Source organism: Falco peregrinus, chromosome 18 (assembly GCF_023634155.1).
Source record: "Falco peregrinus isolate bFalPer1 chromosome 18, bFalPer1.pri, whole genome shotgun sequence".
Classification (NCBI taxonomy): domain Eukaryota; kingdom Metazoa; phylum Chordata; class Aves; order Falconiformes; family Falconidae; genus Falco; species Falco peregrinus.
Genome location: NC_073738.1, coordinates 641,637 through 761,784, shown reverse-complemented (window position 1 = coordinate 761,784; position 120,148 = coordinate 641,637). Strand labels below are relative to the sequence as shown.

At 44.0% G+C, this 120,148-nt stretch overlaps 4 protein-coding genes across 17 annotated transcripts; 2 read left to right on the top strand and 2 right to left on the bottom strand.

The window, feature by feature from the left end:
• Positions 1-1,666: 1,666 nt before the first annotated feature.
• NSF (N-ethylmaleimide sensitive factor, vesicle fusing ATPase) lies at positions 1,667-76,842 on the bottom strand. 6 transcript variants are annotated; one of them, XM_055789889.1, is made up of 21 exons: positions 76,720-76,842; positions 63,562-63,647; positions 58,203-58,302; positions 56,844-56,883; positions 53,196-53,362; positions 52,364-52,471; positions 51,657-51,732; positions 46,535-46,690; positions 32,899-33,098; positions 30,783-30,948; positions 30,148-30,222; positions 26,900-27,087; positions 23,434-23,529; positions 22,652-22,808; positions 21,374-21,507; positions 20,122-20,188; positions 19,851-19,930; positions 11,145-11,279; positions 10,232-10,345; positions 3,791-3,846; positions 1,667-3,372 (listed from the first exon to the last, which is right to left on the bottom strand). In XM_055789889.1, exons 1-21 carry the CDS (start codon positions 76,729-76,731, stop codon positions 3,357-3,359), a joined length of 2,229 nt encoding a protein of 742 aa, XP_055645864.1. In that variant the 5' UTR covers positions 76,732-76,842; the 3' UTR covers positions 1,667-3,356. The 6 variants fall into 6 exon arrangements, with proteins under 6 accessions (XP_055645864.1, XP_005234963.2, XP_027638871.1 ...); XM_005234906.4 differs by having other exon boundaries at positions 1,667-3,173; XM_027783070.2 differs by lacking the exon at positions 76,720-76,842 and adding an exon at positions 75,528-75,623 and having other exon boundaries at positions 1,667-3,173.
• A 4,998-nt stretch (positions 76,843-81,840) lies between these two features.
• On the top strand, positions 81,841-97,094 carry MEIOC (meiosis specific with coiled-coil domain). Its single transcript, XM_013297179.3, has 7 exons — positions 81,841-81,897; positions 83,174-83,331; positions 83,449-83,553; positions 85,076-86,918; positions 88,574-88,708; positions 92,708-92,888; positions 94,151-97,094. The coding sequence occupies exons 1-7, from the start codon at positions 81,856-81,858 to the stop codon at positions 94,372-94,374; spliced, it is 2,688 nt and encodes an 895-aa protein (XP_013152633.2). The 5' UTR covers positions 81,841-81,855; the 3' UTR covers positions 94,375-97,094.
• Positions 97,095-97,201: 107 nt separating this feature from the next.
• CCDC43 (coiled-coil domain containing 43) lies at positions 97,202-107,531 on the bottom strand. Of its 2 annotated transcripts, XR_008744667.1 has the most exons (6): positions 107,148-107,531; positions 102,703-102,790; positions 100,552-100,687; positions 99,823-99,881; positions 98,421-98,701; positions 97,202-97,978 (listed from the first exon to the last, which is right to left on the bottom strand). XR_008744667.1 is itself a non-coding variant. In XM_055789869.1 (5 exons), exons 1-5 carry the CDS (start codon positions 107,319-107,321, stop codon positions 98,514-98,516), a joined length of 645 nt encoding a protein of 214 aa, XP_055645844.1. In that variant the 5' UTR covers positions 107,322-107,530; the 3' UTR covers positions 97,202-98,513. The 2 variants fall into 2 exon arrangements, 1 of the variants encoding a protein (XP_055645844.1); XM_055789869.1 differs by having other exon boundaries at positions 97,202-98,701; positions 107,148-107,530.
• An 81-nt stretch (positions 107,532-107,612) lies between these two features.
• DBF4B (DBF4 zinc finger B) lies at positions 107,613-118,679 on the top strand. Of its 8 annotated transcripts, none has more exons than XM_055789868.1 (11): positions 107,613-107,769; positions 108,310-108,501; positions 109,625-109,675; positions 110,299-110,368; positions 111,315-111,385; positions 111,965-112,001; positions 113,971-114,016; positions 114,864-114,980; positions 115,222-115,348; positions 115,968-116,158; positions 116,747-118,679. In XM_055789868.1, exons 1-11 carry the CDS (start codon positions 107,659-107,661, stop codon positions 117,723-117,725), a joined length of 1,992 nt encoding a protein of 663 aa, XP_055645843.1. In that variant the 5' UTR covers positions 107,613-107,658; the 3' UTR covers positions 117,726-118,679. The 8 variants fall into 8 exon arrangements, with proteins under 8 accessions (XP_055645843.1, XP_055645837.1, XP_027638896.1 ...); XM_055789862.1 differs by having other exon boundaries at positions 107,625-107,769; positions 113,974-114,016; XM_027783095.2 differs by having other exon boundaries at positions 107,625-107,769; positions 116,049-116,158.
• Positions 118,680-120,148: the final 1,469 nt, after the last annotated feature.

Below are 120,148 nucleotides of genomic sequence, written 5' to 3'. Positions count from 1 at the left end.
AGAGGACGGATGGTAAATGTAGCAAAGAGAGGAGATTTTACAGCCAAATACTAAGATTGTTATTTATAGAGCGCCAACGCACAGTGCGCATACACCACAGATTACTGAACCGAACAGGCTGTAGCCTTCACATCTGCCCCCACCAATGCACTCGCTGTCACTGAACCACCTTCCAATGCTTTGGACAGACCCAGATGTAAATTTTCGCATATAAAAAAACATCTCCCGTCCACAAATAATTTCATGGGCATTTCTGCAACATCTTCCATATGTTAACAATGCTTTGAAGCGCACAGTTTTTCACGGTACTGGCCTCAAATATAGCTATCTGAAGGGTAAAAAAACCCCAACAAGTCTCACAAAGGAGCAGCTGGGGGTGTTCAGCCCGGAGAGGAGGGGGCTCAGGGGGGACCTGATCGCTCCCTACAGCTGCCTGGCAGGGGGCTGCAGGCAGGGGGGCGGTCTCTGCTCCCAGGTAACAAGGGACAGGACAAGAGGGAGCAGCCTCAGGTTGTGCCAGGGGAGGTTTAGATTGGGTGTCGGGAAAAATTTCTTCACCAAAAGGGTGGCCAAGCACCGGAACCGGCTGCCCAGGGAGGTGGTGGGGACACCATCCCTGCGGGTCTTTAAAAACCACATAGACGTGGTGCTTGGGGACACGGTTTAGTGATGGACTTGGCTGTGCTGGGTTAACGGTCAGACCTGGTGATCTCACAGGTCTTTTCCAACCTAAATGACACTCTATTTCTCCACTGATCCCCAACGTGCACACAAAGCAATTACATCGGCCTTCTTGCCGAGTGCTGCCTGAAACGTCGCGCTGCTTGTGCCACCTTCTACCAGAGGGCAGCAGCGACACCTCCGAAGTTACACAAGCACCCACCATCATCGCTAACAAACCGGACGACCAAACAGTCCAGGCTCACACGGTGTTTTGAGCTGAACAGCTTCATGAGTGGAAGCTATCTCTGGCTGGCCGTCAGCCCAAGCCTCTCCCCACCGCCCTGCCCTCCATCCCCGCCAAACCCATCCCAACACTTTGAAACACGCTTTTTGGTTACTGACTCCATTTTAGACACAGTTGCATTTCTGGAAGGTTCAGAAAAAAGCTGCAGCAGGGTAAGGAAGGGGATGAAGGATTCGGCCCTTACCGTTTAAAGTAATAGCGTTCTCATTATGAAGATGCTCTTGCCCAGACAGCGCGTCGTAGAGATGTGGTGGGAAGGTGCTACCAGGAGTCATTCTCATCTGTCACCTGCAGGAAACATCTTGGATGGAGAGCTCAGAATAGGCTGGAACAAGGTGGGATGTCGCACCCAACAGTCAGCCCTGGTTTTCCAACACAGTCTCCTTCAAGTGTGACAAACCTAAACTCACACGCACGCACACACACACGTACATCTCTGGGGCTTCCTCAGCACTGCAAGGTCTAGAGAACTCCAGAAAGGGTGGGACCAGAGGTCTTCTCAGCCAGCTCCTTCAATACTACTGTGGTCAAGCTATTCAGGCTGGGGATATATCCAATTCATCCACGCTTAGGTACAAACTGAGCATCCCTCTGGCCATCAGCAGCCTGCGAACAGCTTTGCTATCTTCATGCCATACATCCTCCCTCCATAGACGCACCTCTGTTCAGCTAGCACCAAAGACACAGATGTCTCCCAGATCATCACAAGTAGTTGTGCTTTTTATTGAATCCATTGAATGTGCAATTAAACCAGATATTTATTCATCAGTATAGTTCTGGACAAAGACACAGTAAAGTTTACATCATTTATTCTGAAATATAAGTTAACGTGTGCTGCTGTCACTAGGACTAGCAGAAGAAAGGAACAAATAAATTCACAAGATCATACACAAAATTAGAGGGAATAATAACCACTGGGACTCGCAATGTCATCACAATGCAACAGCACTGTCAAATGAAAAGAAACCTGAGTGGAGTGACTAAAATACCCCAACTCTGTGAGTACGCACTAAGGACTACAGTACCTTCACCTCTGGGCCTGAAAGAATGTGAAGCACCCTCTTTTCCCTGGGTTGGGTACAAGTTGCTAGCCCTTAGCAGCATGCCTGGTCAGGTTTAGGAAGCTACACTGAACTAAGATCTCATAAATGGCTTTGATTTCATGCCCCACCAAATTGAGGTATGTTCCGTGAACCTTATTAAACGTGTGGAGCCAAAGAACGAGAGGGGAGTAGCCTCATGCAGTCATTGTCGACAGCATCTCAGACACGAGATGACTATTGGGGAAGGACCACATAGCAAAGTTTGGTACATTCCTTTATTTCAGTGCAAAAACATGGCGATACATCTCTCATGCATCTGCAGAGCTTGGCTTCCTCTCCGTTTAAGGAGGAATTTCAACCTTTGGTAACATGGCAGAAAAATGGGATATAATGAGGCTGGCTAATACCAAAGCTGCCATCTACATCACACTCATGAAGAGCTTTCAGGCTGGAATCAGCACCTCTAAAACTTCGTTGAATTAACAGCAAGTTTTAACGTCTTAAATACTGGATTTGGAAGTTCCCTCTACTCTGATCAACATATTTCCCTGCCTTCTTCCAGTCCCTAATGCCATTAGCCAGTCCCTCTTCCTCAGGTGACAAAATACCTGGATGTAAGAGAAAGCAGGTATTAATTAGCATCTAGGCAGTTCTGGAGCTGCATTATTGTGGGCACTGTCTTTAGGCTATCAGCCTGGCTCAATATTCAGTGAGGCATTGGACGGCATAACAAGATACCGTTCATCAGATCAGGGTAAGACCGAGTAGTACTTTAATTTGCCTTCACCACAGACTGTCAGGTTTTACTCCTATCGTAGCAACTGGATGCTGGACACAAGTGAGCGTTAGCTTCAAGACTTACAGGACATTTCCCCCATGCTAAAATCAAATGAGAACGCAGCCTCGCCTGCACAGAGACAGAAGCACAGTGTTCTAGAAGACACTTCCACATGACATCAGTATATTAAAGACAAAGAATAAAGATACTGTATTGCACTAAACATGCAGATTTCACATTGGGTTCTTGGAAACAGGGGAGCATTTCACTTTGTCCAGTGTGTTGAACACAGAAGAGTAAAGATCCCAGTTTATATTCTCCAGGTTGGTCACTTTTCCAGCTGTTGATCTTGCACTTGGTCCACCTTCAGTCTAGGGAAGGAACTCTTGCAAAAGAAGCCAAATTCATCAAGAAAGCATGCACATGTATAAAAGCATCAAGCACACACTGGAACCCACTCACATGTAGCCAGGATAGATACTGTTGTGAGTTTCCCCAGCACAGGTACTGCCCTACATGTATTAGAAAGTCATTTTCTAGGAGATGCCACTGTCAAGACTGGGCTCAACTATTCCCTGTGACACCTACAGGGGAAAGAGTAGGACATCCTTCTCTCAGACAGGAGAAATACAAGAAACCAAAGTTCCAGATTTTAGATAAACAGCTGGATTTTAACTCTAGCAGAATCTCTTCTGATTTACTTCAGTTAAAGAAAGCTAAATTGCAGTACAATATCTCATAAAATTTTAAAGAGTCACAGGTAAATTAAGAAAAGCAGAGAGTCCAGGCATGCAGGTTCTCAAAGTCTTCAGGACCTCCCCCCTTCCCAAAACAACCAGCATATAGCTGTAAGGAGAACTGATCTGATAATACAGTCCTGTAAATACAGGAGGGGCCAACAATGAGATCAGATACACTACACTGCAGCTTCCCCTCAAAGAAATGCTTGCTCCTGAGCAGACAGGAGAGTTTTAAACAATCCTTTAAAATGAAACTACTTACGTTCCTTCTTCTTTCAGAAGAGCCAAGAATTTTTTCACCCGATACTCAGGATCCATCTAAACACGAAAAAAAACAGATCTCCATCAGCATGATGCAGTCTTCCAAGGAGCCCAAGAAGAAAATGAGGCCAAAGACAGCTGGAGGTACGTGTGTGTGTTTGCTCTGCCTGTGCCTTGGCCAGGCCAGAGATCAGCCTGCTCATCCAGAAGTCCTGCAAGCCAAGCAGTGCAGATACAGCACAGCACCAAGAGAAAAAAACGATTAGCACAGGCTTAGCGTGCTCCCATAGCGGGGAGATGAGCCAGACTGGAAACGTACAGAAGGATTTCTATCAGGGACTTCTGTTTTCATGGCAATATGCACGCTAGCTTCACCCCACACTGCCAATTCTAGTCTGGCTCTGGACAAGCCAGGTCCAGTTTGTGTCTGCTTCTATCTGCCCCTTTCCAGAGCTGCGGCAGCAGATTACAGAGTCAGGAGTAGAAGGGACTGAAGGTGTCCTCAATTTTTCCAAAATCTTCCTTACCCGTTACAGCTCCAGTAGCACAGCACCAGAGGAAAGAAGCTGCGCATGGGGGATCAGCACACAAGGGAAAGCTGAATCGTAGCACAAGGCTTCCAGAACTTGCAGTGCCAACTTCTGCTGCGGCTCCATCAACCAGGAACACCCCCTAAAGATCAGTCCTGCCTCTCCCCCACCACTGAGACAGAGACAACAGAGAAGTGGGGGCTTAGATGCCAGCTGGGGTTAAACCATGACACTGCTGGGCTCAAAAAGTTGTGTTCAGTGGCATGAAGTCCAACTGAGGACCAGTCACTAGCAGTACACCAGGCATCCGTATGGGAGCCAGTACCATTTAACCTCTTTATTAACAATCGGGATTTGGGGACAGAGCGCACCCTCAGCAAGTTTGTAAATGACACAGAATTGGGAGGTATGTTTTATGCACTTGATGCTGCTGCTGTCACTCAGAGACCCAGACCAAAACAAATCTCATGCAGTTCAACAAAGGGAAATGCAAAGTCTTCCACCTAGGCAAGAACAACTCCATGCACCAGTACAGGCTGGGGGACAACTGGCTGGAGAGTGACTTTGCAGAAAAGGACCTGAGGGCCCTGGAGGACAAGCTGAATGTGAACCAGCACTGGGCCCTTGACAACAAAGATGGCCAACAGCATCCTGGGCTTCATCAGGGGGAACGTTGCTACCAGATCAAGGGAGATTATTTTTCCCCTCTTCTCAGCGGCAACACCTGGAAGAAAGTGTCCAGTTTGAGGCTCCCCAGTACAAGAGAGACAGTGACATATCAGAGAGTCCAGCAAAGGGTCACACGGATGATTAAAGGTCTTAAGCATGTGTCATACAAAGAGAGGCTGTGAGAGGTAAGATTGGTTAGTGTGGAGTAGAGAAGACTTGGGACTGAGGAGGGAAGGGTGACTCTTAGCAATGTGTGTAATACCTGACGGGAGGGCAAAGAAGAGAGCCACCCTTCTGAGTGGTGCCCATTGACAGGGCAGGAGGTCACAGGTTCCATTCCATTGCAAGGGTCGTCACACACTGTTAGGGACTGCCCACGGATGTTATGGAATCTCCATCCTTGGAGGTAGTCAAGACCCAACTGGCTGAACAACCTGTTCTAGTTGATCATGCTTGGTCAGAGCAGAGGGTTGGACCAGACAAAGATTAAAAAAAAATGCTATGGGTGTAATTAGCAGAGTGTACCTGTTTAGCACCTTCCTGCTCTCTGTGACATTCATCCAAAGAGAAGGTGGTCATGAACAGTTTACCCTAGAGAACCAGATATCACCTGCAGCTAGACAAAGTGCTCACTGCAAGTCCTGGACAGGAGGCTCAAAAGTGGCTGAAACCTTAAGTTACATGGACAGTCAAAGCAAGCCTGGGAACCAGAGCTGCCAAGGCCAAGCTCAAGCAAAAATAATTGCCAGTGCACTCTCTCAACAACCTGCAGGCAGCCTGTAAAAGAAAGGGATTTGAGGAAAGGGACAAAATACATTTGGTCTTTGACCATGAATAGAAAAGTACATCCGAGAGGGATTCCTGGCCTTCCCAGATAAGACACATGGCATTTTCGTAGATAGCAGCAGTAAAGATGCCTACTTCCGAAAGGACTTCTTCAGAAGAGTTACTCAAGTGTCAGCCCACCAAATTCTGAGATCTGACTTCTCATTTATGGTCCAAACTTACAGACCGATTCTCCATGTGAAAGGTCGAAGAGCTGGGCAAATGAAATGCCAAGAAGTGGACCTTGCTGGCAACAGTCTGAAACGCCAACTTCATCCATTCCTGCTGGAGCTGGAAAGGCCCGAGTCCCATCAAATGCTGTCAAACAGGGTGGTTGAGAAGCCTGTAAACATCTACACATACGCTTTCTAAAAGTCTGAATTGGATTAGATAATGTCCTGAGGTCCTTTCCAACAAGAATGATTCTATGATCTAAGATCTTGAGCAGTCTGCAAATCCAACAAAACAGTGAAAGGCAGCCCGACAGTTGGAGCAACAGCAACTCACTACTTAAAATACTTGCACTCCATACAGAATCACTGCTGCGGGCCAACGGCAAAATCCATACACGCATAGCTGATGTTCATGCTGCCAGGCACGCCAACACCAACAGCCTACGGCATGGAACAGTGGGTGAAGAATCAAGATGCTTTTTGCAGAGTCCACAAAACCAGGCAATTTAGTCAGTAAAGAAAGAATCCTTCACATCTCAGATTGACCCAAGGAACCATGAACACCGAAGTGGAGCAAGACATGACTTCTGGCCATTGGTGGAAAGCCCAAAGCTGCTGGAAAAGAAGGTCACACAGAACAGTCAAAGGGCCTGGCTTATTCTAAGATTACTTCCCTCACTGGCTGACACAGGGAACAAGAATACTATCTACCTGCAAAGGAGATGGTCCTGTTACAAGGGCCTTGGTGAAACCTTAGGGAAGCGTGGAAGAGCATCGCAATCAGGAAATAACACACCAAAGGACCAGTCAGATAGTTCTTTTTAAAAAGCCAACATGATCCGAGATGGATAAATGCAAACAAACGTAGTTTCATTCCTAGAAAACCTGTACTAGTGCCACCAGATGAAATTCAGACTTGCTAATGCCAGGATTCTGCTCCCCAAATCCAAGATGCTGCCTCCCCACCACTTTTCACTCACACATAATAAAGTGGCCATGGTAAGACACTTTGTCCACAATCTGTACTGACAGTTTCTACACTCTTTGGGAGGAACAGCATTTATCTGCAGGTACAATATCTTGCCCAAAAGACTAAAGCAGGAAGCTGAAAGGCAACAAAGAGGCAAATTTGATCAAAAAGCGTATTAAAAAAATGCAGGCACAAAACCAGAAGTCACATCAGCCCTGAAAGGAGAAGTCTGTGTCAATAGAGTGCAAAGAGGAAGCAGGTTCAGGACTCTTGAACCAACCCTCTAGTGCCCTATGAAAGGAGAAATGCTGCTGTCAAACTCAATGACAGAAGTTCTAGAACAGCGTGGAGACTGATGCTATGACACAGCTTAGACAGGTGGCAAGAAAATGATTGTTCCTTTCTAGGTAATGCAGTACCCTCAGGACACGCCTGGGAGCCCTGAGGAAAAAAGGCAGCTGAAAAGACTTCACTAATCTTCAGTTCAGAGAAGAGGAGATACTCTGCCAAGATGTGCACGCCCTTGGATAGTACCGTACTTCTGTAAACCTGTCATAAAATCCAAACTCTTAGTACGTCCAGACACAGCATTTAAAATAATATAGGCAATATTATATGATGACCTTTCAAAATAAGTTCCCATGTAAGTTAAAATACATTACAAACAGCTTAGATTACCTGAAGTTTTATTTATGCTAAGCAGAAGTTACCAAATCAGGAAATCCTGGAGGTGCAAAAAGGGCCTTTCTGGAAAGCTGCCTGGCTCATTCAGGTTCCTGCCCCAAGGAGGAGAGGCCTTGGGTTTTGGAGTGTTGCCAGCAATGTCCAAGAGCAAGACAGGCACACAAAACAAGCAGAAGAAACCAGCCCCTAGCTGTGGAAAAAAGGCAGCTCATGTACCCAGCAGCACCCCAGGGTAGGGTCCCAGCACCAGGGCAGGGTGAAGCTAGCAGGGCACCGGTGGTCCGTGTACTGCAGCCAAGGATAACTAAACTTTTCTGGATTCATGTGGCAAATCGTGAGTGTATCCATTCATCAAAGACTTCTTTTTGAACAAGAAAATAACATCATTCCAGGACACTCAATGTATACAAGACAACCAAAGTATGCGACACTAAATACGAGTTCTCTGACATTAAAGAAGGCCAGAAATAGCAATAAACATAGTTTGAGGAAAATTAAGCTGCCAAAAAGCGTGGGTTTAAAAGGCTCACAAACAAGGTAACAAAGCAACCCAAGATACCAGGGCAATGCAGTGGTTCACGGTAGGCCAAGAACAGATTTTGATAGACTGGTTCAGCCTGAAACAAACTGAAAGTCATTTGAACAGCTTAAAAATACCCACATATAGCATATACTGGGTTTACTAGTGCAATAAAACAAAAAACGCAGATTCAGTAATGGCAGAGAAAGGAACAAGGTCATGTTTTTTGCAAAGAATTCATTCTCTATGGGATCTAATCAGTTGAATTTTGAGAAATTTCATACATCGCTTGGAATTTTTAAGGGATTTTTAGATTCAAACCTCTTTCTAAAAAGCTATGGTCTAGCTCAGAGAAAAAGGGAACTAGCCTTAGACGTCTCATTTGGTGATATTCTGCTTTCCTGTAAAAGCTAGCCAAATCAGATATCACTGTGGTCTTTCAGTGCATTCAGAGATGAGTGTTCTCCTATTCTGTGAGAGCCTGTACTGCAGTTCAGCAGACGGAGTCACGCAAACACCTCTAACCTTTTGGAACAATCTTCATATTTAGCTTCCATACACTATCGCCTATGCTATCGCACAATTACCTGAATTGACCGTAATAACGTAAGTCACCTTGCTACCAACCATCCACGTACAGAAGCAATAGTGGCTTATCAATCACCTATCTCGGCAGTAGCAGCCCTTCATTGCACAGCTGTTCAATTTTTGTCAGAAATGACACAGGGTCGCAGCCCTGCCTGTCTTCTCCCAGCCTGACTGGTCATGGACTCATCTACAAAACGGTGGCCCGGTTTAAATAAATAAATAAATAAAAGGCATAAGACCAGTTTGCCTGTCTGCACAGTCTAGGGCAGCATGAAGACTTCCCACCTACAGCATCGCAGGTGTGCAGCCACAGGCCAATGCTGTGAACAGGGCCAGGGTCAGCATTTCCACCCACGCTCCCCATTCAGAGCTGTCCGTAATTTACATAACCTTCACCCTTCAGGTTAGAAAAGAACACCACAAAGCAGCAAAAGAAAATATCCCGTGCCAGAAGGAGGAATCCATTGTCAAGGCTAAGTGAAATGGACTGCACCAGAGCCAGGCAGTCCCTGGAGGCCTGCACCCCTTGAACACACTTAATACATGTGAGCTATGACTTACTGACTTGCCTGTAGGTATGGAATTAAAAGCCAAGGAAGAAGAGGAAAAAGTAATCTAGATAAATGACTTTATTCCCTGAGGTGACATCCAGTCAGAGCACATCCTTAGTGCTGTGCAAGTTTTAACAGAATTGTGAATAGTGAACAGAGGGATACATGACTTATATGCTGCTAAACTACATGCCTCTTAGCTTATGCTCAGCCTCTCCTAGGAAGATCTAAGGACAGTTCACTCAGCTGCACTAAATCCATTTGATGTGAAAAGAGAGGGTGCGCGAGGGGGGGAAGGACTCAGAAGGGCGCTGAAATGTCAGCCGTGGAGGATTAGGGCTGCATGCTACACCCTCTCATTTTTAGCATGCATATACTGTCGAGCACAAGCTTGATGGCTGGCTTGCAGGCATAGATGATCGGTGCGGGGGAGGGTTAAGAGCTACATATTTCTACCCTCTGCAATTATTTTCTTTAAAGTGCTGAAAGTGGAAAATAAAGAGAAGAGCAGCTGAACAGCCTGACAGATTTATTTTCTTCAGGGAAAGAGCACATACACCTGCACAGGCACCTTCTTCTTTTAAAAAAAATTAAAAAAAATCCTAAGTGATTGCTATCTGCAATCTTAACATGCTGGGTGTAGAGACGAAATTTCATGAAAGGTAAGTTAATCCAATCCCTCCAGTTGCCAGATGCTCGTCTCTGAAGTGCAGCTCTAAACAGCCTGTAGGCACTGTGGCTTTTAAAGATCTCTGTGGACCAAGACCTGGTAACATCTTTGTTCGGAAAATGTCTTCTCACTGTAGCTCTTTTCTCAGTTAAACCGATTCAAAGGCTCCTACCACACAACTAAAGTAGCAGGTTTCAGACAATTAGGAACCTCTAAGACCACTTTATTTACCCCACCCTTCCTGAACCAGAAACATACTCACTTGTAATGACATTTCTATCAGCATCAGCAGCTTCTTGATACCAATCCAGACAGACTTCCCTTTGACATTCTGTGCAATAGTGCTGCGTTCCTTGTCTTTGAAGTTACCCAGGAGCTGGGGGGTGGGGAAATGAAAAAAAAAAAAGCCATAAAAAAATCAACAACAGGACACTGTCAGGAGGAATAATGCTACCTAACTCAGGAAATAAGGAACGAGAAGCTAGGAAGCATCTTCTAACTTAGAAAGAAAATGTGTTGCAATATATCTAGACAAAGCAAAACACTTTGATTCTTCTGTTCCATAATGGTTCTTCTTGCAGTGTCTCTAATCAAATAGTTTGCAATTCTCTTTTATAATGCATTCCAGGTTTCCTCCAGATTAGAGTCTAGAAGGTCCACAGTGGCTCAAGCCACAGAAAGTTTTCAAAACTGCTGCAAGAGTGCCTGTGTCTTTCAGGCTTTAGTGATATTATCATTGTGGCAGCTTTGCAAGTTTGCACAAAAGATTCGCCTGTTAAGTTTATTTTAACAGCCTTCAATACTCACTACAATTTCCACTATGGCATAGAATAAGAAGCCAGTAAGGGCATGAATTCATGAAGAACTTATAATCTCTTCAGCACCAAACACCTTAATTCGCTGTTGTTCCAATTCATGAGAGCTTGGCACCCTCCAGGCACATTCAGTTTAAGTGTGCCAATTATATTCATTACCCACTTCCATGCCCTTGGAATCTTTCCGTCAACGCCACAGACTCTTTCCCCAGACCTAGAGTTCTCTCATTTTGCCTTCATTTACTGTATGAAAAAGTAATTCAGTTAAGTGGGACACTGTTCCCAAATGCAAGGCTACTGCAAAACCCCTCATTTCCAGCAATTTTTGAGCTGGTTTGTCATCCTTGACCTTTTTCTCACCTCCAAAGCCTCCATCAGCTGCTCCCCTGTTGCAATGTTGGGCACATGAATTGTAGTGCTGAAAGCATTCAGCATTTCCATTTCCTGCAGGACATCTTTGCGACTGGTGGTTCCAATAATTAGAAGCTTGCGACCCTGTCCACACAATGGAATAAGTGTCAAGAAAAGCAAGAGAAGAACCAGCCTTGGGAAGTTTCACAAATGAAAAATGGCCATGTAAAAATACCTCTTAAAAAAAATAATATTAAATCTGTCATTAATTGGAGTAGTCAACATCAACCATAGAAGACTAGGATCACATTTCAGAAGTCAGAGTAATGCCACCAAGGGGGTTCAAAAATTACGGTCCACAGAAGACCCACCCACACTCTCCTACCTTCCCTTCCCTTCTAAATTCATCATTATAAATAACTGAATCCTCATTAAATTTAAAAGCATGCACAAACCCCCATTCCCAAAAGCTGAATTACAGATGACTTCGCAGGGGAACAGCCTGTCTTTAGAAATCCTGTGGGTACAGTGAATTCTCTGCCACCGTACAGACAGTTCCAGTGGTTTTACAGCTCACGCTTTAACACTGGAGGTTGCCCTAAGTTCGTAAGACTTCCCACTGCCAGTGTGGTTGTATAAAAGAATAGCACCATGTCTGGCAGCCTCCAAGTTCAAACCGACAGTGCACACACCAATTCCAAGTTGGCCTGAGCAATAACAGGGTTTATAAATAATAGAGAAATGAATGGAAAACACCAGCTGCCAATAAACATAAACTTGTTAGTTCTTCTTGCAAATGCCATTTCAACGCTATTTGCATTTCACTATGCAGTGTTCAGACACTGATAAACGTCGGCTGATGGAAGGAGCTGTTGGGATTATCAGCTGTGATCAGTCCCTTTTCCAACCCAGTACACAAGGAGCCCATGGGCTGAGGAGAGGCCTGGCCGGCCGAGTACTCTCCTCATTCGCTGTTCAGAAGTTTACTCTTTGTCTCTGCGCATCAGCTCAAGTCCTATATTTCAACCTCGTAACAAACACTGTTCATCATCATAAAAAACCCAATCCAAACAAAAAAAACCAACCCTAAAAACTATTCTCACAGAGCAGCCAGAATTAATTTCGTAAGTGTTTTGCATTCCTTTGACAAAGGATGAAAACATAATTAAACTTAATACATCTTTGAGGAAGATGATGCATCTTTGCAGCATTTGTTTGTTTTTCCCTGAGTGCCATTGTATTCACTTGACTTTTTGTGTTTGAACAGATTACACTCCTGCTTTGGGTGACGGACAATAAGAAAGCATCAGAACTGGTAACGAACTCAAGTGCTCACTTCAAGTTTGTTTTTAGCCTAAGACAGCACAAGGAAGTAATGCCTGGCAGGTTGAAACCAGAGCATGCCCCAGGTCACGAGCTTCACACAAAGGCTTTGTCAGGGAAACACTGTGCTAACCCTTCTGTGTATTAATCACTGTCTGCATCTCAGGAGGCACCACACTCACCAGCTCAGTCCCTGCTTTAGAGGGGGAAATCTTCAGAAAACTACTAGGCAATTTAATGGGGAAAAGCAGCCAATTCCTCAACTGACAACAGAAATGCCAGGTTTAAAACTGTGGTGGGAGTAGGGGATGCTTTATTACTAGACAAAACTGACCTGCTGGCAGCACAGAGCAAACAGAAAGAGGTCTGAGTGTCTAAAAATGTCTGTAGGTAGCCTTGAGAAGGGCATACAACATCCACAGTAAGCATAAATACAACTATCCTGTAGGCTGCTGCTTCCACGATGCTCTGCATGCCCACAGCTTTACAATCACACATTTTTTTCCTTTTTGGTGGTCATTGTGTGGGAAGGCCAGGAAAATATTGTATCATTTTAAAACTCTAAGCCAAATCTGAGCAATTCAGTAAGATCTTGCATGCAAAGATGAAAAAAAAGAACGCACTCAGTGGAGAGTAAGTGAATGGCATTTGATCCTCACTCTCACAAGGAAATCAGAAAGCCCCATCAGGTGCTCGTTTTCAGCTAAAGCACTTCATAGACCAAGAAAAATAAATTATGTTTAGCAACAGAAAAGCTTTTTTGCCCACACGAAGACAGAATTTCAGCGGTCTTCATCTTTGGAAAGGGCTAGTAAAACAGACTTTAAACACAGGCTTGGAAGCTGTGTGAAATGAGTCCCCCAAGAACACTTGGACAATTACCTGCTCATGAACCACCCAAGTGTGGTACAAACACCTCTGACATTTGCTCTGAAGTTGCCACCCAAGGACAAGGTTAAAAAGTGCCTTCAACTTGCTAAGATATACTTGGGATAGCAGCAGATGCGATGGCAGAACTGACGCATGCTTAAAATCTTGAGAATGCAAACACAGGGATTATCAGCAGATTTGATTGAGAAAATTTCACCTCTATTCTAATTGACTTTGCTTTTATGGCTGCTCTGTATTTCCTGAACACGCTATCCTCAGTGAGTTTTTCTTCAATTCATTAATAATGCTGATACATCTGATATTATACATAAGTTTTACTGAGTTGCATCATAAGCTCTGTAAGAGAATTTCTGCTACCTTATTCAAAAAATTGTAACAAGTCATATGCATGCTGTTAGGCACCTTCAAACAGTTTTCTCGTTATACAGGTAAGGTACTAGGGTGCAAAGGAAGCCAAAGACAGACTCTTGAATAGAACCAAGACCTCCAAAACATGCACCAGCCCGCTCTTTCAAGCACAAATCCATACAATGATATACCAACAAGACCAATATGCTTTATAAGCAACAGCAATTGTTTATTACTGTATGTAACTCTCAAAATCCGGAACAGCTGAGGTTAAGGGATTGTGTTAATAAGAATTTCCCATGAACTATGAGCATTTTAGGAGGAAAAGAACCACCAAACCTGCTCAACTGCAGCCAGCAAGGCAGTATCTGTTCCCAAAATACAGCTAAAAGCATGTGCACAGTGCCTGGCACAGCAGATAAGACATCAATCAAGGGAATGACAACTTGAAGATTAACTGCTTGAAGGATGCTACCTGAGCAATTCTACAATGATGAAGTCCACACTTGACTATAATAAAAATAAGAGTCTAGTTTGGGGTTTCATCAGAGACTAAAAGGTCTCACCAGGAAAGGATGTAAGCAGCACAGAAATGTAGGTAGTTAGGTGAATTTTATCTCCTGTAACTTCAGGTGTCCACAAATGACCTCACTCTCTGCATTTCCTTCTTCGTTAATGGAGCCCAGATGACATGTACCTCCTCCAAGAAAAGCTGCCTACACTCTGGACTCATACAGCAAACTATTTCCTAAACAACTGCTTCGGTCATAGAAAACCAAACCACTGACAGCCACATTTAGTCAGATGAATCCCAAACTTGCTGTAAATCAGGCCAGCGGACAATTACTACACACACAAAAATGACTAAATGACTTATTACCATTTAGGAAAGCCACTGGAATTGGTCATTGTGGAAAGTTCTGTAAAAACACCAGCTCAGTGCTAAACCTTACTCAAAACGCAAACACTCAGACATTTTTAGAATGGAGAAGGAAAAAAAAAAAAAAAAAAAAAAAAAAAAAAAAAAAAAAAGAGTAAAACAAAAGGGATTATTCTACCATATGAATCCGTGGTGCTCTTTAAGACAATATCTAATCCTAGCCATTTCAAATAGCTGAAATTGTATTTGCAACGGGGATGGTAAAAAAAAGGGAATAAACTTCTCTAAATAGATTCTTGGTTAATTGATGGGGGGTAAACAAAATAAACATCATAGATGGTGCAGAAGAGATGAGGGGGAAAACTGCTGTTTCTTAAAATAAAAACTAGGGAGCACTAAATGTAAGTATCAAGCATCAGTTTTAAACCGAACCAAAGGATGTTTGCTTTCATCATACAGTTCACTTGAACTCAAGGAAGCACAATACCAAGGATGGCAAAAGCTTAACAAGGTTCAAAAGCAATAGGACAAGTTAATGGATGACAGATCCATCAGCAATTTTTAGATATTTCAGTTAGGACCCATGCTCAGGACTCCAAACCACAGACAACTGAATGTTTGAAAACTCCTCAGAATAGATAGCTATTCTGCAAAGCAGTGCTTAAAAATTTTTTTTAAGAGTTCCACCCAAAACATAACCAATTTTTTTCCCTGCTTTCTTCAAAAGAAGCTATGCACTCCAACTTGCTACCTTTAAACTTGGCTCACTAGAAAACCAGTTACCTTAATACAAGCATAATCTCTGCTGTATCAATTACTAAAAGAAGTGTCAGGAGTCCCTTGTACTTTTCAAAGTTTCAGGCAACTTGCTTAGCAAACAAGTGGAAAACCTACAAGTCAGAAAAGTTTTGCCCCAGGCATTACCACAAAAGCATGAAAAGCCATCAAGCCAAATTGAAAAAGCTGTCCTCATCCAACTGCTCTGCAGTCACAACACATCAATGGATTTATTCTTGCTGTTGTGAGATGTACTGCTGAAGTGCCCTTATTTTCCGAAATATTCACATTTTTGATCCTTCATTCCTAGAGCAGCCATTGCAAAAGCTACATGCCATGTGTTCAGCCCACAGAAGATCAGGATTCAAGCTGAACTTCATAAATATAACTTCAAAATCAGGCATAACAAGAGAGTAACTACCAAGGAGGAACTTGGCTTTTCAACAGCTTAAGATCATTTGGTGTCAGACTCATTAAGAGGGCAGTTCTAGGCTGACTTTTTCCATCAACAGATTAGAAACAGGCACCTCTCAAGTCTGGATTCATTCTGCCCAGCTTTAGGCAATAAGTGTCCCAGTTCGAAGCCCAAGATCCCTCTGCACTGACAGGGGGATACCCAGCAGAGAGGTGCGTGTTTTGCCCCACTGCCCTCTAGAAGCAGGATAACCCCAGATTTCGCCTCTCTCCTACAGGGGTTTTACCTGAATAAAGCATGTAATCCTACAGAGAACTATGGGACCCAGAGATCAAAAGAGTAGTTTCAAACACCACGTTTTCAAGCATTATGAGATTGATTCTTCTAACACAGTATCCATTTCCTAATGGGCACCATATTATCGCACTGACTACCAAAGAGAAAGTAGAACATAAAAGAATTACATAGACAAGCAAATGGAGTCTCTACACATCAGTGGAGTCTCAAATTACAGAATTTTAGCAAATCTAGCCAGCCCTAGGCAAGGGGAGTTGAGAGGAACTTGAATTATGCTATAACCAAGTATTGGTGGATGTTGAAGTGACTCTGTTGGTCACCCACTAGCTGTTCACTCAACTCTGGACTCTTGTAAATTTTTATGCATGTGTTTTGGGGTATCAACAAATCTTAACATGTTATGGGAGAAAACACAGTTCCCCAGGTTTACAAGCACAAAGGTAACGTCACTCTTGATTGGAGTTGCTTCCAATTCACACCAAGTGACATGGAATCAGGAATGCATCTGGGATTATATCAAACAAGGAGATTATTCCCCCCTTTTCCCCCGTCAACTTTCATAAATCGGCAAAAGCCTCCAGTGTCGCAGAGAAGGAAAGGGGCTGGGGGCCTCTGGGAGCAGTGGAAGGGCATCCACAAGAGTGGTCGAGAGCATCTCGCTAAGCCAGACATTTCATAACACTGCACAAATTGTACGTCCAGCTTAGCGCGGGGATGCTGCAATGGTCTTTCACCCTTTGAGCCAATTGTTAGCTTTTCACAGGAACCAGCAGGGAAGCACATGTGAAACCTCTGTGGGGCTGGTGAGTGTCTCCATGCCTTGTGTGACTCTGCATGTAGATGAAGCAGCTTCGGCTTTCGGAGCTGCTGCTGCTTAGTTCTCAGAGAAGTCCTTTTCTCCCGCTTGGCTCCCTGCTGCGACAGTCCTTTTCAGTCTTTCTATCCCCCCCCAGTCTCTTCTGCTGCACAACACAGGGTAACTTGATTGAAATAAAGACCCAAGAGAACATGGTTTATTTTCTTCTCTTCAATCCATTTTAGAAAAGATTTTTAATTGGTTTAAAAAAAGATGCTAAACAAAATGCAATGTTTTTCAGTCATCTTGAACTAGGAGTAACAGATACCACTATTTAAGCATTGCTGAGTGGAACTAGCAAGCATGAGCTGTGACCAGGAATTTAAAGCAAACTCAGAGATGTTTCTTGTTTTCTTTAAAGTCTTAACATGTTTACTCTCAAAACTTCTGCAAAGTACAAACAAGCCAGAAAATCCAGAAAACCAGAAGCTTCCAGTATTTGCCCTTCCCACACCAAATCAAAATAATATAGCCTCAATAGGAAGAGAGGAGTCTGGGAGGCAGCTTTCATAAACCAATTCAACAGAGACATATACCTCAACGTATAATAAGATTTCATCCCAGAAATGCTCCTCTTGCACACACAGCCTACAGTAATTGTAGGAAGCTGCTTGCACATTAAGTATACTCTGAAAGTGATGTGACAACACCACGTGAATACATAATCTGGGCCACAAAGATGGGAGCAGCAGAGCTGTGCTGCTGAAACGCGTCCTCTGCTTCCCACTCACTCCTTGCTTACAGTTTCAAATGCTTCGTGCGTTCCTGGTTCTAAGCTTTTCAAATCAACTCTGTATTTCAAGACCCTCTGACTAGAGAAATGGTAAAGCACTTACATGATAGCAATGGAGAACAGGTAGTGCCTGCACAGCATCCTGCCAATGATTTCTCTCAGCACAGGGACATGCCCAGACACTCCATATCCCAGGACACTCCATTTTTACAAGGAATGAACCTAAATCATGATCCCAATCCTACAGAAATTCGTGTTGGTTTGACCTCATGGAGCAGGTTAGAACCACTGATGCTACTCATGTACATTTAAAGCACATACCCGCATCTCAAATTACAAGAAAACCCCTGAAACCAGCCATTACTTCCAAATAAATTGCTCCCCAAGGAAGCCAGTCATCTCAGAGGGAACTTGGAAAGGCACTGATTAACCAGCAGTATTATCTCCCTCATGGGTTTCTCACTTGAGTTTAAAACCCAAGAGTCTCCATGCCCAAATTCAATCTTTTTCACAGTAGACATTCACAGCAGAAAAGGCCTCCTCCTGCATGACTCTCCATCTTATGCACTGTCTTGGTTTATTTAATGGAAAAAAAACAAACCCCACATGCTGTGACTATCACAGGGCACTCACAAGAAACACACACTAGGAAGAACTCCATCATCAGAACTGCCAAACTAGGCCAGCCAAAAGGGTCCCATCCAACCCAATGTCCTAATTTCTACAGTAGCCAACCAACAGTGGACACTTAGGGGAAAAAAAAGAAAGAAAACCACAACACATCATCAATCAAACAGTGACATTTCCTCAGAAAACTCTCTTTCTACCCTCCAACAATTTATGGCTTAAGTCACCATAATATTGGCTGTCAACCCAAAGTCTTCCAGCCTCAAGGGCATTTCAAACATTGCAAAGCACAAATCTCTAGCAACGTGCATAAACTTGGCAGATATCTGAGAGCTTCAAACCCTGCATCCTGCTTTCAGGGAGACTCAGGTGCCAACAAAAGTGCATCTAAGCAGCAAAACATATTCAGAGGATGCAGTGATTAAATGGACAATTTAGTATTTTAAGTTCCTTCAACAACTGAACAAAATCAAGTTCTATTTTCCCCTATTGATTTATGGGAACAACCATTTCCTGGTACTATGGAAATACCCAGCAAAAGGTCAATGATTACATGAGATTATGAAAACGGTTGTGCTGCTACATACAGGCAGACTTCCTGTTCCAATGTATGTGATAACAGAATCCAAGTTCTATGTTAGAGACTTCACATGGCCTAGAAAGCTCACTGGGAAAAATCTTCGTTCTCCCAGTTTGACAGTCACAAGGGGAACTTCAGGGCCTGTGGCATTACTAATTACTTCAAAGTTCTGTATTTGAAAGGTCTTTTCACCCTAACTCTCTAATGAAAACTATACTCACGCATACATTACTGTTTCCAGGATATTAAAAATGACAAAAAAATTGAGTTCATCCAGGCTGTGCTTCTCTGCTTTTTCCTGACACCAACTTTCAAGGTTTTCCTGTTAGCATGTTATTTATTCATGCAGATACTTTCACACACACAGCAGAATTCCAGTAAACAGGAAAAATGGCAAACAAGAAGAGTCTCCGTCTCACTCATTGCAAGCTTCAGAAACATCACTTGTGATGTTCTTAAATCTCATCAAGCCACAAAGTGCAAACAGACGGGATCAGCACCCGATGCAAGATCTTAAGCTTTCCTCACCCATTGTAATTAACACCTGATAATTTCAAGTTACGAACAAATTAAAACCCTGACATCCACAATCACACATTACTTAGAAATTGATTTCTGAATAAGGAGGGAGCACATGGCTGAGCCAGGGATTGATTTGGAATGAACAGACCCTTAGTTAATCAGAAAGCAGTTTGCAAGTTTAAGCTTTACACGGTGAAGGTTAAACTTGTTTCCCTAGTCAGTATTTCTAGGGCTAACTGCAGAAGATTCAGCCTTAAGTAATTAGGTAATTAAAGTTGAATTCTTTGTGGTTATCCTAGAAATGTCTAACTGAATGAACAGCAGCAGGCTTGGATTAACTTGACTGCATCAGAGACAATAGCACTAATACCACTGGCAGCACAGCAGCTATCAGCAAGACACAAAGCTCTCCACTGTCAAAATTATTACAGGAATAGCGCATCTCATCCCTCAATTACTTTCTTACCTGAGGGGGGGCCTTCTTTAGCAGTACAAGAAGGGCTTGCAACACCAGATTAGAGAACCGTGGTCCAATTGGGACATAATCTGAAACGAAAAATGCATTTCCATGCCTACTAAGCAGATCACATTTAAGTCACTTCACTGTATCAAGCACAGCTCAATGATGGCAAAGTAAATGGTTCCAGATCACTTCCACTTTGCAGTATTTCAATATTGCAAATATTTCAGTATTTCTGCACAGCAGACAACACAGCTCTCCCGTCATCCTAACTCACCTAGAAGTCTCTCAATGTCATCCACGACAACACAGCTGAGTTGGGACTTGTATGCATCATCAAAGATCTAAAAAACAGCAAAATTACTCATCTCAGCAGCAAAACTACAATAGTCATGATAGGACCTGTTGACATGTTTTTAGCTAAACACAGCAGTATTTAGAGGAATAGAGAATGAAAAAGATAAGTACCAACAGACTAGACTCTACCTGCATTTAATAAAACCATCTCAACAAATTCAGAGATCAGTTTTGTCCATTTACCCCATACACTCTGCAAAAAAGCCAGCTGCCCAGCATTTAATTGTAAAGCAATGGACAAAACAGAGCACAATTACGCTGTTTTTTGGAGCTGAGGCAATACTGATAATATAAAAATATACACAAATCCCCCACAATTGTAATGCAATTATGAAGCTTTTCTACCCAAGCTGGATATTGGTTATTTTTCATAACAGCACCCTGCAGAGAGAACAGACTCAGTACAGATCGAGCCTCCACGACACCTCTTACAGAGCAGCAAACCAGTGTTCTGCAAAGCTTTGGGTTTAAACAATAAGTAGCACTAAGGACATCAGTGGCACTGCAGGCCTACTACCTCCAGCACACTTCAAGTGAAGGCCAAAAGCCTCCTTTTTGAACCTAGATTATAAACTGGGCTTCCAGCTGTGAGCACACTGCTTCTCTTCGGAACTACGCAACCCTGCAACAACCTGATCTTACATGCTTCACTCAGTATCATTCAGGTAGAAAAGTAAGTGCTAGCTTGCTTCAGTAAATGAAATCTCTCTCCTTCCACCTGGCTACTTGGAATTATTTAAGATGTTCAACTTGTTTGCATTCCCCCTGCTCCTCAAGTTATTAAAACTCTTGTTTAACTAAACATTACCACCTCAAAACTGTTCCTAGCCTCATTCAGGCAGCATCTGTTCTTTCCAAGTGCTACCCTAAGCCCTTCCTCCCTTCATCTTTGCAGAGAGCTCCAGACTCACTCATCACAGATCAAGTGTTTTGTTCCACTGTTAGTCACAATTACATCTCAGACTCAACTGAGACAGAGCCTTGAAATTTTCCTTGAGTCACTTTGTGTCAGCGCCACAAAAACACTCATTCAACTTTATAAATAAATATACGCAGAGGAATTTAGGACCTACAGAGAGCAGAAAATGGTCACAAGAGTAATTAACTTTTCTGTCCACTGAGGAACATAGAATTGGATTGTACTCAAGCAAAACAGTAAGATGCAGAAGTACCTTCTTCATAGCTTGACACTTGGCTGTTTCAGAAAATCCAATCATTTTATCAGGAGAACAGATCTTGATAAAGGGAAAGTTTGATTCTTCTGCTATTTTTGCTGCTAAAGCAGTCTTCCCACTGTGGGGGGGACCTGAAACAAAGGACAAACATAATGAAAAAACAGGGACAAAACAGCTCTGGTAAGGCTCAGTGTGGATGATATTTTAAGCATGTTAATAATCTCATTCAGAGGTATCTGCATTTTGAAATGACCTTTTCTTCTACTTGCAGAAGGAACTAACTCCTAGTGCAATCCAATCCTCCAGATGAAGGAAACTGGTACAACTATTTGAGCACATGCACACTGATTTGCCATGAAACCAACACAAAAGAGGACATTAACACATTTTGTAGGACTGGCCACCCCACCAATATTAGCCCGTGTTTGTATTTTGGAGAAACTTCTCGAACTGCGGTTATGCTCCTTTAAGCGTGACTTCTGCAGGTACTGTGGCAAACAAGTCAACAGCATGAATGCCAGGTAAATACTGACAAAGACAGTTTGTTATTTGCTTGAATTCACACCAGAATAATTCAAAAGAGACCAAAGACACATCTTCATCTATACACCCAATACAAATCAATTTGGAGCGCAAGCAGGTGTTATATACAAGTGATATGTTGGCCACAAGCACGCGGAATTATTCAGGGGATCTATTAAAGGTTAATTTCAAAGCCACAGACCGCTGAACAATAGTGGTAATCCACGTTTTTTGACTTCAGGGAAAGAAAGAGGGAAGTGCTAAATGTCAAATTCTACTCCAATTAACACAGATATTGGAATTAGTTTCCTGGGCAGTTCATGGTTAGTAGCAGTCTAGATAGACGGCAATCCACCTCTAACAGCAGACACTGAAATGTGGCCAGACGAACTGTTGTTTGAACTCAGCTAATTACACTGATAAGCTCTCCAGTGGCTTCAAAGAGAATTTAGGCAACTAACTCAGCTAGCGATGTTCACACTGTAAACCATCCATATTTAGGTTATTAACTGGGTACATTCACTTCTCTGTTGCTCCAAGAACAGGGTTTCTCTCAGGCTGGGAAGCCAATTTTAGTACCTAAAGCAATTTCACCCAAGTAAACTGAAAGAGACCAATTCTATTTTTCCTCCCACGTGTTTCTTTTACATACAGACACAGGATGTAACATGACCACTTGGGCAACTGATAGGAATAGTTTACAGTACAGAAGTAGCTTGGTTTTTTTAATATATATTTTTTTCTTTAATTTACCTTCTAGAAGAACGCTAACCAAAGGAGTGCGGTCACTGTTCTTCGTTTGTTGAACAAGCAGCTCCCCATCATCCAACACCCTTGTTACTGGATCACCCCACTTAATAATACCATTCATGATGTAGCTTGCATAGTCTTCCTGGTTGGTTCCAAATGCCTGTATTGAGAGGGACATTTATTTTACTGAGAAATTTTGCATCACATCAGAAAAACATGAAGCAATTACACATCACCAAAGTGACCAGGACCAAGACTCTGGAAGATGCTTCAGTGAAATGCTCCAGTACTGGAACACCCATTGGTGACAACATTTCAGTTTGAAGGACTGAACCCTGTTGGAGACCATGCACATCTGGAAACATCTTTTCATACACCCTCTATACAAATTCTAATCAGTGCAAGCTGCCAATGGGTTCTGAATCCACACCTGTTAAAGACAATTCTCAAAAATGAAGTTTACACCTACTAAAGTCCATATTAAAGCTGTCACCCATTAACTGAAGTAGCCTAAAAGGGAGAGTATTCATACAAGGAGAAGAAATTCCAAGTTGCTCTCTATGTGTTCTATTCCTTTTTATGATTACTGCATGCAACAAAAGGTACAAAACAGAGCCTTAGCACTGCAGGCAGAAAGAGGCTCCCTATTTTCATTCCTACAGCACAGGACACAGTATGTCAGCCCACGGTGCACCACTGCATGTCTGATCCCAAAAGGAAGGTGCTACTTCATGTCATTAAACATGCTGTGTGATTATTACAGGGGTTACACAGTGCCTACTTACTGGTTTGATATCATTCTCCAAAGATGCAAAAAAGTCTCCTCTTGTCACACGCAAGCTCTCTGCCTTCTCCATATCCACTTCCACTTTGTTACTGGCCTAATAAAGGCAATAAAAGACACTGAAGTACAGCAGTACTGCACACAACCCCTTATCAACCTCCATCTCCACAGATCCAACCCATAGTTGGTTTACATCAGTAAGAAAAATGCTTCTTAACAGGACGCTTGTTGGACATCAACATCCCACTGGAGCGATCATCATCTTCACAGAGCCACATCCCTATGCCAGCCCCACAAAGTCATTAAGTAACAGCTGTTACATTTAGAGGCTGTAGAAAATATTCTTTGTTATGCCTTCTGTGGGCTAGATGGCAAGGGGGTGAGGCCTCCTTTGTTGTGGAACTGTTTTTCAGAAAGACAAATTCAGATTTGGTTTAACCCAACTCTGAGTCTACCCACACCATCTTTGGCATATAAACCAAAAATAAGAATTATTATCCACACACCTCTCTTTCAGGAGGGTTTATTTTTCTATTCAAACCATCTGCTTTCCTCTCCACACAAGAAAGTCTTTAGAGGGAACTGGTAAATATATAATTTCCCAATCATACCATAACACATTTCTCTAGTTTCCAAATAATTTTCATTGAAGTTACCCAAGTCTTAACAACACCACCTGCTTCTACCTGAGAGTATAATGGCCGCACATGACCTCACAGCTCAGGAAGTAAAAATTTAGGATTTCAAGGGGTTTCCCGGAAGGCACAGCAACCTCTGTTATCTTTGCCTAAGACCAGGGTGACGGATGAGTCAAACAACTTCGACCCTCAAAGATGCGTCTCAGAGATATCCTCTTACTAGGATGGTGCACTTGAGAACGGAAAGGAAAAAATGATAATAAAAACAATCACATTATGCTTGTCTTGTAGAGTAGCAAATGCAGCCTCTAAACCACCACCTCAGGAACCCAGACTGGCCACTAACACTGTGCCAAACAAACAGCTGCAACCAGAGGATGGCTGAAACAGTAAGGGTCCCTTCTCACAAAAAACACCCACCAAGCAGAAAATACAGGGTGCCCAACATACCAGCTTAGCAGATTTTTAGCACAGGTTGATCACCCTTTCACTTTGCAGAGGGAAGTGAAGGTACTTTAAAAACTATTAATATATTCCTGAAGTTGTTTGTACACTTAAAAACAAGGGGGGGCTCTTCCTTTCCTAGCCTTTAATGAGTTATAAATTTTAATTTTTAACACACACACAGTGACAGATTATCAGAGAGTTTAAATGATTCAGAAGGATAATATCCCTTGATTTTTAATTTGTGCTCTTGCTTCTCATAGGTGCTTCTGAAAACTAGGTCAGGCCTATGATGTATATTTTAAATTTTGCAGTACTCGTAGGAGAAAATAAAATACCTTAGTGCATCATTTGGCTGAAGACATCTTCAGAATAAACAGTAAAATTATCCAAAAATACTATGTCAAAGTGTTTGAAAAGAAAAAGCGTGGCTGCTTTGCATTTGGAATACACATACATATATTAAGATGTCAATCACATACCAACCTAAAGCAGGGGACTGCTCTTCTACATTTATGCATTGCCACTCTCTCTCCTCCCACTGTGACATTTTAGCACAACAGGGAATACCGCAAAACACTAATGGTCCCCAAACTCACCCAAAATTGAAGCACTGAAAAATCATCAACTATAAGCAAAATTAAAGAAAATGTTTTGCCTGCAGAGGAATAAAAATATCTCCAGAAGTGCTGATTTTTTTTTTTTTTGAGACAGAACACAAAATGTGAAACTGTTGATGTTTGTGGGGTTTTTGCTATAGGAAACTATTAATAGCTTTTTAAGTATTTTGGCTACACAAGAAATATTAGCAGAAATAGATATTTTTCCTTTAGAAAGAGTGCTCCCAAGAGATACAAATGCCTAAGCAACCAAATGATTTCTCTCACTTAAATGAAAGCGTGATTTGCCTTCCTCATATTTGAGGCTGAACAGACTTTTTACTTAAAAATATATCAGTGCCGTGGAATTATGTCAAAGGCTCTTCTCTGCAGTAATTCACACCCGTTCTTGGCCACTAGAGCTAAGGGGCTGTGCCTTTCAGCCTCCTTCTTCACTAACTAATCATCTCATATTTCAACACCATCGAATACTGTGGTTTGCATCTGGATTAATATAACCTGACATTTCACAGTCCTTAACTCCTTTCTACTTAAAGATACACTGACCTCCTGCGATCAGCAAACCTTGGGAAAGCAAGGCAATGTTTCTCTAGAACAGAGAGAGCCGAGAACATCACAAAGTCTCTGTGGACACTGAGACAATCACCAAACGAGTACTTATTTGAAATGGAAGACATTGTACAAGCCTCTTCTGAATTCAACCAAGATTTTAGCATCAGCAACATCTTGTAGCAAAGGATTCCTTCCACAGCTTAAATACTACTTCACACAAGGAACATCTTTGCTTTGCTTTGACGGTGGCCCTGCTGGTATTGTTTGCTGCTCTCCGAGTTCTTGTATTAGGAAAGAGTAAACAGTCATTCCCCATTCATTGATTTCAGTACCCTCATGATTGTTCACACTTTTCATGATCCTTCACCATATTTTTTTCAGGCTGAGAAATCCCAGTCTAACCGTTCTTTCAATGAAAACCCTCCTACACCTCTGCCCTTCCCTGCTGCCTTTCCATATCCTAGTTCTACCATAACCTTCTCAAGGTGAGTGTCCCAGCATCGCACAGATTCAACCACAGCATAATCATGGCCTCAGTTTTGCTCTATACACCTCTCCTAGAAAAATCTAATGTTACGTTTGCTTTTTTCACTGGTAAGGACTGGGCTGGTATTTCAAGATCATTATAACTCCAAGAGCTTGACGTCAAGTAACGGTCAGTCAGTCCCTATCATTGCCAGTATCTTTTTGAATTTTCTTTCCCCAGTGTACACTTCGATTCACTACATCTTGTGCACTCGCGTTATTGCAAATGCCTTCTGCAGTTTTCCACAGGTAGGCATTTGTCTTTATGACCACAAACCAGCTATGAGCTTGTAACCTCACTCTTCTCCCCTCTTTACAGATCATTTATGAATATATTGAGTTGCACAGGCTCCAGCAGAGATCCCTCCCATAGGACTGGCTGTCCCCCCTTTCCCCTCTTGCCTCCTGGGCCCAATCCATAAACTGAGCTCCAGACTTTCAGTTTTTATCAAAATTCACTGACAAACAATGACCTTCCACTCCCACCACACTATGCAAGAGCCACCTGGAGGTCAGGAGATGAAAGAGCTAATTCAGAACCATGTAAAACCACAGTGAAAAGGTGGTGTCCATATCCTAAGGTATGCTGGGATGCTATTACCCATTTGGAAGTAAACATTCAAGAAAAGATTCCAAACATAATTATTTTCCCTTTCCCTTTGCCCCAGTGAGAGACGACTGGACTGACCTTAATGTGTCTGTTCATAGCAGTAGACTGAGCAGCTCGAACTAAACCTTCTAATTCAGCACCACTGAAGTTTTTAGTCTCAACTGCCAGTTCTGCAATGTCCACATCTTCAGCCAGCAGCTGGTGTTCCCGCATCCGTACTGTGTGGATATGAAGAATCTGAAATCGACCCTTCTCATCTGGCAAGCCTGAGATTTTAAACAGAACGCATGTCAATCAATGCCTCGGCACAGCAACTGCAGCAAAGCACTTCCCTCTCCATGGTCCTACTTCCAAAGGCTCTTCCTCACCATGAGCAATTCATTCTTACAAGTAGAATATGTGACAATGCTTTTTGTTTGAGAACATTCAACTACACTAATTGCCTTAGCAAATTCCGTTTGCCCTTTGTTGGCATGTTGGCAGTCCCTAATCACTTCTCTGTCTTCTATGTGTTTCAACACATCCTCCAGGAGAACCTGTTTCATGATCTTACTGGGCACTGAAATGACGCTAAGTGGTCAGTAGTTCCCACAGTGCATCTTATTACTCTTTTTTAAAATGAGTGCAATATTCCCTTTTTTCCTGTCACTGTGGACTTTGACTGACTGCCATGACTTTTCAAACATGATGGAGTGTAGCTCAGCAACTACAGCAGCCAATTCCCTGAGGACCCAGGGATGCATCTTGTTGGGTCTCATGGTCTTGCATATGTCCAGGTTCATCAGGTGGTCTCAAAACTGATGTTCTCTTACAATGAGAAGGATTTCTTTTTCCCAGTCCTTGCTTTGAGGTTCACGGACTTGAGAGATGCAGGGAAAGTGATCACCAGTGAGAACTGAGGGGAAAAATTTGTTGAATACCTCAGCCTTCTCCGTGTCAGTTGCCAATAGTTCTCCTGTCTTATCTATCGGGACAGGATGGAGGTGTACATTTTCTTTAATCTTTCTTTTCTGGCCAATGCACCTTTAGAAGCCCTCCTTACTATTCTTCACATCCCTTGCCAAATTCAGCTCCAGCTGTGCCTTAGCTTTCCTGATCCCATCCGTACACATCCAGACAGTGTCCCTATATTCTTCCCAGGATACATGTCCCTGGTTCCATGCCTGTGTATTTCCTCTTACCCTTTAGTTTGACCAGGAGGCCCTTAGTGAGCCATGCTGGTCTCCTGCCTTCCTTGCCTGATTTCTTACACGTGGGAATCAAGAGCTCTGGTGCATTAAGAAAAACATCCTTATAAGAGTTGCCAGGTCTGCACCCGAGTGCAGTTTCCCAGGGGGTCCCTAATTACATAATCAAGTGAAAGTTCACTCTCCTAGAACTCAGGGTCTTGGCTTCACTCTTCACCTGTCCCATACCATTCTCATAAAATGTTCATCTTCTCTGATGGAGGTGCTAATTTCCATCTGCACCCTTAGCAAGTCCCTTCTGAAATGTATATAATGGAAGATACAGAAAAGACTTTTCTTAAAACATAACAAGTCAGATCACCATCTTGGTAAAATAATGCTATTCTTTAGCTCATTTTCCAACCTACCTTCCCAGCCTTTATTACAAGGATCTGTTAATTTGCACTGACGAGTATTTGTGCTGAGGATGTGTGAAAAGTCATTTGAAAATGTGCATAGTCCCCAGCAGTGTTCAGTCCCTATCATCTGATAATTTATTCTAGGGATGCCTTGCTCAGTCCCTGGAATTTATTTAATTTAATTAACTTTTGTCTACTAAAGATGTAGGTCTTACACCTGCAGTACAATCAATCTCACCTGTGCTTACTAGTAACAGTCGTTATCAGGCATTTGTTTTCAAGTGTGAGGCTGTTCAAAGGCAACTGTCATTACGGCTACACTTTTTCATCCCTAAAATGCTTTCTTTATTGAGTCTTTCCTTCAAATCCTTGTAGCTGTGTTATGTTTGTAAAGACTGTATCTGGCTACAGTTTTTGCCAATGCTAATATTCTCTCATTACTATTCATCAGCTTGACTTCCAATAATGCTTTATGTGCTGCTATACACTTCCTTTCCCAATTTTCCTTTTTTGTGGATTAAGCCAGGAGTAGGCACAAGTGTGTGTCTATTTTTTCCTGCACCTAACAAATGTCTTAGTCTATGGCATATTTGAAACCATCCACGCTGCCTGTGCTCCACCAGATATTTACATCCTAGCTAGTGCTCTAGTTGTACCTCTAGCCCCCACATCTTGCTGAGCTGTGTGAACAGTAATGCCCGATATGAACTTATTCCCTACAGTACTCAAGGACAGCATTAACTCTGGAGCATCAGCATAAGCTCCTGGGTTACCACTGCTGCCTCAGCAGTCATCAGCTTCACTTCCTCATTCCTCCTTTTGCCTCAGACCTTTCCTTTTCGGCTACCACCAAAACTCTTTCGTGTTTCTGGCTCTTCCAAAGAGTGACGTTACCCTTTAAGGATAAGAGAAAAAATCCCTAGCAAGCTCTTCAGATTACATTGATAGATCAGATTTCAAGAGTTCCCCTACAGTTCAGACCAGCACACACAACTGCAATTTTGCCTGCCACTGTAGTATGGTATCATATGATTTTTTAGGGTTATATGGACATTTTCATCTAATTTTCTGCAATTGTAAGGAAACAAAACATATTAATAAACATGCCCCTGCCTATTCCTTTTTTGTGACTCTACAGTTTGAGAATTTTTACCTTGACAGTAGTCAGTGCCTAGCTCAGAACATAGAAAATGTTTTGTGACGTGTATGTCTGTGGAAGGTTAGGGGAAAACGTTTTACATGCTTTTTCAAACTAGACATCTGAAACTGCATTGTTCAATCTCTAAATTAAACACAGATCTCAACCAATTTGGTGATTTGACTGCAAGACAGGATCATTAAGCTTTTTATCAGTCCCATGCTTTTCTCTGTTCAAACATTTTTCCATGAATTGTTAACCTCAGAATTGAGCATAGCCTAGTCACCCTTTAGACTCCACCATGATCTTTACTGATCAAACTTCTGATCTCAAATGCAAAGTCAAAGACTTGTTTTCACGAATCTATGATGATCTGGGCTTAATAAATCCTATATTATCAGATATTCCAATAGCTTATCAGTAGGTAAGTCTAAAATGGTATTTTTAATTGGCTGATTACATTTACATGCAATATGACGGAAAGAGCTGCATGAAGTTCAGCACCTATGCCACCCTGGTTAATTGTTCACTTTAAAATACACATTTGCTTTACTATTGTAAGTACATGTGAGCTTATGTACTGCGATATGCCAGCTTGCTTACCAATCTCCATTTTCACCTCCAGTCTCCCCGGCCTCAGCAGAGCCTCATCAATCAGGTCAGGTCTGTTGGTCATTCCTAAATTCAAAAGTTAAAAACAAAATAAGCATTATCTGAGCTTACTAAGTGGGTCTCCAACTTCTGAAGACAGCCCACAGAGGTAAGAAGATACCTCAAAGAGTCTCAAGAAAACAGACAAAAAAATACCCATCTTCAGAAATATTGCAGAAGTCATGCCCTGAAGCAGAGTCAGGGCAATAGGGATCAAACCCGTACTTGTGACTGTATCTGCAGGGCTCCCAGCACCAGGACAACCAGACAACACAGCCGGAGAAGCCCCACTCCTTTATATGCCAATACATCAATGCACATAATTCCCTGCAAGTTTTCTCAGCCTACAAAACACTTGTTATCAGAAGCTGAAGGAGGAAATTGTTGAAAGCAACAGTATCAGCCAATTAGAGCACTATCTCCCTTTAAAACTGCTACTGATGCTTGTCAGATAGCGGACGTTCAGTTTGGATTAGTCCAAACAGAACCAATACCGGTAAAGATAACCTAGCTGACCTGCAATGATGAAATACCAGCAATTTTCAGCCAGACCCCTTAACAGAGAAAGTAAGCACCATCATTCATACCAATCACTAGGATGTTATTCAGCTGCTCTACTCCATCAATTTTAGACAGCAACTGGTTCACAACAGTATCATGGACTCCAGTGCTACCCGCCATGCTTCCTCTCTGCTTGCAGATTGCATCAATCTCATCAAAAATGATGATGTGCACACCGCTGTTTGCTCCAAGCTATTGGAAAGAAAAACACGTCAGGAATGACACATGTCAACACTGAAAGCAATTCAAACAAAACTAACCTCAACAAGCTCAGCCACACAGATACAGAACATTGGTACCTCCATGTGTTTTTAATATCACCTATTATATATGTATCAGGCCCCTTTCCAGAATAACATCTTGCCATCCTCCAAAATGGGGCAGTTAGTGGGCTTTGCCCAAACACAGGACTCCACAGCTGACACTGGTAAGAGAAGCAGCATTTCAAGGAAGAGGAGTAGACTGAACCAGAAAAGCACCAGCCTAAAGCTGGAATACACAGCTCAAAGGGTCACAGTACTCAGGATCTGGGAAAGCCCTCTGAAAGGGAGATGGAGAAGAAAGCACACCTGTGGAGGAATGTACCCGATGGGGGACATACCCCAGCTTGTACTGAATGCAGTAAATACACGGCTTGCCAGACTATCTTTGCTCTCAATAATTTTAAAGGAGCCCATTCGTTCAATGTGATCAGGAAAAGAACCGCTTATTTCCAGGTTCACTCAAAGGTGAAGCAGTTACAGCTGGTAAGAGAACAGCATACTTTTTGTGACCGTATTATGAAGCTTTTTCCCTTCAAATTCCACCTCTAAAACATCTTTTGTGGACAGCGGAGACCACATTAACACTGGGTAAATGTGCTGTCACTGGCAATCTGCCCCAGACACAAGTCATTACAATACCAACCTTTTCGAGACCTTTTTAATCTTACAACTTGTCATCAGGACCATCCCCTCCAGCCAATATAAAGTCTATTTTAACAGGTGTGTTATTGCAAAGGAGAAGAAGCTCACAGCTTTCAGTTATATTGCAAAAAGCAGAAAGAAGGTGATTGTTTACATCAGTATGGGTTACCATGCAAAGCCGACTTACTGAGTAATCTTCTGCAGAAGAAAATTAAATGATTTCAAGCCACTAGTAAAATCTGTAGATTTTAATAGATATTTATTATATAATATAAAATATAAATATATCATTATATTATTATAAATAATATTAGATATTTATTTACTATATATTTATATAAGGCATAAATAAAATTAAGGGATACAATGTCCTCTGCTAACGTCTTCTAAAAAGACTTCCCTATATTTAACCGTGACTTGCCTGACATTGTATTTTCTTTACCAGAAAATCTATCAAAATTAAGTGGTCCACAGCAGGGAAACATTACCATAGCACACCTAAGTACTTACACCTTCAAACTAAAGACTGTACTTTTGATAGCCAGCTAAAGTAATGGATAAAAAAAAAAAAAAAACAAGTTTGGAAAAAACATTCTCTTTATCTCCACTTCCAGTTTCAAAAATTTGTACACTCTAGTTTCAAGACATTAGTCTCATCCATCAGTTTTCTGCTGAGAAAAATTAGTGATGCAGCAATTATAACACTTCAAGGATTACAATATCCTCATACTAACAAGCCTGTAACCCCAAAACCTGAAATTGTGAAAGCCTAATTTGAAATTCATCCTATGTTATGGTCCACCTGAATTCAGTAGCAAAATCCAAATAGACTAATGGTCTCTGCCACAAAAAAATAAAGAAGAAGGAACTTTGCTATCCCATTTTTAAGCACTTTTTGAGCAGGTGACACACCACATAATACAAAGCACAGCAGGATGGGCCCTACTGCGTTACTTTAGAATAACTCTGCATGGCATCTAAACAAATTGTCCATCTTCAGCATAGCCAGCTAGAAAACCAGCTACCTTTTCAGGTTCTAAGATCTTTTTTTTCAACTGAGAATGTGACTCTGTAGAACGTTAATATTCAGTGACTTGCAAGGAATAACTATAATCGCAAGCTAAGCAGTGACTCAGTCTTTTAACGCAAGCAGTAATTTTCTGATTATAAACCTCCTTTCCAGCCATTCTTTAGGCACATTCATACTGACCATGCTACTTATCTATGTTTACATTACCCTTCTTTGTTCTTCTTCTGCATCAGCAAACAGCTTGCGGATATTGGCCTCAGATTCACCCACATATTTATTGAGGATTTCTGGACCATTGACCACCTTTGGTTCTCTGGCATTCAGCATCTTCCCAATCTGTCTCGCCATAAGTGTTTTACCACAGCCTGGAGGTCCATACAAGAGAATGCCTTTCACATGCTTGCAGCCTAGAACAAGAGAGAACAAGTTTAGAAAGCAGGCTTACGATGGAAACAGCAATAAAGAGGAAATTGCTGCTTACAGTAGAGGTGCTACAGGGATCTGGCAGGGATGTGCATTAGCCTTAGCTCTGCTCAGTGCCTTCCTTTATCAGTGAAATTCAAACAAAGAATTGCCAGACTGAATCAGAGTCATTACAGTGATCCAGCAAGGGTCAGGAAAAAGAACCCACAGAACAGCACAAATGCTCTCCCATGCATTAGGCATGCCAAGTTAATGGCTAAGGACTGAAAGTGTGATTTATGATTTCTGGTCAGTAATAGAAAGCAACAGGGACCACTTAGTGAACATGTGAATAAGATACTTTTCAGTTCAATAAAACCCAAGTGTAGGTCCCAGCAATACTGATGATTCCCAGATAGTGAGGGGCTGCAGATACTTTTTTTACATCCTCATATGCCCTGAACACCAAGCAAAGATGTACTAGCAATTTAGGACAAGCACGTACTGTATATGGTTCATCTCTCTCCTAGAGGGACACACAGTGCCTACAAAGGGAGCCTTCCTTCACAGAAGGGTTTCAACTGAGTTTAATTTTCAGGTATGTAAGGAAAATGAAGCATCAGACCGTCAGAATTACTCAGTTGACGGTGAGCTCCCCATGTAGACACAGATCAAACACCTTAATCTGATTCTTGAAAGAGAAAACAAGGAATATCATGTAATAACGCCTAACTTTTTACTCCGGTATTGAGGCTTTAATGAGTCCCATATAATACATGGCGCTCTGATTGCAAGTTCATACAACAAATACTGAGAAAACTGAAAAAGGCTTCTAACAACCACTAGAACTGTCAGCCCCAAAAGCTTGACCTGTAATTAGAAAGACCTGAAACACTCTAATTTATTCAAAGAACACGACTTTGAACGCTGGCATGAGCACTGGCATTTAAATTCTATTCTCTAGGGAAACAGAGGATACAATGGTTGCAAGCTAATGCTGGACACATCCCAGTCGGCAACAGGCACGTTTCCTCAGTGTGCACACAACTGATAGAGGTTCCCCAGAGCAAACAAGAATCATTTCCCTGAAGGACTTGTGGAATTTTGCATATATAGCTCATGAGCCCCAGACTATTTTATCAACTTTCTTAATATCCTCATGCCTTATACTACACTAAGAGAGGTCGCAGCACCAGCATGTGTCCCTTATGAAGTTTTATTCACTTAGTGGGACTAGCAGCATACACAAAAGCACTAGCCAGACAGAAAAGATAACTGCATCAAGACAAAACCTTTTCCCTGGGAGCAATCCTAAGGGGCTGGTGCTGGAAAAAGCTGAAATAGGAGAGCCGAGATCATGTATCAGCACCAAGTTTTAAACACAGAGCATCAGACTCGGGAAAAGCCTAAAGAAGTAGAAAGTCACAGTATAGTATCATAGCTGAGGCAACTGAAAAAAAGAACAGTGAAGAAAAATAGAAGTTACCTAGAAAAGACACGGGAGCTATATACTGCCCAATTTAAAAGACATGTACAAGACAGATTCAGGATCAGAGCAAGTTTGGATATTGTCTGCTCACAGAGTGGTAAGGAAATAAAAGTAGTATGTAACTGATTTTGTCTAGCTCCTTGTACTTCCAGCAGACCTTTTTCTATTTTCCAGTGGATACTGAAGGTCAAAGAGTAAACACAAAACTACAAGTAAACAAATTTATTTTCAACATTTAGGACACAGCAGGTATTTCAGTAACTTACATCTTCCTGAGCAATTTCCAGCACAATAAAAACTATTAGGTTCCTCACTGTATCGCTTCAACTTTGCCCATGAAAAATAAAGATGTGCAGATAGCAAAATACTAAGCCTACATGGACTCAGGGTAAGTGTCCTTCTCCTTCAAGTGTTTTAGACTGCCTTGGCCACACATAACACCAACAACAAGCCAACAGACTCCAGCATCTACTGCCCTTCCTCTAGAGGTGTAACTCATGTCACTGTCAACCTCGGCGACCAGACCAGTGAGGACATCCCAAGGAAAGGGACCTTGAGGAAGCTGTACCACTCTAGCCCATGGGAAAACAGCACATCTGGAATCTGCCTCAATAAAAATCTTGACTCTGAACACAAGTGTTTAATTACAGAAGTAGGGAATTCAGTAGCACCTTTTCCTTTTCCCTTGCTCCATCTCACTGCTGCACAAGATCCCTACACGTGCTCCAGACAAGCGAGGGACACAAGACCACTGTATTTGAAGATAAAAAAACTCCATGTTTTATTTCAAGAAATTTTATTTAAAACCTTAGAAATCTTTAAGCATTAATTGTCTGAGGTAAAAAGCAACAAGTTAATTAGTGGAAACTGTTCCATGCTGTGAATGACACTCATAATTCATTCATTATGTACCACGTTCTTGCAGTTTGCCTTTTTTAAGGATGCAGACCATCCCACAAGAGCCCTGCAGTGCTTAAGATAGACATTAAAGGAAAATCCAAAAGCAGCACAGATGGCACAGAGCTCAGACTTAAGAGGACCCGAGTTCAGTCTCTACCATCGTCAAAAGCTTAACAAGTTTGGGCACACAGAGTTATTTGTCACCCACACAGCATGACTTCCCTTCTGGTTTCTGGCTCGTCTCAGCTACATGGTAAGCTCACCCCACACAACTGTCTCCTCACAGCTGCACAGACCTCACGGCAACATTCTGCCTTTAAAGAACAAGTACTTTGCTCCTTTATTAACTTACTGATACTCAACTGTGATTTCACTTACTCCTGAACAGTATAATGATAAAGAATTAATTTCAATCTGAATAAATTGCTCACTACAAAATAATTTGTATTATTCACATGCACTGCTCTCTCTCTTTCAGGTTGTTCATACACTGAAATGAAGTTTCAGGAGAGAACACTGCTATGAGGAATGTCTGATCCCTACCAAAACCCCCAAGAGCAATAGTGCTGCACTGAGTAAGCATGGTAATAAAGCTGAAAGATTTTTCTGGGCTTCTCTGCAGATAAAAAATTTACTATAAATATCAAGAGATCTAGCTAAGAAGAATTCATTAGTCAACTTTCAGGCATCTACAAGTCAAAAAACATAAACAACATATACTGTCAGTAAAGACAAATTTCACACAGGAATGAATGAGGCATAGATAAATTAAAAGCTATTCCTGTCAAATCAATGTCACAAAAGGTATTGTTAACGTGTTTTGTGGAGGAACATGATCACCTATGTAGCCAAACAGCACAAACCAGGATTTCAATGATGAGTGATGCTTTGAAGGGAAATCCCAAGCAAACTGATGCTCAAACAGCTCCACTGCGCTCAGGCAAGAGAGGCTATCAAAAGGCTATCGGCAAGTCAGGGCACATGTACACAAACAGGCCTGGGAGCATCCTGAAAGAGGCAGGAAAATTGTGCTGTAGAGTATTTTTCTCTAGTGCACTTTCAAAAAAGAACCATGAAGAGCACTCTGCTCCTTCCCCCCTCCCCAGTTTTCCTGCAACTCATGATCTCTCTCCTAGAAGGAGGTACAACCTAGTTATATCCACTAGAAGCTTCTCTTATACAACCCAAAAAACCTGAACTTCTTTACAAGCTCAAATATTTTCCTCCTCTGTGCGAGCTAACATACAGCCTTAGCAAAGGGCCAAGGCTGTAACACACTGCACCTGAAGTCTCATTTCCCATAGTGGGAGCATATGGAAACCAAAAGGCAAACTGGCATGGTTACGGCTGGGTGACTCTGGGAAAACAAAACAAATTTGCTTAGAAAGCCTCCTAGGATTTTTGCCCTCTTCCTATTCCTCAAACTTGCCTATTATGAGAAAGCATTACTTCTTATCCGATAAATAAAAAAAATAAAAGACAGAAGCTGCTGCAGGAAGAAAGAAAGAAGGCTGGTCAAAGGCAGGCCACTGCTTCAGCAGCCTGCCAAAGTCCTCGGCTGTACAGTGCCATTAGCTACTCACCCCCCTAGAGCAAAAATACCAGCTCTGGGGCACAGCACGTTCCCCGAGAACCTGACAGCTACAAACCTGACCCAGACAAGCTCGGCCAGTGTTGGGCAGCCCACATTCAGTCTTTAGCAAGTACCACCACACATGTGTTCCCCCACATCTGAGCATCAAGGACATTACTGACCATCTGCTGCAAGATTTGATTGCCACTGAATGGGCAACATTAAAAGCTGGGTCTTAATCGTGTGGAAGAACATTCCTGAAACCAAAGCAATTAGTTCCTCTTCAAATAAAACTGCCACAAGCTACTCCAGTAGAGATTTCCCTGTATAGCTACATTCACCTGGCTAAAATTAAAGTTTTAAATACAAGCAGGACTTTATTAAAATAGACAGGTGATGACAAACTACAAATGTTATGTCTCAAATCACAGTGGGATGCTATGCACCACAGAGGAATTTTGATTAAGTTTATCTCCCTTTTGCTGATTTCACCAATGCAGCCCAAATGTCAATACTATTATGAGAATTTTATAAACACAAATTATTAGCAGTGCAGACATCTCTAACTCGTTAAGCTTACCATTAGGAGTCCCAATCAAAGGTCACGCCTGTAACCTGATACTTAATTATGCAATTTAATGACATACAGTTAGAGGCTGAATAAGTATGTTAGCAAGAACTAAAAAATACCCAATATGGGAAACATTCTACACAAAGCATCACGGAAAAATCATAAAACCTAGTAAGAATTGGAAACTTACTCGTGTTACCAAGAGAAGTCAAACCCTATTTTGAACCAGAATGTCACTTACCCGAAGACAAGACAAAGTTTATTTGTTCAACTCTCACTATTCACTTTTTTTGAAAGATCAGAAGAAATGTTTTAGTATAATAGGGATTTTCTACTTGGGAGTGTAATTCCCCTTTTAATTAAAATCAAAGCATTCTGGTGTGATTGTATCATTCAGATGCATGTATTGGGAATCTGCATTGATAGTAAAGTACCGATCCCGAATACATCAGTGAGAGATTCTTATCTTTGCACATTAATCTTCAAGCAGGTTGGGGTAAGATTAGGGTTACCAGACTTCACACAGACAAAATTTCCCCAAAAATATAGCTGGGTGGAATTTCCCCCTCCTCTCATCCTGTAAGCCCAGCATTATTCCAGCCTACATCACCGCCTCCAGTTAATATTCCTGCAGGATTTACATGCTACCAACAAGCAGCAAGACTGAAGTAACTTGTTTCTGCTTCTCTATCAAAGCTGAAACAGGGAAGGGCTACACCTGAAACAGAAGGTTTTATTTTAATTGGACTCTCAATAGCCAGTTTATTTGATTTATCAATTCATTGTAAAGAGAAGACAACCAAGTCAGTAAGTTCTTCCTAGATCTTTGAAAACAGCTTTCTCATCATATCTTGTCTGGCTGTGAGAAGTTTAATGCACAGATATATAAAGAGACAATACCTAGATTTATGACAAGGGCGGGACATTTATCAATTTCTGATGGAATGTGATAAAAAATAAATCAGCTTTAGAGAAGCTTCCAACTGAACGCTTTTGGCTACACAAACAATATCATGACTCTCAAAAAAAGGGATTTTGGTAAGAGTATATACTTTAAAGACTGGTTTGTTTTGTAAGTCATCACTGTCACGAAGAGTAAATGCCTGTGCCTCTTAATAAAGGAACTACAAAAATTTAGCTAATTTAAGACAAAGATTATGCAGAGCTGTTGGATGGATTGCTGAACACAGCAGCTGATATTTACAGTCGTATCCCACCTGGATGTTAATAGCTATAAATCTCATCAGCATTTTCTACTTTTTGAAATAAACCTGGATCATTTCTGTCTACTTAGAATGTCAACATGATATAATTTGTAAATGACTTATGGAACACTTATCCACAGAGCATTACAGAGTAAATAACTATCAACATAACAGGGTCACTGGGATGTCTCAAGGCCTGGCCTTCCAGCTAGAGAAGGCCTGTGGCTGGCAAGCAGTGGTGGTGATGCCTGCTGACTAACACCACAACTGCAGCCGTATGAAGTAAGAGCAAAAGTCTTCTCAGGATCTCGTAATGACTATGGCCATCAACACAGAAACGCAAAAATTCCTTGCAGCGCATTTGCTGGGAAGTCCCTTCTCTCCCTTCCAAGCCTGCCATCCACAACCTTCACTTCAAATTTCCACATTCCTGCGTTGAAAGAACATTTTTTCTTTCCTGGCCATGCGGAATTTTGAAGCCCCCTCCCATATCACTCCCACTGGGCTCTTTCCAAGGCTGAAGATTTTCAAACCAATTTACTCTGTGTACAGAAGCTTTTCTGATCCAACCGTCCTGATGCCCTCCTCTGATTTTTTTCCCGTTTTACTGCATCCTTTCCAAGACAAAGGCCAAGACCGCATCCAGCAATTCAATATGTGAACAGATTACAGATTTACACAGTGGCATACTTATGTTCTGGGTTTTTTTTGGGGGGGTGTGTATTTAATTCTTGTTAATAATTACCAAATTCAAGTAGGAATTGATTGACCCCTACTGCACCTTTGAGTAATTGTTTTCATAGATCTAGTATAGCCCCAAAATTTTGCTCAAGTGGAAAATCAGCACAGCCAACATTTTACAAGTTGTGATTTTCATGCCCACCCTTTTTCACTGATCAAAGGTTTGTTTTGTTGTTTTATTGCTGAGTCACTCAGTCTTGGGAAGTCCTTCTGCAGAACCACAGAACAGTTGAGGCTGGGAGGGACCTCAGGAGATCATCTCATTCAACCCCATGGTGCAAAGCAGGTTCACCTACCGCAGGCTGCCCAGTGCATCAGCCACTTCTCACAGTTCTGTGTCATCTGCAGACTTGCTAAGGGTGCTCTGTCCCATCCTCCAGGTCACTAATGAAGAAGTTAAACACTACCGGCCCAGTATGAACACGTGGGATACACCACTAGTGACTGGCCTCCGTAAGGGCATTGTGCTGTTAATCACAGCTCTTCAAGCCTAGCAAGCCGAGCCAGTTTTCAGTCCACCATGCTGCCCACTTAGCTAGTCCATCTTCCATCGGATTTTCTACGAGGCTGTTACAGCAGTCTTGAGAGCCTTAATACATTTAAGATAAACATCCACAGCTCTCCCCTTATTCCCTGAGCTACTGATTTCATTGCAGAATGCTATCAGATTGGTTAAACAGAATTTCTACTACAGAAAACCACGCTGACCACTCACGATCACCTCCTAGTCCTTCATTTGTCTGGAAATGGTCTCCATAATTAGTTGCTCCATCACCTTTCCAGAGACTGAGGATAAGGCAGACAGGTCTGTAGTACCTGGCTTCCCCTGCCCTTCTTGGAGATAGGAATAACATTTGCTTTCTTTCAGTCCTCAAGAACATTTCCCGATTGCAATAATCTTTCGAAGAGAATTGAGATGGCCTCACAATGATACAGGCCAGCTTCCACAGCACTCATGGATGCATCCATCAAACCCCAAATGCAATGCAGCCTTCAGTTTCGATTCATTTCAACTGTCTCCTTTCTCAAGTAATTCACAAACAAGCTAAACAGCAGAGAACTCTACAGAACGTGACTGCGACTCTTCTCCACTGTGAGTGTGGACCAGCTATTCCTACAATTGTTCTCTCAACCATGTATCCAGCCACACATGACCTCTCCTCATGTTATTAGCTTCTTCACTTCCTCCAAGTTTCTATAATATGGGGGATGCTTGGGTGGTCTGAAATCAGTCTCTATGTCAGAGACTTCTTAGCTGTCCTCCCCCAAAGAAACTGCAGAGGTGCACTAACAAGCATGTGGAGAAAGAGTTAAGTGACCAAATTCAGTCCCACCAGCCACAGGGAACCATGTACGTGGAGTGAGCAGAGCAGTTAATTTTATCATCACATTAGGAGAAGACAGGAAAGCATTGGTCCACTTCTCAATAAAGAAGAAAAGCTAACAACAGAAAATGCTGAGTTCAAACTGCTAAATGCTTTCTTTTTTTTTTTTTTTTACACAAAGACTTCATGTGTTACGTGGCAGCTAATATCAGTATCAGTGACAAATGGGCAAGAATAGGAAAGAACAGTAGGAAAAGAAGAGACAGCCCACAACAGTATTAGATATTCGCAGATTTCCTGGACATGAACTTCACCCCAGAGCACTCAGAGTGGGTGAAATTATCTCAAAGTCACTGAGAACTGGGACAGGGTAGGGGAGACACTGGGGGGGGGGGAGAAAATGAAGGTCATCTATAATGTTATAACGTGAAAATGAAAAGAGCCATGGGGTTTGAAAGGCACCTCAAGATTTAGTCTATCTCAACTATTTTCTGATTGTGTGGTATAGACCCATCACTAATTTAATTCCTGGAAAATTCTGGCACAGTGTCTTTTTAAGTAGGCAGAAGAAAACAAGGATACAAGAAACAGCCAAAAGGAATTTATTAGATCAGCCTGAAATAACTTCCCTCTAGGAAAGAGCAGGAGGTCATACACAGAGGATTTGAGAACACAAATACAGCAACAGAGGGCGATTTAAAGTTTCATAAGGTATAAATAGTTCTTACACATCTTCATAAACACGTAGGAAAAACACAGGCTGAATGAAGTTAAAGGTAGATGAAAAGTAGATGGGAAAAGAAACCACAAGAAAGCACAAAGAGAAAGGATCCATCCTGAATTTACCAGTATGCAGCACTTTTATTAATAGCCTAGAAGATGGAACAGAATGCACTTACTAAATCTGCACGTTACAAAGCCAAGATCTACAAATACACTGATGGTCAGGATTAAATTCATTTAAAAACAATGTAACCTGATGCACAAGTTTCTGAATTGGGGTAGGAATAATTAACTGCATGTTGCAAAACCAAAAAAATGTCATATTGAGGATTACAAACAGGCACCAAGGCACAAACTCAACCTGCCAGTTGACCTGGAATCGACCAGCACCTCAGTTACCGTGCCCCGTTTTGGTCATCACACTTCTAAGCAATGAAGAATGACCAAGGGGAGAGAAACCACAAAGATCAGCGATCTAGAGGTTATGAGAAATGGCTTAAGAATCTGAGGTCTAGCATTGAGAATACTGAAGAGAAACACGAATAGACAAGTATCTAAAAGCTGCATCCAAAAACATGAAAGAAAGAACCAATATATGATGAACTGCTGCAAGACTGAGAATAAACACTTGAAAAATTTTGACAGTAAAGATGCTCTAAACAGTGGAATGGGCTGCCTTGGGAAGTTCTGGCATTTCTATCATCTCAGTTACAGGTTAGACATGTCTGACACTAATTCTTCATTAAAATTATCCTATTTTAAGAACAGACTGGATGAGATCCTTTCCATTATTCTTGTTCTCTTACAGTATCTGAGTACTTCAAGAACATTAATATATTAATTTTTAAGACAGCTTAAAAGACAAGCCTCCACTTCACAGGCAGAATCCAAGAAAGAAAATGATCTCTCAGTATCTGCTAATCTGAACGTTCATCTTGTCTTCTGTTAATACTTCACTTTTCTATAGAGAGCTGAACTTCAAAAATACAGACCACTGAAATCAATTGATCCCAAGAGGTCAGAGGACAAGTTAAGATGGTTACCATGAAATACAAATTACCTTGGAAAAGTCTGATTTAACCTACTTAATGATAGTAACAGGAGAGGATGGGGAATTTGGGCTCCATTTCAGTCTCTTAAAAGGAACGTGATCTGTAACACCAAATATTTCTGTATCTGTTATCAAACCATAACAACAAACAACACCACGTACATACAGAATCTGCTTTTTCAGTGGCCTTTACAATGACTAATGTGACACCTAAGTCATAAAAACCACTTCCCTGCTGAAGTCAAGATTGTGTTTCAATGCATAGAGACACTAGAGTGTTCTTTAAAAAGGCCGACAAGAGTTCAGTACTAGCACTTTCTTTTCAGGTCTGAGAAAAGGTTTTTCAGTTGTGTAGAAATTTACAGCTCCAGGCACCAAATCTCAAGAACTTTAGTCCAAACAGCCAAATATCTGTTAAGTCAGAGGAGGAGGAAAAAAAAACACAACAGAGAGAGAGAGAACAGTGTAAAAACAAGTATTCAGCAATCATCTTAATGTTAGGCAATGACACAAACCATTGAATGAGCTGAATTTCAAGTCTCAGCAGAAAAAAACAGCATTTAACATGAATGCAGAGAAAGGGCTTATCTGCAGGAATAGTTTAGAAAAATATAGCATTTATCAAATAAAAGAAGGCACTTTAGCTTGAGCAAGAGGATGCTCTGAACTGCAACAAAGAGTAACCAAAATCAGGCTGCAGTTCACCATGAAGTTACACAGCTTCACTATGAGCTGGACATCACAGAGATCCAGAAAGGGCTTGAAAAGGAAGACAATTTCCTACAAACACGGCTTTTGTAGGGCTGTCGTTCAGAAAGAAAGTGACTGATAGCTTACCTCCATCAGTGCCCTGCAAGCGTAAAGTTCCTTTGTACGACAGTGAGGGATCATGGACTGCACTAAAAAGGAATGCCCCTTTTGTTTCAAGATACCTTCCTCAATCCTCATCCAGATAAGGATTTATTGCCATTTGGCAGTCACAAGATTATTACAAGTCAAGCATCAGGCAAAAGATAACAGCATCACCAACATTCATAATGCTAAAGAACCTCCAGTAAATGACTGTGAAACCGTAGCCTTAAAAGCAATCAGCTTAAATTGATGAAAGTCCTACTGTGGTTCAGAAGGGACCTTACCCCAGAGCCTTCCTGTAGCTATGTCCCATTAACCAACCATGGAGCTGATCTCGCTGAATGCTAACCCCTATAAATGGTTTTTATTAGCAGTAATTTTTGCTTCAAATCATATTAGCTCACTACAGAGCCATACAAGCCCAAAACTACCACCGTAGAGGTGGTAGATGTGCATACAGGAAAAGCATGGGTAGGGAAAAGTAAATTGCCCCCTTGCAGGGCAGCAGGGAGCTATGGCAAGGTTTAATGACTAGCTAAAGTTGATCTAGAATTTCTTTTCTGGGATAAACCAAAGATTGTAGCATCACAGTAGTATTTACACCCTTGGATGATACGGTTAACTGACATTGATCTATATACTTCAAACCCAGAACATTCCTTGGAAGTTAGATAAACCACACACAAATTGCAAGTAATTTTTGAAGGGTCTATAGAGCCTCTATGTAGTTACGGGACAGAAATATTTATTACATTTGGCATGGAAGTTGCAGTCTGTGAGCACTGGGCAAAAAACAGAAACGGGTAAGTACTAGAGCACCAGATAGCAAGCAAATTCTTTCTTTTCCTTTCCCAATAAATTATATACAAAGGTGAACAGCTGTCACACTGACATTTCAGATCTGAAATATAGTTAAGAGCAAGTTATAACCAAGGCAAAGAAAATGAATGTCAAAGTTTTGTTTTTCCAAATTTCAGATAAGCTCTTTAGCCCTAGGGTTAATCAGAGAGCTAGAGAGCTCTGTTTGGAGTCTAACTTCTCACCAGAAAAATGTTTCTTTGTGCAGTATGTGTGTAAACACGCAAAAGTAAGACTATATGTATTTATATAAATCATATGGCACACCTTTAATTCATTGCCCAGGGTAATCAAAATACTAGTGGTCCTTCAGAGAATTTTCTTCCTGTATTAAGCAACACCAATTAACAAGAGGAACCATCTGAGTAGCATACCCTGCAAAGCAGCTCCACAACCTCACCCTGCAGTCAGCAAGGTTTCCGACCTTTTCCAAAGGTACCTGGTGGAGATGTAGGTCCTCGACAGAGAAGCTAGCTGCTGCACATCATTACCAAAGAGTGCCTAGCTGTCAGGTTAATTCAGCTCATGATAAAACCGAGGGAATGTAATCATTTTTTGACACACAACTGCTTAATGTGCTGCCAGATTGCATGCAGCCAGGGAAGCTGAATAGGTGAAGCTGTAGCAAAATGAAAACAAGCTCTAATTAGCACTATAGTGTACTAGCGTATTTCTCATCGCAGTCCAGTGGCACTGATGAGAATTCCCGAAGTCTAAATCTTCTACCTTCACATATGGTCACAACTAAGGACTATGCTACAGCCATGAATACACGTGATAGTTGCTTCAAAAGGTAAAAATATTTCAAGTAAGGGATGCCAGTCCATCCAAAGGCCAGTTGTCAGCAACATTCCTGAACTGGACACAACAGAGCATCTAGATAAAAGCTTTTCTTTCCATAGCCAACACCATTTCTCTCATTTCCTCTCTCCACAGAGCAGCTAAATTTTTAACAAATTTAAGCATTTGATATTCTCAAGTAGAAGCAGAGAAGTTATAACTTGCTCACAGCCGCAAAAAACAGAAGAACCAGTATCAGCCCCCAGCAGGCCTTGGCTATCACATCAATATGAGGTAAAAAGACAGGAGAGAGAGAATCATGCACTAATTGGACTTAGCCTACAAGGTTTCTTCAGTGTTCCTCCGTGACTGTTCAAACCACAAGAAAAGACCTAATGCACCTCCACAAGCACTGGAAATGGACAGACTTCACACAACCACACACAAACAGGATGTGTCTTCTGATGAAAATCTGTTTTGTAATCAAAATCTTGATTGCTTCATTGGTGGGGAGAGGGAAGGTGGATCAAGAAATATAAACATACACAGAAATCATACAGCTATGGATTCCAAGTTTAAATATTAACTCACAGAGATTATATTCAGAGAACAAGGACCAGCTATAACATCCCCAGCCACTTCATGTGACAAAATAACATCTGCAGCTGCATGCTACTTACTAAAAATTAAAACCAGGCCGATTTATCTACCTGCCAGCACATGTTTACAAGGTAATGGGACTGCCTTTCCTTCCCCCAACACCCCAAAAAAGAAGTTATATTTAGAATCCGTGTTTTTATTTCACAAACTCAAAGATGTGTCACAGCCTGCACATCCTCTCCAGCATTTCAAATCTGACCAAGCATAGGTCACACAAGATACTCTATTTATTAGGCTACCATTGTGAGAAGAAAGTTTATAGTGCAACTGCCAGGACAACAGGTTTTTATTATATAAGGCAAGATCGTTAAGACAGGATTTCCTCTGACCTATATAGACAGCCCATTGTCAGTAAGTCACGAATAGGAGTGCTCAGTCTCACCGCTAAGAATAAATAAAGCATTCAAAAGAACAGGGAACATTTCGATTGCAAGAGAAAAGGATTCAGTTAAGTATCACCTCATTCATTCAGACATTTCATGTACAGGGTTGAGTACCTGTGTTGGCTTTTGTCCCCCTCCTCTAGCCAAGTAACAAGAGTATGAAATACATTTGGGAGCAAGAGGATCAGAAAAGGCTTTGTTCATCTATTAGATCACTAAGAAGCTGCCATGTTATAGCATCATAAGGTGGTTAGTTGATAACCAGTCTTTACAAACCAGAAACAGGCCTGCATCCTGCCCCCCAGCTATACTTCTTCAGATTACACTCACCCATTTGCTCTACAATTTCAGGTGGAAAAACTCGAGAAGCAAAAGCTCGCCGGAAAATGTCTGAGAATTCTTTGTCAAGGCCCCCAATGCCCATTTTCTCAAAATTCCAGTCTGGGTTGATGATTGACTGGCGATTCTCCTTGGTCTTTGATTTACCTTAAAAAAAAAAAAAAAAAAAAGTTTCAAACATGTAGCACAGCAGAATTACAGCAAGTAGAAGTACAAACACCAAAACAGCTCTACCAGGTCAGACCCATGTCTAGCAAACTCAATGCTCAGTTGCAAACGTTAGCCGGGAGGATACACCAAGACAAGGATACAAGGGCAGCGTACCAAAGACTCAGCTTATTAAGTAAGCCGTTTTCCCAGCCTTCCAACCATCCAGTTCATTGATTTCTCAAGCCAGCGGTTGCTCCTAGGTATTTAAGAATCCACAGTAGATTTCTCTGCCACAAATTTACCCAGGTCCCCTTGGACCCATGTGAGCTTAGTACTCGGAGTGCCCTACAGCATCTAGCTCAGCACGTCTGCTACTGGCTGCACAACTGCACACCTCCTTTCATGTATCTCAGCCAGCTCCTACCAGCCTGTCATTTCATGTCCCCCACATCCTCTCAGTCTTCTCTATTCCTACTACATCCTTTGATGCCTGTAGACAGGCAGACTAGAACTGCATGCACTGTGGTTTGGTTGCATCTTAAATGCAGGTACAAAATCATGCTCCACTTTGTTAAAATTCCCGTATTAATAATGTCTAATAATTCTTAACAACCATGCTTAATAATTCTTAACAACAGGACTCAGGCTGCTACTGAACATGGGTCCAGCATTTCCTTGGAACTACCATACCTGGGATCTTGCACAAAACAGCAACCACTTTTGACCAGAGTTAGGAGCGTTCATCCTCCCACATATCAGTTTACGTTTATTTATACCGAACATCCTCTGCCATTTTATTTTTTAGTCACTGAAGTCCATAAAAGCAAGCTTTGTCACCTGATTCAGTCTTTTTTCCACTTTATTCCATAATTACAATGAAAAGCAAAGGCCCCAGCACAGATTCATGTTCAAGTCCACTGGCACCCAATATTTACTTCTACCATTTCATCACTCACCCACTCATGCAAGGACCTTTTCTCTTACACATCTCTGTTTAGAGCCTTTTTAAAGAAACTTTGATAAAGAACTTTGCTGGAAGAGCTTTGAAAAACAAGCAGACTGTGTCAGCCCTTATGCCCGCGCTTTTTGATGCCCATAACAAACTCCGGTAGCATCATGAGGTAGGACTGCCCTTACAGAACACAAGCTGACCCTTCCCAGTGTACCACCTTTATACAGGTATCCACTAATTTAATTCTTTGTTGCAGTTTCTGTTGATTCTTCTGTACAGATTTCAAGTTCAAAGATCTATACTCTCCAGACCTTCTCTAGAATCCTTTTAAAAACAGACAGCACATTTGCCATCCTGCAGTCCTCAGATACCAGAGCAATTTTAAGCAAAGTCACACAAAACAGTTACAAGGTCAGCTAGCTCCTTTACAGCTCAGAAGAATAAAAGCCAAGTCCTGGCAAACCACCACGCTCCATTTTGTCTGTCTGTTCCATAACCTCTTCTAGAGCTACTTCAAGTTCAGCCAGATCCCCTAAGCACAGGTTTTGCAGTCTCCATGAGATGTTGTAACCACACTCTTTTCCTTTTTGCTGACAAACCACATGCATTTTGGTCTTGCAGAGCTCCTTACTCCCTTTTCAGAGAAGCTTTAAAGTACTCAGGGTATTTAGGAAGTAGACAATAAGCATAAATGCTCCTATAAGAATACTGCTGGGAAGCTGTCAATTCCATGTAGTCTCACCTTCAGTTTATTCAAGGGAATTTATAAACAAGCACTGACAATTATTGGTTAGATTAACATTCCCAAATGGCTTTCAGCATCATCACTTTGCTTAGCTACCAAAGAAGCCAACAATAATATAAAAATCCAGAAAGAAAGCAGAGTCTGAAGATTATCCTTAACTCGTGCAGAAATTGGATGTCTTGTATTTTCTTAAGACTTACACCGTGCTTTACAGGATTTTTTGTACAGGATTTACAGGACCATTATCTCCCCTAAAAAGCCAGTCATGGCAAACTACAACTGTGCATTTTGCTCATTTGTTCTACAATCTCTTCTAGAGATACCTCAAGTTGAGCCAGATGAGTTAGCATCTAGAAGTGCAATAAGTACACTGAACAAAGGTTCTTTGTTAGCTGAATTAGACTGCTGCTAATCCTGGTCTAAAACACACCCGGAATCAATCTCTCAATTCAGAGTGCAGCAAAACAAACAAGAACATGCCTTTAACTGACACGTTAGGGACAACACAGTAGCACGTATATAACATACTGCACTAATTCATAGTACCATGCAGGGTAGCAGCGAGCATTTCATTCACCGATGACTGTGTATTTATTATCTCATTGCTCCACGACAGTGTTTAAATCCCAGCACTTGGCCAGTGATGCTCCACTTCCTGCAGAGCTTAGCCTACATCCCCCCCTTCTGGCAGCACCCAAGCACGATAAAATTCTTGGAGATTGAATTAAAACATCATCCATTGGTTTTATAACATGTAATTTTATGCTAGTTATAAGAGACAGAATTGGTTTCATTTTTTTAATTATTACAATTCTTTTCTACTGGGGGAAAAAAAAAAAAAAAAAGGGTCTTTATTGAAGGCGGCACTACTTCACTTTTATCTCCTCTCTCAGAATTTAATTATTCAGGACTTCACAATTCTCCAGAGACTAACAAAGCACATTAAGTAGCTCTGCCTCAGATGATTAATAAAGCACCAATATGACACAAGTAAACTGAAGCCTAAGCAACTCTTTTGTCTTGTCTGCAGACAATGTAATTGAATCACAGTGAAGGATTCCTATTTCCAATCAATCAGCTCTCCCATAGGACCACTCCTCACACCTATACATGCTAGGAGGAAGATCACAGCTCATTACATGGCTTTGACTATCAACCAAGAAAAATATCACTGCTTGCTCTGATGCAATAAATTGGATTGTTAATACTCACCTCAAAATGTCCTATCGAGACACAGTAAAAATTAAATGGGCTGTAATCATGTAATCGCAGGTATGAACTAATTTGCCCATGTGAATTTCATTTTGTGCTCTTAAAATCTGTATCTTTGTTCACAAATTACAGACATCTACAATTCAGCCTACAGACCTCTGGTGAGGTTTTTTTCAGTACAGATAACTGGCTGTGCTTTCAGATAAAAAGTTCCCCGTAAGATGCAAGGTATGCAGTTACACAACAGCCTCATGTCACCCCAGTTTTGGGGGCAACTGTAGCACACGAAGCAGACAACTACAGAACATGAAGTCACACCTCTGCATTCAAGGGAATAGGGCACTTCAGAGCAGCATCAAAACTCAGCCTCTGCCGCAAGCTCCTGCAATGCTGAGTGAGTTTAATTGTACTTTCCTAAGTGGCTAGTACCCTCATATGTTTTATTTCTGTAACAAATACCCAAAGTGCTGAGCATTCACAGTCAAGCAGAGCTCTGCTTTGAAGCCTACTGCAAAAAAGGCAAGTATTAAAACTCAACTGAATGCTCATCTCAGCTGGCCAGATTCACTGAACCCCCACACACCACAGTCTTCACCTACCACTTCTTATCTGCGGAAGAGCAGCAGCAAAAGGAGTTTCCCTAGGTCATGGGCTCTGAGAAGAGGGAACAAAATAAGGAAGGAAGGGAGGTGTGGGGGAAGCGTGTCTCTTCAAGTACAGGACTTGAATCACACCCAGAAAAGAATGCCTAGAGCCTTATTACCAGCAAGGGAGGTATATGCATCTGTACACTCACTAAGTATCATCCACTTCATAACACTGATAAGAAAAGGAACAGCCAGACTAACAGGGTGTACACCTGTTCTGTAGGACAGCCACCATGGTCCCAGGGCACACACAAAGCCAGCTGCAGGGAAGGGGCCCTCACTGCCCGCTTCGTAGTCCCAGTTCCCATCGTTCAAGCTGGTAGTTCTATGGAACACACCCAATTCCTCCCCAGCCCTACACCACTTTCTTTCTAAATGAACGCATGGAGGACATATCAATTATTCCCTGATTTCCTGGCTAATAAAGTCTGAAATTGTACATAAAGATTTGTTTTGTTGAGGTTTTAGAAACTGCCTCTTTAAAAAAAGTTCAGTTTTGTTAATAAACTTGCTGTGTAAACAGTTAGAGCAAACACACCCAAGGAACCCCCTGTGCTGTCTTTTGCAGCTGTCATCAGTTTCTGAAGAGCAGGACTTTCAGAAGTCAAGAAAACTGAAGTGCTCTTCAGAAGCTGTCCTCTCCCCCTGAAGAATCGATCTCAGAGATGGAATTTTCAGAAATAAGTTTTGCACTCACTTTGACATTTTAGCTACACATTCAAAAAAGTTCTCCATTTCCTATTTCCCTGCTCTTTTGATTAAATTTAATTAAAGAGGTGTTGGCTTATAAGTACCCCTAAAAATACCATCTTCTGATGTTTAAAGTTAAAATATTTCAATGGTGCTGTCTTTTGTTGGATTTACTGGTCCATTGTGCCTTTATAATCCAGGCTCAGGAGTGCAAATTAACTTCACTCATCTAACTTGACTTGGTATTGCCAGAATCTCTCCAAGTCACACTCACCTTTTCTCCTCCTATCTCTGTCTCTGTATACTTTCAGATAACAACATGGTGATAGTCGTAGTACAGACACACACAGACCTGCTCTAGTACACTGGTCAGTTGTGGAGCTTCATACTGGGAGGACAGTGACTTTATTATAGAGTCCCTGATTAGAAGCAGCAAAGTCTGCTGGAGGGGTGGTGTCTTCTCAGTGCAGTGGTTTTCAAGAGAGCCCTGAGCACCTACAACCTGCTTTCTAAAGGCTGTGACAGGTTCCCAAGGGATCAAACACAGTCATCTGCTAGTTTAAACAGATACCTGGGAGACATTCTGACATGCAGTTTTCAATGCATTAGGTCAACTGATGTAACCAGAAAAACAAACTTTGAGGCATAAAGTCTCTGAGGCCAGAAAAGCACCAAACTTCAAGCCTTATTTATCTCTTTGGATACAGTGGCACTTACCGATCAGATTGAGAGAGGAGTTCTCAGCTTTTTCAAAGGCAACTTGACTGTTTCCCAGAACCAAACCAACCTCAATCTGCAAAAGGGAGGGAAACAAATAATTACATTAAGCTATTAGGCTCAACTTCACATTGCTCCTTAGGCATCTCCAAGCATATCTCAGAAGGCAAGAAACAGCAGCAAAAGCTCCACTACAAAAGTCACTGGGAAGAATATGAAATACCACACCTCCTCTCAAACTAACATCATTGAATACAGAAGCTCATCAGGTAAATTATATTGGATTTTTAAAGTTGTTTAGTTCAAAACCAACTATTTCATTTCAGCAAGATCTAGCAAGTAAAAAAGAAAATAAAATCATGACCTTTCTACAGAAGAAAAAAATCAACACTGGACACATCTGGAAGACAAAAAGGCTTAAGAGAGGGTGTTTCCATGAATTACTACATAAAGAACAAAAGAGATTGCATCTTCCCCAGCTCTGCACTTCAACTCATGCAAGTCTAAGCTCCCAACCACACAAGCAGAGGAGACCATTAAACTCAAAACAATGCTCCTTATTTCTCTAAGGCAAAAGACACAGCCAGGTGAAACAAACGTGCAACTTCTCCAAATGCAAGTAACCCAAATTCCTCCTTGTAGCAAGATCTGGTCAGTACTTGAATCTCTGCAGTCCCTAAGGAACGAATGAATTCCTGTGAGCCTACCTTCTGCTTTTTGCTTGCTCCAGATTCTCCTTTGAGAATGCTGGGGTCCATAGCTTCCATGTCCTTTACCAACAGGCCAAAAAGTTTGTCATTAAAGCTGAACACAAGCTGTGGAAAGAAATAACAGAAGATTTTAACTCATTGAAAAAACTAAAAAGGACTTGACAAGGCTACTAAGACATGAAAAGAAAGAGGCCTGACGCCTGAGTTTACCACCCAACAAATTCCACGTAGCTCTTAACCTGTAAAGGTCAGGTGAACTGAACAAGTGCTTTCCATGTCCCATATGTAAGAGTAACAGATTAAAAGCAGCAGAGCATGAAGTCAATTGGAAAAGAAAAAAAAAAAAAAAAATCAAAGAAAAATTCTCCTTCCAAGAAAAGCTTCTCTTTTCCCGCTTTTTCGCCCTGGGTAAATGTTGAAACATGCTACTGAGAATTAATTAAAACTGGTGTTAATTTTGATCTTACATAGAAGGAAGACAGAAGTTGCTTCTCAAAATATTCCAGGAGCTGCCATGCTTATATCCGACCAGGCCACAATAGAGAGAGAACCCAGCTCCCTCAAGCCCTGAGATCGTCTTCACAAAGATAGGTAGATTTCTTTAGATAAGGAAAAGGTAGGTTTTAAACCACTCTCGGTGAAAGTCATGATGGTTCAACTTGTCAGAAAGAAACCATTCACAAAATAAACCACTTCTGCCCTATTAGCTGTCCTTTGCAGGCCATAGTCAGTACCTAGGTATTTTTCACTATTTTACGTCAGTGTAGTACAAGCATGCTCACGTTACTTAAGAACATTTCAGCCTTAAAAAACAAAACAGAAGCCACACCTGCTGGCCTACTGAGAAGGCCTGGCTGTTGAACTGCTGGATGAATTCAGCAGCCATCTTGTCTGTGTCATAGGGGTTGGAGTCAATGTTCTTCTTCTGCAGAAAATCTATCTCAATTGTCATTGTGCCGATACACTGCTTAGCCTTGTCAAAAGTGTATAAGGAAACTGTTAAAAGACAAAGAAACAGTGCACTTCAGAACAGCAAGGTCCCCCCACAATACATTAAACATACTGTAAGTCTGGCGGTACACGTTCTTTTATTCAGAATGGGTACTTAATAAAATTGAACATATTATTTCAATAGAGACACTTATTTCTTTTCCATCCATGTTCTACTACAAGATCAAAAACACAGCAAACATATCTCCACTGAAAATCCCTGCATTTCTCTAAAAATTCTAATAGTCTCCTTTAAAATAGCTCAAACACCATAAAAAGCTTTGGAGGATGAGGACAATGAAAGCAAATTCACACGTGCTGTAGTATCACAATAGCTATATCTACATCTAAGGGTTTGGAGGACATGTCTTCAGAAAGTCCAAAAGCAAGTATTAAGAGTAGTCTTGCCCCAAAAAAATAATGACAAGAGGTCATAATTTGATTTCTGTAGCAACAGACTGACTGACTAGCTCCTCTCCAGATTAGGTACCAGAAAGTAAGATTACCTGCAAATTCAAGTGCAGTAATACAATTTATCAGGCTTCTACAGCCCAGAAAGAGGCGTCAGCTACCCTTCCTCTCTGACACAGAGGAAACAGCTGCTACCCCAGAGGTGCACTTGAGCCTATCCTGACCTGCCCCAGGTTATGAAGGGGGAGGGGGGGGCAGAAAGCAAGGTGGCACAGAAGGTACTTCACAGTCATTGGCAACAGCACCTAATCCATGCAGGCCTCAAGTTTCATCATGTCAAAAACAAGCGGCCACTTATGGTCATTGCTGCTGGAGGAAAGAGGCTAGAAAGGAAAGAGCCGCATGGCCCACAGCTTCAGGGACACTGCCTCAGCACAACTGATCAGAGGGACAGGATCTCACAAAGCAGACAGTCCTAATAATTAACAAACCAGACAGCAGCAAAGGACAGAGGCAGATGTGTCTCCAGAAGACTGAGGAACACTATAGGTTTGCTTTGAATCTAGAGAAGAAAGTCTGATCTGATACAGAAGTCACTGCTAAGGATAAAGCGGCAGGAGGTGAACAAAGGAAATGTACTTTATACATAACCGATTTCCTATCAAGCCTCTTGGCAGTACAACGGTTCCAGAACCTGCAGATTCCTGGGAAGACACATCAAAACAAGCATCCAGCATGCTATGATACACAATTCATTCAAGTTAAGTGAGAAAAAGAAAGCCTGCCTGCTGCTTAAATTGTTGTCAGAAGACACACAGGTCATCACAGCATGCACATTTAACGTCCTTCCTGCTATAAGAACTGGCCACCTAGAGATGAGCTGTCAAAGAAAGATCTTTCAGAAAACAGGTATAAAGATGAAATGCTAAACCATGTCCTGAATTGAGGTATATCTACTATATCAACTAGTTCTTTCAAAAAGGGATATGGCAGCAGGGTTATCACATAAGCCATAGCTAATGAAGGAGGGACTTTGGCCCTGCAAAAGCAAAATGGGAGTTCTTCTTGCCTTACAGGTCACTTCAGGGTAGTTACTTCCTTTTACTTGCTTATTCTCAGAGGTTGGTCAAACAAAAGCTTCTGGAGTGTCAGTCCCTGGATCTGGTCACATCACAGAACTGAGGTGTTAACTGACTACAAGTAGCCCCTGCATCAAGGACTGAAAGCTGGGGCATGCCTGGTAGAGAGGGCAACAGTAATGCACCAGTGGGGATGTAGTCCAGTAAGCAATATACAGCGCCAGCTTCAGAAGCCTGTAACATCCTAGAATCAGAGAGGCTAAGAAGGTAGCAGTGACCTTCCGCTGGTGAGAACACAGCTGAAGCAGCCAGTCCCCAGCTCCAGGTGTGCATCTCCAATTGTAACACAGGAGATGATGAAGCTGAACCACACTGAAGGCAAGACAACTGCATCCACTCAAGGCACTCGACCATTAAATGCAGCGGACCGCATTTAAAACTGACATTTTAAACATAGTTTTCACATTATTAGAGGAACAAGACAAAAAGAAAGCCCTGTTAAATCACTAGTTTTGTGAATAATTCTCCCTACCTGTAGCATAGCTTCACAAATCCTTTATACTTAGCAGGGAGTCATATGACATTTAGTCACTCTGCATAAAATTACTGCATTATTTTTCTTAATACATGTTCCCACACAGTCAGTAAGTTTATAGCAAGGTCTACTACAAGTACAATCACAAATCCGCTCTAACCGCTAGTCATGCTGAATATTAGTGTTTCTTTTCCCAAATAACTTCAGTAATAAAAAGCATTTATCTAAGCCAGCTGGCACATGTTACTGATCAGCAACCAAAAAAGGGTGAGAAACTAATTTATCCGTCTCCTTCCCTCATTACAAGTTATTCTTCAGTTTAAATAACAAAACAAAATAAAGTCAGCCAGCAAAAAGACCTGGCTTCCAAGCAAGATCTGTGAGGCATCTAGTTGCGCAGAGGGACAAACAGACCCACTCTAGCTTGTCACGACAAAATCAGAGATCCACAAAGACATGCGACCACGCTCGAGTACTGGTTCATGCCCAGGGACTTGCCCAGATCAAAGGAGCTGGGAAAACAAACAGCCAAGGAGTGAGTTTCCCTAACAGTACCTCACACCCACAGCTGTACCACCTCTCAGTCTAGGTGCTCCTCACTTCTTGACACAGGATGCAGTCATCAGCTCTGCCAACAATCCTCAAATGACAGGAAAATCCCCTGGAATCAGCGAAGTAACTCAAATGGCAAAACAGTGGCCTAATGAACACTCTGCTCCACCTCAGTGACTGTAAGCCAGCCAACCACTAGAACAGACTTCAACACAGCAACCTAATCAAACAAGAGGATGAGATGGCTGCCCCCAGGTAATTCCTGATGGTCAGAAGAACAGACATGATCCATTACCTTGATCTGCTGTTGCAAAGAACATGGAGACCCTCCTATAACAAGCTTCTGCTAGGAGTTTGGTCAATACTCCAGAAGTTACAGACAGATTAAAGAGCAGCAACTACAGCTGACAATGATGCCAGTCGTTCACAAACCAGAGATAACAGTGACAGACAGCATGAATAAATCAAAGACAGAGCATGCAAGCCGAGACACACACATCAGTCTCTTTGAACACTGGCAAAGGCTTGTCAGGCTGAATTAAGACTCGAAATTGGAATACAACCCTTCAAGCTGCACAAACTTGAGACAGCACCTCTTTCCCTTCATCATACTGCAGAATATTCTAGTCAGTTATTGGTGAAAACATCAGTGCTACTCAAAGCTCATCACTTCAGCTATCCAGAGCGTACTGCTGGCTTTTGGCAACTCTTAGCATGAAAACTTCCACATTCACAATACTCAAATTTAGATGTCAATAATAGTCTCACTGACAACAACTGTTTTCTGTTAGCTGGTAAGTGTTCTCCAACACCACAAGAACAGACTACCCAGGACATGTCACTTCAGCATGGAAACATGAAATTCAGCTGCTATAAACATACGCCATGCCCATGCTGCTGGCTCACTTACCATCTATCTCTTGTCCAATGGAAAGTCCAGCCCATTTTCTCTGTAAAAACAAGACAAAAACTTCAGAAAGCTTGTCCTTCAGTAGAACAAATGCCCGCTCAGAGTCAGCATCCTCACTCAGAAAACCAGGCTCCCCCATGAGAACTTTAAGTAGCAGCAAAAAAGGGAAGAATGGGACCTTACAAAGACCCCCAAATTAACAGGAAACACTTCGTGACGTCCATGCATCCATAAGGTAAATACATATTTTGCGTAACACTGGTTGCAATTATCCAAGGCTTCAGGAAATACTGGAAGTTAAAACTCAGCATCAGGAATACTCAAATAAAACATTTATCTATCAGTAGCTGTAACATTTAGTACCATAGTCCCTTTTAACAGATAAGCAACCTACCTCGTTCCTTAGCAGAAGAGCTGTCCCAGCTTTACAACAGCTACTGGAAATCTACAAAAATCAACCCTAGACCATGAATGCATCTACTTTAACCCTGTGACATGGGTATCTCCTACTGATAACTGCTTTTCAGTTTGGGCATCACAAATCATAGCTAGACATACAGTTAACATAACATCCTCTTCACCCACTCATCCAGACAAATCTGATTTTGAACAACATGTCAAAAAGCCATTTTGGTGGCTATGCCAAGACATCTGTTCAGGAAAAAAAAAAGAAGAGGCCTTGTGTTCACAGCATAGAGACTTGGCTTCTAGATCTGTTACCAGCAGGAAAACATCAAAGCATTAAATCAGTGATCACGATTGTTGCAGATTTACGTTATGTGACACACTGCGTAAGCCAGTTAAAGGCTACAAGATTGATTTTTCCATTTAGAAGTTAACTGTTTTAATTATTTATTCTAACCATCATTTAACATGTGATGGCTTAAGAAAGAGGAGACAAATTATTTAATATATTTTGTTGCACTGTTCATCTAAAAATACTAACAATGACTGACTACAGTCAATAAAACTTCTGGTAGGTCTTTAAAAGAGCAACACGGCAAAGAAAACCCTTAAAGTCAAGGGAAACCAGGGAACAAGAAAAATTCACAAGGCATAGCAGACACCACTTAGGCTTTTCTTTTTGAAATAGTTTGCTTCTGGTGGGTTTTTAAAAGGTTACAATTACACCTTTTCTAGTATCTTTATCCCACAGCGAACTAAAAATAGATCTAAGCAATATCAGCAAGTGTGTTTCAGTTATAGCAAAAGTGTCCTTGAACTTTTCCTGCCAGTAATCAAATTTGCAGCATATATTTGTGCAGGCATCTCCCACCAATTAGAAGTTATCTTCAGTCCTGACCCCAAAACAGATTTTGTTTATTCTATAGCAAAACGGTATGTCAAACCATATAGTACCTGGGGCAAGCTGAATGCGATGCTGCCAGGAACAACTGAGGAATGGGTTCTCAGCGTGAAAATGTATTTGTGGTTGGGAGAAGTCTTCACAACAACATGCCTAGAAGAGAGAACAGTATTTTATTTCGATAAATACCCAGGAGGATTTTGCATCGCTCCCAGTGCTGTGAGAATTCAAAAGAAACAAGCCAGCTTGTATCTGGTCCTATAAAGGAAAAAATAAAAAGCTTTAGACCTACACCATGATGCAGGCACACAGCAGTCTTTCACAGGAGTCCACCACCTTCAGTGATATAACATGATCTCAAAGCCCAGCTGAAAGACACTGTACTAATAATTATTATTTACATTTTTGCACCAGTAGCCTTTTACTTCAGGAATTGTACATACAAATGTGAGAGAACCAAACCATAACCACAAAGACCAAGACTGCTGTATCTAAAAATCAACACTGGTTTCACATCTCAAGCATCTCACACCAAAGCATCAGTATTTTATCCCAATACAAGCAGTATCCCCCAGCTGTGATTTCAACAAGAAATAGATGCAAAGCCTATACAAGAATCTTAATATATTGTTTAGAAGTTTGATTGCAGAAAAAAATGGAAGGGATTTCTGTATAGAAAGTAAAATCACACAGGTGCTGAGGCTGTTCCTCCTGTTTGCTACTTGACAGATCTTGGAACTCACAGACAGTATTTGAAGACCAGGAACACTTACAAAAACAGAACAATACAGTCAGAAGCAGACACAGCAACAATTCCATGTGCCTGTCTGCCACTCTCAGAAGCTAAGCTGTCAGGAACAAAGATACTCAACAGCTGCTTACAGTTATCCCCAGACTATGCCTGATAGCTCTTAACATGGGATAGGCAGATGACTTCTTGGCATAAGAAAGCAAAACAAAAGGAAGATGAGATTTGTGTGCACTGGTGGCAGGGGCGACGGTGGAACCAGGTTTCGCTTGTCTTCCCAACTGCCTGCAGTCTGCTCACTGGGTCTGTAAGGCCACCAGCTCATGTGGTGCTTGCCCCCCCCCCTCACTAACCCTCCTACCCGTTGTCAGAAACTAAGGGCTAGATGCACTATGCTAACAGCCAAGGCCCACACTCCCGGCCATCCACACTCCCTGGCAGTGGATGTATTACATGCACATATGCTCCATGTATTTTCCTTTGCATATGCACAGCAAATCCAACACCATCCAAAAGCAGATCTGCTGCACATGTATACATTGGCTACATCATGTATACATAACAGCTCAGACACATGGTAGGAAAGAACATATGGCCCTTAGACTAGAAGAAATGCATGGCCTGCGTAGCCAAAAACCACTAGACACCACTAGCTTTAGCCCAAACAGACAGGGAAGTTTGCAAAACCTTTCCCAGAACTGCTAGCACTCGATGGTATAGCAGGGTAAGAGAGCACTTTAAACGTACCACACAGTGATACATACCTCCTCTGTCAGGTGACCAGTGATCCGACTCTTCACTGGCCCTAAACCACCCATTAGCTGCCTAAAACCCCAGCTATAGGGACACACACCCTTCCTTTTAACTACAAGCTGGTCAGCCTCACCTTAGTCCCTAGGAAAGTGATGGAGCAACTAATCCTGGAAGCCAAACATATTAAGGGAAAGTGACTGGGAGTAGTCAGCATGGATTTACAAAGGAATAACAAGCCTGACCAACACGATAGCTTCCTACAATAAAATGGCAAGCATGTGCAGCTGGAAAGTGACTTTGCAGAAAAAAACTGGGATCCTGATGGACAATGAGTCAAACATGAGCCGGCAATGTGCTTTTGCAGCAGAGGTGGCCAACAACATCTCTCGCTGTATTAGGAAGAGCACTGCCAGCAGGGCAGGGTAGATGGATCCTTCCCAGACTGAATTAATTTTAAAGGACTGTTTAACTTTAAACTGAGTAGTAGATAAAATAGGGAAGCTGTCCAGGAAGCCAGGATTGAAATCAGGAGATTTCCGGCACAGAGTGTATCAGCCTGAGTAATTCAAATTAGTATCAAAACAACCAGAAAGAAAGGTATCACATTGCAGTGTTAGATAAGCATGCCTGCAGGCAAAATACAAGTTCCAGCTATGCTACTGCAATACCTCACCAAGAAATACACTTGATGACAAATAACACCCTACTAGAAGCAGTTCATCAGACACTAAAAGACACAAGATTAAAGCTCCTTAAGACCGAGATGGATCCTGAGCAGCGCACCAAGTTTGGCTCGAAACACAACAGCAGCTACATACACATTCAGCATCTCTGCAGGAAGAAACAAACTCCACTACTGTTGGGTTTCACTTAAAATAAGTGAAATACAAGAAAATGAGGAAACCTGGTAAAAATACTGCGGGGGTGGGGTGGGGGCTGTATCCACAAAGATTTAATACAAATTAGAGCTAACATTTCCAGCAAACCAGAAAGACAGCAGAGCCCGACATCAGGCAAATAGATGCCAGGAAGAAAAAACAAAACACGGCAAGAAAAAAAAAAATAGCTTTCTGAAAGAAATCTCTAGCCAAGTGAGAATATTAGGAAAGGTCAAATCCTGACAGGTTCTTTGAGAAAAATCTGCAAATGGCACAGGGACAACCATGTTTCTTCTCAAAGACAGCAGGGGCAGTTTCCAACAGGCTGTAAACAACCTAAGTATTAAGAATGTTCAAAATAAGGCAACAGCAGGAAAAACTAACTGCATTTTCCTACATTGATGTTCACTAGGAAGGAGCTTGGAGAGTTCACGGAGACACATGGGGGAAATCTTAGCCTCATTAACAGCTTCTCCTTACAAGTGAACAAAAGGAACAATGAGTCACCAGGGCCAGATATCTCCCAAGAGCTCTAACAGATGAAACTACTGCTCTAATGCATGTGTAAAGCCCTGCCTTAAACTATGAGAACCATAACGTGGCTGGCATGCCAGTTCTTAAGAAGGGCTCCAGACTGGGCCCAGGAAACTGACTGTTGGCAAGTCTGCTGGCCAGGCTGACCAAACCAACAGAAATTATAATAGGTGGTATTAACCTGTGCATCCATTAGTCTTTACGTTAGTGAAGAAAGAATATGTAAATTACTCTCTCCCTTACAAAAGCTATATCTATATAAAGGTGCCAGTAAGCATCTGAAATATATGGGCAGACATTCCTCTGGTGCATGTTTGGAAACCTGTGTAAATTATTCAGCAAGGCTCCTCAAGGGCTCTTCGGATAACTAAGCTGGCACAAGATAAGATGGTCTTCCCATATAAAAGGCAGGAATAAAAGGTAGAATAATTAGTCAGTTCTCAACATTAAACAACATTGCAATAATCTGTCCTGCCTTCCTTCCAGATTGTTGTCCCCTTAGCTGCCTCAGTGTTTTCAGCACCTGTTTCTTGAAAATACACTGGGAGTCCTCAAGATAGAAGTATGTCACAAGAAGATGGCATAACTTATCAAACCACCACAGTACCATAATAACGCACTTCATCCCATGAACTCATGCGTCACAGAATGGTGACTCATACTTGTCCAACTTACAGTATGCAGAAAATGAAGCATGAAAAGATCTATAGTAACATCCTGGGGATAAACCTTCCCAATGACACAAGGTCAAACTCCCATCTCTAAACTGTGAGCACTAAATGGAAGTCTTAAAGTCCTTTGTATAACCTACCAAAAAAATATTCTGTGCAGCCAGCCATGATTAGGATGATACAAACCAAATCTGCTGACTGTGTGCAATTACAGCAGCAGATCATAAGGATGGTCTTTCTCAGTATATCTGCAATGCAGCAAAATGACTACATCCTTCAGTAGTAGCTGAGTATCTATCTGTACTCTAGTCTTACACTTTGCAAAGCGATTTATAGCATCTGCTCACAACCAAACATATGCTGCTTTCTCTATGAGCCCCAATTCCTAGAAATAAGCAGCCCTCTTGGGTAGAATCAGTACAGTCAGAATCATGTCCATCCTGTTTACCGGGCAAGTCTTGGGATCTTGCATCCTGCACGCTTCCATAAATGCAATGAAAGAGGGTTCTCAAAGTGAAAGGAAAGCAGCCAGCTGCTGCAGGTTTGGAAGCTGGGTCCCTCCAGGACGTTCATATTTGAGGAAATTAAGATTTTTATAATGCATGAGGTACAATGCTCAGTTCAGATATTTTTGTAACTCATTTATTTTGAGGAAAAAAAAATCTACCTGGAGAAAAGCACCATTTGAAGAGATCACCCTGTCCAAGAAGATACTTTTGCCTGCTTCCAACTCTAAAAGTTGTTCTTGGTTGGGCGCGGGGGGGGGGGGGGGGGGGAGGAGCTGTTTTGTTTTGGTATTTTATAATGAAGTTGCGCTTGTGAAATCACAGTTCAGCTAATGACTAACGGGCCAGGACAGCTCTCCAGGGTACCAGCACAGCAGACTGACAGCCCAAAAAGTGGCAAGCCTTAAACCACATAACTCCCTTGTTCCCTGCATTTCTGAGCCACTTGGCTCTCCATCCTTAGCAGAATTCATTTGGGCCAGGTATTTTATGCTAAGGCCCTAAGTGTATCATTCAGCATCTTTTTTAAACACTTTTTCCGATTTTTCAAACCCAAGCTCTTCCACCTTCTGCTGCATGTGATACTCTCTGCTGAAATTAATTACTTCTGTCTAGAGTCTACATATTGAAATCTTTTTAAGAGAGCCACCATACAGTCACAGTAAAGCAAGGAAACTAATTATTTGAATTGGCTTCTTTTAATACAAAGCCCTTCTGTGTGGATTGAGCTGAAAAATTAATGTGTTTTCTACCTTTCTCACAAATGTAAAACCCAGAGTCAGCTTCTATCAGTCACCCTAGAACTGTAATTAAAGAATCCAAATTGTTGTGCCCACTCTCTGGTTGCCTTCCGCTTTTGTTCTTGTGCATGAAAAAACCCAGTACAAGAGAGAACTTCTACCGCCTCTGCTCAGCACTCCAGTATCATGAGAAAGTGAGAAGATGCCCTTAGTAACGCAACTAAATGATAAAAATCTGTTTGAAATAGATCAAATATTCTAACTATGTAACAGGAGCAATAGCAAAAACAAGAAAGATCAAAAAAGGCCTGAAGTTCTTCATTAAAATAGTGATTATGATTAGTTAAGCAGATCCAGTTCCCAACGAAGAAATGCTTCAGAGAAAAATTTACCATTTTTTTAACATCTCCAGCTCTGAGAAAGAGGCACATTTGCAGTTTTGGTCTTTAAAGATGCAGAAGTTCTGTTAATTAACCTACTGTACTCACTTTCCCAAATCTGAAATTTCATTCCACCTCCATTCAGATTTTGAAAACAATTCCTTTTTGGTTAAAAGTTGAAAGAGCAACAGTGCACACTTACTGCCCAGACTGGAAGTCCTTCTCATTCACCACAGCACAGTTGGTTAACGACAGTTCATCAGTGGGACATCTTGCTGCTTGCATAGACTAGGAGAAAGAAAGAGGGAAAAACTGTCAAATAAAATTCTATTTTTCTTTTACTAAGCCAAGCCTCAAAACTCAAAAATCCACAGCACACTGACATACTCTGAGGGCACAGTCCACTGGCACTGACACGCCCCTCTTCCTCACCAAGGTTTTTCCAAATGTTTCTACATGTCACAGATATTTGTAACCAAAAGCTCTGCATTTTGTGGGTACAGGATACGCTGTGCTTCCTAGCACACCTACAAAAAATACTTCAAAATTACCTAGGAAAAAAGAACTGTTAACTTGCTAGTGAACCTTGGTGTTCATGCAACTTCCCTGAACCCTGCCACAAGCCAGCAGGTAGCAAAACATTCAGTGGAAGGCATCTCTTGCCAAGAAACAAGACACTGGGATATTTCGAAAGCTGGTAAGGCACAGCAGCCTAGAGACAGACCAGTTTCACCACAACCCCAGGTAACTCTCTCTCCTAATGCTGTGCTGGGTTAGAGAGACTACGTGGGGAAAAGAGGGTGGAATGAAAATGTTACCTTTCCTCTTCCCTGACATTACTCAGAAAACTGAAATTTGAGCACATCCATTCTGGATATAAATACTTCAGACAACGTAGTACAGGGCAGCACTGAAAGTCCACAGGAAGGTATAATTTTTAGCCCACTGCTATCCAACCATGCAGAATCTCTCTATAAAACTTCTCAAAAGTATGACAACACAAATAGTATTTCCTACTCTATAGGAAACATCACGCATCAGTAACAAACAGAAGGAAATTAAGTTAAACAGTTCCAGCCTATTGCTTTTAAAAAGATTACTGCAACAAATTTTGTGGGGGTGTCGTACCTCCTCCTTTTTTTACCCTGAAGACAAAGAAGCAATCCCATTTCAACAATATCTGTTCAGGTTTTTTCCTCTCCAATATTACTTATGAATCAGCAGCTAAAATAACCAAATACCACCACTCTCAGCCCAGGCTACCCCATCCTCACTACAAGGCAGCATGTAGCATACAGAGGGAGTGTGGCAAAAGAACCCCTGCACCATCCTACATCCCCAACCCTATTTGCTTCTACAGAATTATTCCACAAAACAATGGTTGAAAGATGAAAATCAGGCTCAAAATGCCTATTCCATCCTTTCCTCCACTTCCAGATACCATTAGCTATAGGATGAAAAAATTTAATCTGGAGAAAAGCTAAACTTCACCCCTCAGGATGTCATTTTTAGAATCAAAGCACAACTATTTTCTTCTTCAGATACAAATTTGCAGGCAGTGCAACAGAAACTATTTGTCAGTGTCACCTATTGCTAAAAGCAATTCAGAATGGATTTTCTCTTAAGACGCCCTTAAATCCCAGCAACAAGAAAAGGAAACGCACTGATCCCAACACACAGATCTAGACAATTTCCCAAGAGTTAACATCCTGCTCAGCTTTTCCTGCCCTACACCTCTGGGCCATCTGAGAAAAATATCAGAGAAAATTCATCTCCCCACGGACTGAAGCAAGCTTGCCCTATAGCTCAAATCAACTTAAGTCATAATGTAATTCTTCCAGAGTACTTGGTATTTAGAAAAGGACTAATTTTTACTAATTTTACTAATTTTTAGAAAAGGAGTTATTTTTACTGAATAATGCTCAATTGTCCTTGACATATGTAACAACAGAAAATAATTCCATTTTTAGCCTTGAAACAGATTTATCTACCTGAATCTGAAGTGCAATAAGAGCCTCAAATATTCTCGTAATAAAAAATATATGACCATCAGTGGACTTCTGAAATACCCAACCTGCCTGTTAAGGTTGACCAACTTTGGGCACTTCACACAAAAAAGCATTCACCATTTCACCACCATTTCTCCTTCCATTTGCGAGGGGACTATTTTGTGAAGGGCATGCCCTGATAAAACGCATTAGGTAGGATATTTCCGGAGAAAACTGAACACAGAGCTCCTGGATTAAGCCTTTTTACAGCACTAGTCCTCAACTGCATTTTTAATCCTTACTGACAAACTGCTTGCTACATGTTAACAGCAAGCACCTGGCAAAGTTACCATTCCTCTGTGTTACTCCTGTCTGCATTTGGGAACATGCGAGTTTTGCTTTAAGGAAATGCATAAATATAAAGGAATGCATTTCAAATCCAGCACCAAGTGCTCCCTTTGCAAGTTCCACAACACGACAGACACGTGGCAAAACATCCTTGAGCATCTGACACGTGATATAACGCAGCTGCCTCTGCAGTGGTATCAGCGCGGACTGTGCTAGCCATCTCATAGCCCGGCTTAGTCTCCTTCTGGGGCGCCTGGCAGAAGACCATTTCTCCCTTGGCAATGACCAACATTTCAGACTGCATTTATAATCTACACCGTGCTCCCAACTCTCCAATACATGCCCTACTCAAGCTCCAAGAATTTGCAGAACTTTGATACGTTATCAATATACAGAAGTGTTTTTAAGATAACACAGCTTGTGCTAGAAAAGGGTGTCACTCAATGGATGCAAGTTTTCGTGAGTGTACGGGGGATAATTTGAGAAAATCTGGTCATGTAAGAGATAATGATTAGACTGGGAAGCACCCAGACAGCAATGAGGAACACACTGCACTAGTGATTTGCAGGGGCTTCGTGTTACCTCCCCTCTCCTCACCACAGTGGTCGTATCCCCAGAAGTACTGCACACAGGGCTTCTTGTCTGCCTGTCAATCAACTGAGCTGCCAAGGCAAGGACGTTGGCATTGGCTGCTCCTCCTGAGTACATTTTTCTGGCATAAATGCAGCAGTCGAGAGCTGTAACATGAGCCACCGAAGCCTAGAGGGCTCTCATATGCCAGTGGTAGCACTCTCAAGGAACGCTTTAAGGTCTTGCATTTTGGGTTCCAGCTTCCCAGGACACCTGCACAAGGACTCCCAAAAGCCTGCACCCTCTCTGCCACACAACACCCTTGCTGCCTGCCCTTGCACACCATACTTGGGGAACAGAGGAAGCAAAATCCTTAAAGAGTATTTCTAAGAAACCTTCAAGTATATTTACACAAGCTAATTTTAAGTTTACTAGTAGGTTACTGCTAGCAACTAGGCAAGGCAACATAAAGCTCAGCTCTAACAAAACACCAGAGCAGATCTTGCAGCTGACAGTGAATGCCATCTGCTGCTGTCAATACTAGTTTGAAGGTGACCCATACACATCTTCACAGGCTGCAGTTATGCCCGTGTCCACAATATAGATAGGTATATTAGGCTTAAAGTAGCAAAAGAACTCTTCCCTGCCTCCAGTTATTGTTGTGGTTAGCGGAAGGAGACTCCACATCTGAGACAGTGCCTTCATTCCAAAGCATCCCCAGCTACAGGCATCCATTGTCAGCCATGCAGTGTCCACTACTAGATCCACATCTACACAGAGGTCTAACCAATATTCCTCCTGTTTACCGAGAGAAAAAAAATGAGACCGCATGATGCGTTGATAAATCGTGTGCTAAAAGACAAACGTGAAGAACCTCATCTCTGCATTTATGACAAAGCAGTGATGTTCTCTTTACTCCTCCGCTACTGAGCTGATGCTAACCATGAAAATACAGCACCAAGTGACTCAGTGGTGCTGACACACCACTTTTAAAAAGGAAAAGTTGCCCCAAAGAACAAACAGCTTCATAATATAATCAACCACCACAACAGCTGATCTTTCAGGGATTTTTTTTTTTCCAAAGCTGCAGGGATTCCAGTTTTCCTCCACAAAAATATGAAACTGAATTGTTCTTGCATTTTAGGAGAGCTCAGCCTAGAAAGAAACGCTAAGTTATCTGGATATTTTCATTCATACACAAAACACACCTTTTCTCCTTCTGAATTTAAAAACAAGCATGTGAAGCAAAAGCAAAGCACTGCTGGTTTAAAATATGACTGGGGAAAAGAATGAATAATAAAATCTCAGGAGTATTACACATAGTACACTATTATTACACAGGTGCACAGACAGTACAAAAATACAGTTAATACTTGTGAATTGTTAAGGCTTATGCAAGAGGAAGCTAAAGAAAAACATGTTTCTCATTACTCAGAGACTACAGGAGGTAAGATGGTGGTATATAACAGAAGTGCACTACCTGTCACTTGTTACTGAACAGAAGACCTAAAACATTAAATGTTAAAGGCAGAGATGCTCTTCATTTGAAACAGCTTAACTCAATTTCCTAATCCAACCCAAGAGATTATGAAACAGCTTCTAAAGCAGAGACAGATTTTGTTCTGTGCACTGTTTCTACGTGGTTTGTGTAAGACAAAGTGTTACATGTTCAAAATTTTATTTTTGTGAAAATCTTCGTGTAAAACGCAGACACAGCTATACGTACAAATATGTATATGCATATGTACATATATATAATTTCTGTCATGCAGATGCTGGCAGACAAGTGTTAGGAAACATGACAACTCTGGGTACTATACATTTGAAATTCCTCTGTAAAGCCCACTGTCAGCTACACAGAAATGGGGGTTCCCGCTCCAAAAAGCATCCAAGTTCTACTGTAACAGCTGTCAGGCACCAAAGTACCACTAAGCCCAGAGCTTTGTCACCCAAAGAGGACAACGAAGAACCTGTGCAGGAGTGATTCTTGGGAAGAATGTTCAGTCTTTATTTCCAAGGGACTGAGCAGAGGTCTGCCGGCCTGCCTGCTGGTGGTGTGGTAGCATGGCTGACTCAAAGGTGTTTGAAGTCAACACTCATTCACCACTAAAAGCCTGCAAATAAAATTAAGTTTGAACACTGAAAGGAAGAATATTGATATTAAAGGAGCTCTGAAGATAAACAGGGAACCAAGATGATGGTATGTAGACCCTACGTTATCCAGGACTACGCTCCTGATGGAAAGCAGGCATGCATGAAGCATTGCCCAACACAGCCTGTATCTAAAGATCCAACGGACCAAGTGATAACAGAATCTGAGATGAACATGGAAACTGCAAAGATCAGGAGCCTGCTGCGCACAGATGACAAACGCCAGCACTAGCACGTAGAAGGATGAGCTGCAGCAAAGCTGGGTCAGCAACAGCCTGGGAGGAGACAATTCAAGCTCCCCCAGCACAGGAAAGCCTCAGGAGGATTATGACTACTTGCTCTCTACATACACCATCGAGCTGAATAATGGAGAGGAAAAACAACTCTACACTAAAGGACAGAAGAAATTTGTATAAAACAATAGCAACACTATCACAGCTACTGACTAGCAGTTAAGAACAGGTTCCTAACCACAAGAGGAATCTGGGACTGTAATTGCCTATAGTGGGAAACAGTCTTTAGACAAAACCAAAATTTCTTTAAAGGCGGCATTCAGTAATATTTATGAAAGGAATGACAACATGATCCCAACATCAGAAACAAGACCCAGCAACAGGAGATGTCCTAAATGCTGTTGTCTAAAATAAAAGTAAAAAAAAATTCAACAAGGAAGTTACTAGGTTTTTTGTTTTCTGGACACCTCAAAAAAAATACCAGAATAAAGCTTCCAGAGTTCTGCAGCTACCAGAAGAGATCAAAGACCTACAAACAACTTTCTGGAACAGTAGGCTGGCCAAGACAGGTTTCCTTTCCAGACCTACAACTGCTCAGAGAGCATCCTGCTGTGCCCAGCAGGTTAAGCATGCTGGCCCCCAGGACCGGCAGCCCTGACTGACTGCTCAGGACCAGCTTTTCCATCTGCTCCATCTGACCTCCAGCTCACTTTGCTGGAAGCTTTTATTCCCATCGGGAAGAAGCTGCATTCTCTCCCTTGATAACAAGCTCATAAATATCAATTTTATTCTATTAAGAGAGGAACGCATTCGGAAAGCTAAAATCTCAGGATTAATATTCAAATGGGGACTTTGAGCAAGCCAACACCAAGACAGCCTCAATACAGAGTCCAGACAAGAACAACGGGTAAGATGCAACCCTCCATCTCACGTCCCCCAGACAGGATGCTCCCACTGGTACGAATCGCCTCCCTGTGGGCAGCCACGAAGGCACCAAAGGAAACATGGCCACACCACATACACACCAACTGCCGGCTGACACGGAGGCTGGAACAGCTTCAAATAGGAGAGAGGGAAGAGTTTGCATCACCACCTCCTGAATCCCCCAGGGCTGGAAACGAAACGGAACGTTCTTCCCAGCGCTGTTTCATGCCTGCACCACCAGGAAATTCCTCTTTCTCATCTGATAACAAATAGAGTTAGCTACGTAAGTAAAGGAGGTCGAGCCCAACCCGCAGTGGGGGTCAGAATACAGACCCCAATTATTCTGCACTTGCAGTTCTTTACATACACACTCAACACATTTTTCATTTTCTTTATCTAATAGCACATGTGTGCTTGCTCATGGGCCTGGGCAGTAATCTAGAAATTACTTCCGTCTTAGCACACAAAAAACACTTTATTAGCATGGAAGAGCCTATCTTCCACGTAAACAGGATACTGTTTTTTAGGGTGGTGACTGCTACTTACCCTTTGTTTGCCAAGCTTACAGCTAAATTAGTTCAGTTCTACAGTGGGAGCTTTGTTAACTCCGAACACTATTTTAGCCAGTGCAGTCGAGATGTATGTAGCTTTGGGAATTTGGCTGTACTATTTCCATTATTCTGCAATGTTACCAGAAACACAAATCACAGTTCAAAGACTGAAGGGTTTGCCTGATCCACAAAAGCAGAAGAAACAAGTGTGCTAAAGGAGAACTTTTACAGGCTACTACTATCATACAGCATCTATAATCTAATTAAACGGGTTGCTCTGCCCAAAGATGTCATTCTCCATACCAGTTCTTTACAATGTGATCAGTAAAGTGATTTCAGAAAACCTGTGCTGCTGTGCCATAACTGGGAAGCTGTTTCCTGACAGTTTAGCGTTAACATCATATTCATCTTCCAATTAAGCAATAATGGCTCAGAATATGTGCGTTTGTAATTAACACATCCATTTTTGGAGTGGATGTTGCCTCACATTTCTTCCGTGAGGCAAGATGATCAACACTTTAATTACAGGGAATTGCTACTTGTTGCGTTTCATAGAAACCTCTTTTAAAAACGCTTAAAGGAATGAAACATCACACAACCATGTCTAAGATGTTAGCCTCGGATGCAAGTCACAGGATTTTGGCACACCAGCTGTGAGGACACCTAATGGATGCAAATTTCTTCCCTTTTATTTAGACAAGTTACCCAATGGCAATAGGGACAAGGTTAAAAATATCCCCTTAAACTTGGAATCTGCCTTGTGAAAGCCTGAGATGCTGCTATCCCTCCATATTTGCAACTAGCCCGCTGCTGATGGGCTGTGTCTAGCACTAAACTTCTCCAGGACACTGACTAATGTACCAAACGCTGCCCAATTATAAGAAGTTTGAGTTTAAGATGTAACACCTTGCAAATATTTGTGTATTTTCTACAGAAAAACTTGACACAACTCTAGGGTATAAATTACTCAAGAATTTTTGGTAGAACGTCATTGCTTTATTGCATCCCAGGAGACTAGAGAAACATGTCAAATCTTTTTATGCTGCAAACATTTGACCTTCCTGGACTGAGTATGTGCCATACATACACAGGCAAGAGCATACCAGTGCAGCAGCAGGGCAAGAGAGTGTCTGAAGAACTATATATTCAGCCCTGATTTAACAAGCAGTAGTCTTACCTGTTGTTCTAAACACAGAGTAATAGAACACTGTGTTGAAAGCTTTACTATTAACTGTAGCAACTGTGTTCCTTGCTTGAATTTTTCTGTTCACAGATCTTCCCTAACACAACTCTCCAGTTCCCGTAGGTTAAAAAACTTTCTGAAGATGGCCAATGCAGAAATTTAGTCACAAAACTCCAGTCTTCGTCAGAGAACTTCCCTGATTTGAGACAGCATCTTGACAGGTATGCAAATAACTGCATCATGCGGAGACCACACTCTGAACCTCATCCTTCAAAAAAATACTGCAGTTGCTAAGCTCATTGCTATCTGTCACACCACTCAGGTCAGCTGACACTCACTGCACCAGGTCTTCCTAAAGCTTGTCCTCTCTCACACTTGTGAGTGTACTTGGACAGTATCCACCAACTCCTGGATCACAAAAAAATACTATCAAAACATGACGTAAGGACCTATATTTTAGTTTTTGGGGTGGAGGTTGTACATTTTCATGTAAAGAAAGGAATCAGTGATAATTAATTCCACTGAAAACCATGTACCCTGCCTGAAAACCATGCCTGGTGGGTAATCTAGCAAAATATAAATACCACTGTTTTCTAAGAACTGGTTTTCTGTGGACTCAAGCAGATCTGATTTTATGACAGAACTTCCTCCAAATTCATAGCTAGAGCATCTCCTAAACCACATGGTCTTATCCTGAATGACCTCTGCGCCTTATGGTACAGGACAGAGGACAGGAAGAAAGACCTTGCTGTGCTGGAGAGTGGGGGAGTAATATTTAAGAAATTCACACTTGAAATTCCTCAAAAGGATTCTTTGACTTTTACAGATTTTTCCTACTAAGAAAACTTCTTCACAAAATTTAGTCATTCTGGCCTGTTCACAATAAGAAAAGAGGTACGATATACCAGCACCCCCAAATCTGGAGACTGAGAGGCAGCACTGACATCTCCCTATTGCGTTGTCTCTTTAGACATAAGGCTCTGGACACACTGCTTCTGCAATGCTAAGCCAAGTAACAAATTAAAGTTAATAAAAGATGACAAGGGTCAGATACCTCATGCGCACAAACATTCACGTGGTTACACGGTTGTCAGAATTTTATCCTAAATAACTTAGAACAGGTTTTTACAATGCAGAAGTCCTGTAAGAAGGATACAGGTCTGTTAGCTATGATTTCATAAGACAGGTAGGCAGTTGCAGAAGCAATCTCAGAAACGGAGATTCAGATTTAGTTTTCTCCTATTTCCCTAAAACATTGCTAAAAACGTATTTCTTCATATTACATATTAGGAAACACTAAAAAAAGATAAGTGATGATAGAAGGATCAGGACCACACTGCAAGAACAAACTAAGCTGATTCACAAATTTTTCTTTAGTTGCCTGATGACGCCTGCATCTATGAAGGCTGATGCCATATGTTAGCAGAAATCAGACTTTATAGCTTTAACCCATAAACACAAAACACAATCCTTATTATTCCGAAGTTTCTACCAAACTGTCAACCTAAAACTGTCCTGGGGTTGACTGCAAGGGGTACAAGAGAGCACGTGTTAGTACTGCAGTGTCTTCAGCACCACAAAACCCTGAGGGACACACCCTGTCAGCACACTTCCCACTACTGCTACACTCTCAATTTGACAGTTGACTTGAACAGATGTCAGCAATACATCTTCTGCTCAAGTCACAGGCTCTTCTAGAGGAGTTGTGGCACGGTTCTGCAAGGTAAACCAACATCTACTAGCACCTGAGTGAAACCAAAGTAATTTCCAACCCAATACAGATGTGAATCTCTCCTGAGAAGCAAACAGGCAAGTCTCTCCTATCACCAGGTTAATGGCAATACTGCTCCAAATGAGTCCCAAATAGCAAATAAAGAAAAATTAAGGTGTTATACCATTTGTACCACATAAAACAGACATTATTTCTGATCATCATGAACTGTTATACATTACAGCTATTACAAAACTTTAATATTCCTTAAAGAAATATGTACCAGTCTCTCTGACAGGGGATCATCACCAACATCCATGCTACCAAACTAACGTTAAGCACACATGATTTCCTCTTTGAAGAGAGCTAGACCTCCTGCCAGCCTGCAAGAGTAAAGCTGCAGCCACGCAGACCTGCTTCATTTCCTACACCATTTCTCCACGTAGCTCTCCAATCTGGTACAGATGCAAGCAGAAACACAGCTTGTTCTGGATCAACAGCCTGACAATGGCTGGAACAAGGCAGAGAAATCATCTGGCCTTTCTATATCCCTTTGAGAACTAATTCCTAATGAGGTTCAAATCAATCAGTTACAGGCAGCACCAGTTAACTTCCAGAGGTCCAGACTTAGTACAAGGGATCCATAACTACAGACATGCCCTCTTCTGTAGTAGCTGCCGGCTGATGTCTTGGCAAGTCTCAGTGCTCTGCTTGCATGCCTAATGATTACCATGCAGAGAGAGATACCAAATAAATTAGAACAGAAACAGACATTATTTCTAATCATCATAAACTACTTTTCCTGTAAACTTCAATCACTGTTAATCACTGCCTCTTCCTTGTGATTGAAGAAACCCAGTGCAATTAAGGGAGTAGAGTAATATACCTGAAACAGCACCAGACAATTAGTAACATTTGGCTTATCATTTGTCTAAATTATTTAAAACATTACTGGAAGTTTAAAGGATTTTGTCTCTCCTCTACATCAGGAAAGCCATTAATTTCTCTCTGTAAAACTATACATACACAAATCAAATCACAAGTCTAATAAAAGAGATTAAGGTCTAAATTGCATTGCAGGACATTTTTTCAGGTCAGAAGTACTCACTGAAGCTTTCACTATCCATTCTTCAGGTTTAAGCACCTTTTAAAAATGCTGACAACAGAATAGCATCAATGTTCCAGTATCACTCACCTGTTGTACCTAGAGATATCACACAACTCCATCCTCCTACCTACTATTCCTTATTTACACAGGCAAGGATCACAATAGCTCCAATGTCACATCCAAAACGTATGCTGTTGCTTGCTCAACCTGACCTCCGCATCCTTTTCAGAGCTGCTGCTATCCCACATGCAAGCTGGAGGGAACAGGCAGTTCGTTTGTTAACAGCATTCAACACACTGCAAGACGGAATCAAGCTCAGAAAATTACACTTCCCCTATAAACGATTTTCATAGCATTAAATCATCTGATAATTCTGCAGCAGTTATATTTGTAGATAAATCATGAAAATGCTGAATAGTAAGAAGAAAAGATTCTTGGTAACCCAAGGAAAGCAGCACCCACTCGAATTGCCAGATCATGAGGCAATTAAGCTCCGCTCTTTCTCTTAAATTTGCATAAATGTTTCTTTTCCTCCATAAGGCTTCTAAGTTGGCCAAACACAAGCACATTTTTTCAGGTGGTTAGCAGCACAAAAGCTCACAGGAGCTGGAAAAAGTTGGGCCTGATCCCTCTTCTTCCTCCCCACATCTCCAGACACCACCTCCAGCACTCAGGCCATTCACTAAGCCTTTCCAGCAGACAAGGGCAAATGAAAAATAACTCATCAAACTACACGGATAGCTTTCTCAGTCGACTTAGCATGCTGAAAAGGCTAAGGGGAGCAAGTGAGTAGGGGCTAAGACAAGACCACTGCAGCCAGATCAGTTTAGGCTACAGGGAGTTTCAGCACCATGTTTGTTATGCCTAAAATGATCTTATCACTGATGAAAGCAAGCACTGGGCTCCTGCTTCTGGCAACAGGAAAGCTGAAAGAAAAAGCTAGTCAAAACACACAGACTTCTCCTGGGTTAACTGCAAAGGGCGAGATGGAAGAAAAAAGGTGCAAGGAAGAAAGCGAGACCACATTATCTGCAGCGGGGACAGAAGAAAAGCTCTTGAACAAGAGAGAGACTGCAAAACATCTTTTTTTTTTTTTAATTAATCAGCAGCGTTTTAATGGTGGCAGTCAAGTAGATCTGCTCACCTGTGACGCACAGCTTATGGCTGGGCCAAATTTCTCACCACTGCTCTACCCTCTACTGCTCTGCATCACACCACTGCACCATCTGTCACTGCATTCTCCAGACAAACCGTAATACAAAAAAATACAAGGAAACCTCTTCCCCAAGATCTCAATCACTGAATTGTTTGTCCAAGACAGAAGATTTTAGCCTGAAGCAGACATTAATGAAGAACGTGACTTTCACAAGCTGATATTCAGCAAAGCATGAGAGAGCTCACAGCAAAGAGAAGAGCAATCTTAACCGCATCTTGCACCACTTGGAGATGGACACCTGAAAACAGAGTGGTATACAAGGTACTAAAAAACAGACAAGACTGTTCCTTCACATTTTAAGGCCCTTTTGGCCACTTGCTGATGTTATCCAAGTAATCAGTGACAGGGATTTTTTTATTATTTTTTGCTAAATAAATACAGCATAAAACCACTGCTCAACCCTTAAGGTAGGTTTTAACACAATTTGGACCCACATTACATCATGGTGCCCACAGGGCAGATAAAACTCTAGGGCCTCGAAGAGCCCTACAAATCTGCCCCATACCCCACAGCACCATCAGGGGACTCCAAAACTCAGCCCCACGGGGACAGGGGTCAGCCCAGCCTCATCAAGGCCCCTCAGGGAATCCCACAATCCTGCCCCACATCCCAGAGCGCCAAGGGGTCACCCCACTCTCACAGGACCCTCAGAGAGGACTCAAAGGACCCTGGCACAACCCACGGGTAGAGGGGTCGCCTCAACCTCACAGCACTCCCAGGGCACCCTAAAATCCTGCCCTGCCCCTCATAGGGCCTGCGGGCTGCTGCAGCCGCACAGCACCCTTAGCAGAACCTAAATCCTGCTGGCAGCACCAGATCACTAGGGCTTCACAGCACGCTCTGGGGACCCCACAATCCTGCCCCACACCCCACAAGGAGAGGGGTCACCCCAGCCTCGCAGGCCTCCTGAGGGAGCCCTAGAAGCTCACCTCACAGCTCCGAGGGGTTACCACACCCTCACAGCACCCCTAGGGCACCCTAAAATCCTGCCCCGCAACCCACAGGGCCCACTGCAACCTCACAGCACCCTTAAGAGACCCTGAACCCTGCCTCACACCCACAGAGGGGCCACCCTGGCCTCACAGTGCTCTGAGCGAACCCCACAGTCCCGCCCCACAGGGAGAGGGGCCACCGCGGCCTCACAGCACTCTCAGGACCCCCCACATCACCGGGAGGGCCACCACAGCACCCTCAGGGGAGCCCCCCCACAAGGCTCAACGACCACCCGGCAGCAGGGCTGCGAGAAGCCACCGAACCACCCCGGCGCCCAGAGAGGAGCAGAAGCGGAGGGGGGAGGAAGTAGGTAGCGGAGGGGCCGGGCAGAGCAGGGCGGAGCGGGAAGGGTCCATCCCCGTTCCCACCCGCCCCACCACTTACCCTCCCCGCCATCTTGCCGCTGCGCCCTGCCCGCTGCACCGCCCGCCACCGCGCCGCAGCGCCGGTCCCGCCCCGCAGCCGCCAAGGGGCGGTGCAGCGCAGGCGTCGCGGCGGGGCTGGGCGGGGCCCTGAGGGACACCCCCCCCAACAGCACGGCCGGCGGCGCTAGATTGGTTGTCCCGCCCGCAGCTCCTCCCAGTACCGCCAGCCCATTGGTCAAACGGCGAGCGGGGGCGGGAGTTCTGGTGTATGTCAGAAGAGAGCGCTGCTGGGATTGGTTGGCGGGGCCGCGCGCGGGGCGGGGTGGGAGGAGCCGCCGTTTCCCTCACGGCGGGCGGGAAGGTCAGGCAGTGCGCTGAGGGAAGCGGCTGAGGAGGTCGTCGCGCTGCGGCCCTGCGGGGCAGCTGGCACTGGCTAAGCCCCACGGTGGGAGGTTGAGAGGGGCTCAGGCCTCCGGGCAGACCCCCTGCCAGCAGCAGGGTGGGCATCGCTGCGCTCAGTCAGGCCCTTGGGACTCCTTGCCCTGCTGGGCCACTGAGCATGGAATCCTACACACAGCTCAGTGCGCAGGTCCGTAGTGCTTTGTGAGGAAAAAGGGACTTTAAATCTGTCAAACTGCTCCAAACAATTAGCACATCAATATAGCAGTTACTTTAAACGGGGTACCATGACCACCACCAACAGTACATCTGATGGCTTACCTTTTTTTCTGAAGCGGCTTTCCATTTAACAGCATCTGGCTTACACTAACGGCATGTTTTTGGGCTTTGTGCTACAAATTAAAGGTGTGTGCAAGTCTGAAATGGCAGCTTAGAGCTGTTTCTCCAGTCTCTCAGCACATATCAAAGCCTGGAGTTAACATAATTCTTTGGTAAGGAAGGCTTGGGGCTTCTAAAGCCCATTGGGAGGCCTGCACTCACAACATGGGCATCTTCTGCTCATTGCATCGCTTGCTTCTACGTGGAGCTGGCCTAGCCTGGCCCTGTTTGAGCATTTACTGAATGTCTGTAGCCAGACTTCTGGATGTGGATCCATATGGGGGCCCACTCCTGCAATTAGGTTGAAATAGTGCTTCACTCTTAAGACTACCCAATCATACTGGATAAACTGTCTCATGCTAAGAGATGAAAATAGCTTGTTCGCAGAACTGTGTCTCCCTGTATAATGTTCTGTGGGAGGATGAAACTCCTGTCTAGACTGCTTTGAGGGAGGAAGGCAGCAAACACTTGGGACTCCAAACCAAGGTTCGATACTGTCTCCAAAGCCGACCTCAACAGTCAAGAAATCAATTCAGAGAGCCAGCTTCAATGCATTAGCAACCTGTCACAACAGCTTCCTGCACAGAGCTTTGGCAACATAATAAGATAATAATATTGATTTTAACTGCCAATTTGCTGCCTTGAACAGGTAGCAATGTCAACTGTAACCCAGAGGGGAACATCAAGTGCATGGAAAACTGGGGGGGGTGGGTGTCACTTTAACACAGTGGGCCAAGGTGGTCGATACCTCAGGCCACAGGTGTGTCTCAGTGCAGAGTACAGGACTCGGTGGATAAAGACATCAGGTCGATACCTAAATCTTTTGTGGGCAGATCTAAACAGTGCAAGAATTCCATTTCCCTCAGTAAGACTGTGCTTTTCCTGCTGGCACAGCAGTTGAGCAGTTTCTCCGTCTGTGTCCCTTCCTCAACAGAAATCACCACACTGGGGAATTATCTCTGAAAAGTGGTTGTTATCTATTGCAGATAACCCCTTGGCTTCGAGCAGGTCACTGCCAGGTAGCTCTCACTGGAGGGCATCTGCTGCCCAGCCGCTGATACATGTAAAACCAGCTGAGACCAACAGGTCAAAACCTGCATCAGCTGAAACAGCATTTCCCTCTGCAGTTGGTAAAGGTGTCTGGCCTGGAGTGTCATCCCTAGAGGAGGCTGCTATACCCCCAGCAGTGAACTCTGGCTGAATTCTATAATTCTGGGGGGATTCTCACCACTCTGAGCTTCTCAAATCTCTCTGCTATGTGACCTCGAAGGAATCTCTTGCAGAGACAAATGCAGGAAATAAACCCTCTGAATTTGTAGGGAAACTGGTGAGAGGACGGTGAGGGTGGAACAACCACTCCCCCACGTTTCGCCATTTCAAAGCGAGGAAAAGCTAAGCCAAGCAAAGCTGCCCAAACCAAACACGAAGGTCAGGTCCGGTTCCTCCTCATATTTGGGACCACGGGGGAGCCCAGCCCAGCCCTGCTTGGTCCTGAGCTCCAGCCAGGACTCGTCTCCCTGGCTGACAGGGCTGCACATTGAGCACCTTTGGACACAAGGCTCTGAATCAGGCCAGCGGCCAGGGCATGTCCCAGAGCTCTGCCCCACAGCCAGCCCTTCCCCAGGGCAGGGAGCAAGGGATGAAGCTGGGGGATGGCACAGGCCACTGACCCAACCACCTTCACTGCTGACCCCTCCACGCACTGGTGATCTCCCGGAGTGAAACCTCGGCTCCCAGCAGACACAACATCTGTGTCCTGGATGCCGTGCTCCCTGGGTGGGCTTTGGAAGGCTCACTGGGCAGGATCCAGCCCCCCCGGCTCACTCCACTAACCTCCCTGTGAACCTGCCCACTGGTAGCACACTGGAGGCTGGAAAGGAGAGAGAGGTATCACAACACAAATGTCTGCAATTCATAAAAATCTGTGCCTCTATCATCACGAAGTTATCTGGGTATTGCTCTTATCTGCCTGATGGAGACAGCAGCAAAAATTATGCCCCTAGATTCTGTAAAAATAACTTAAGAAAACGAAAAAGCAAAAGAGCTTTAAGAAGAGAAAACAGGAGTATGGTTTGCTTTTGGGGCATTTAGGCTTTCCTCAGTCCTTTTTAGTAACAACAGCAATATTCATACACTTGGCAGAGTATCTAAACCAGCAGCAATGATGAGAAGTACAAAGGAACAAGGGCTGGCAACACAGTGATCCCGTGGCACAAACCGGGCTCCCTCTGCCATCAGGTCTCCGATGGTTTCTCGTTCCAACACACAGCCCCCGGGCCTGGAGCCCCTCAACCACTGGCTCCCCCAAGGGGGCTCAGTCCAGCAGGCCCCAGAGTGCCACTGTCACCAGTGCCGGATCATGGGGGCTTCCTCTTGCTCCAGCGGGGACACGGGGCGGCAAAAGGTGGCGCCCCCGCCCCGGGCCCGGGGCACCTCCCCGCCCTCACAGCCGCCGGGCGGCCCTCAGGCGGTCGGCGGGCTGTCTCCGGGCTAACACCGTCTCCGCGGCCCCTCATTGGCAGGAGGGGTAGGCGAGGTGATTTTTCATTGGCTAGCTGTTGGTGCATAGGGGCCAATAACAATAAAGCTCTGTTGGCACCGGCGGGCGGCGGGTTCTCGAGGTTTTAACAACCGCATGGAGAGGGTGGCGCGGCGCGAGGTGGCTGAGCGGCTGTCATTGGCCAGGTGGCTCGGGGGCTGCCCAATCCCCTGGAGCGCGCAGCGGGCGGCGGCTGGCGCGGCGCGAGGCGAACGGCCGCCCCTCGCCTCAGGTGGCTGCCATGGCGCCGCGCCGCCGGTAGCGCCGCAGCCGTTGTCCCGGGGCCGCCCATGGAGGTGAGGGCCGGGGCCGCGCCACCGGCTGGGGGGCCGTGGGGCCGTGCAGCTCTGCCTGTCAGAAACCCGCCGCACGGTTGGTGTTGTCCCGCGGCTCGGCTTTGGCTTGCGGGCCTGTCACCTAGCCTGGGTGTGGCGTGGCGTGGCGTCCCCTCGCAGGGTGGCCGCAGCGGTGCGGGGCCGCCTGGGCCTGGCTGTGGTAACGGCTGCTGGGAAACTGCCCGGGGAACTGGTGGGAAAACGCTTTTCAGTGGCCTGAAAAACTTCCCTTTGGGAAAACTGAGTGTGCATGGTTCAGTGAGGTTGGGGGTGTCACAAATCTGTACCAGCTCACTGTACTGGGACGTTTCCCTGTTCTTTGTGATCATAAATCATGGAGGTGCCAGCTGTCCTTGTGGACAAGGGGATAACTTAAGGAGAAAACATGGCATTAGTATAAGAAATGAAGCTGTGCTGCACACTAATTCTGACTCTGTGTGTTCATGTATTTGTACAATGTGTCTGAAAAAAATATGTGTTAATACTTAATTGTAACTGTGGCATAAATTGGAAGGGAGATCATGCTGTAGACCACATATGTTAGATGCAGAGATTTCATCCTCGGGTACCTATAGAAGAACATCTTTTTAGAGAAGAGCACTTACTCGGAATCCTTTCAGAATGGTAGTCCTATGAAACTTGGAACTTTTTCTGATTTTAATAAGCATTTCAAATGAGCAGCTATGGTAATATTGTAAATATTATGCAAGTAACTTCACTTTTGTATTTGTGAGCTAAAGATTTTTTAGCTAGTCAATTTTATTCAAACTTTAGATTTTCCTTATGTACCTCACCTTCTGAAGAAGGGAGGAAAAGACACCTCTTTGGTTTGGTTTGGTTTCATTCCTTATTTGCACAGCTAGTTATTTTTGAGCACTTCCAGGCTGGTGATGGGGAGAGGGGTGTGGCAGATTTCCACTGTAGCTCCCAGTGCATGTGTTACTGCAGAATTCTAGCTCCTGAAATCTGAAAAAGTACATACGTGCCTCGTGTAACATAAATGATGTAATAGGAACAGTGATGAAAGGATGAGAGGTGTCGCAATGCACGGAAGGCTGAATGACTGTGCTGTTGTTGGTGAAAGGGATGATAATTCTATTTTTGTAGTTGATGTTCTCCTGTGGTGGTTCAGGTGGTTGGAAGCTCAGCTAGTGTACATGGAGAGAATGCAGGTTTCCTTTTAATCTGCACCTCCTCTGTCACTGAACATCTTGTGAATTTCTTGTGGTTTGTTAGGTTAAGCTTCTCTAACAGTAAATAGAAAACTGTTCTGATGTCAGTATGTAGGACTAATTCCTTGAAAACTCAGATGAAGGAGAATCCACAGGTGGATTAAAGTGTTGGTTAATGTTGGTATAAAATGTGCAACTCTCATGTCTATGTATAATTGCATCTTTCTACCACTTTTTTCCTTGTATAGAATAAAGTTGCGTTCAGAGGTGGTGGTCTCTGCTGGAGTGGTGCAGATGCTGGCAGGAGGCAGAATGATGTATTCAGTACCGTAATGACAGGCTCTGGCTTGCTGAATGGTTGCTACAAATCACAGGTTCAGTTGATTGTAAATTATTTTTTTTATATCTGTGTAAGAGTTTGGGTTGCTTGTAAACAAAATGGTCAAAAAAAATTTCTAACACATTTGCTTATACTGGTGAACAGAACCCTGTTTGATTTATTCATAATAAATCTCCATCGTTGTAGTGTTCATCAGAGAGAGCAGTGACTTTTTTTAATACAGTTGCAGATGAAGCAATGTGGTGTTTTGTAAAATAGTATTTCACTATGTTCTTTGTTCTCCTGTTAGTGTAAACAATTGTAGACAAAGTGAGGAACAAACAACTATTTTCAGGAGAACTGGGAAGTCGGTAAGAAGGAGAAGCTTAAGTATTGCAACAGATATTTCTACAGCATACTACAGACATAGAGTCCAAACATTCATATAAACCAGCCTGTTGAGCAGGGGGTTCTTAGTCTGACCCATAGAAAATGCCATGACAGTTAGTACCTCAGATCTCTCTTTTCATTTTTGCCTTTCATAGCCATAAACTTTCGCTGAAGCAAAAGACTCAAATGAAAACACATTCCCAATACCTTCAGGAATAGACCTGTTACTTTATCCAAGACTCTTGGGGCTTTGTTCTTCTGTGTCCTTCAGTCTGGCAACCGGGCATCTTTTTTTTTCTTTTTTTTTTTTTTTTTTTTTTTTTTTGCTTACAGAAGTATTTTACAGATGTGAGGAACTGAGGCATGAAGCAGAGACACCTGTCCATAGTGCGGCAGAAAGCCTTACTGGGAATAAAACCTGGTTTTGTGTGTCACTCTCTGTAGTTGCTAAACTACTTGGCTCCATAAAGGCGTGTATCATGTGTCTTTAACATGTGAAGACTATTGATTTTTTCACTTGCTGAGAAAGCATGTCATGTTTAAACCAAACTAGCAAATGCTCCTTTTACTTAAACTGAGTAAAAGACCTTTCCTCTAGGAAAGGACTGGCTCTAAGTTTTCTTCAGTAGCTGAAATACCTTGTAATGATTGGGAGGGAGGGGATGTCTCCTGACTCCTGTTGGTATCATCTACTAGAAACTGGTGTAGATGTTTTAGACTGACACGTGGCCTGAAATTTTTACTCCTACTCATATATGCACTGGGTAGTAATCACCAGCTTGAAGTTACCCATAGCATTGTGTCAGAAGTATGTGGCCAGCTTGCATCTCATGCTCTGGTTACTCTCTGAGTGAACTGGGTTACAACCACATAGAATGATGAAATAACAATTTGATGTGTTTAATATTAAAATGAATGCATTTATTGTACATAAAACACAGAATGAAGAAAATGTAGAGCTACCTCAGACCTACGATTCTTCCCTTTCAACATCAGAGTACTCTGCAGCTATGGACACTTCCCTTTTATATGCACCGTGGTCTGCGTGCGGAGATGATACCAAGCAGCCTGCTGCTTCTCAGATTAATATGAAGTCCAGGTAGTCATCTGTGAGAGAGAATGTGTGTGTTGATGGAGTAGATGGGTTATATTTTTAAAGTTAACTTACAAAATATTTTGATTGAAATAATTGTTCTAATTAACAATTAATTTTCAGGATTCAGCCTGAAAGGAATGATTATGGCAGTGAAACAGATTTATATGGACTTGTGTCTAACATCTTGGAAGAACAAGATAAATCGCAGCCATATTGTGTTGAGGGGTGAGTGTGTTCCCATTGCAGGCACTGCTGGTATTCTCTGACAAAAACTACCCTCGCTGGTCTTGGTATCTGTGTTCTGTTAGTCATCGTTGCATCTGCTGCTGGCAAGTCCTTGTGCTCTTTATGGTTTTCCTTCCTTCCTCCTAATCTTCTAATATTTCGCTTGTCATACTTCAAAGCTTTGATCTAGGTACTCACATTATGTGGTAGCTTCTGGCTTTCTGGTATTTACAGAACTTCTTAATTGGCATTTTTAAATAAGTCCTTCACAGGCATTGGGGAAATGCTATATTCAAATAAATCTCCTCGAATATATGCCTTGGCCTAGTTGGGTTTTTTTTTGTTTTGGTTTTTTTTTTAGATCAAGATTTAATTCAGACTTTAGGTTTCTTAATTAATTTCAATTCACAGAATGAATACACAAAATCATACTCTTTTCACACTTGCCTGAACTGGCAGGAGAGAAGAATTCCATGCAAAATTAATGTTTCTCAATGTTAATGCTACCTAAGCAATATTTGCATATCTAAATGTCAGGTTTAGTATGCCTATGTTCTGGCATCAGAGGAAGCTATTATATAGTTATAATAACTTGACATGGATTCAGATCCAGCATCCCCGAGGTACTTGGAGAGCTCACGGTCTTTTGCTTGGATCTGAGTATTCTAGTTCTAAGAAATAATAAAGGGAACCCAGTTCTCAAGGTTCCCAAGCTAGGCACCACTCTTCTGTCTTCCCAAACCACAGCAGTGATTTCTGTACGTGTGATGGGTTATGTGGCTAAGTGAGGCAGAACTTTAGAGATAGTCAGTCTTGATCAAGAGGTAGCTTACTTATGGCTTTGCTTCAGACAGTTAAGGTTGGATTTCTGTTTTCAGTGCTGCCAGATTTGGCAGTGACTGTAACGACTTCCAGGCGTAATTCCATTTTTCACTTAGTCTGTTTACAGTTTTCCTTGACAGTCAGTGATAGATTGTCCTGCGTTAGTTCATAGTAATTAGTGGAAGGAAAGGAAATGTGCCAAGATGCTTATTCTTGATTTACCTGCAGGAAGCAGTGTAAGCCAGCGTAAACACAGGCAATTCTGAAACAACAAGCAAGATGATAGAAGTGTGTTGTCTGGAGTGCTAAGACATGGCTTTGAAAGGTTGTGGGTAGTATGGGAAGTATGGTTATCTTAACTCGTTGCTTAACCGGGAGTATTTTGATGGTGATGGGCAGTAAATCCCAACAGGGTTGACTGACCATAATTCGGTATGTACACATCACTTGCAGCTTGAAGGCATTGTATGTAGCTCCTAAGGTTATATGGGTGGGTTCAGACAAGACAGTGTTTTCTTATCTAGTTCAGGGAAACTGCAAAGGTGATAGCAGTGGATACAAGTTGGTATAAGACATCTTTGAATCAATTGAAAGAAATGATTAGGGAAGAATTGGGTTCTTAAACCTTTTTCTGCATTTGGGGGTGGAGGAGGAGCACCACAGATGAGAATCTTAAGTGTGTACTTCTTGTTTTTTCAAGGAGTTGCCCTTCCAACTTGAAGCCAGTATGGCCCATGAACGCAACCAGAATCGCAGACCACCACGACCTGTTGCCAGAAACTAAAAGACCAGTTGTTGGAGTTGTCTCACAGCCGGGCTTTTATAGCCACAACAACGAATCCATATCTGCTACTGAAAAACAGTACTTGCAAAGCAGTAATCTCGCATCACAGCAAAAAGTAGATGAACATTACCATGGTTTTACAGGCATAGACCTTGAAGAGCAGTGTTTATATCCTTCTAGAAATGAACATGCCAACTGTTGCAACATGCAGACTAGTGAGAATATTAAGATGACAGCCCTCTATCAGAACTACCCATATATAAAAAACACCTTTACACCCCAGTCTGGGTATTCAGAAGTAATCAAAGACTTGGGAGCCGATGCTTATCTGTACAGAAGGGAGGTGTGTCCCAAAGGAGCAGATGTGCAGTTGCACCAAAAGCAGGCAGAAATGTTTCTTCCACAGTTTCACAGATACAATGAAAACGCAGATTATAGTAGATACACTGAATATTCTCATGCCAGTAAAGTGAAGCCTAACAAGAGCACCAATTGTAGCCTCCAAGCAAATAAAAAATTAGTAAACGGAACCACTGAGGCTCTGGACACAGAACCCTATATTAAATTACTTCAAGTTAAATCAGGAACTCAGAAAAAAATAGAAGATACAATATCAGATCAGCAGAACTTTGCATTTCCCAAGGCTGTAGGACTTCTACCAGAAAAACAATTTGCAAATGAAGCTTCATTCTGCACTGATTTTGGGCAAAAATCTGATTATGAATTAAAATCTTTTGCAGCGTGTCCAGGGAATAGTGACTATGCCACTGGTGTAGAAAGGCAGCAGTTTTCCAAGTCTGATCGTCTGAATTCTGAGCGCTGTGTGTCACTTCCATTGTTACCAAACACAGCAAACCCTTCAGCAGGGACTAATTTAAGGCCAGCTTGGGTGAACATTAAAACCCCTGCTTCTGTCCCATTTCAGAATCCAAGTCCTTTGTTGAAACTGAATAATTTACCTGCTTTTCCAAAAAGTTCCAGTCATTCTAATGATTTTCAGTTACCATCTTCAAATTTCCCTTTAAATAGTAATTTATTTCACAAGTATTGTCAAGGTAATCCTTCATTTTTTCCAAGTCTTGATTTTGGTTCTAACACTACAGAAAGAGCTCAGTCTGCTGCTTGCATGGAAGCACTAGTTAGGAGTGGTGAAGACAATCTCATGGAGTATTTAAGTGAAAAGAAATTCAAGCAGATGAATGGATTCTGTGACAATTACTCAGCTCAGCAGTTTGGGATCATTGGAAATACGAACAAACACCATTTCCAATTGAAGCCACAGAATGAACATTATGATCTGGAAGGACAAAAACACCCAGATGGGTTGTTGCAGAACATGTACCAAGATTTAATGGAGTCTCAGGGTCCATTTAATCTCAGGCAGGGGAGTGGAGATAGTAACACCATCAATCCTGTCACTTGCCTACAGGCTCAAAGCTTTTCCAACAATTATGCGATGGGTGACTTTAGACATAATCAGCACCTTGGCTCAAGTGCATTCCCCTTGAGATCAGCTCACCTGTTTGGCCATTCCATTGTCCCTCAGATGGAGCCTCACAACTTGGTCTGCCATGATTTACAACGTTTCTACCCTTACCTTAATGATAAGATACATGGTGACAATTTGTTTTCTGCTTTTGTACCAACATTTAGATTTCAAAGACAGGTTAAATCCCGTAGTGGGCCTGCCAGTGAGCTTCATGTTAGACTAGAAGAATGTTATGAACAGTGGAGAGCATTGGAGAAAGAAAGAAAGAAGGTAAAAAAAATAAATAAAATAAACCAAGTTAATATGCCATATCACAGATTTGATGTAGGTCTCATTGTACTTGGTACAGTTAGAGATTGTGGGTAATTCTCACTGTTACAAGTTGAAATGCTAAAGAGAGTTTGCTTCCCTGTATGTTTGGGACTGAAAAAAAGTTTTGAAGGTTTGTGGCCTAGTTGGGAGCATAACCAGTGTTGCACTTAATGCCTGAATTCAGTGACTTTTTCAGTCTCTTGTGTTGGGATTCAGGAAGGTGTTGTAGGACTAATAAAGCCATGTTACACTTTTTTAAAATTATTTTTTAAATACAATAAATGCAGTGCATCTGGAAACATTGAAAACAAATCCAGTAATTATATTTTGAATTGGGACCAAACTTCAATCATGTCAAGAATTAAATTTCTTAGGTCCTACACTTTTTAGTTCTTCCAATGAGTTCTTCTCACTTTGTTTCTCTGAAGTTTTAAACCTAAGATGTATTTGAAGGGGCTCTTCCCCACTCCCTGCCCCAAATCAGAGGCTGATATTGAAAGGAACTAAAAGATTCAGGTAGCTGTGTATGAAGCCCTAATTAAAGCAATTGCCCTTTCTCCACATGAGCAAAGTGTTTCAGACTACCCTTGCTGAATGTAAAAGCAGTCTTAATTTCACCAGTTCAGATAATTTTTGAATTTCAGTACCAGTTAGAGCCATGACTTTCTCTGAGGGAAGCTTGACAAAAAGTTACCTGGAAATAGCAGGGCTGGGCAGTTTGGCTGACAGCTCCTCTGTGGAAGCTCTGTTGAGCCAGTCCGCCGACAGAAACTTGGCTGTGAGGAGCTGTAACACAGGGAGGTTTGCCACAGTGTTCCCTGACAGAAGCTGGTGGCTGCTTTGAATACAGAGGTCGGGGGGAAAATGAGCTTGGCTTGAGGAGGAGAGAGTAGTATCTAGGCTTGCATAGAAAAATGAAAAAGAGAAGGAGCTGGCACATGCGTGGCAGGGGGATGTAGGTGGAGAAAATTAAGCTGCAGCTTTATGTGGACCACCACAAAACAATCGAATAAATGTAATTTTGAAACATATTTAGCTAGCTATATATTGTTAACAGGTGTTCCAGAGTGACATAGCAATGGGGTGAGAGAGATGGAATTTGAAATCGTGCAGTCAGGTATCACAGTAATTTTCTGATGGCTAAATAAAGTGTGATTTCATTTTAACAAAACAAAAGCTTTCTGTAGTTCAACTAATCTATACAAAGTTTAGGTTAATTGCTGACTTAATTTAATTTTGTGGGTGAGGTCCACATCTGTTTGCTTATTCTTTTTTGCCCTGGAATTCTGACTTGCCTCTATTTTATTTACAGGCAAAATTGTTACAGGCTGTAGTCAGAGTGTGAGAAGACATAGCACTTCTGAAACACATTATGTTGGCATAATTACTTTAGCTGAACTGCTTTGAGTAAAGTGGTTGTTCACTTAGAACAGGTGATTGTCTTACCAAATGGTTAAATTCTAAATGCTTGAATCCTCATTATCTGCTTTAAAAATAAAATCCAAAACCCTAAGGGAAAGAAGTTGTATGTCTTGAGGCTTTTTCTTGTTTCTGTAATAAAGCGCACATTGCGGCTTACATTTTTAGGGAGTTACTCTTTTGTTTTCCTGCAGACTGAATCAACTCTTGCTAAGAATTTCCAAGGGAAAAAGGTTTCCAGCGCTAACAACACTCCGATTCCAAGGCTGACATCAAACCCATCAAGAGTTGATCGCTTAATTGTGGACCAGCTACGTGAACAAGCCAGAGTGAGTTGTAGGACTAAAAAAAAAAAATAAAAATCTACTGAACTTAGCACACAAAACTTAGAGTACAGTATAAGATACATAAGATCAGAGCAGCTTTTCCCAAAATAGCTTTGTTCTTAAGTGCTATGCAGGGAATAATATTTCAGCAGTCCCTGCTAGAATCTCTACAGCTCCAGGTTCACTGCTGCTGTTACCAGGGAACCCACCGAGTGGCTGAGGCTCACATTTATATCCGCACATGCCAGGAGGATGTGATTTCTAGTACAAGAGTGTGCATGAGATGCCAGAATCCAGTCATCTAGCCTAACTGTGTGCACAGCTCTAAGGTGTGCCTGCATTTTGAGCTCTTCTGTTTTGAGCAGCTCAGCAGAGAAATGTTCACTATAGATTTGTAGATGCTGTATTAGAGGAGGCATTTGTGGGGGAAAAGCAATTAATGTTTGTAAGACTTCGATATATGTTTGCTTGAGAGTCTTGTTTGTTTTTTTTTAATGCAGAATGGTTATTTGATGCAACTTCAGCCTGATTTTTATATATTACTGGTTTGCTGCTTAAACGAAACAGCCATAACCTGTATGGCAACCATGACTGGTGTCTTTTGAGCTGCCTGTGGCTCTGTGGCCAAACGATGGTGCCAGCGTGCAGTATGGTGCTGCTTTGTCAAGCAGCAGCCTGCGCAGAATTCTGCAAGGGAGACTAGAGGGAGGAGGCGAGTGCAAGCAGAGCAGATCTGAGCTGCCAGCAGAATAGCAGGGGGCTGATCTGGCTCTGCTGAGGCTGAGGCCAGCGCCAGGATCCTTACGCTGCAGAAGGTGCAGAGATGGGGGCTGAAAGCGCAGAGCTGCAGCCAGCCCCTGCAGGGGGACGTGGGATTAAAGGCAGCAGCTGTTCTGAGAAATGCTGGTTCTTGGAGGAACTGGTACTGCTGAGCTCGGCCACTCCCAAGGCAGCGGTGGTGAGCAGCAGCCTTTCATGCTGGTCTCACACAGGTGAAATAAGCTGTGGAGCCGTGTCTGCTTATTGCCTGCTGAAACCTATTTTGTGCAGTGCCTGGTTTTGTTCATACAGCTGAGTAGAAAGTATAGTGAAAGATGTGTTGATGGGCTTAGTGTACACTTCTTAAACTACTATTTTATGAGCCCCAAAAGAACAGCATTAGCATGTTTTCACTTTCAGAAAGCTTGCCTGTCCTTGTCCTAGTACTTTTAAAACTGATTCTTAAAAAGGACTTAATATTCTCTAGCCATCTGAGGAACCAAATTTCAGAGTATATGTTGCAGCACTCTCCAAACAACCAGCTGCAACAAGGTCTTTTACCATCACAGACCAACATACTCTTCATGCCAGTCCCTCTGCTGCCTTCTCCTAGTCTCTGCTCATCCAGGGTGCCCTCACTCTTCTCTTTGCTTCTTCATTGGCTGTGCAACCACTTAACAGAACCAGCCACGGCTGCACCTTGTCTACATCAGCCAACCCGCTGCCCCTGAAGCCAGCCCACAGCTGTATGTTATCAATATTAATTAACCCAGCTTCATTCCTCTACAATTCCCCCCCTTTTTTTTTCTTTTTAACATTTCATACCTCATGTTTTTACCAATCATCACAAACTTTTTACAAATAAACTTTTTCATACAGTCCTCTATAATTCCTCTACAGGTATAGAACCTCACACACTTGTTAGGTAGCAACTGAAAAGTAGCTTAAAGATGCTCAAAAGCACAGTGGTGCTGCTGAATGTGGATTCTAACATCAAAAAGCTCAGCAATGGCCAAAGAGAAACACTGGTGTGAAGTTTCAATGGAAATTGAGCTGGCAGAAACTGGGATTGACTATTCATTGTGTGGAGCATCTAGTTAAGTCTTCTTCATGGTCATACACTTTTCTTGTTTGAGTCTTCCACTTGCGGTTGCTTTCAGTTCCAGAACAAAGCATAGCTGATGGAGAGGTGACAGTAGCTTCCTCCACTGTGTCATCATCAGTAGCTATTAAAACCAGTTAGTCAAAGGACAAACTATAAGCCAGGATCTCCTCTCTACAGACTGCATCTCACCTCCCTTGTGCCTGGGGAGATGTAAATCCAGAGCTCTGCTGTAACTGGAGAATGCCATAGCCACCCCACTGTGGGGTACTCTGAGGCTGGATGTTCAGCTTGTCCTGTTGAAGCTCTTCTATTCTGGAGTGGTAATGATTTTTGCCAGGGAGAGGAAATAGAAGCTTATTTCTAGTAGTGAGGGTATCTGTGTGAGCCGGGGAGAGCTTTGTAGTTCCTGCTCCAAATACAGCATTTTGTGAAGAACAGTCATCAAAGCTGGGGCTGAAACATCATCAGTCCTTGTCCCATGGTGTATGCTTACTTCCAGACTGCAGGGTCCATGTCTCTGCTGGCTGTTTCACTGGGACCCTGCCATTCCAGCATCAGCCTCAGTGTCACTGGTGGCTTGTTGCTTTTCCCAGTGAAGGGTCTGAATTACTTGGCAAGCCCTGTGACAGTCAAAAGGGACCGGTTGTGCTTTGAAAGAGAAGGGTGTCTTTAGTTAATGCCTCTGAGTTGTGAGTGGAAGGAAACGTCTCAGGAGCGCAGGAGGAACTTCTGAAAAACGTGAGGGGGTGGGAAGGCAAGCAGTTGAGCCTTCAGTGATCCCCATCGGGTTGCTGGGGCAGTCCAGCTTTGCTGACTTTAGTGGATTTTGCTTTTAGATACCTGGCACTTCTCCCAGGCTTAGTATAAAGAATGTAGGCATTTAACTGTCAGCTGTGGATCCCGCTAGTTGTGGTACCTGAAAACCAGGCCTTCAGAAAGCAAGTAATTTTGTGGACATGGACATACTATTAAGTAAGACTGGAAATGACTGTCAGGTTCATCTTACTTTGTTTCACTTGCTTATGCAATCCTACTATGTCATTCTCTAAACTCTGGCTTTGTTTCCATTTGCTTGTGTAACCCTACTGTGTCACTCTCTAAAATCTGTCTTTTTCCTCAGAAACAAATCCAGTGATGTTCAGTCTTACCTACTTTAGTTTCACGTCCCAGTAACTGATTCCTCAGTTCTTCATGTGAACTTATCCCTTCACTTTTTTAAAAAAACTCTAGGCTTCCTTACCAATGTGAGATGTCCCTTTCTGAGCATATTGGTTGTCGCTGCTGTCACAGCACCTTGCACAGTTCATCCCTGTTTCCTGCCCCCTGCCCCAGGCTTTTGCCAGGTCTAAGGGAAAGCAGGACAAGGCTGGCAGCGGGAGCTTGCTCCTTCCTGAATGCACCCTTCTGCAGACCGGGAACCAGCTTCATCAGTGGTCTGTGAATCATGGGTGAGGAGTTGCTCACCAAGGGGAAATTCATAGTAATGTGACTGGTTTTAAGATAAACAAGACAACAAAGATGCAGATTTTCAATTGACTAAGCAAACCTGTATTATTTCTGAATGCTTGTGCTCAATATTATCTGAGGAGCCTCTAGTGTTGAGTATCCATCCGGAAAGCCAGCCTACACAGGTGTTTCCACAGCAGCTTTAGCCAGTCCAGACTGAGACTGCTGCTCTCCCGCATTGCCTGTTGCTTTGCTCTGGCACAGCATGAGGAGATCATCTGGGTGAAAACTGGCCAGTTTCTGTGGGACTGGTTTTCACCCAGGTAATTGCAGCAGCACTGGTGGGAGGGAGGACCACAGTGGTCTTAGATCATGGATGTTGTCATGGAACCGCTTCCTGTTGCACAGTTGTCTCAGAGTTGTGTATATACTAACTAGTAAGCTGGGTGTCCTAATATTTGGGTGTTCTAGCTTCGCTGTTGTGCTGTGCACACCCAGGTATTCTACAGCTTCAGTTTTGGAGAAGAAGAAACCCTAGGTAAGAATTTAAAACTACTTCAACTGTAACTTTATGAACTGTTCTCAAAAGAAAATAATGGTTATCATTAATCTCTTCTTCCTAATCTAGTTAATTTTCTTGAAGTCTAGATGAATATAGTTTGAACTGCTGTAACATGTAAAATATTCATTAGGTTGTGACTTTACTGGGAAAAATGGAGCGCCTTCGCAGTTCTCCCCTTCATGCTAACATTTCTACTGCTCTTGATAAACATCTGGAGGTAATTCATGTAGTGCAGTCACGTAGAAAAGATGAAATTGTAAATGCTTCAAATCGACAGAGGCAAGGAGCTCCCAGATGCCAAGATGACAGAGGTATAACTATGCTTACGTACTCTTATAAGGTAGCTGAAAAAGCCTACACATATTGCAAGTCTATTTAAAAAAAAAGTGTGTCGGGTTTTGTATTAAAGTTTCAATTTGTTTTTCAGTGTCTAGAGCTTTGATTAAGGCAGACTGTATGGGGTTTAGATAACAGTTTTGAGAGGACACTAAAACTGGATTTTAGAGATAAATGAGTTAAATCGACTCAGAGTGCATTCAATTAATAAACTAGCAAGTAATGAAAAGGTCGTAGGGGTTTTACTTGTAATGCAGTTTGGGAATGGCGATGACACTTAGCTGTTGCATTACTTCTCCCTGTCCCTCATTCCTGTTCCCATCACCCCTCTAGCCGTGTCATTACTTTGGTGTAGAACTTCCATGGTGTCTCCATGCCCAGTCTGTGCAAAGAGATGAAGATGGCTTTGCCTTATGAGTGGATTTCCTCTTCCAGCATGTTCTGTCCTAGATTGACATAAATTATGAATCATATTTTGGATGGATACACAAAAATATATTGGTCAGAATGTTTTTATTCTTAATCGTATCCAAATACGAAGATCCAAGTGGAGCAAGTGTGCGCCTAGGCCAAAATTACATGCAGGTTCTGCCAGAGAACTCTGCTGCCTAGGAGAGGGTATTGAATTTGTTTCTTCACACACAGACTGGGATTAAAATCAAAGCATTATCTATGCATTAAGTCATTGCTGTTGAATAAATGCACTGCCTTACTCCTCAGTTTACAGTGGCAGGGTTTGACACAAGTTTGCAGGATGCGATCTGTACGCTTTAAAAAAATGCCATAAACGAGCTGTTCCTTCACCTGTCTTACTAATTTCTTTGGCAAGATGGGGAGATTATCCACTTTGTGGATGGGGGGGGCTGCTGTGAACGTTCAGCAGTGGGCTCACACAGGAAGGAGTGGGATGCCTTTAGAACGCGTGTACATGGCATACTTCCAAAACCAGAGCTGACTGTAAGGCTTTAGGTGCTACTGGCAGTAGGTGACGGCTAAGTAGGAGCTTTAATAAAGTAAGTACCTAAGTTCCATATAACTGCCTCTTTGGACAAGGGCATAAAAATCACTACTTTCTCAGATTTGACTTTTACAACCTTATAAAGAGACAGACAAAATCAGACAATAAAAGGGCCAACAAATTTTTGCGCTTTTTAGCATTGCTAGGGTGAATTAATCCCAAGTAGTGCTTGCTTATGACCTGTGTAATAAAGATTATAACACCATTTCCTCCCTGCAGCTGTGTTGGCTCTTGCTTTGGCAATTAAAGAGATGAGCGTAGTGACACGTAAAGCACGTACAACTCTTTGGTGCGCGCTGCAGATGACCTTACCAAAACCCTCAGCTGGAAAACCAGGTCGAGAGAAAGCTCTTCGGGAGACGGTGCCACCTGAAGAAAAAGCGTGCGAAAATACAAACAGTGGCAGGATCGTGAATCAGAGGGCTGAAGTAAGCAAGCATTAACCAAATAGCAGCTGCACGCAAAAATCTCTGTAGTGTGGATGTGTGAGGAATAATACGCTAATTCTTTTTAATTATTTGTAAAAGTTTGACCTATTAATATTCATATTTAAAGCTGTATCTTGACAAGTTGAATTTGCTTTAAGAGCTCTCGGGTTCTACTAAAACCGTTAACATGACAGGCAGCATCAGAATATCGTAAAGCCAAACTGGTGAATGTTAACTTAAAAAATAATCAGACTAATTAACAGCCAAGATACTATTTAACTTCTGCAGGTGAACCCTGGTATACAACTGTTCTGATAACTTATTTTAGTTTTGCTTTAGGAAGTAGGTTTTAAAATAATGATTCTTAAAGACAGCAGTCTTTAAGACCGGGTGTCCGGTCAGGATCCAGTAAGATTGTGATGTAAAATTGGTTTCCTTATCAAACTAAAACGTGGAAATGGGAGGAAAAAATGCTAAGACTACCCAATATTCATGTAAAATTAAATATTTAAAATATAAGTATTTATTAATTAGAGATTTTAGATTCAAAGTTTGTGAAAGGAGATGCACAGGGTTCTACTAAATTACTGGTATGACAAAATTGCTGTTGTGAAACTATGCAATTTAATAAGCATGTTCAAATCATTTGGGTGTGCTTTTGGGAAAAAAGAACCTCCGTTTTAAAGTATTTAAACGTAATCAAAATATGACATGCACACAGGATCATCCTTGGAAGAGCTGTGCAGCAGCTGAAATAATGAGTATTGTTTTTAATAACTTAGCTTTAAAATCGGAAGAGGCATCACAAAGTTTTGAAACTTAGGTTTTCTTAAAAGTTACTCTTTCACTAGTTTGGTTTGAAATTTCATTGTCATATTTTAGACTGATTAGTTTACCTCTGCATTTTTGACAGATATTAATACTTGATGTTCAGCTGTGTATCTTAATCTGTATGGAGTATACATAACTTATTCACTGATATGAAATGTTGTTATTATGTGGCTCAGGAGACGTGGGGTTTTAACACTTCTAGCATCACGTTTATAATGTGTGGATTAAATTTATTCAACCGTCCTTGCCTAGATACCCTGGTATTTTAAATGTCTCTGTTCTTCCTACTTCTGGAAATACATGCGAAAGGTGTGATTGCACCACAAATTGACATGAGATGATGTGAGAGAGAAACTGAATGAGAATGCAGCAGAAAGCGAGTAACTGTTTTGATCACTGAAATGACTAAAGTACTGCCAGAGTGGGTTTATCGGGGCAGGAGAGCAAAGCACATCATACCACAAGTCACTGCATTAAGATTTGTTGCGTTTAACCTAGGATATGTTGGTGTTAAAAGCAATACTGTACTGACTTTAGTCTGTCTGGTAAGAAATAAATCAGCTTTTATTGAAGAGCATTTGTTCTGCGATTGTCTTCATAGCCCCAGCTCCTACAACTCGATCTGTTAATGGGGACTGTAACTTTCAGTTAGTTACTGAAGTGTGTTACGAGGCGTAAAGCAGCGGTGATGCTGAAATTACTGACTTGTAGAGAGAAATGCCAGTAACAGACAAACTGAGAGAAAATTCTCTCAGTGCAGCAAAGCCAGAGTTCTTGGATTTGCAAGTATCTCGTTAGTTACGAGCACTGTACTGCCTGAGGAAGCTTACGCAGTAATTTCTCAGTATCTTAGGAGTCTGCTTCAAGCATTCTTACCCTGTAAATCCCCTGGTGCTGATGCCAGTAGTGCGTTCCTGAATACTGTATCAGCCTAGCCGCAGCGTTTACCTCTCCGGAGGCAGCATCTGCCAGGGCACCAAGGCAGCAGCAGGAATTACTGACAGTTTGACAGCAGACCTGCGCCCCGGAGGCTGAGAAGCATCAGCTGTGCTTAAACAGGCTCAGGGGCAGCGTAAACCCTTCGGGTGATGCTGATCCTCGTGCCTGCATGTTTGCACAAACCACAACACGCTTTTGCTTTCCAGCAGCCGAAGCCAGTGGAGCTGCCTGGGTTGGTGCTGCCGGGCAGCTGTGAGAGCTGGGGCTGGGCCTTGCTGCGCCCTGTCCCAGCCCTGGGGGAGCGCGCTCGGCTCGCGGGGCACAACACGGCACCTCGCTGCCGGGTGCAGCCGGTACCCGCAAAGGTGACCTGCCGCCGTGAGGGCTGTGCCCTTCTTAAACCCAAACGTACTTCTGCAGAATGTATACATTTTGGCACGTATACCATAGCCTCTTGTCCTCACCTGTGCCCAGCAGCGGTGTTCCATTCCTGTCAGGAGGCGGCAGATGCTGTTCTCCAGCCTGCAGCTCGCTTTCGCTTGGAAGTGGGGGTTCAGGGAAGTTCAGTACTGGGTCACAGAGCTTCAGAGTGTGGGAAAAACCCAAGGCGCTGCCAGCAAGGGAGGGCAGCTGCTGCCACCAGAGCCACTGAGGTCCCAGTGGAAGCCTCAGATTGCCCCGTGCAGCCGGCAGCTTCCTCAAACCCGGCCCGACCTGGGCTGCCTCAAGGGTGTACGAAGGGCTCCAGCTCCCAGGAGAAGGCAAGAGCCGGCCCGCAGTGCTGAGGACACGCGGCCCCTGTGTGCGGTGGTGCTGTGACACCCCTCTCCTCTGGTAGCTACCACATGCCGGTGCCACCCACCCGAGACGCTGTGCTGCAGCCAGGGGCCACCGCTGCAAGGCGACGGGAGGCACTGGCAGCCCCGGGAAACGCTGAGAATAAACGAGGACCAGCACCCTGGCAGCAACAGGTCAGCCCTCAGAAATACAGCAAGGAGAGCAGGGCAAACAGAAGGGGAGCCCCCCCCCACAGCACCGGGCACCGCAGTCACTGTGACAGAGAGGAACCTGCTTCTTTGCCAACCAGTTTTATTGTTCAAGTCCAAAGATAAAGCAGTTAGATACTCACACTTGCAGCAGCTAGTTAAAACAGGAGGCATGAAACTTGGATCAGGCGGGTGCCGAAAGCAGGCGATGGGGACAGTCCTGCTGCCAGGAGCCGCCCCTCCCCACCTGACCCGGCACCCGGAGCACAAAGCAGCGCAGGGCCGAGGCGCGCCGGTTCCTCCCGCACCCCCAGCGCGCTGCAGCTCCTCCTTCACGCTCAGTTTACAGAAATTAAGTGTTCTCTCCAGAGGCAGGTGACAGTCACGAAAAAGGCTGGAAACAGCCAGCAAGAAGCCCTTCGGGGGCAAGAGAAGCATTCAGCCCCCACAGGTGGCTCCTGATTGCAGCTGCGCCCAGCAAGAGCAACCGGCACGTAAACCCAGCACATCCAGCTGGCTTACAGCTGCTCAGCACCGAGCGTGCGTTAAAGCATTCGCCCTGGCAACTGCCACAGAAATAACATTCAATGTTCACCCACACAAAACATCGGGGAGCACCATTTTCCAGCTACCAGCACGAAGTCTTAAAATAGCGTAAGGACTCTACCAATTTGCTGTGGCCAACGCTCACATCAGCGCAGCAGTTACCTTACCAAGGGCCTGCAGTGATACAGCCTTATAGCTGCAACTCATATTTATTTCATAACATCTTTCTCTTGCTACAGAACAGCACTTACCCTCGCTGAGGTCAGCTTGAAGCCCTGCGCTCCCAGCTCAGCCAGAACGAAGACGTAGCATTGTTCCTGGCAGCATAAATACATGTATTTGCAAATACATTTTTCAAGGCTAGCGTAAATAAATTCACATTTGCCCCGTAGGAGCAAGTCCTTAATTACAGATCAGAAAGGGGCTCTGCTCTGTTCTCAAATCGTAACATGCTGTTGCTGCAAACCAAGGCCGGCAGGAGGATGCAGCCAGCTGGGAAGCCCTCTCCTACATCTCGTTTTGCTTTGCTTGAAGTGGTGAGAAGTAGAAATCGATCAATTTAAAAACACGGACATAGTCACTTCACCATTCTTTGGTACGGACATTGGCCACAATAACCGACTGGGACATTTGACACCACAAGCACATGGCACACCGAGTTTAAGAGGTGCTTGATATTTGTTTTCTGCTATGTTAAAAAAAAAAAAAAGGAAAAAGAAAAAGGGGGGGGTAAGGAAACGCTTCCAAAAAACCACTCACCAGCCACGTGCCCAGAATTTCTGCTGCTTTTTAAAACACACACCATATTCGTAATTAATTTTATCCCTGGAGAGTCCAACTGGAAAACCCCAGCTATCGTTTCCGCTCGCCTTTTTGTGTCCTTTTCTTCTCCTTTTCCTTCCGCTCCTGCTTGGCTAGCTTATCCTTCTCTCGCTGGAGCTTATCTTGCTCTTTTTTCTTCTGGAATTCATCTCGCAGCAGCTCCCGTTCCAGCTTCCTGGCATTCAAAACATCCTCCACATTTGTGTTTCGGAACAGCGCTGGCAGCATGTTAAGGGCAGACAATGCTCTGGCTGAAGCCGCACAGCTTTCCGCTCTGCAGCTGTATTTTGGAGCTCTAAACTAGACCGTGGCTTTTAGCATGTGGGCTGGTTTCTCCTCCCTCCCCCTTTACCTTCTGACTCCCACTTCTGCTTCCTCACCAAGCAGGTAAGGAATTTGGGAATGAGGAATGGAGAAAGAAAAAGGAACCTCTGCTTGTTTTTTGAAATAGAAAAGTCAGGCAGAGTAAATGCACGCTCCCTAGAAAGGGATTTTTTCCTAGAGAAATCAATTTGCCTACAGGTTCTTAAGACTGATACAGAAAAAAATACGTAAAACCTCTACAAACCTAAGAGGAAGAAAAATAACATATGGTACAGCTTCCTCAAGTGGCTTCTGTACAGCTGTGTACGACATGTATGTCTTTACATATATGCACATGTACATATGTGTACACATCGTCACGGTCTCATGTCCTCCCTCCCACAGCAACCAGTGGCAAATCCTTTGGGAGGAGCATTAGGAAAAGCAAGTGGGTGTCTCCTCTGCTGCCTCTTCCTCCTAAATATCAATAATGTAGGAACATGAATAATTTAGGTTTGACTTTTTAATTATGTGGTAAAATCTGCTTCCACCTTAAACCTGACAGCTGGTGAGCTCAAGGAACATCCCAAATTACCGTGTTGAACAAGGACCAAGTATCCTGTGTTTTATTCACCACTGAAGTTCAGCTGCACCACAGCCTTATGAGTTTCACAGTTTCTGGTGCACTTTTAATAAATCCTGACATGATTTACCTCTCTGGACACCAGTTAACACTACGCTGATATTCTGGGAGAATTATCCTTACTAATAGGCATGTTCCGTCAAGCTTCAGAGGGTGGAACAGGGAAGGAGGGAATAGAGGAGAGATAAGAGCACGGCAGGATCGATCTCAGCTGTGCACATGGGGCAGACAGACCTTTAACTCTGATTACAAGCAAGGTCAGGCTACATGAAAAGAAAAATGAAAAGGCTAAAGAAACAGGGAGTATCAACACAGATAAGGAAGGACAGGAAACTCACCACGGAAGCTGCCCTCCTCCCAAAAAGCCTGGGTGACTGAGAATTCAAAGGATACATTTTTCTGATGCAATATTTACAGCTGTCGCAATCGATCCATCCTGTTCATCCTCACCAGTGAGAGAATTAAGGAAATATGAGCATCAGTAATGAACGTGTGCCTCTATACAGTCACATGTAACTCAAAACACGTCAAATAACTTTATCAAGCCACAAGGAAGCAGCTACACGCTCACCCAGACAAAGACTGGGCAAGCAGAAACCCCCACGTTCAGCTCCCTCCTGCTGCTGGAGGGCCAGCTGCAGTTCCCCCCTGTTCAACTTTGCTCTTCAAGGAAGAACTGCTCTTCAGCACTGCGAAGAGTTTTTAAACTCCCCCACTCTCCACATACTCTCTCTTAAAAAGGATTTTTGCAGCAGATTTCTCATCAGAAAGCAAGAGATAAATTCAATACATTAACTACCACACACAGAGTTACCCGGAGTTGATTCACTCTTCTGCAACACACCTGGACTGGGCAAACCTCACCCAGCCAAGCACGTGTGGATGGGGAGCATGGAAACAGCAGAGAAACATCCTCAAAGGAGTGTCTGCTGGTGGCGCTCCACAAACTAGGAGCTTCCATTTTTTTTCCATGTAAGTTATTTTATCGTGGAGAAAGAAGATTGAAAAAATTCCCCAATTCTCCCCACTAGACACTGCAAAGCTGGAAAGGCGTTGTTTCAGATTTTTAATAAACATTGTCCTTCAAAGCACCGAGTGTCAACTAGGTCAGGAAAAGGATATTCCTCCTCGTCCGTCACGTTGGCATACTGGGCCAGGAGGGCAGCTTTCCTCTGCTTCTCCTCCTGGGAGACCTCCTTTGGCTTCACCACAATCTTGGCCTGCTTCTCCATCATGCTGGCAATGGCTTGGATATCATCTGGCAAGGAGAAGAGTCAGAGCATCAGTCAGTCCCTGCAGACATGGCAGCGAAGTCCCAGCTGACAGATGCCACATGCAGCTGCTTCCTACATCATCAGTCCCCAAAGGGCACTGTCCTACTGTCACACGCTGTGTCCTGTCTGCAGGGAGGCAGCTGTCGCTGGGGGCAAATGCACCGAGCTAAAGGGAGAAGTCTCACCCAAAAATAGCCCCCACCCTCCTCCCACAAGCCCTCTCACAAGGTCACTGGTGATGCTGTCAACACAGAGAGCGCGCGAGCTGGCTGTTTTGGAGAACTCGGCAATCAGTAAGACTTGGCTAATGAAAATCCATTTTACTCCAAATTGCATTTCCCTTCTGGTTATGAGAAGCTAAATATATTTATTTAGCTACATACTTTAAACCACATCAAACAGAAACTCTGAAAACTCAGTGACTGATGGGTTTAATACTCTCTCTTTCCTGCCTACAGAGGGAAACAAACAGCTGATTTACCTTTCAACACTAAAGTCCTGCTGCCCGTTTCTTGAAGTGACATTTGGGTTTTGACACCATGTTTTGTTGTTGTTTTTTTTTTAGTTTAATAACTTATCCTCAGCATTCTGTTATTCTAAGTAGATATTGACTTCTTTGGAGATTTACCCTTTAATGGAACCACAGTGAAATATTTAAATTCTTGCATTTGCAACAACCTAGACACACAGTGCTACCTTCTTTCTGTGACAAGTAACAGGTAACCAACAATATGAGCAAGAGGAGTCCAGTAGCAGCTCCAGCAATTCCAATCACTTGTCCCCAAAAGAGGAATTTTATTTTATTTAATGCACAGAATAGCATAAGTTTCCCCTGTCCCCACCCAAAGGCAACGTTAGGCCAAGGACAGGTTTCAGCAAATTTTCAGGGAAAGCCGCTGAACTGCTGCATAGTTCAGCCACCTCATCTATGAGAAGGAGATGAGAGATGTTTGTGAAATGCTGAGGTTTAGACAAGAAAAGCGCTATATGAATACAGGCCTCATGATAGGGGCTCACTTGGAGAACTATTTCTAGAACATCATCAGCCAGTGACAATATTCTGATTGCAACCAGAACCAACAAAAAACCGCAAAGCAAACAAAAAGCAGGATTTACCCAAAAGGGCTGTTACATTGTCATGGGCTACAGTTAGGTCCCTGCTGTTGGACAGTTACTAATTGAACCGTGCAGTATGCTTAAACCAGCAAAATCTTTCCAGCATATGACTTCGTTGTACTCCAGACCTCTGCTCAATGACCAGAACAAGCCTCCCGCAAGGAACAAGACCAAGACTGAGGTCTTCACTCCCAAGCCAACAACTGAAGACAAGGGATGAATTCAGGGAGGGTACAAAGAAACGGTGGGACTATATACATGACTGGGAAAGGAGCAGCATTAGTATAGCAGCAGCCTCATAGAGCTTTCCCTGCTACACGTGTTTATGGAAAAAAAGGACAGTTTTAAGAGAAGATTTTGAATGAGGAAATTAAGGATGCTTCCCTGATGTGTGCTGGGGTGAGCAGCAGCAGAAGGAACAGCGCAACTCTCCACAGGTGCAGTTGTATAAAAAACCCTGCTCTCCAAACCAGCACATACTGAAGTAGCAAGGCATTTTATGCCATAACTGCATCTACCACCACAGTTCCGGCTGCCATCACTGCATTGTTAGTGTTGAACGGGGAGAAAGCCCTAGGGGTTTTGTGAAAGGAAACTGAAAAAATCCTTACAGGGAAAAAAAGGGGGCTTTTCCTCTTCAGGATTATGAACCTAAAAGCAGCAGAATGCTAGGGACAGCCAGAAGTGAAACTACTTATCCTCATTTCATATTTCAAGACAAAACAGTAAATAACAGCAATGGCAATGAGAAGCAAGTCAGATCAGCGACCATAGTGGCAGCATTGGTTTTAACTCCTAACAGGATGAACACACAGTTCTCATCTTGGTAAGGCCCTGCAAAGTACTCATACCAGGAGAAAGGCACACCGAGCAGCGACACTACCTTCTTTTTTCTCTTTGGCGTCAACAATCTGAGATTCAGACCACTTCTCGACTACTTCCCTGCAAACATCGTTTAAGAGATCTTCTTCCTAGTAAGGGAAAAGAGACTTCTCAGCCTTGGAATATAGTTGGTTTGCTTTAAACAAACATGAATCAGATACAAAAAGTACCAGCTGCAAAGAATCTGAACACCCAACAGTAAGTTCAATCATTACAGCTTTTCACACAAAATCCACTCGTTAAACGCACACATGGGACTTTGGTTAACCCAGGACAACACAGATTATGCAACACACTTACTTGTTGACACAGCTCAGGACTAGGGAACGCCTTGACCCGCTGTGCAAACAGGAGGTGTCAAGGCTGCGATCCAGCAGCCCTGCACCACGCCAGGCGAGGCCGCATCACTGCGGCAGTTTACTTCCCACATGACAGCTCTAACAACATACGCTGGTTTCACAGCAGCTGCCTCTCTAGGTGCAACAGCCCTACAAACACCGGCGAAAGGCAATCAGAGTATCTTTGCTCTAGAAACCTACTGCCCAGCATCATCTCTCTTCTTGAGCAAGGCTGCGGAGAAGCTATGCAAAGGCCACCTCCAAGCCAATAAATTAGACTGGATAGCACATGGGTCAGGGCCAGCACCGAGCTGAAGCCACTTTAGTGGTACTGACAGACCATCTCCTCCCACCAGCAGGGATATTCTTGTCTCCATTGACCTGCCTGGAGCATCAAACACATCTAGAGGTGGCAGTGGAATGCACCCACGCTGTTGTTCACTACTGAGGAAGACTAAGCTGCAAGGAGAAAGGAAACACACCTAACCAGCAACAGGATGGTATTTCCATCACCAGATCTTCGCTTGTGGAGCTCCACCATGCCTAGCTCTCTCCCCGTGCCCAAGCACAGCTTCTCGCGGGACTGATCAACATCAAGCTCCAGCAGCAGACAGGCAACACCCTACTGTACCACATATCAGCGCAAACGGTCACAGCATTTCTGCAGGAATTGCCCAATATGTGAGTTCAGGTTAGGGAAGCTCAATCCAGGCAAGAAACACGATCCTGATAAAAAAGAAACATGTTTTGAAGAGTTACGGAGAATCCCTGCTCCGGCACCTGGAGCCCCTCCTGCCTCCTTCCGCACTGACCTGGGGGGCCGCAGAATTGTCTCTCCCACAGCTTCTCACTACTCTCTCTGGCTGTTGTTCTGCAGGGTTTCCCCACCCCCCCCCTTAAATCCGTTATCCCAGAGGCGCTACCACCATCGCTGATGGGCTCAGCCTTGGCCAGCAGGTCCATCTTGGAGCTGGCTGGTGTTGGCTCCATTGGGCATGGGGGAAGCTTCTGGCAACTACAGAAGCCACCCCTTTAGCCCCCACTACCAAAATCTGGCCACACAAACCCAATAACCTGCCTATGCCAAAAGGTAGCTGTGAGAGGCAGAAAACCTGACAAACTGCCTAGAAAATTTCTTATATAGGTGTGCAGGAATATCTATTCCTCTACCGTCTGTCTCTTTCCCCTCACCTTTCACAGCCAGGTGTGCAGTAATTGGCATTTCAAAGAGGAACACACCAAACCCTTGCACACAGGCTTCCCACCAAGTTCATGATCCTCATCTTCAAAAATTGCGCACTAGGTACCTAAAAAAAAAAAACACCTTCAAGTTCCAAGACAGGCTGCCACTGAAAACATTACTCATCCAGCACAGCAAAGCTCACCTGCACGAGGGACAGCAAAAAAAGTTGAATTCTCCACAACAATGGGACAGACCAGGAGATTAAAATATACACAAAAATCTCTCCACCTTTTGCTCCAATACTAGTAGAAACAGTAACTCAGAATAAAGTCCTCCCACAGCAAGCCTACCACCGCTAAGCACAAAATTCTGCACAGGCAGGTGGCAGGAGAACCAGCACGCAGCCATCACACAAAGTGGCCAAGCACCGAGCCCATGGGCACAGTTTGGGGCCGCACACGCAACAGAACAAGGTCCCTGGGCTGGGTAGGTGATGCTGTAAGGACAAACACGTGGGACACTGGAGGCTGTGAGAGGAGGTGACGTGCAAACAGAGAAAGAGCAGAAGGATGAAGGGTTTACGACTCCTACGGATATCAGACTCCATTGAAGAATTCAACGTGCCTTTAATGAGAACAGATCCAGAGGACAAGGTGATGCCTAATCTGCTAAGATCGGGTATAAGAATGGGTGGTTTAGGACTGGGAGAACCCAGTGACCCCGCTCCCACTGGGAGATGACACTGAGATCCACGCAGGAACACCTACTGGATGAGCAGACCAGCAATGAGGATAACGTGCACAGAAACACCATGTCAAGTGCCAGTGACAGGGACCCTTCCAGACCTCAGACACACAGTAAGTCACAAAAAGATAACAAAGGTCAGCACAGTTCAAGGACACAGAAGACATGAAGGTTTTTAAATGCCAGAAACACCCATAGTAAAAGGACAGTCCTTGATGGATGGGCTCGCCCAGGTACAGGGAATACTAGCCCACTGGAATTAAGGCTGGCAAAATAATAAGCAACTTAATATTAAGCCAGGAGTGAAGGCTGGGAAAGACATATTCCCTGAGCACCTGGTTTCAGTGTATGGGAGGAAGAAAAATCAGGCAAATGATGATAAAGAAATGGCAGCAAGTGGGAAGGAAAATCAACAGCAGAAGACTAACAATGATGGCAGAGACCTGAGCAACCTTCTAATGAGGGTTTGAGCAATAAGAAACAAATCGGGTATTTGTGTATCGCTGGAGGCAGGCCTATGAGGGGAGAACCCAAAAGCGAGACGCTCCAGCAATCCCAGAAATGGTGAAAAAACAGCCTTGGAGGTGGAGAAATGAAGAAACGAAAGACGAAGATGACCGCGTGCGAACGGATGCAAATGAAACATCAGTGAAACACGAATGATGGGGCAGCCTGGGCAAAACTAAACTGTCACAGAAGGAAGCAAAGAGAAGTTCTGCCACGCAGCGCGGGCCCTTCAGTCTCACTGCAGTCTGGACGGAGACCTCTAGCAGAGCACTGACCTCTGTGTCCCTCGGAGACTCACTCCCCACATATAAGAGCAAACATTACCAGAGAGCTGAGGGTGCAACTACCAAATATTTTCATCTAGTGTTCCCCAAACAAAACAGAAATTATGTTGGTTTAGAGGTTAGTAAAGTGAGATGGATTCTGTCTGGTTTAAAGAGAACTGAACAGAAATAGATCTCAGTTCTAAGTTTCTAGATTTGAAATGGTTACATCTGAATAAACTCGGGGAACTAATGCATGATGTTGTCATGCATGAGGCGCCATGGGCACGACTGCAGATGTTCACTGGAATTTATCCTCATGAGGGTTGTCAAAAACAAACAAAAAATTACCCGGAGTTTGTGTATAGAACAAAGACAAAAGACTTGGCAGGAAAGGCCCCAAATTAACTAAATGACTTTTGAAACAATCTTTTAATACAGAAGTAAGCACAGTCTACAAATAAATAATAAAAAAAATGCACCGACTAAAAAAAAAGTAATTAAGAAGTTTTGAGGTTCAAGAGACAAAAACATTTTTCAAGAAGTGCAGAAAAATCAAACTGGGCTTGAAATTGCAAACAAAGCAAGAGTCAGCTGTGACAGTGTCACAAAGAAGAAAACGAAGAGAACGAACCGGGCTGCGGTGCAACACACACGGGATAACGACAGCCCAGAAGTCAATGAACATGAAAACCCTGCACCAGTTCTCAAATCAGGCAGCAGTGCAAGAGGAGGGAAACAAAGAGAAAAGGGGAAACATCAGAACATAGCACAGCCCCCTGCGGGGCAAGGGCCGGCTGCAGCGCTACGTACCTCCAGAGCTCAGGAAGAGCACGCACAGCAAAACACGAGGGCCAAGGTCTGCTGGAGGAACAATGACAACCTAACACAGCTATCGTTGAGCCACTCCAAAGCACTTGTTGTTAAACATCATGTTTTAAACCGCACTTGGGCACTACCAAAAAGCCACCTTGCTCCCCAGCTAAACCCTGTGCCCTCCGCAGAAATAATCCAGGACCCTTTTCTTCCTTTACACCAACAGCCACGGTCCACAGCAGCTGCCAAAGTTTCCAATCAGCCTCAAAACTGGCACAAACGCTCACCCCAACAAACAAAAAAATCCCAAATAAACTCTGGACACCTGAAGGGCCCCAAAAGACCCCCAGAGGTGCCGAGAGCCCCTGGGGAAGGTGGTTATGGGCCCCAGGGCTTCAGGGGAGCTACGCCCGCCTGCCCCCCGCCGCCGGTGCCACACGGGGGCTCTGGGCCCAACGAGGGCGCGGCCGCCCGTCGCCTCCTGGGGATGGGGGGTCCCGGCGGGGAAGCGGAAAGCTCAGCAGCGCCGACCGGGCGGCAGCACCGGCCGGACCCAGCCCCTCACCCCGGGAGGCTCCTCCCGCCCGGCCCTCACCAGGCAGGCAGCCAGGACGCCGCACAGCGCCTCCAGCCGCTCCTCGTCGCTCTCCTCTTCGCGGAGCAGCCCCTGGATATAAGCACCGTAAACGGCGCGGTCGAGGCCCAGCGCCTCCAACCGCGCCGCCAGCCAGGCCGCAAAGCCCGCCGCCTCCTCGCCGGGCGCCGCCATCTTGGAGCGCCGCCGCCGCCGCGCATGCGCCCGCGGCCGCCAGCGGGGGGCGCGGCGGGGGGCGCGACGGTGGCCACGAAGGACAAACTTGTGGCGGCGCCGGCGGGCGAGCGGCTGTGATCGAGGGGCTCAGCCCAGCGGTGTCTGAGGAGAGCGGCTCAGCGATGGCCGTGGCTGGGCCACGCTACCCTGAGCACCCCACTCCTTCCCCGCAGGAGCGGCGGAGGCGCCGCGGCGGTTGCGCGGCCAGCGGTGTGTCCCTGCGCGGCCGCCGTCAGGGGCGGGGCGGGGCGGAGCGGGAGTTTCAACGGCGGCGGCGCGGCGCTGTGAGGGCGCCATGGTGGGCCCAGCCGCTCCCCGGCCTCTCCGCGGAAAGTCCTTCTACCTCGACCTGCCGAGCGGGCGGAGCGCACGGGAGCTGGCGGAGGTCATCGGGCACCTCGGCGGGGTGAGCGGCCGGGACACCCCCCACACCCTCACCGGGGCCCCTAGGCCCGAGATCCTGAGGGCTTTCAAGTTACCTACTGCCCTGTTCTGTGCGGAGCTGCTTGTCCCACCTCTTCGCTTGCTACTGTATTTTGCTGAAATGTGTTCTGTTCTCTGGTGAATAGAGCTTTTCCATGCTGATGCATGATGTCCAGGGTCTTTTTCTCAGCTATTGTTGTTCGGTGGTTTTGTTTTTTTTTTTTCCTGAAACGCTTGAGAAGTAGATAATGGTAGACAAGAGTCATGGAAGTCTCAATCCGAAGGTGCTGGGGACTATTTGCAGTGTATCTCTAGGTTGTACCCTGTCAGTACATCATAGGATCTCCTTTTGGGAGACAGCAGTAAGGAATGGAAGAAGGAACTGTTTGTAGAGATGAGTACTTTCAGCAGCCCCTTAAGTGTATGTGGCCTTAAGCCAAAGGCAGTAGTTCTTCTGAGCTGAAACAGTCCTGCTAAAGAGTTGAACAGTTTCAGAGCTGCTCTAGTTTGTCTCTTGCTGCAGGTGACCGAAAGCTTCCTAAGCAAAGAAGTCAACTATGTAGTTTCCAGCAATAAAGAAGCTAAACGAGACAAAGCCAGGACTTGGACTGAGAAGCGGAGCAGCGTAACTTCAGAAGATGCAAAAGCCATGAGCCCAACGCCTTCTGCCCCCAAAGGGAACCGTACCAGACCTCACCAGAAGCCACCAGACACTGTAAGAGCTATAAAGGTTTAGGCTACCTCAAAGTTTGGCCGAAGGGATCTGTAAAGTAGAACCAGAGAAGTGTTGGAAGGTAAATTTGTTCCTGCTCTGAGCGAATATGTTGCGTGTTTAGGGCTTTCTTTTCCCTCCTGGTCTGGCTGTCCGTATTTGTACCCATGTTCCTTGTGTTTGTGTATCACTGTCCATTCAAATGTGTGTGCCACAGCTTTGAGCTGGTAAACCAGCATATCTGCTCAAATGGCAGAGGAGATGGAGGGCTTGGCTGGCTTCCCAGCAGAATGGGGAATCGTCCCGCTGCAGAAATGTGTCTGGAAAAGCAGAGAAATGTAGACAAGATAAAGCTGTTGCAGGCTTTGGATGCATGCTCCCAGACACAGGCAGGGCAAGGCCACTGTAACTTGGGAGAAGATCTACGAGGGCAGCTTGCAAGAAGGGATTTCTCTATGTCCTATTCGCCCTGCCAGAGGTGGGCTTTCTGGTCAGTGGTGCTTGTGGCCAAAACTCTTAACATCCTGTGTTGAACGCTGGTGTCTGCTGGAAGCTGTGACTGGGGAGAGCCTACTACCCCAGTCTAGGCTGTGGGCACTTCTACTAGCTGGATCCTGACCACCTGCAGGTGGAAAGCCTGAGCTGATGCCAGGGGTTTCACTCAATCACTCATGATGTTTGTTCCCCTGCCCTTGCTCACAGCACTATCCGCTTGCCTTACAAATAATTTAACCTATTTGCTGAAATCACTGGCTTGCAAATAAGACTTTGTTCCCAGGAAGGACTAGCAAGAATGTTCCTAACACCTGCCAGCAGCTGGGATGTGGCAGGTAGAATTTCTGAGCTAAGCTGCTGCTTCCTCTTGGCTCTGGGGTATTCACTGCTGTTCAATAGAAGCCAAGCCTTGGCTGAATGGCTGCTTAGTGTAGATCTAATGGGCACCTCTGCAGTTTGCACTCCCTGGAGATGCTGCTGTCTTTGAGATAAAGTCTTGGTCAGCTTCTTGTCCCCGGCAGAGACCAGGTATCACTAGAAATCACTCTTACTGGACAGCCACACTGTCCTCAGCTTGCCACTGCCTGGTAGATTTTTGCTTTAACGTAGTACTTTGCTTCTTTTTCTGCAGGCACTGATCAGCAGGGGAAAGGAACTGCTGCAGAAGGCCATGAAGAATCAGGTGAGCGGCATGTGGATGGACTTTTCTCTAGCTGGGTATATTCAAAGTACTGCTGAGCAGTGCGGAACCAGTGCCAGCCACTTCTCTAGAGCCCCTGCCCTGCTGAAGGAAGCAGGTTCTTGGGCTGGTGAAGGTACAAAGCAGTTACTTGTGGCCCGCAGAATATTGTGCAGTGCTCCTGGTCACTGTTCTTCATGCAGCCATGTCATCCATCCATGTTAGTACTTCTAAGGCCTGCCCCAGGTATCTGGGTGCTCAACACAAGAGAATTATTAACACAAGACCCGTTGTTAAATGAATTTTTAGCCTAGAAAGAACTAAAGCCATACAGCTGGGGAAAAGGCTCCCCTGTGGTCCTTTCACTGGTAGCAAAAGTGGCCAAAAGAATCTCAGTGCCCACTTAGAAGCTTATGCTATAGCAGGAATTAAAAAATTGACCTAGAGGCTACTGTTAATTTGGGATAGATAAAGCATGAGTTCAAACCTTTTCAGCTGTGCCCTGATTTTAATAACAGCTACGCAACTGAGCAACAGGAAAATCTCTCTAAACTAGATTTAGAGCTGCATGTGCTCACACAGCCGTCTCTGCTTTGAGCTGTACCTTGCCAAACCTCTCTGTACAGGACACCTGCAGTGGCAGCAGTATCCTCGCCAACGCTCGCATGTGGGGAGTCCGGATCTTGCACGTGGATGGTATCCTTCCCTGTAAGCTGAAATCCCGCTGTTGGTAATTAGTGATTTTTGAGACAGGTGGAGCAGAAGCAATGTAGGCCAGCGTGGTATGGCAGAAGGAAGAAATTGCAAGCAATATTCAGTACTTGGCTGATGCCATCCTGGCCATGGCTACCTAGGTCTGCCCTTCAAAAACCAGACTAACTTGTATGTATAGAACCGGCTACTGTTGCATTTACAGTAGCAAGCACTGAGTATGTTGTAATATGCTGAAGCTGTAAGATTATAAAATGTTAATAGCTTGATCAGTGCATAGATTTGTTCCAAAAAGACCATTTTTGCTAATTGACTGGGAAGCACAGATCATGATAATGGCAGGATCTGGTTGTTTTTAATTAGAAAGTGCTGATGTTTGAGGGGCTATGCTGGAAGGCACTTCCTGTCTCAGTGATGAATGGGAAGGGGATGACAGGAAAGACAGATGGTGAAACTCTGATACTAATATTAGGTCTGGAGTAAAAGGTTCCTTAGTGTCCAGTGACAGTGGCACACAGCTGTGGCTGAGCTTGTCTGGGTGCATGATGGAGGCAGCCACAGCCCGTACGTGTTCCTAAGCAGCCAGCTCTGCTGAACCGCAGCGGTGTGGCAAGCCTGTCAGGGCATGCAAATGTCAGGGTCTGGTCTGCATGCTGCAAAGTTCCTAACAGCATCTCATTTCTGCAGAGACATAAAGCCAGCCTTTGGCTGTGCTAAAGAGCAAAACTGGACGCCATCCCTCAAAGCACTCCTCCTTGGCTGCTTCTTGGGCAAATTAACCATGTAGTGGCGATGCTCTGCCGGGTGATGGTGGGCTTAGGCGCTGTGCTTTTCCCTGGTGCGGGTGAGTGGAGGTAGCTGCAGCTGGTGGAGGGGAAACAGCTCACCATCTCTTGTTGAGCTATGGCTCTTTGACATCTCTCCTGTGCAGAAATGTTGTCATATGCTCAACAGCTGCTGCGTGCCATCTCGGGAGCAAGGAAACAATGCCAGAAGACAGAGGTAACAGATTGAACTCCAGCCAATTTGAGGTGCTCGGGATTCCTCGGTAGCTCTAAGCAACCCTTTTAGCTCCTCTAGTGCTAATGGGCTAGTAAGTGGGGTGATCTCCTAGGTTTTCATGCAACACTGAGCAATCTGGTGCTTCTGTTTATTGATGGAGATGACAAAATGAAAAGAATTTTTCCTTTTATAAAGTGGGGGTAAAACCAGGTGAGAATGGGGCAGCTGTTATCAACACCTGTAGCACAACCGATACAGATTTTGACTTGTATGGGACTAAGGGTAAAGCAGATCATATGGGGCAAGTACACTGGCTTTTTGAAGGATTTCTTTTTAGTGCATTGGATGGTCAGTGAAAAGGTAGGGCATAAGATCAGAGAGTGGCAGCCTGTACATCGTATTTATACTAATTCTAGGTAACTTGGGAGGCAAAATATCAGGGGGAGGTGATAGTCTGTGATGTAGGAGCTCTGAAGTGGTGGGTGAGACTGCTGCAATCTTGCTTTGCTGCTCTGGGATCAGTAATTACAGTTCTGCCTGTGCTGGCTCCCATACTAAATATGTCACTTTTTCTTTTAGGCAAAATGCCTTGCATCTGCATCAAAAATTCACAAAGGTAGGCCTGAAAGTTGTGCTCCTATTTACACTTAGATGCAGAGCTGCTTGAAGAAGCCTCATTCAGAATTTGAAAATCTGTCTGAAACTTCAGCAATCCAAAAGATGCCAACTGTTAAGGCAATTTCTCTTGAATGGGTTTTGTAACTCCTTGTCCGAGTCTAGTTGCAGGCTGCCAATACAGCTGAGGATATTATGCATTTGGTTTCAGACAATGTTTTTTAAAGTCCCATAAACCCTTTATAGCGCAGCTCCCAGAATCCTGAGGCACCTGAGAACTGTGCTGCTGGCACTGCATGTCGAATCCACTGGCTGAAGTTTCAAAGAATAATGCATCCTACAGAGGAGAGCATGTTCCTCACAACCCACTCACTTCTGTTAGGCTGAAATGTACTGCTGAGACACCAATCTAGGGATAACACTTCCAAAGCAGGAGCGGGGGGAAACAGATTCTCATCTGCAATTAGACAAGAGCCAATTGTGGTACCAAGATTGGCACCAGTGACGTAAGTTAATTTGTGACTTGTTTGACTGCTTGTCGGAGAGTGAACGCTCAGTAATACCTCGGAGCAGACTTCAGCCTGGATTGTGTGTGTGACACTTGAAAGATCGTTTCCCAGTTTGGGGGGAAAGGTGGTAGAAAAAAAGGCTCGAAAAGCTGTCGGATAAGGCAGATAATCTGCTGCAAGCTCAGAGCTCTTTGTGTGGCACACTCTGAACCCTGCCTGGGGACTTGTGGTAACAGCTGAACCATTTGTCACTGTTCAGCACTCTGCCATAAATGCTCAGGACCTGTGCACCAGTCTGAGTTTTATCTAGGGCCCTACACATGGCCTTGCTTTCAGAAGTGCTAAGCATTTGGCAGAATTTACATGGAAAAATTGATCCTGTACTTAAATAGCTACTTTAGCGACGTAACAGCACATTTGATGCAAGCTCAGGATGAGGCTTGAGCAGCTAACTGGCGAGGACAAATGGAATCAGCCTTTCTGGAGGTTGAGGTTAAAATTTCTTTGAAGAAAATAGCATTGAGTGCCAGGATCGCAAGAAAACAAAACACCTCACCCTGCAGAGGCAGTAAGAGGCATTAAGAGGTTTGGTTTCAGGGTCAGGCAGATGCCCTGTGGGAATACCTTGATGTTTGTTTGTTTCTTAACTGGACCTGTACGCAGATTTCCAGGCTGAGTGTAATGTTATCACTTGTGAGCTGAACATACCTGTGAGACAGGAAGGACGTGGTAGCCTCTTCTCCAAGCCTGGCTCTGAAAACCTTTTCCCTGAATGCACTTCTGAGACTTTCTTCTGCTCCCTTAACATATATTATGCCTCTGTGGGAAGCATAGCTGCTGCTTGCCCTCCTCAGGGACCAAGCGAAGGCCAGATGCTGTTTTTTAGTAGTGTTCTCATGCCAGGCTTGGCTATGCAGCATGTTGGTTTGTCTCCAGCAGCTCTTACTGCTTTGACTTAACCGTCCTAGGCTAAGCCATTCTGAACTCCAAGCTGTTGTGTAAAGGTAAATGGAGAAAAAAAGGTGCTGGAAGGGTTGATAGGGAGCCCTGTGCTTGTGCAACTGCTGCTGCAGTCTTTCTTATGAGCGGCACGTTGCATTGAAGGGTGTGTGACAGTTCTCCAATTCTGACTCAGATCCTAAGGCTTGGGGTGAGGCTGCTGGCTGGTAAGACTGAGTAGACGTTAAGGATGCAAGAGGCTTAGCTGGATGTTCTTTCAAAGGTGGAAACGGTCCATGGTTGGGCTGCCTCTAGGGTTTGGTCACCCTACTGAATACTTTGAGGGCGAGGGCTGTTGTAGGTTACTCAGAGAGCTGTTTTGGCTACACTTGGCCATCATTTTGGGATTCACAGGTGTCAGAAGTACTGATGAGCTTGGTTCTGTAGCCCAGTTCTGTTGGGGAATGAATGAATAAATAGGGGAATTTGGCCAGGGCAACTTCTAACAAGCTTGCTTTCTAGCAGGAAAATTGAAGCCCCCTTTTCTGAAGGTTGAAGACCAGAGCAGGTAAATGAGGTCTTCCTAAATATCATACCTTAACCTCAGGGGCTCCCAGGGAGGGAATTCTTTACTAGTTTTATTTGCAGTGAATATTCTGGCCACAAGGCAGACTGTGGCTGCTTTGAAGACCCTGTTACACGCTGGGAAGCTGACACCCTCATAGAGGGAGGCAAATGGAGTTTAGAGAAACAGTCTAGGTGGCTCATATGTTGGGGGAGGGGAAGGTGTTAGATGAGACTTGACAACAGTTTACTTCCTTGCTTGGGTTCCATTTGTGATCCTGAGCAGGTCACTTAATCTGCTTGAGCCCTCTGAACTGAGGAAAGAGATTGAAACACATGAGGTCAGGGCCTGTAACTTGATTACAGCATTCAGCACAAGGGGATCTGATATATGTGGTGTTTCTAACAACTCTGTAACCCTAACAGTATCCAGAGTGCCAATTAATTATTCTGAAGGCAACATTTAAGTCGCCTGCAAAGTCAAACATTAGGTTTTACGTGCTGCACGCAATAAAGCATGAAGGGAGATGTGGTCTGGGAACCAAAAGCTTTCTGTGCTGCTGTGTAGCTGAAAGTGCTGCACTGGTGGCTGCTACCATGTCTTGGGGGCAAAAGGTGGTTTTTTTGCTGAGAAGGCAAACCTTCCTTCTGTCCAAAACATGCCCCCCCATCAGTGTAGTTACTGAGGATCAGGTTTAGTACTTCCAGTGAGAAATGGAAAACCTCTGGGACAGCAATGGGCAGTATCTCATCATAAGTGAGATGGCACCTCGAGCTCCTCTGGGGGAGGGACAGTTCCCTAACCACACTATCATTGCCAGAAGTTTGATGTCCTGATCTGCTGCTTTCAGGCAATTCCGGCCCTTCCATCAACAGTTCAAAAGCTTTCCTGACCTGAACTTCCTAGCATCCAAAAGCTCCAGCCCATTTGAGACTCTGAAAAGCCTCTCCAATTCTTGCAGAGCCAGGTAGGTTGTAGCTCCTTCTGTGCAAGCTTTTAACCTGACTGCCCTGCTAACTGCTGACCTTGCTGGTTCCTGGGATCTAGAGAACCACTTGTCTTCTGGACAGGGGCAAAAGGAGCCCTGTTCTGGGTCAAACAGCTGTTGCTCAAAGGCAGCACGGCCTCCCTGGCCGTTATGCAGGCAGCTGAGCACCTGCTGATGCTGTCAAGTGAGGGCAGGGAAGATCTTTACTGTTACCTTGCAGGGGCGTGGAAGGCTGTCCCGTGCGCAGCGAAGGGGAGAAGAGCCCCCAGTCCACACCGGTCACTGTGCCAAAGAAAAAGAAGGGATTTTGTGAGTGCTGCCAAGAGACATTTGAAGAGCTGCAGAAGGTAAAGGTTCCCCTGGGACCTGTTTCCTTGCAAAAGTTATGGGGGCCACTCCACAGCATCATTAATCACGTCATGCCTGTTTTCAGTACTAACTCCTTTTGGAAGGAAAGCAGATTGCTGTATGTACAGCCCTTACGGTATCTAGACAGATCAGCCTCGTAGATGAAAGCCATGATATATCTGTGCTCTGACCTCCTGGTCTGGGCAAACAATGGTTTTTGAAGGTTACAGCATGCCATGCACATCTCTGGGGCTAGGAGAGCCTCGAGGATCATCCTGTTACCTAATCTGTAGGGTGGGAAGCCCATTCCACAGCAGTCACGGGGCCACAGGATGATTAAAAAGGTGGGAAGAGGATTTTTGTCTTGTGGAAGATGTGGCTTGCAGAGCCCAGCCTTTTGTGACAGACAGTGCCGATTTGGAGTCGGCGTTTTTACTAGCTGCTGGGGAGAGCTGTAGGCTGTTGTTAGATAGAGACACAACCTCCTCATCAGCAGGTGTCTATGGGAACAGAATGCTCACTGTAAGCAACTGGGGGTAACGGCATTGCCTATGTTTCCCAAATCTGTTCCCAAACAACCTATCTGGTGAAAAGGCTGTTTGCCCTCTTGCCTGTTAGGCTGTGGGAACCAGCTCTAACTGCAGATTTCCCTCCTGTGAAAGGATAAGTGTTGCTAAAAAGGTTTCTGCCACCTTCCAGCATCTCCAGAGCCCCCAGCACAAGCGGTTTGCACTGGACGACTCGCAGTACACCCCTGTGGATCGTGTAATCTCGCAGCTCACTAACAACTTTGTGGAACAGTCAGCCAAGTAAGTCTTTGTGAATCTGATAATTCCTGGAGCTGAAAAGCAGCATGGTGCCACGTGGCATGCTCGCAGGAGCAGGGTCTGGGTCCCCACGCTGCCATGGTGCTTCTCCCTAGCTTGTGCCCTGTGCCAGGGAATTGGGCAGCAGGGAGCAGAGGGCCGCAGCTGACTGCAGGGCACACCTGGAACCTGCCAAGCAAAGTTTAGACAAGCTGTGGGATATCTCGTGTTTCTGTGGCTTCCCTGCTTCAGGAAACTCTCCGTGCACTTCTGGTGTCCCTTAAACTAGAAAGGGCAACTAAGCCCATCTCTTCTGTCCCCGTGCCTGATGCGAACCCCACTGCTCTGTAGCACTCCTGTGCCTGTGCCCTGGGCTGTTGAGAAGGCCAAGAGATCCCTTGTGCTGCCTGCCTTCTCTGCCAGCAGCAGTATCACTGTTTGCTGAGCCTCACCGGTCTAAAATTTCTTACTGCCTCCTGAGCAAGGACTTCAAACACCCTGCGCTGCAGAAAACACTTTGTCTCACTGGGGCGGGGGGAGGGGGGGGTGTTGCTAGGCCTAGAGTGAGCATTAACTGATGGTTCTTCTCAGGGTGCCTTGGTCCTACCTGACAGATGAATGCTTAGTGCCTGAAGCACAGGTTACTGGAGGAATTGAGATGCTGACAGCAGAGCTGGGAAACGAAAGGGAGCAGCCCGAGCAGCGTGCTGTGGAACTGTTAATTGACATGGAACGCGGCCTGAAGACTGAGGGATGTTCCCCTTGCCTGCCTAGGGACAGGGCCAGTATTCCCAGAGAAGGAGAGGGTTTGTCAAGGAGCTGCTCTGTGGGGCTGCCTGTTGGAGCAGGACTCGCCCGAGGGGTCTGTGCTGCGTGTGGCTCTGCAGAGCAGCCTGTGGTGCAGGATATAGATTTGGGCTTGGCCCCTGACCTGGCCTGGGGGACTCTCGTAGCAGCCCCTCCTGTTGGAGAGGCAATTGCTTCTTCATCTGAACCTCAGGAACAGCGAGTGCATGAATCTGTTGGCCATCTCCCACAAGCGCTGCCTGTCTCCAGGAAACGCCAGCTTTCCTCTAGGCAGAGCACCCAGATGGGAAAGAAGCCCAGGCTGGAGCAGGGTGGTGGCCTCTCTCCATGTAAGCAGACAAACCCAGTGGTTGGTGGGACGGGTGGACAGGGTGCAGGACAGATGTCAGAGCCAGGCTTACCCAGTGTGATGGAGGCTGGCAGCTTGCCTCTCAGCACACAGCTCTCCAGCAGAGCTCGTAGCTCCCTTGGTTTGGACCTGTGCCTGTGTGAGAGCCCTGGGGACCCTGCATTGTGGCTAGGTTCCCTTGAAGCTGTGTCTGTGGGTTTTGATCCCACAGAGGCTGCTGCAGCCAGCACTGTCGGCAAGCATGGCTGGAGCGGAGTGAACGTGAATTCCCAAGGGAAGCAGCTCAGAGGGAAGAATGAAAACGCACGCAGAAATGTGGATAGTCCTGATCTGGAGAACACAACGAACAAGACCGGGTGTCCTACTGGCTGGTTAACCTCCCCAAAACTGCCTGTGGCTGAAGCCAGATGTTGATGCTTGCTCTGTGTCAGAGCAGCAGAAAAAATAGCACATGAACCACCTGACCTCCCAGGCTACAGCAAAGAGCAGGTTCCATGCCCTGGATCCCTTCAGCCTTTTCTACATAATGCAGGGGCTGATCACCACTTCAGCAAAAGTTCTTCTGAGGCAGACTGGGATGTCCAGCTGCTCTCCACACTGACGGGTGTCCAGGACAGCAGGATTCAGTCTGTGGACAGGGCCTTGCTCCAAAGGATGCATATCAATGTGAGGGACAGTGGGTACGAGTCTCAGCTCTGCTCAGTTCTGAAGCAGAAGTCAGAGCTTGCCTGAGCCGGCAAAGAGGACTGGAACTGCTGCACAGAGACCAAAGGAGCCTCTGTCCCTGTATTTCAGTCCTTTTTTGGCAGCTGGACTAGCTGAAACCACCTCCTGGCTGTTCTCTGGCCCCTTAGCGGGAGCTGTGAAATGTCTGGAAAGGGATTTACCAAGCCCCCCTCCCTGTCAGGGCCAGGAGGCCCAGCTGAAAGCTGGAGTGAGGACTGTCTGCAGGAGGTGGGCTCCGGACACTGCGGACAAACCCGGGCAGCTCTCCCGTTGGGAGCTGACGGGTGGTACGGTGGGTTCAGCATCCTTGGCTGGGATCTTCCCTCCTCTCTGCTGGCAATGTTTAGAGCTGGCGGCTTCCTTTAGCTCCTCACTGGGCTGATGACTGGACGGTCTCTCTGGAAATACCTCTTCAGCAGGAATATGCTCTTTGCCCTTCCAGACTGAGAGCATGGCCTGCTCTTCCCCTCACCCAGTTCTCAGAGGTGCAAAGACATAGCAGAGGAGGGCCGTGGGGGTGAGGTCTGTGTTATTCATGTCCATGTGGTTTGGGGTTTTGTGGGATGGATGTTTGTAACTGGTACTAAATTGTTTGGGGTTTTTTTTAACAAACTTTGAAATAAAATGGAAGATGAGCTCCTACTCTGCTGTGCAGTGGGTAAAACGTGTCTGCTGGCCTAAGCACAGCTAACTTGAAGTTGCATGAAATGTCCATCTACTGATCGGAGGTGGCTGGACAGAAACCTTGCTGGAAGGGATCTGGGGATGATGGTGGCCACCAGGCTGAATGCAGGGCAGCAGCGGTGCTGGTCATTTAAGATCACCCCATACGTAGCTTACCCTAGGAACACGGTCAGCAGGCTGCAGAAGCTGATGTAGCCAGCACAGGGGCAGCTGTGTGTGGGGTGGCCGCAGGAAAGAAGGATGCAGAGAAACTGGAGAGCAGTTGTTAGGAGACTATTGACATTTCCTGGGCACACAGCCAGGGAGAGGCCGGAGCCGGGCTGGGCTTGTCTTGCCAAGAGGAGTTTCTGGAGTATGTAAAAGCAGCCTGTGACTTCTTGAAGGGCAGCTCCCAGTAGGATGGAGCCAACCTTTCAGTGATGCCCTAGCCCTGAGCTCGGGCTTCCAAGGTGCAGGTTGGGAAAAGGAAAGGCTCGCTGCCCAGGAAGGTCGGACAGCCCTGGGCCAGGCACCCAGAGGAGCGGGGTCTGCCTGTCCTTGGCGGTGTTCAAGCCCTGAGTGAAGGACAAACCACCCCGCCTTCACTGAAGCCTGAAGTGAAGCCCTGCTGAGCTGAATCATTTTCCAGTGCAACAGCCAAACTCCAGCTCTTCTTTACCTACTGAAGAAGCTCTACAGGGTATGAAGGGCTGAGCGAAGCCGCTGCAGGAGCTTAACCGCGCCAGGCACCGGCTCTGCCATGGGCATGTAGCTGCTTGCTGTCCCAGCTGGAGGGTAATCCCTGGAAGAGATAGAAATGGGCTTGGTGCACTGGTCGGCCAACATCTTGATGTGCGCAGTCTTCTGGAGGCAGAGACCAGCTCTGTGCCCCTTGGACAGCAAAGAGGGGTGACTTGGCTTGCAGGGTCCCTCCAGATCATTGTTGGATGTGACCAAAACTCAAGGGGGTCCGTTGTCCCCTGCAGAGACTGGGCTACCTTGCAGCAGTGTTGCTCAGCGGAGGAGGCAGTGAGCTTCCCTGGGGTGTTAGCAGAGGTGGCGTTGGGAGATCAGCTGCGAGGTGACAGTGGCGGTCCTTCGCTGAGCACGGCCCTTCTGTGGAGGGGAGGGGGAGCCCTGGTTGCTGCCTACCCCCCTCCTAATGTTGACCAGTGACCTACATGATGGGGGTTCCTGGTCTCGGGGACTGTGGGAGCTGCTTTGTGGACCCTGAAGTTCCATTCAGGCCTTGGGTCGGATGTTCTTGCTGGAGATACACTTGCTGTCACCTGGTGTACACCCCCTTCCTGCAAAGCACCAGTCCCCTTTGTCACTGTGGTCCTGAGGAGGAGCAGAGTGCTGGGAGAGGCTGTCACCCATGGGCTGGCAACCTCACAGACCCCCCTGAGATACAATGCAGATGCTGGATCAGCTCCGTTGTGCTTGAT

Bases quoted from the DNA above. Each gene is read 5' to 3' on its own strand.
- DBF4B (XM_055789868.1), top strand. From the start codon at position 107,659: ATGGTGGGCCCAGCCGCTCCCCGGCCTCTCCGCGGAAAGTCCTTCTAC. The intron at 114,017-114,863 runs GTAAATGAGGTC...TGCTGCTTTCAG, and splicing joins AAGGTTGAAGACCAGAGCAG to GCAATTCCGGCCCTTCCATC. The intron at 114,981-115,221 runs GTAGGTTGTAGC...GTTACCTTGCAG, and splicing joins TCCAATTCTTGCAGAGCCAG to GGGCGTGGAAGGCTGTCCCG.
- CCDC43 (XM_055789869.1), bottom strand. From the start codon at position 107,321: ATGGCGGCGCCCGGCGAGGAGGCGGCGGGCTTTGCGGCCTGGCTGGCG. The intron at 100,688-102,702 runs GTAGTGTCGCTG...TCTCCTTGCCAG, and splicing joins CGCCAAAGAGAAAAAAGAAG to ATGATATCCAAGCCATTGCC. The intron at 99,882-100,551 runs ATATCCTTTTCC...TAATTCTCTCAC, and splicing joins AACGTGACGGACGAGGAGGA to TGGTGAGGATGAACAGGATG.
- NSF (XM_027783067.1), bottom strand. From the start codon at position 74,374: ATGTGGGATAGCAGCAGCTCTGAAAAGGATGCGGAG. The intron at 51,733-52,363 runs GTAGGCTCACAG...TCCCTTTTGCAG, and splicing joins GAGCAAGCAAAAAGCAGAAG to ATTGAGGTTGGTTTGGTTCT. The intron at 10,346-11,144 runs GTGAGAAAAAGG...CCCACCCCCCAG, and splicing joins AGCTGATGGAGGCTTTGGAG to CTCCTGGGTAACTTCAAAGA.
- MEIOC (XM_013297179.3), top strand. From the start codon at position 81,856: ATGACAGGCTCTGGCTTGCTGAATGGTTGCTACAAATCACAG. The intron at 81,898-83,173 runs GTTCAGTTGATT...CATAAAACACAG, and splicing joins ATGGTTGCTACAAATCACAG to AATGAAGAAAATGTAGAGCT. The intron at 92,889-94,150 runs GTATAACTATGC...TCCTCCCTGCAG, and splicing joins CAGATGCCAAGATGACAGAG to CTGTGTTGGCTCTTGCTTTG.